We start from the raw sequence: 144,179 nt of genomic DNA on the forward strand, positions 1-144,179 counted from the left end.
TGTAAGATTTTAGAAATGTAAACTGCTTCCAGTTAGCAATATCTCTAAAATCAAATGGTGAAAATAATAAATATTTACAAAACAAATATTATTTTGCAATTTTTTGAAAAAGAAATTGATTTCAATGAAATCTTTTAATTCCATTTTTAAACTTTTCTGCTTCAATATTAACTACCAGAACAGTACATTTTGTTTTGGGGTCATTCCTACAAGATGTAATTCTTTTTTTCATAGATTGAAAATAAACCTCACAGAACCCTGTTAAGAATGAATATAATTCTTCCCTATCATGCTTTTTAAAGGCATGGACGATTCAAATAAAAGTTGTTCTGAAATGTAAGCCAGAGGTATGATTTCTCTCTTTAAATGACCAATTGGTGATTTGTACTAGATCAGTATGATGACTAAAGCAGATTTTGCTGTGAAATTTTCAAATCTAGGCCTTGAATGTTCCAGAACTGCTAACATTATAGAACAATGTCTTCAGATAATAGTCACTGTTTCTGAGAGTTTTCAAAAATATGCTGAGTTTCTCCAGCCTACCTGATTACCCAAAGACCCTGATGCTTCCTTCTCAGTGTTGAGAAGCTATTCATCATTTCACTTGCTTTGACAGCTGCACTAAGACTCATCAAAGTCTTGCTAAATAACAAGGACAAGAAAATCCATCTTGCACACGTGTGTAAAACTACTCTTTCTAAACAATAAAATCTGCTCTTGTTGGTTCAATTTAAGGAATTCATCAAAATGGAGTCAGCTATAACAAGCACCTTATGCTAATGAGCTTGCAAAGGATTCTTAGCTTTAGACTCTGAAGTTACAACCTTTTCTAGATTGATTCTTTGTTATTGCAATAAAATACTACCCAAGAGCAACTGGGGAAGGAAAAGGTGTATTATAGATTACTTGTTATAGCCCATCATCAGGGAAATCAAGGCAAGAACTGAAAGTGGTTGGTTGAAACAGAAACATCAGAAAACTGCTTACTAGCTTGCTCTCTGCTCATTTCAGCTCCTTTTCTCACGACGCCCAGGTCCACAAGCCTAGTGATGTTACAACCCACAGCAGGCTCAGATATCCAACGTTAGTTAGCAATTAACCAAAATGCCTCACAGACAGAGCTTTAGGTTAACGTGATCTGGACAATTTTTCACCTGAGTTTACCTTTTCCTAGGTGCTTCATGCTGAGAACTGAGAATAGGTACCCCACAATATTTTATATTTTTGAACACAATAAAAGTGCCATAGTTTATAATGGAAATTAGGAGTAGTCATTTCATTAATTTCTCACCTTTTTCTACTTTAAGAGAACATACCATTTTATTAAAATCATGGCTGAATAATGATTTATTTAAGGTTTTCATGTTTTATATTACATTTTTAAAATTTATAAATTAAATTGTTTTATTTATTTTACATCCTGATGACAGTTTCCCCTTCCTACTCTCTTCTGTTCCCTACCTCTCTCTCTCAATGCTCCTCCTGCTTCCCTTCTACTCTTCCTCCATCTTGGTTCAAAAACAGGCAAATCAACCCAGCATCGGGAACAGGCTCCTAAAAGCCAGCTCAAGTATCAGGGACAGGGCCTGATCCCACTGCTAGAAGCCACATAATTTGAAGTCAAAATTTCATGGAGATTTTGGTTTATACGTACAAATGTATTTATTTTTATCGCTGTAGCAAATACCACTTTAGTTACTAATTATCTATTTGTTATTTTGTACCAATTGAAATTCACTAACTTACCACAAATTTAATGATTTTTTTCACTGTTCATTTATGCTTAATGTTCTTTTTTTAAATGAATTATTTTGTGTGTGCTACACTCTTCTGTCTGCATACCAGAAGGGGGCATCATATCTCATTACAGATAGTTGTGATACACCATGTGGTTGCTGGGAATTGAATTCAGGACTTCTGGAAGAACAGTCAGTGTTCTTTAAACTCTCAGTCATTTTTTCCTGTCCATGCTTAATATTCTAAATTAATACCACATTATTTTCCAGGTGTCCAACTGTTACAGTTGATGTGTTCATGAAATTCACAAACAAGAAATTTTAAAAATCATGAAAATTTAAGAGAGGTATCAACATCCATCTTGTGTGAAAGTTGTTAGTGCTCCACTGAATAATGTTCTGTAATTTTAGCTTGTCACTTTAGAGTAGTAAACATATATGTGACAATAAATAATAATCATAGGTATTCAAAGAATCCAAGAAGAACAGCATAATTATTGTTATAATTAGAATTCAAGACAAAGACATGAAGATAATAGGATGAAGATGGATGCTAAAAAGAAACCCAGACTAGCTCAGAATAGAGTATAATAAAGGGTTATTTATTTAGGAGTAGACTCACAGATCTCAGTCCTCTGCTCAAACAGGGAACAGCAACTGAATCCTGCAGCCAAAGAAGAGAAGGAATGCATACTTTACATCAGCATTTATAGTATAAGAGGCCATGCCCAAGTGGGTGGGTAACATAAAGGCTACTGGCTGAAGGAATTCCAACAGCACCTCCCTCTTTTGTTTAAATAAGAGAGTTCTAATTTTAATACAAAATTATATACAATAAAAGCAAATATCTGGTATAAAAATTAGAATTACAACCAGCATAATCAATATCAAGCAAGAAACATGTGATAAATGTTTCAATAATTATTCTAGCATAAGGAGTTTGTCTGTATTATAAATAACTTGACCAAGACATGAGAGGAAAGTTAACTACAACTCCCTAGTCTTCAACCCCATCGAAGGCCTGAGAAGGGAAATAATATAACTAGAGTACGCAAGAAGTGCAATCAAGAAACTTCCAAAATGTACAACATGACAGAGACAACTGGCTACCTGGGCAATCACCCAAAGTCTAATTTGCAACATTGGAGCAACCAACTTTGGCTAAGGCCTAGAGTAACTGACAGACCATTTTCAGAGGCAGTAAATTTTTCAAAACTGTTTTTCCTTGTCTTGGCAAGATTTGAGTCTTTTTTCTTGTATCCTGCTTGTCCTGTCTGGACATCATGTATTTTGTCATTGGTTGATGCATGGGCAGTTCATTGCCCAAAGGCCAGTTTTATCAAGAAGAAAACAAGCTCCCAGTGGAGTGTCTTCGGTGCTCAACATTCTCTCAGGAATAGATCGGTGCTGTCAGGAGCAATCGTGTCTCATGTCAAGAGAACTCTAAGTTATTTAAATGCCATTTGACTGCTCTTTGAAGTGGTTGAAGATTACTTATCTATGTAGAATACAATCTCTACATATTTAAAGAACATGATTAGTCTAATTATAAGTATGACAAACATGGATGACTGTTGACCTATAATTTTTAATACCTGTATAACTAAAAGACTAAGACTTCATATTAGAATATTAAACAATCTTTAAACAATTGTGCAACAAATGAGGACAGAGCCATTCTCCAATTCCAAAGCCAGATTTAATTTTTAAGTGAGTCATGACTATTATTCTAGTTTATGTTTAGAGATTCTTAACCTAGATTGCTTGCCCTTATAAGTAATTTTTTTTTTTGGCTTGGTGATCCTATCTGGATCTTTTTCTCTTTAAGCATCTAGTCCATGGTCTCTTGACTTTCTGAAGGTGAGTATTTTCTGCAAAGATAAGAACAGAGCCCTGCCCCAATCCTTATGAGGTTTCCTTACCACCTGTATGGTTGTCAGCTCTGTGGACGAGCCATCATTTCTCTTTCTCAAGAGATTTCTCTTTTTCAAACCGAGTCTTTATTAATTTTGATGGTATCCATAACTTTTCTTATCCTGTTGAAACAAGAGAAAAATCCCTTTTCCAACATAACACACCTCCTGGCTACCATTGTGAGGTCAACACATCCTTGAAATACAAGGATGGCTGATTTAATTCGGAAGACTCTTCTATTATCCAATGTCTCTCTGTTGCTGTTGTCCCTTTCTCATTAGCATTAAGAAAATTCAAAGTTAATGAAGCATTATGTAATCTATTTCTGGGGTATTTTCCATCCCTTTCTGTTTGTTTAACATATCCTTTATAGTTTGATTTGATCTTTCTGTAACTGCCTGGCCTGTAGGATTGTTTGGTATACCTGTAATAAGCTTTTATTATAATAAGCAAAACTGTTTCTTTTTCTTAGAGAATATGCTGGGCCATTGTTTGTCATTATTTGTACAGGTATACTCATGATGGCCATAACCTCTAATAAATGTGTGATTACTAAATCAGCCCTTCTTAAGCTCAGTGCAGTTGCTCATTGAAAACCTGAATAAGTGTCAATAGTGTGGTGTACATGTTTTAATTTTCCAAATTCTGCAAAGTGAAACACATCCATCTGCCAGAATTCATTTGTTTGAGTGCCCTTTGGATTACTCCCTGCAGGGAGTGGTGTTTGGTTATAGAAAGAGCAAGTAGGGCATCTCTTTCTTATCTCATTAGACTACACACAAACACACATTTTATATAAGTTATTCTCATTTAAAAACTGATGTAAGCTGGAAATTGTAGTTATATAAAGGTAAATATAAACTTGTAGAATAAAATTTGTTTTGATACTTTGAGAGGGATTCTATGTATTATCCATTGCCTATATAACTGGTTACTAAACAGAAGAGAATGAAAAGGTGGTTCATAAGATACCTTCCCTACAATGTACATCCCGAGTGTGCGTGACTTGTGGAATATGATTAAAATTTCTGCAGCTTGATTAGGTTGCGTTACTTAAGACCAAAGTAGTCACTCTTATGATCTGTTCCTGTAAGATTTGAAGACTGGAAGTGCGAAATTATGAAATTTTTATGCAGTAAATGAGAAAGCCTGCTTGAGTTGTAAAGGATTTTGAGTAAAAAGTGTTTCTTTATAACTCATGCACTGGAATCTTCTAAAAATCTAACAAGTGTGGAAAAAGGATCCATAGTAAGAGTTAATAATATATCTTTGGCTTTCTGCTTCACATCACTGTGAAGGGAGGTTACGCAGAGGATTTACTTAACCTGTGCTTTCACCCATGCCTCATAAGGTAATAACAGGAGCATGTATTGTAGAGCAGTTAATTATTGCTGAATTATTTTACAGCAACATAAAAAACATTCTAAGTATTCTATGTTGGCTCTTTTATTAAGAAAGCAGTTCTTCAGCTTTAATTATATTTTATATAATATTTTTTGAGATGATCTGTATTGACTTTCAAGAAACTCAAGTGATTTTGACAAATGTATCTTTACATTATGATTTTAATAAAATTATAAATAAAAAAGTAAGCAGCATAGTGTGAAACCAAGTTATTTTTTACCATTATATGTGCTTATGTATTGTATCATAAGGATTCATTACTATTTACAAATTTTTTCCAACATCTTAATTAATTTACAATGAAAATAGTGTATAGCAATATGAATATTTTGAAATAATTAAAAATATTCAGCATTGATAGTATTTATTTGTTGAAAAATTATATTGTGTACTTACATGCATGATTTATTTTGGATCTAAATATATTTAACTTGTGAGAAATATTTATTTAAATTTGACAAAACTTTGCATAAACTGCCCAGACATAATTTAAGTAATATATTACATTAAAGTGCTATGTTCCTAATATACAACTTTATTTGCATCTAATTTATCATTCTATTTATTTAAATTTTTAACAATCTCTAGAATAATAATAAAAGAATGTCATTTTGTCATAAAAATATGTGGATCAGTAGTGACAGATAAGATATGGATTCTTTTCTTTATTTTGTAGGACATTTTATCTAGCCATTTGTTGACCTTCTGTTTCCTCTACATTATTAATATAGGCAGAGACAAGGAAAAGCTGGATATTAAATTTCTCTTTGAAAATATTTGACAAGATACACAAAAAACAAGTGGGAAACTATAATATATTGAAATAGAAGGTAGGATCATATGGCTCCTAAACCTGTTTGTCATTTTCTTTTTTGATAGAACAAACAATTTCCTTTGTAAAAATAATTTGAATATTTAATAATAATTAACATTATCATAGAACTTTGGCAAGATTTTTGGTTTGGAACTTTATTATTTTATATATTCACTACTCAGTAAATAGTGTGTATATAAATATGTTAAAATAAGTAATTATATGTTTCACAATGTATTTCTTTTCTACTAAAATTGGCAGCAGACTTTGTAGAGACTTTGAATGAAGTTATACTTAATAATTACTAGAAAACTAGTAGGTTTTCTAATTAGCTAATTATGTGTGTGTGTGTGCATGCGTGTGTATGTGTGTGTATGGCAACTTTAACATGCAGTTAAAAAACCTATATGGCTCAGATTATGTTTATAGTGCATTAATGTGTCTGAGCATAAAGTCATAGAAGTGTAAGGTGGCACTTTAAAACTCCAGAGTTACAAATAGCAATATTAAAAAGAAAATGGGTACCAAAATCTTCCGTATTTCTGTGACAGGTCAGATTATGCTTTTGTTTTGAAGACTATGGAACACTTTAGGACTTTTTACTAAGAAAGCAATTGACTGCTTTAAGTGGGGCTTAATGAGTCATTCTAGTAGGGGCATAAACAACACTGGTATTGAGGATGATTAGATGAGGGGGCTGACTGAAGATGTTTCGGAGGAAAAAAATATTACTATGTATCCTAGATACCATTCTTGTAATATATTGGAGAAAAGTGACTGCTTTCTTCCTAAGAATTACAGATTAGCAGCTTGGGCAAAAGAGATTTTATAATTTACTTGTTTTGTTTTTGTTTTTGTTTTGTTTTATAGCTTTGAAGCCTATTCTGGAGCTCTTGTAGACAAGGCTGGCCTCAAACTCACAGAGATCCATTCGCCTCTGCCTCCCTAAGTGCTGGAATTAAAGGTGTGCACCACCACCATCATGAGTAGACAAAAAAGATTTTAAAACAGTCTAGTGTTGACTATGTCATATGGTTATCAGTAGTCACTCTTATGCATATCTACCATAAAAAGTATCAAGCAACACAGGAAAAAGTACAAAATATACAGTTTGAGGAGAAAAGAAGCACCAGGAAAAAGTTTAAAGAAAAATATCATCCTAAGTGAAATAAAGGTAGTGTTGACTTATGGTAAGACTTCACCCAGTTGTGCTTTTAAGGTATGGAAAGGAATTAAATAAAGCCTAGGGCTGGGCATGGTGCCTTGTGGATTCATCGTGCATTAGGAAGGCAGAGTCAAGTAGATCTCTGTGTTTAAGGCCAGTGTGTTCTAGAGAGTCAGTTCCAGGACGCCAAACTTAGATAAGGATGAAAACAAATGAAAGGAAGAAGCCAGTGAAAATGTATTTGGTGAGAGAGGTCCATTTCCAACTTCACAATGCAGAAATTGGCAGTCTGATCCACATATTTCTGGATTCAGAGTCAAGTATACAAGAAAGAGATAATGGACTCTCTCTCTCTGTGACAAAGGAAAGCTGCTGAGTCCAGACATCTATCAGAGGTGTCCCTACATGGAGGTCTATAATGACCATTGAATGCAGCTGAAAATTAAAAGCTAGTTTACCTTGAAGACTCCCAGACTTTGGAGATGCCAGGGTCCAGGAATATTTGCCATAGAAATCTATTCACAGGGAATTGTGTTGTAGGGAGCTGCTTGTTTGGTTCCAGGCTGCCTGGCTACCTTAGACTCAACATAACCACATAGAAACTTTATTAGTTAAATCACTGTTTGGCCAATTAGCTCTAGCTCTGTATTGGCTAACTCTTATATCTTAATTTGACCCATTTCTATTAATCTCTATATCGCCATTTGGTGGTGGCTTACCAGCAAAGATTCAGCTCCATAGCGTCTCCCTGAATCCACCCTTCTTTTTCCCAGCATTTAGTCCAGACCTCCCTGCCTACCTAAGTTCTGCACTATCAATTGGCCAAGGCAGTTTCTTTAAACATTAATGGTAATCACAGCACAGAGGGGACTCCCACATCAGAAAGGAAATAGTCCAAGAGAAAGAAGTGTGTCCTAGTCAACAAAACTGAAGGAAGTTGAATATCTCAAGAGTGTCTTGACATCAGACATAGATATACAGAGTTTGAAGCTTGCCCAGATGGTTTTCGGTCTTGTGCACTAGTTCCTCTGTGTGGTCTCTTTCTTCCCTTTTTAAACGGTAGTGTATATCCTGTGCCACTGTATGTTGGAAATATGTGATCTTCCTTTTTATTTTGATTTTTTTCAGGGGGTTGCAGTTAAAAGATTGGCACAAGTCTCAGAAGAAACTTTGTACTTTGGACATTTAAACAGAGTTGAGACTGACAACATCTGGACTGGAACTTTTTAAGTTAAACACATTCAACATGGCTACAAGCCTATGGGGGTAAAGACTTTAATGTGATGGTCTGAATAAAAATGGCCCCTATAGATCCATAGAGAGTGGCACTATTAGAAGTGACTTTGTTGGAGTAGGTATGGCCTTGTTGGAAGAAGTGTGTCACTGTGGTGGTAGGCTTTGCAGTTTTGTATGCTCAAATTACACTCAATAACACAGTTCACATCTATTTGCCTTCAGATCAAGATGAAGAACTCTCAGCTCTTTCTCTAGCTTCATAACTGCCTGCAATACACCATGCTTCCTGCCATAATTATAAATGGACTGAACCTCAGAAATTGTAAGTCACCAACATTAAATGTTTTCCTTTGTAACAGTTGCCATGGCCATGGTGTCTCTTCATAGCAATAAAAGCCCTAAGACATCATCCTCTCTCTAAAGTCCTCCTAATCAGTCTGTTTGTATCTTCACTATCAGAGAACATGACACTTCCTTCTCAAGCAAGCATTGAGAGGTTTTAGTTCCTAAAAAAAGGGATGGGATATTATACGTACCTCCTTTGTGCATGATGGGAAATTGAACAGTCAACCCTTGTGTAAGCATCCGTATTTCCCCACTGTAAATGGTTGCTTAGCAACATCATAGTCGAATGCCAGCATTCATGGTAAACAAAATCCATCATTACTAGCAAAATTCTTTGCTGCAAGAGTTGTTTTACAGAACACACACCAAGAACAGCCATACTCTATTTTTAGTGATGGAGACAAAAACATGAAAATAAAGCAATTCCATATTAACATGTATCTAAAAGCAACAAGTAACTATCCAGTTTTTCACTCAAAGTTGATTAAAATGACTCCAATTTAATGCCATTATATTAATTCTGAACATCAAAACTTAAATCCATATCTTATTTAAGGAAAATGTAGCATAATATATGATTTGTAAAACACTACGAAGTGTTATATGTGGAACAAAGTATTATAATGAATAGTATTTTTTTTTCTAGAAACTAGTAATCCAGAGCCGCAGTTACTTTTAAGTGAAATAACGTAGTTTTAAGATTTGTTAAAAAAATCCATAAATTTCTTCATTAATTCTAATCAGAATTAAGTTTGTAAATTGTAATCTTTAGAAAGAAGTGTTCTCATGTCCTAATTCTACAGTACTTTTCCAAATACAATAAAAGTTGCAATATTAAACTGGATATGTAATAAAATGTATCACCCATCTATAAGTGACTTCATTGAGAGTAGAGAATTATGAACCCAAAATCTAAAAATCAAATATTCCCAAAAACTCTACTGAATTTAAGAATAATGGCAATGTTATATCACATGACTTTGGAAGAACAGAAGAGGACAGGCAAGGAGGGGAGAGTGGTATATTTATGGTGAGTTAATTTTTATTCTCTTTTAAGCTTGTTTACAGCTGAAATATCTAATCTCTGAAATTAATGTAGTAGAGCACCTCTAAACAGTTAGAATCGTTCGCAATTTATACAGCTTGAAACTTCAAACAATTGATAGATATTTCGTGATAAAATCTGTTCCTGAACAAACAACTTACTTACTAGAAATGATGGTAGACATAGTATCAAAGAGATTGTTAAAGGCTTACGTATTACAATAATGGTTTTTCAATTGGATTATTTGGTGACTCTTCCCCACCAAATTTAATTTGGTCTTTTGCTCATAGCCATTTGATCCACTAATAGTTAATTAAAACACTGAGATGTTTCATTTGCAGTTTTTTTTGTTATGAGGAAATGCTCAGAGAAGTATGTGGAAAGGAATGGTCATTGCCCCCATCACTGCCTCTATGCGGACAAATTGTCTCTGCTTTGTCGTACCAGTAACAGTGCAAAACCTTAGTTCCAAGGAGCTACTGTAAAACAAGGAAGATGTGTGGAAGTCTAGCTAAAGAATGCTGGCAAAGCATTAACCTGTCATTGTTCCAATTGAGGTTTTACCCTAAATCCAAAATCTCCCCCAGCAAAATACAGATTTTCCACTTAATTTATTTATCACGTGTAGCTTAGCTGTGAAAATTATATCTAAGACTCTTTCTCTGAAGAAACTATATACTGAAATTGGATAAGAAATTTTAAACATGGCTACTAAAAGTAACACACGAAAATTGGAAAACAGAAAAAAAAAAAAGCAAATGCATTCATTTGGAAATCAGGAAACCTGCCTGCATCTCAGTACCCGCTAAAGCTGGCTTTGTAAATTTTATCCTAGCCTTCAGGCCTTTAGCTCTGTGATTTCCATCTCCAGAATGCTGTAATACTTGAAGTTACTTTCAGGCTCAAAAATGTGTGAATTGAGAGTGTAACAAGAGCTGTTTTCTAGAGTTCATGTTGTAGCCTGGGGAGTTGCTGATTTTCTACATGTTAGAAGATTTTTCCACACTGGTTTTAAGGATTTGCAGGTTTCAGGGAACATGAGATCCTCAGTAGATTCACAGAAGCCACAGGGCTGTCCTTTTATAGCAGTAATGGTCTTGGGAACTGGCAGAAAATAACACTCTCAGCAAGAAAAAGAAAATGATCTAGTCACATTCTCATCTCATTTGTATAGGATTGCTTCATCATTTTCACAGTGCCGTTCCATGCATTGCTATTTCTTTCACTGATGCCAGGTGCTGGGCATGTAAGGCTATTATTAATACTGAATAATAAGGAGGCAGAATAAAGAGAAAAAGACTACATAAACCTCTGCGGAACTTCAGGGAAAGATATTCATTATAATATCCTTAACTAATTCATTCTAATATGATTAAACTCAACCAAAATCAAGCATTCTTTTGTTTCATATAATATTGTTCTAACTCACCTACATGAATCTATACAAACACATAATAAAGCCATGTTTTTCATTTAAAATGATGAAAATGATAGAATATGTGGCAGAATTTTATGAACACAATCATCATTGTGTATTTTAACTCTCACAAGAATTTTAGCTATAAATTGCTGATATTTTCAGCTTATCATTTAAACTATAACTGCATTCCATTTCGATTCGGGTAACAAAACTCATTAAGTCAAATATATCATCATTCATGTCTAGTGACACATATACTAAGGGTCATCACCCACCATTTCTTGATGAAGATGTTACTATAAATCCACAAAAAAAGCAAGATTTGTTTGTCCTGATGTGTTTCATGGTCTGTGATATCGATGTGTCCCATTGCAAGTGGATTTGAATTTTTTTCACCATATTTAGTGATACAAAACTCTAGTCACATATGGTACTCTGATACCATAAGCTTCATTCTATTGTGACAGCTAAAATATTTCACACATTTCACTTTCTTTTAGGAAAAGAGAGATGCTATTTTAATGCAAGTATTGTGATTTACAAAAATGAAATATAGATAATATCTAATGAGATATTAACCAACAATAGGTTTTATTATGTGTATATTCTATATTTTTCTAAATGTATATTTTCTTGGAAGCCAGGATCTGTGAATTTTCTTGCTGTAAAGTTTGGAACAGAATACTCTATCTAGCAAAATCAAGAAAAGTATTAGTCTATAAAATTCCATATGTATTGCCCACAGGTCCAATAGAATTGATATTAAGTTTATCATGTTTTACATTGGTTGATTGACTACACTGTATTGCATAAAAATTGTCTGCAGAAAACCTGAAATGATAACTTATTACAGTGTGTTTTTAAAGCTGTAAGCATAATCATTTGGTATTTTAGTTCTTTAGAGATTTTACAGCACATTTTTAAAGAGACCATTGGGAAAATTAGCTATAATGATTTGATCTAAACTACTTTTCTGTGAGAAGAATCTTTCCTATCAGTTATGAAATTATAGCCCAAATTCATTTTTCTTTTTCAATTTTAGTTTTAGCTTCATGTAATCTGACATCTAAGTCAACTTGAGCTTTTGCCCTATAAACAGTTTTTAATCGTCTGTGTGATTGCAGGACTTTCTGGAGTTCATGGTGGCACTTGAGCTATGATTGCACGAGCAGGAGATATATTTAGTACCTGTCTCATTGTGAAGAGAAAATGCCTACCTGTATGCAGGTTCAAGAAGATCTAGGAAATTAGAGTGAAACCATCACAAATAATTATAAAAAAAGCATGATTCAAAGTAGCAATCAAAGTAGCTTCATATTTTATTGCTTTGAATTTTCAGAAAGTTAACTTCAGTCACTGAAGTAATGTAACACAGACTGGGCAAATCACTCCTTCTATATACCTCACTATAATTACAAAACATTAATAAGTATGCTGGTATATTGGTTTCAATTTTATTGCCAATTGTGCATTGTTTTACTCAACTTGCTTAATTGTGTTACCTGGCAATCATTTCTTCATTTGCAAAACTACATTCCCATTGGATTTTGATTTAATTAAGATTATTTATTATTTAGGTAGGTTCATCCATGTTTAAGCTATTGAAAACTGTATTTTTAAATTTTTTTTCATGCCATGTATTTTGATGACATTTTTTCTGCTCTACCAATTACTTCCAGATTGCCCCACTTCTGTTCACACCAAACGTCGCATTCTCTTCTCTTCTCTTTCTCATCTTTAATCAACAAAATCAAAACAAGCATATTCCAATACAAAAAATAAGTCTATAAAAACCATTGTGTCAATTTTGTGTTTACCAAATAATCTTAAGCATTGCGCTGCCCTTGGTTGTAGTTGCTATATCTAGTGCCAGGGATTTGAGGAAAAAAGATTGCTTTTTTCCCCACCATGAGTCAATTGCAAATAACTTTTTAGATGTAATTATGCATTCAACACATTCTCAGAAGACATTTTATGCTAATTTTCCTTTTCTCTTCTTCACCCTGCTCTTTCATTTCTCTCTCTATTTAATCCTTCTATTCTAGTATCTTGTTAATTTCTTTAAAATATTTATATTTTTACTTCTTCATTTCTTATTTTATCCACTCCTACTTCAGCTGTTTTATTTCCATTGCTAAGACATCAAATATGATATGGAATAGGTATGAAAAATATATACATCAGTGTCTTGTTATCAGTCATAGTGAAAATATTGACTTTTGACTTACTGTCTTTCAGTTTCTTCTTATAAGTGAATTACATTTCTGTCTACATATTTTGATGGTCACTGCACCTCAGGTACAAGGCTTATGTAATCATTTTGGATAATCTTTTGATGCGTTTTTAAATTGAGTTTGCATGCATTTTATTGTGAACTTTCATCTATGTTGGATAGGGAATATTGGTAGAAAATTCTTTTAATTTTCAGGTCTATGTAAGTTTTGGCACCATATAATAGTAGCTCAATATAAAGGAATAGGAAAAATTTCAGAATTTTCTATTTTTCAGAATAATTTGAGGTATATCTTCTTTGTAGATCTGGTAGAATTTTGAAGTGAATACATCTGGGCCTAGGATCTTCTTGGTTGTGATATTTGTAGTTACTCTTATTTAACTAGAAGTTACTAGTCTGTCTAAATCATTTATTTCATCATGATTTAACTTGGTAGATAATTTATAATTAGAAATTCATTCAATTATTTACTGCATTGATTTTGGCCCAGTCTCTGTCTCTCTGTCTCTGTCTGTCTCTGTCTGTTTCTGTCTCTGTCTCTGTCTGTTTCTGTCTCTGTCTCTGTCTGTCTCTGTCTGTCTCTGTCTGTCTCTGTCTCTGTCTGTCTCTGTCTCTCTGTCTCTCTCTCCATATCTATTGTGATTTTCTTCTTTTTCCCTCTAGGGATATCAAGTGTGTTGTTAAGTTATTAACATGAGATCTCAGGAGTTTTGTTGGTGGAGTTTTTATTGTGGGTACTTAGTGCTTTGAACTTCATCATGTCCCTTAGATTTGTGTTGTCTTATGATTTTATTATCAATTCTTAAAAGAATTTTTTTAAGATGCACAGTGCAGTCTGGCTTTGAACTTATTATGATTCTCCTACCTCTGTGTCCTTTAGCAAATCCTACTGGAATGCCCCACCATAAATAGCATTAAACGTTTAAACTTCCTCCTTTTTTATGTGTTGACCCAAATGTCATTCAGTAGAGAATATTCAACTTCCGTAAGGTTGTGTATTTTCTTGATTTTTCTATTTTTAATTGATATACATATTTAATCCATGGTAATCAGATAGGAAGCAGCATGCTATTTCAATTTTCTTCTATCAGATAATAGAATTTTATCTGATGATCTGACTCCTAATATGTGGTCAGTTTTGGAGAAAGTTCCATGGGCTACTGAGAAGAATGTGTATTTCTTCATGTTTTTTTGAGTTGTGCCACACACCGTGCCCCCGTGTCTGCATTCAGTGCACTGGCACCCAGTTCGCGAGATTCGGGCAAGGGGCTGGAGGTTAAAATACACAGACACACACAGACAGAGAGACAAAGACAGGGCTCATCCTTGAATTCCCCAAGAATGCCCCCTTTATTGTGTTCAGGGGCAGATTATATAGAGATAGCCACGCCCCAGCCAAACCCACCAGAAACCACTCTCCTGCCATCAGGAACTCCTGAGGTCTCCTGCTGAGAGCAGCTGTAGGCACTCAGATCAGGGGATTACAAGAAATTCAGGATCTGGGGTCTCACTGCTCCCAACATCTACCCCCTAAATTTTTTATAAAACAGAAGACCCTCCTGAAAACACAGCCTTTTGGTCACTTTGATTGAACCTGTACTCAGGAGAGAGTGACAGCATCTCCTCAGAATACTGGCTTTTAGAGAACACAAGAGAGCAACTTAAGCCTGTAATACAGGTAGATTCAAGTATCCCAGAGACTGTTGGTTGCTCATACTATTTCCCACACACCCTCTTCCCCTCAAGTGAACAGAGATGTGTGACCATATCAGACTCAGGACTTTTAGGAGTGGCTTTGCCATGACCCCAGGAGCAGTCAGAAACCACTGCTCCTTCAGCAGTTCCCTAAATAACATACCCCAGCTGCCATACCCCCGTGGCACATTCATTCTTGTCAGCTGAGTGCACAGAAGACACCTTGCTCGTGCATCTCTTTGGCTTCCTTAGCAGCCCAGCTGATCCTGCTTCTGCTAAGTGACCGTATGCTGCATTCTCATGGGTTGTCTGATCTTACACAGGATTTAAAAATGAATGCCCATGGCAACAGGCGTTAAGATTGCCAGCAGTAGGGTCCCCAGTCATCACTGGACCCAACCTCCCATTTGGGCTACGGTATTCAACCATCCCTTTGGCTAAATAGTACAATCTGGTGTGCTAATTGTAACATTTCAATAGTTATTCAAGTAACTATTGAATTGTTTCACCACATAAGAAGCATTAGCAATATTAACATGTCACACAAATGAAATAATGAACAAGACATTTACTGTACTAGCCATAAGTCCACCTGCTCCTACAATAGGGCAGTCTCTTGATTTAAATTCGCTCTGCCTCAGACTCTTTGGCATGCAGAGCCTAGAACTGCCACTGCCTTTTCCTTGTCTTGCTACTACGTTCTCTGGCAGCACAGTGGGGTCTGTGCTCCAGGTTGTCTCAGTGCCAGCACTTGTTGCGTTTGCTGAAACTTCTGGCACTGCTGTGGCATCCGCCAGGCTAGGCACCGACTGGGCTGAGACAATTTGCCTTCCACCACAGCCACCTAGCAAAGCTCTGCTCCAGCTGCCTTCTAGCTCCAGCTGCATTCCTTCTGGGTCCAAACTGGTGCGTAAAGTGGAGCAGAACTCAGGGAAGCAGGCTTGCTGCTCTGCAACCACCGAAAGGCCCCTATTTAGGGAATTTGGGCATTGTCAATCTGTCTGGCTACTTCCTGCTGAGCGGGGATGCTGCATTCTTGGGGGTATTTACTGCAACATTTCAGGAGGTCTTGGGGATTCAAACCACATGAATCTCGAATAAATCCTCAGGTTCTCATCGTCTGTGGAGACAAAAACAGAACCTCTTTTCCAAAACATCAAATCCTTAGGCCCATATTTTAAAGTCAAGATACCTTTCTTAGCAGTTCCTAGAATCAAATGTCTTTCTCCAGTCCAGAAACCAAAAGACAACACAATCAACATATCATACATCTGTACACATTTACCTTTTTTTAAAGCTATATACATTCTATCTTTCACCAATATATACGTCCCCTCTGGCAGGGGACAACTCTGTTCTTTTACCCCTCTTTCTCCGTTGGAGTTCCACTTGCTGCCAAACCGAGTGAAGGACATCAGGATTAACACATATACCCCAATCCACCCTCACCTTCTGAGGGTGACCTCTCAGCATTCCCTAGTTCCCAATATCTCGGTGGAGACCTCCAATTGCTGCTCACCACGCCCCGTTTCTGCATTCGGTGCACTGGCACCCAGTTCGCGAGATTCGGGCAAAGGGCTGGAGTTTAAAATACACAGACACACACAGACAGACAGAGACACGGCTCATCCTTGAATTCCCCAAGAATGCCCTTTTCATTGTGTTCAGGGGCAGATTATAAAGAGATAGCCACGCCCCAGCCAAACCCACCAGAAACCACTCTCCTGCCAACAGGAACTCCTGAAGGCCTCTTGCTGAGAGCAGCTGTAGGCGCTCAGATCAGGGGATTACAAGAAATTCAGGATCTGAGGTCTCACTGCTCCCAACAGAGTTGAATGTTTTGAATACAACTTAGTGTTTGAATTGAACGTAATGAAGATATCTTTTGTATCAATTTGATTTATAATATTCTTTAACTCCAGCATTTCCTGTTTTGTTTTATTTTTGGATGTCCTGTCTTTTGATAGGCATGAGGCATTTCACTGTGTTAGGGTCAAGAAGTTATTTTTAACTATGTAGTGTTTCTTTAACTTGGGTACCATTGAGTTTCTACCTACATGTAATTATATTCCATTACAATTAGAAAAGCCTGAGTTCAAGTTAAATTTCTTAATTACTACAGCTATCCTCATCTTCTTAAATAAAAATATGGACATTTTATTCATATTTATTGTGTACCCTTCATCACCATAGAGCAAGTTCCACTATTATACTCATTTAACTCTCTTTCCTACCATTTCATTCTTAATATAAAAATACACATATTTAATGTGGTTGTATTTGCATTATGAATACACATTGCATGTACACTTACACATGTGAATGCAGTTTCCTTTAGAGGCCAGAAGACTGCAATGGCTGTCCAGAACTTGGGTTTACATGTGGTTGTGAACAGTCATACATAGGTGTTGAGAAAGGAGCTTTCTTTCTAGTCAAGATCAGCAACATTACTTTAAAGGAAATTCCATACAATACATTCTGATCACACATTCTTCTTCACCAATAACTGATGTCCATTATTCTATCCCTGTTGATTCTTCTCTTTTCTGTGTAACCTGAAATATTTGTGTGATAACATACATTTCTCCCTGTAGAGTGCTGATTTCCCAAAGTATTAAGATGTTCAAGTTAAAGATTTTGTATCTTTGCATTCTCACACCCCCATTGACTTGGTTTTTCTACAAACAAATGTTTTTACTATTACTAAAAGGAGAAGACTAAAGCAACTTGTGCTAATTACTGTCACTTTGACCTTAGACTCCATATTACCTGTAGGTTGGAACAAAGTTCAAGTTCCCAATGCTTGGGTGACAGAGAGATTTCAAATGGCTGACCAACCTACTCTTTAGACAATAGAAATAGTCTCTTATGCCACATAGTTAGGGATGTACCTAACAACAACAACAAAAATGTATCTAACATTCTGGTCTGTTGACAATGATGGAACACATACAAAAGCACCTATTCCCCAAATCCTGAGTGGCAACAAATTGTAACTGAGCAACAAAGTATTTTTAACTGTTATGCTTATAAACCCCAGTTCTGTCCGTGTTCAGGGCTGCCAGGAGAAACAAGGCTCCTAATTTCTTGTCTAATTTCAGGAGAAACAAGGCTCCTAATTTCTGCGGCCCTGATGGATAAACATCACACTTATGTGGTGATTTACTAAAGATATTGGAAACTCTGTTTTCTCTCTCCTTCCTAGAGGTGCACAATATACAGGAGTGTAGCATTACTATTCTTAGAACCTAAATTCAAAATATTTGATTTTCTTTGTGGTGCAACTATACTTTATGATTAGATTTATAACTATAAACTCAACATCAGGTGCGGTGTTTTTGTCAACTTTACAAAAACCAGAGACAGCTGGCAGAGGGAACCCTACTTGAGGAATCACATCCATCAGACTGGCCTTTGGCAAGTCTGTGCATGCATTTTATTGATTAGTGATTGATGGGGAGGGGCCTACCCACTGTGAGTTGTGACATAGCGAGGAATGTGAACCTTGTTTGTATAAGGAAACATCCTGAGCAAATTGTGAGGTGCAAAACAGTAATCAGCATCCCTCCATGGCTCCTACCTCTATACCTGCTTGAATTCCTGGCTGACTTCTCTCAATGACTTACTGTAATCAGGATGTATAAGTCAAACAATCCCTTTCATACTTGAGCCAGTCAGTGCATCAGAAACTGTTTTATGCAACAAGCAGGAACAAAATATGCACTTCTTCAGAGAAGCTTAGTGTAAGACAGAAAATAATTGATAGCCTTGCCTCTGTATATCTAAGTGCACAAATTCTTGCAGAGGTAAAAATGTCTGGTTTTCTATTACAGATTTCAGCACAAAATAATAATTGTTCAAGTCAATAAATAAGCAGTTATTAAACAATTATTTAACTCAATTTAATGAAAAAAATTAAAGCATAAACTCCTCCCTTTCTTCTGTCAGATTTCTGGCAAAGAAAATATAGCCAGTTTGTCCTTTAGTTCCCTTGTGATCCGAGCATGAGTCACAATTTACAGGAAGCTATGAACAATTATTAAAAAAAGACATGACAATATTTCAACTTATAGAATCGTATTTTTAAATGAGGGCATATTTAGTAAAATACAGCATCTAAACGGCTCTCTTTTTCTGTTTTTAGGATAGAAGGGAGCTTGCTTGGAAACAATTATAAAATTCTCAAAATTCCCTATCCATATATTTTTGGTGTATCTCTGGATTCATCTCTAATGTATCCATTACAATTATCCATTTGAAAATAAAAAAAAAACACACACAGAAAATCTAAATTCTGTAAAATGAATAAAACTATGAAATATATTAACCATGGAAAATATATCATGTATGGAATAGTCATCTGTGGTCCTTTAAAAAAAGGCTATAGATAAGAAAATAGTGTTTGTGTAAAAGTTCAAAGAGAAGTCCTGTACACATCTATATATAGAGAGATACAGAGATAGAGAGGCCCTCTCTTATACACATCTGTATATATAGAGAGATATGCTGTAGTGACTTCCATACCTAATGTACTTGGGAGACACCCACTTGCTAAACTCAGAGTCACTTCCTGTGTTACAATCTGGGAAATCCTGCTATAGTGTCAGAATAAAATAGCATGGGCACCAGAGGCTCCTACAATGATAAGACCAGTACCTGTGAAGATAGCCAAGTAAGCACCAGACTCCTTTGCTACAGGGACGCAGCAAGAGCCTAATAGAAAGACATTTCCAGAAGGTAAACTGGTTCCTCAGACCCTGAAAGAAAACTGATAATATCCAATGTCAAGAACGTGGAAGTAAACTGGGTGGTGGTGGCACACGCCTTTAATCCCAGCACGTGGGAGGCAGAGGCAGGCGGATCTCTGTGAGTTCAAGGCCAGCCTGGTCTACAAGAGCTAGTTCCAGGACAGGCTCCAAAACTTCAGAGAAACCCTGTCTCGAAAAACAAACAAACAAACAAACAAATAAAGTAATACATCATCATTTGTTTCATTTTTATTTTATTTCTTCCAAATGACCTGCATTTTTTAATTTTTCTGCATGTTTACTGGGATATTTATTGTATAATTTGTTAAAAAATTATTTGTATCAATCTCTTTCATGTATTCATCTAAATTTGTTTACGTATTTTGCTCCATGGTTGCTAAATTTATATCAATTTTCTACATGCCATACTATTTTGCCTCCATCTTATTGTATGTGTTTAAGTATACTTTCTTTTTTAACTTTTCTTTCATTATGTTTCTTACCTTATACTCTCCTATTTTTTATTTTAAACTTTGGGAAAACCTTAAAAACACATTTACTTATCTATTTAACAATTTATTCATTATTTGTTCAGTTATTGAAAGTGTGTGTGTTTGTATCTGCATATGTGTTTGGATATGTATATACAATGGGACATACATAAAGGTGACAAAAACAGCATTTTCATATTGGTTCTCTTTTTGCTTTATGTAGGTCCTATAAATGTAAAAACCCAAAACAATAACAACAACAAGAAAAAAAAAACGAACAAACAAAACCCTCTTATAACAAAGAGTAGTTTAGTTTGGCAACAAATATGAGTGAGGATGATCTACTAGTACAGATTTTGGACACCTCAAATTCCATAATACTCTTCTGTAATAGTACTAGGCTTTTATAATTAAAGAATAGAAACAATATCGACTAGGGGATGTTACAATACATTGTTGGGGACAGGACAGTTGAGACAAAGCATGGACTTCTCAACTTTAGGCCTCTGATAGTATCTGATTTATTCTTAACCTTATGGTAGGTGGAAACTGGACTTTTATTAACTTAATATATTATAAATTATAAATTGTTCATCCTACTACTTACAGGGATGATAGTTCAGACACAGAAGGGGGAAGAAATGGATATTAAGAAAAATAATGATAACAAAAGAATATACTAATTGTCCAATTTCATTCTACAACATTCTAATCTCTCCTCATCTCTGAAGTTCTAATAAACTAATCTTCTTTGACAAAGCTTCAATAGGAGGTTTGGTTCTTTTGGGGAACTTTCCTCATAATCAGGGGAATAAAACAGTGATATTTGAAAAAAATTCTCTTTACCTACTAAGCACTAAGACAGTTCATTGGTCATATATACTCTGCTCATAACATTTTTATAAACCTCCAATCTTTGTCTACTCATTAAAATTATTTATTTATTTGCAATACCTAATATCTTCTCCTCCTGTCACTTTCTTTTCTACCATATATTTACTGCATTCATGCATAACCCAAATGATTTTTAACTTCATAGAGTATTCTACATAGTAGTTTTCCCATTTGGTTTTTTTATCATTAGTAATGCATTAGTGAGCTGAAATCATTTTTTTTTTGTTTAATTTTTGTGTTTGGTTTTTGAGACAGGGTTTCTCTGTGTAACTTTGAAGCCTTTCCTGGCACTAGCTCTGTAGACCAGACTGTCCTCGAACTCAAAGAGACCCAACTGCCTCTGCCTCCTAAGTTCTTGGATTAAAGAGCTGTGCTACCACTGCCCAGAGCATGCTTCTGTTATTAAAGCAGAACAACAAGGCCTTGTTTGGAAAAATCTCTATTAACAATTATAATGTCCAACAAAGAGATCATTCATCATTAAGAAGTACATTTTCAAATTACATTATTGTATGCCATTTAGAATTTTTTAAAATTAAACATTTAAAACAACAAATATTGTAAAACACATTGACACAGAAAAATGCTCATGTATTCACACTGAAGGTTTAAAATTAGATGAAGATAAATAAATAAATAGAAATTAGATGAGGATATTAGTTATCTTTTTAAAAATTAAAGCTAAGTACCATATTCTAAATATTAGACATCAGGTATATATTTATCCAAAAAATTAAAGTAGTAATAATTATTTGTGGGAGTAATTGAAAAAACAAAAATTTCTTTTATAAAAGGATAAATAAACAAAATAGAAAAAATGCACAAACTGTGAACAACATACACAAACGTATGCAAAAAAGCAAACATACAGAGACTAATGGGTGACACAATAGAAGTACATTATTATATATGATCCTATTCTAAATGGGCCATTGGCCTTTTCTATGAGTTTGTTTATATAGACACAAAATACAAGAGTGATAAATGGCAACATATGACAGATGATTAATAGATAACAGGTGTCACTATAGTATTTGACTCTAAGAATCTGAAGAACATTATATGATGGATCTATAGTGTTTAATAATTTTAAATGGAATATGAAAAGAAGTATACTAAGAAATTAGAAGCATAACATAAAGATTTGTGCATTTTATGTTTTAGGACATTCATTGTTAATCAAGGACAATGATGAATATGAATCATGGTGCTTATTGAGTCTGTAAAGAGAAATAATTAAAAAGTAAAGATGAATATTTAAAATGTTTTGACTAGGTACAAGCATACCAATTAAATAAATCAGTGGACAGCAATATATTTCTATCAAATGAAATCATAAAGCTCTACACCATATTTGATGGCTAAGAAAATCTGTTTAAACATAATGAATTTTAAGTTCTTAAATATCATATAAAAGTGTCAAATTAACTTTGATAATGTAATTACTAAGGGATATAAAACTGTACCTCCTGCTTTAGAGCATCACACTAACTGCCCTCTCCCCCACACCCAACTACACACATGCACATATACATACATACACAATCACACACACACACATATATACAAGCACACACACATCCAGCAAACTTACACATATGTGTACATATACACAGAGACTTTCAAAAAGACACTGAGTCTACAATGAGGAAAAATCCATATAAAATAGTGTTTTAGTTCAAACTGTGGTTTTAGGGATTCAAATACTAATATTTACAAACCAGCACACCACACATTTGCCTATAAGTGAAAAAATTGTGAACTTAATTCGTTCTACAAAGGTAAAATAATATCACCATTATCCACAATGAAGAGAAAAGTTAATTTCAATTAGAATAAATTATTTAAACTAAGAGATTATTTAAATTCTAAAGAGATTTTTTTAAAAATATTACATTTGTTTGAGATTTAGAATACATATCTATGAATTCAGATTTGTGTCATTTTATATAACAAATCTGATGTGAGATCCTGAAAAATTCACCATTAATATCACACTTCTTGGATCTATTTTTGTACTTGTAATACAAATGCTGAATTTTCAAAAAGAAAACTGTGAACTCTAAATTTCCACAGGTAGAAATGCCAGTTTCACAGTATTTGACACATTCTCTTGTATTAGCCACACCATGGAGATGCAGTTCTATTTTGACTTGTGCTTTATAACAAATTCACATTTTCTTGAAAATCCCCACAGACTGCAAATAAATATTCAGTAAATCCATTTTATCTACCTCTGGTCAAAAGTACTTTGTAAAACATGGGAGCCCTTATCAAATATTGATATAAAACAAAAGATTCATGGTTTCACAGTCCTCTAAGGAGTGCTACCTGTAGGCTGTCAGAAGGGATAAAATCTGCTGAATAATACCAAACATATATGACACAATATTCAAGAACAGGACTTTAAATTGACATCACATCAAGAACTATATATACAAACATGGTGGACAGAAACTTTCATCAGCTACTATGCACAGAATTGTTTTTAACCCCTTAATTCATATATAAATCTCTAATGACTTATGAAGTTAAGAGTATTCCCTAATTATCCATGAATTTCTCCCCTTGATTTAGATACAAAGGAGTAAGACTATACTCACATGTATGTAGTACTAGCTTAATAATGACTACTCATACTTGACAGAGAAGTAAAATATAGGGAGCATTCAAACTCCAGAACATTTATCAGTACAGAGAAATTATTTACTAATGCTATACAAGAATTGGCAAAGTTAAATGCATCTTGTTAAATGAAAGAAGCAAATTTGGATGGGCAAAACATTGTATTATTCTATGTGGAATTAAGGAAAATGATAAAAATAAAGTAGAGTTGCTACCAGGGCCAAAAGACAGAAAAAATGTGTGGGTTATACACCCAGCTCTTTGAAGCTATGAATATATTATATATGATACTATCAATGATAGAGACACATGCAATAATTTATATGTCTACCCAAGGGGAGTACCATCATCTAACACTGTAGGTGCAACTTATGTATAGTTGTACGTTTATTTATTGTAAAAATACAAGGTTATGTAAAGGATTTCTGATAATATATAGGCTGTGCAAGTGTGAAAGTGAAAAAAGAATCACTGCAAATTTGCTGTCATAGTCTTAGGTTCTATTTTAGCCTATGAAGATACACCATGAGCAAGGCATTTATGTAGGGAAGCATTTTATAGAGGGCTTGTATGCAGTTTCAGAGGGTTAACCCATGACCATAACATTAGGTCCACCATGGCCTTTTGAAATATAACACCACAAGACAAACAACTTCCAACAAAATCACAATTGCTAAACTTTCCAAAACACACCTGCAACTGGGAACCAGACATTCAAATAAATGAAACCAAACAGAGCATTCTTATTTAATGCTGCCTGGGGGAATAGCCTCCAGCAGCACACTGCTCAAAAGGAATTCACAGAGTTACATACTAGATTTTTCTGTCTGAGGGGGTTAAGGAAAAAGGACATTATTGTTTATCTTGAAAGGCAGTCTTTGAAGATTTAAAGTGCAGTTGGTTGATTCTTTTTCATACAAAAAAAGTTTAGATTTGTGATGCCGTTTAAGACTGCCTTTCAAGATAAACAATAATGTCATTAGTCTTTGTACCTGAAAAATGCACCCTGATGGCTCTTTGGCCTGGAGAGGGAGGGAGTGGGGGTATGGGTGGAGAGGAGGGGAGGGAAGGGGAAGGAGGAGGGAAGGAGATGGCAATTTATAATAAAAAATAAATAAACTGGAAAAATAAAAATTAAAATTAAATTCTTTCCTTTGTAAAAAAATAAATAAAACTTAAAACATGAAAAAAGGGTGTTTAGTGTATGCCTTTAATCCCAGCACTAGAAGGCAGAGGTAGATGGATCTCTGTGAGTGTGAGGCCAGTCTTGTCTACAAAGTGAGTTCCAGGACATACAAGGGTACGCAAGGAAACCCTGTGTTGAAAAACCACAAATAAGCAAACAAATAAACAGATAATAACAAACAATGAAAATTAAAAAAAAAATCTTCATGGCACATACTCACTCATCAAAAGCTTTTATATCAAAGGTTGAGGGCAAAAATGGGTACAAGGAATTAATCATCATCTTTGATCCCCAAGCAATCCTCGCAACAAGAGTATGTCAGTTAGTAATAACCGGGCTGCTTTGTATTTCTGTTACATCAAAACTGTTAAGATACTAAAATTTAAATAGGTTAAAGTTTTATGCTGAATTGATTACTGAGAAATGGGGATGGAATCCCCAGTAAAAACTGAATACACTGGAGAAATGATGATGGATTGTGTGTGACATTCTGTGTGTTTTCAGAGTTGATCCATGATGCACACAGTGCTTGAATGCAGAATTTTATTTTTAAGACTTTGTTAACATACACGTAGAATTTTATTTTTGACTTTTCAAAAATTTACTAATACTTTATTTTATATGTAGGGGACTGTTTATCTGCGTCATGTATTGACTGTGTATTACATGTGTATCTGTACCCTGAGGAGGCCAGGAGAGGTCCCTGGGTCATGCGGAACTCAAGTTAGAGACAACTGTGTGCTGATAAGGGAGTGCTGGGAAAGAAATCCACTTCTATGATTGAACAGCCCATTTTCTTAATCTGAGGCATCTCTGTATTCCCCAATTTTAATGTTTTAGATAAATAGGAAGCACTTAATTTTTGAATGCTCTGAAATATACATGACAAACAGAGTGATTAATGCAAGTATTTTAAAGTCAAAGCAGTTTATGAGTTGTAACATACAAATGATTCCCACATTTAGAAAAAATTATAAAATTATGTTATATAAAATTTAAGTAAAAAAGCACTCATCCCACTTATGCCAATATTATTAAAGATAACTGATGATAATATTTAACCACTAAATACCTAACTTATATTTGAAAAAAATAAAGACTTTGTGTGAGTACAGGCTGCAAGGCTGTTGAGTTGAAGGCAAAAGTTGATTCTTAAAAGCCATATTTCTAAATCCTAAATAAATACATTAATTCTGAAATGGGAAACTGTAGACTAATCTAATGGGATTTTTTATTCCCCTTTTCATGAAAGGAACATAAAGAATGAAAGAAATGTCTTTGCCATCAAACTATATGTTTGCAAAGGATGCTGGATGTATGAACTCAAGTCATTTTGTGGTGAAATAGTTAGGTTTTTGTTACAGAAAATTTAAGACATATGATTTGCCCTCAGAGACAACACAAGGTGATGACATAGATAGTCTTTAATTTATTTAAAATACAGAGTACAAAATAAATTGTATGCTAAAGTAAATAGATGGCTCAGATTTAAAGCCAGCCAATGAGTTTGTGTGAGCCTAGAATGTAGAGTAAAACTTAGTCTCATAATAAGCAATCAAACAAAGTAATAAACAAAAAACAGTAGGTGTGTGATTTAAATGTGCAAAATGTCTTTTATAGATTCATTTAAACAATAAAGCATGATTGTTAATTATTGTTTCATTATTCAATGCTTGTATGGTGGTGTCTGCCTCATTATGTTCTCAAACTGGAACATGGATTGGATTCACAGTGTATTTTGAAATGTTTGCCATAGTCTAAAATGAGTAATTGTGTATTTACCTTATGGAAGACTCTTTGGTCAAAATATGCTTGCCAAAAGAATAAGCAAATGAAAAAAGAGATGGTGTTTTATCTACTAATCAGGATTCTTAGGTTCTTCTTGATCCCTATACCATTTCTCTCCTTATGCAGAATAAACATAATCTTGTTTGTTTTAGTTATCCCTCATTTTTCCTTACAGAAGACAGAAAAGTCTCAATATATTGTAAGGATAAAGCTACTGTGTGTGGTATCAATATCAGTAATCAACTAATTCTCTATGCACATATTAATGGTTCATTTAAGTAATGTACTTCTTAGCCTTTTCAAGTTTCATAATAAAATGAATGAAATCATAAAACCATTCTATTACCTGGGTCTTCTTCTGTGGAGCATCCCCTTTGCAGTCTGAGTAACAAAACCTCTCCTTTTCCTATACCTCTTGAAAATTAGTAGAGAGGGCTCTATAGAGCACAGCAGTACTGTTGATTTTATACTTATTCAATACATTAAAAGAGAGATAACATGACTAATTTCAATTGGCAAAATATCCATGGTATTATCTGATAAACTATATATATAATCTGATACTTGATTTAATAAGAAAATAATTATCTTGATCATCTAAAAAAATCTGTGCCATATCTCCTATTCGGAAATTGAATTAGAAAAAACAATGTTAATAACTTTGTAAATATAATCAACCTTAGAGATTAATCTAATATAATGCAATATTACAATATAAATATAAAATCATATGTGCTTACAACAATCAGGAAATATATTTTATACTGTCAAGTGACTAAAAATGGGAAATTTACTATTGTCATTTACCAGCAAAGATTAAAAAATGAAGTTCTAGTGAAAGCTTGTATGAATGGATAAGGTATTCAGTGTTCAAGAACACCAAGAAAACAGGAAGAATCTAGAGGAGAGCCACTACTAAACAGGTTACAAAATACCTCTGCACAGCTTAAAAGAGATGTCAGTTGTACATTTGATCCCAGACTACTAGTGAAGTAATTTGTGAAGAAAGTGATTGGGTGTTTATTTCTTAAGCCCAGTAACGCATAACAGCAGCATTATTTGTTTCAATAAGTGGAAAGGAAAATTAATAAAAATAAAGGTACTTTCATATGCCATCTCTAGGTTTCAATGTCCTGAATATCCTTACTGTTATTTTACCTTTGTGTTAATATGATCATAGTAAATGTTTGTGTTCACACATTCCCTACTATCATATTATCCATTACCTGCTGTAGAATTTATATCTATAAAACCTTACCTAGTATGGAAAATGACACTATCGCATCAGGATGTATAAACAAAATAATTATAGATAAAGCATTTTTTAAACATAACTAAACATTCTTCATTGTTTCTAGTTTAAGACAGACAATTTAAAATCGGCTGTGTTCATTAATTGCTGCATTCAAGCCCTTAAGAGACAGAAACAGAATTAATCAAGACTGACCTAAACTACAGTGAATAGTCCTGTCCCCCATGAAGAAAAAAAAAAAAAACAGCAAAAAAAAATTGTACTATCTATACGGGTTTTATTATTACTGTTTGTATTTTGTTTTATAAATTAATATTTTAGAAAGCATATCTGAAATTAATTTTGTATATGCCAATGCCAATGTAACCAGTTTTTTTTAAGAGGGTTTGTTGCTATTGTTTTATTTTTTCTAAAATATTATGATTGAGGTTTTCATGGTCTATATCTGGTATTTGGGTGATGGAAGAAAGAAACTGGCTTGAGTCTGAGCCAGCCTTGCCTACTTAGTAAGAGCCTACCTCAAATCCCAAACTAGACCAACTCAATCTGAAAGAAAAAACATTAAGTGTTTGGTTTCAAAGTTGAAATTTTATTTTTTAAAAATTTGTTTCAATATTCATGTTAAGAAACAATACAGATGAAAAAATATACTAGAACATTTTAGCATTCAAAAAATTAAATAAAATTTATTCCCACCCAGTTATCTCTGTTTTTTTTTCCTCTTTTTATTCATGACGAGAGATTTCCCTCTGTATGCTGTGAATATGTTTTATTACCATTGCTTAAGAAAGAAGCTACTTTGGGTTTATGGCAGAATATAGCTAGGCAGGAAATCTAAACAGAGATAGAGAAGAAAAGGCGGCAGAATCAAAGAGCATCCATATGGCTGCCAAAGGAGACAGATGCCCTAGAACCTTACCAGAAGGCCACAGCCTTGTGGTGATACATACATTAATAAAATGGATTAATTTATAATATAAGAGTTAATTAGAAAGATGCCTAAGCTATCGGCCAAACAGTGTTGTAATTAATAATGCTTCTGTGTTATTGTTAGTGTCTGGGCGGCAGAGATACGAACAAGCAGTCTCCACGTACATATTTGTTTCAATTTTTTGATTAAGATATAAAGTAATAAGTCTCTTTATGTTATTCTCATACCTACTTGGATTTTGTTAGCCCTTCATTCTAGTCCAACAGCTCTTTTATGTTCCTGCTCCCTTTCTTATTTTAAACCCTTTCAGCCACAGTGTCAAACCCGGGCGCACCCACCCACTGAGACGTTGGGGCTCATCTAATGGGAGCTCACCAAGGCCAGCTGGACTGGGACTGAAAAAGTATGGGATAAAACCGGACTCCCTGAACGTAGCGGACAATGAGGGCTGCTGAGAAGCCAAGGACAATGGCACTGGGTTTTGATCATACTGCATGTACTGGCTTTGGAGGAGCCTAGCCTGTTTGGATGCTCACCTTCCTAGACCTGGATGGAGGGGAGAGGACCCTGGACTTCCCACAGGGCAGGGAACCCTTACTGCTCTTCGGACTGGAGAGGAAGGGGGAGGAGATTGGGGGGAGAGGGAGGGAAATGGGAGGCTGTGAGGAGGCGGGGAGGAGGCAGAAATTTTTAATAAAAAATAAAAAAAATTTTACTACACTCCCAACTAACTACACTCCCTCCAGGTCACTTTTTTTCCCCCTTTCATAGACCCCTTTCTTGATTCCTTGTTCCTATGTATTCCCACTCCGACACATAGACAATTATGTAAATCTTACAAACGAATTTACACCTGAAAACCATGTGCTAATTGACTCTCTGACCCTGGTCTATCGCACTTAATGAATGTAAGTAACAAATCATGCGGTCCTCTGCAAACCACTTATTTACTTTCATTGATAATAAATTACAGCACCATTCTTCTACTAAATGAACATTCTTCTAAGGAAGAAAACATTTTATGGATATACAAAATGTCATTAGTTCTATATCTGGGAATTTTTAACATTGAACAATTTTTTTCTGGTTATATTATGATAAAATATCTTAAATGGTTGTATTCTAATTCTAAAACTACAAAAATTCACTACTGTGTTTCCTGACAGTTTAGAGCCCAGTATACAATACCAAGATAGTTGAAGCACTGTGTGCCCATGATGTCACTAAATCTCTCAAAGTCCACATGTGTTTTGTGATACAAAAAGGTAAGAAAGCCACTTACAACAATAATAGATAGATATTATGTTTCCATTAAATTTCTGCTTCTAATAAAAGAGTATAAAAAGCTGAAAGAGGAAATCACAAATAAGTGGTAATTAAAAGAAGGACATTTAGCCTGACACATGTTTGAAAGCTAACTTGTTCACAGATACCTACCTTTAAGACATATGTCTTATGGCAAACCTTCACACCTTTTCCTGATATAGGACTTAATGCTCTTTCAAGGGCCATTTCTCTGCACACTACAGAACATAAAGGAGTAAGCATAATAGACATTTCCAGGTATAGTGGAGCAGTCCTTGAGAAAAGAAAGGAAAGAATAGGAAATTTTAGAACATGAGATAAAAACTTTTCAAAAGGCCCTAAAATATATTTTTCACATGTAAGTATAAGAATATAAAACAATTTTTGTGTTATTAACATAAAAATAATTATTGACACAATTCATATTTTCATTATTATAAACTTATTTTAATTCTTTTAATGTGCACTCTTAATGATCTTTTATAAATTATATAACTTGTAAAACATCAAAAATGTGGAATCAGTCATAAATTTTATCTTTTTGGGTCTTCCAGTTCAGTGGAGTGAGAAAGTCATTAAATATAAAATAGTTGGAGATTAAGGATTTAGTGGATTCTCTGGAAAAGAATAATTAAAAGAGTAGATAATATTGGATTAAACAGTGAAGCTTGGTCATTTTGTTGAACTCCTAACCCTGGGAACAGATGCTGTTTCTGAATCTTTTACTGGCTTTTGTCCTAATGCTTTGGCTGGCTCTTAGGAACCTTTTCCTTATACTGGGCTTTCTTGCCAAGCCTCAATACAAGGGCATGTGCTTAGTCTTACTACAGTGTGACGTGGTGTTTGTGGGAGGCCTGCCTTTTGCTGAATCAAAAAGTAGGAGGAGTGAATGGGGGAAAGCAGAGAGAAGGAGGAGGCAGGGACTGAGAATAATAAACAAATAAAAATAATAAAACAAACAAGACTCTTTTCATTAATTACTCATGTATCTTTGGTTAAAGTGATCTGCAATTTCATTATTTTTTCCTAAGCAACACATCTACATATCTTTTTCTTCTTTAAGGTTAAATTAATCTCCATATATTTATATCAAATATTTTTAGTAGATATCTAGACTTGATTTCAGGTATTGTCTATAACTAATAATGTCATAACAAACACTTCCAGGCAGCCTTGTATTTCTGTGCTCCTGTCAGGGTACATTGTACAATAGCTGCTACGTACATTGTGTTTTTAACTTTTGTTTCCTGAGGCCTTCCATACTGACTACTCTGGCGATTGCCAAAACAATCCCAGACAAAATGAGAATACTGGAGATCCCACAATACCTGCTTTTGAATTTGATTACTGAATCATAGTAATAAAATCAACATGCTGCTGCCAAATGAGGCACATAAACAATAAAAGAAATTGTGTGAGCAACAATAAATCCATGCATCTATCCATTGTTTTTAATAAGGGTACCAAACCACATATTTTATGATTTTTTTCAGAGAAAAGAAAAACAATATAGAATTACTGGAAAAATAATACATGCATATAGCAAAGCATAACTTGTACTTCATTGTTTGTAAAATGATATAACTGAAGTTGATTTCTATTCATTGACAATTTGGTATGATTCCATACCTAACAAAATGATGAAGATGTATTTTCAACATACTGATTTTATTCTTTTAATGTGCACTAATAAATAGAAGTACCTTCTCATCTTATAGTTTTATTCTTGACTTTTGAGGACACTTACACAATGTTTTAGAATGACACTACTAATTTACATTCCTTAGCACATTTCACAATGGTTTTCCATTTTATTTGTATTCAGCCAATGGTTTATAATATTTATCCTTAGTTTTATATTTTGTTGTTCATTTGCATATCTTGTTTTAGAAATGTGAACTGAGGGGCAGAGAAGTTGGCTCAATTGATAAAGGATACTTTTCATCCAAATCTGATAACCTAAGTTCAGATCCTTAGAACCCACATAAAATGTAAGATCTGAACATAGTCATACTGGTTAGTACCTGTAATCCCATCACAACCTCACAGGGACATGAGAAGCAGGGGAGAGGTGAAATTCTCAGGATAGCTATCCTGGTGTACCAAGATTAAACAAAATACTGTTTCAAGGGTTAACAAGAAGGTTAACTCCTGAAGTATTTTTCTATATTGTATCCACTAATGGCAAACATTCAGCTGTACTCACAATACATAAATACACATACACTAACATAAACAAGAAATATGTATTGGGCTGGGCCTCATTCTTAGAACTTAATAATATTATTCTTGCTTGTTTTTCTGTTTCTGGCATGTATTCTTATTTTATCCATAATTTAATTAGCCATATTACTTTATTTAAGGAAAAGAAAGTTGAATATTTGTTTTTTTTTAATGATTCTTCTGATTCACTTAAGTATGCAAATTTTTGTCTTGGCTCATTTTCTTAATGTAGTCACAATTATATATTTATAAAATGATATGCTATATCATTGGTATTGAATATTGGTACACAGTTAGATGTTATTGTACAATCTAAGTACCTAAATTTCTCTGAAATAACTTTTCTGCTTGTGCTGATGTATAAGTAGTAGGTTGTATTTAATTTTTGTTTGGTCCCTACTTCCTCAAATAGTAATCAGGGAAAAATCCCACAGGCATTTTTGCGTGCCGATCTTATAGAGGCAACTATTCAACTGACATATCTTCTGGGGTGTATCAAATTGACAATAACATTTTACCAAAATATTATGAGTACAAATACAATTCAGTGAAATTGAGATCCATATAATTTTATGTCTTTGTTTTGATTAATACATACTAATTATAAATGATTATGGCATATAGTGTGATATTCTAACACATCTATGCACTGTGTACATAAAATCATTGTAAATAGAATACACATTTTAAACATCTAAGGTTTACTATTCTAGCTATTCATAACTTATAGAATCTGTTTATAAACTATAAATAACTCACTGATGCTTCTGAATGAAAATACTATTCTAAATATGCTTAGATAGCTGTTATCTAACTTCTATACATTCTCTTCCTTCTACTGGGCCTATTACTGCTGCTATTTTGCTTTCAACTTGCTGAAAGAATGAAGTACAAGTCTTTAGTTTTTCTGCGTTTTTTTTTCCTTTTGGTCAGTGTGCATGTATGTGTGTGTGTGAATGTGTGCATGTGTGTGTGCACATATGTGTGCATATGTATGTGAAGGCCCACATTCACAAGCAAAGATTTGTTTCTAAAGATCTCATCTATCACAGTTGACCTCATTGAAAGGCAGGTTTCTCACTTCACTTGGGACATTCTGAATTAGGTAGGCTGTGTAGTCAGCAGGTGCAGTAGAACTCGCTGCTGCTCTCTGTCCCCAGTGTGATGATCACAGGCAAGCAAGCCTTACACTCACTGCTTCGTTAAAATTCTCCGTTGCTAGTGAGGAAAAAACCGGAGCCCTCCAGTTCATGTAACAATTTGATTGCTAGTTAATCCATCACCCACATCCGTTTTTCCCTGTTTTACAGTCTTTCCTTGGACTTTTATTAAACTTTCACTGTTATAAACCACAAATTTAAAGAACATTAAGCATTTTATATAAGACTCAGGTAACTATTTAGTAGAAATAATCTGAAATTTATAAATATTATCAAAATTAGGAAAAATGCATATGAACTAGGTATGAGGAAAATACGACTCTGCTGATCAAATAGAAGGGGTAAGTTTTTATTATCAACTCAATTGAAACAGTGAATAAAATGTCTGACATAGCATTTAGCAATATGACTCAGCTATAGACAAGCCATTTGTTATTTTCGGATTAACAAAACAAATTATAATTCTTTGATTTACAAAAATGACTTTTCATGATGGTAATGGAAAAGGCTAGTGTAATTTGGCCTTCTTTTCCAAATATGAAAATTTTAGTCAAACCAATATTATAACATTTCTTTGTAAGAAAGGTATTCATGGGGGTGGGGGTAGGGGTGGGGGTGAGTTTGGGGGAAGGGTAGAAGGGGAGTGGGAAGGGAGAAAGGAAGGACTGGCAAGAGCTTGGGGGAATGGGAGGGTGGAGATGGAAGAAGGGCAGATACAGGAGCAGGGAAGAAGATACCTACAGTAAGAGATCCATTTTAGGGTTGGCAAGAGACTTGGCTCTAGAGGGGATCCCAGGTGTCCACGGGATGTCCCCAGCTAGGTCCTTGGACAGCAGAAGAGAGGGTACCTGAACTGTCCTTGCCCCACTATCACGCTGATGATTATCTCGAATATCACCATAGAATCTTCGTCCGGCAACGGATAGAGATAGAGACAGAGACCCTCATCAGAGCAACGGACTGATCTCCCAAGGTCCAGTTGAAAGACAGAAGGAGGGAGAAGATGAGCAAGGAAGTTAGGACCGCAAGTGTTTGGTCAACCAACTGAAGCAGTGTGCCTTTTCTAATGGGAGCTCACCAAATCCAGCTGTTCCTGTTCTGAATGACTATGTGATCAAACCAGACTCTGATTGTGGCTGACAGTGGGGGCTGACTGAGAAGCCATTGATAAAGACACTGGGACTTGTTTTTACGGCATGTACTGGCTTTTTGGGACCCTAGTCTATATGGATGCACAGCTCCCTAGGCCTGGATGTATGGGGGAGGGCCTTGGACTTCCCACAGGGCAAGATTCCTGGCCCTCTCTCAAGCAGGGCTGGAGAGGGAGGAAGAGATGTGGGGGAGCTGGAGGGGATTGTGAGGAGGGAAGGAAGTGTAAATAATTGAGTGGAAAAATAAAAATTAAAAAAGAAGCATACCCTCCCAAATAAATAAAACCCAGAAAGCCATGTTAATATCAAATGAAATATAAGGACCCTGCTATAGAGGATGCCTAGAATAATTATGTGCCCATTTTCTCATTTGAATCCTGGCTCTATCTCTCCTGGAAACCCTGTATAAATGCTGAAGTATCCTAAGTAGTTAATGTCTTCCTAGCTGTGACAGCTAACATCCATTAAATTCCAATTACTCAGGCTTTAGATCTCTGAATTCCAATCACTGACACCTTGAAATTAGTTACAATACACCAGCTAAAATTGCAAATGTTTTTTATTTATTTAATTTTTTAAAAAAAGAAAACAAACTATCTTTTTTTCATTATACATACCAATCCAAGTTCCCACTCCCTTCTTCCTTCCCATTCCCTCCAGATAACGCCCACCCCACCCCCATCCACTCTTCTGATATGGCAAGACGCATTACTTTGGGGAATGTTTAAGGCTTGGGAGAGGCAGGGACGTGGGTACCAAAGACACCCTGCAACAGGAGCTGGGGAAGGGGGGCTGTGCTCTCTTCCAGAGCAGGTTGCCCCCTTAAACATTTTTAAACATCTTAAACTTTCTATAAGCATATGAAAACAGTGTGATTAATGAAGTGATGTAGATGCCTATGAAAAAATTAATAGGAATTTTAAATATAGAACACATATATCTAATCAATGAAGTAAGCTCATACTTTCTACATAATTATTTTTCTATTATATATTACTTAAGTTTTTTAAATCAACATTTTACTTTTAAGAAACAATCTTATGCTTTACATGTTAACAGTATATTAATTTTATGTTTTATTATTTATTAATCTGTGTGTGCTTGAGAAGGGTGTGTTTGCATGCAGTATGCCATTTGCCTGTGGAGATCAGAGAAATCATTGCTGGAGTAACTTCTAACTTTTCAACATGTATGTTCCAGTGTTGAAGGTCCAAACTAAGATCACTTGTCTTGAGACAAGTGTTTTATTCACTGAGACAACTTATATGATCTAGAAATACATGTTTTAAAAATGAATAAGATGAAAAAAATACTTTTTCTGTTTTACGTGCATTGGTAGATAATAGCTATATATGTGCGTGTGTGTGTGTGTATGTGTGCGTGTGTGTGTGTGTGCGTGTGTGTGTGTGTGTGCGTGTGTGTGTGTGCGCGCGTGTGTGTGTGTATGTGCGTGTGTGTGTGTGCGTGTGTGCGTGTGTGTGCGTGTGTGTGTGCGTGTGTATGTGTGTGCGTGTGTGTGTGTGTGCATGTGTGTGTGTGTGCGTGTGTGTGCGTGTGTGTGTGTGTGAATTAATTTTTTCTATAAGGTAAGCATCAGCACTTTCCATGTTTTCTTTCTTGATATTTTCAATTTTCCTTATTTTGTGTATATCTATATTTGTATATTTATAGATATATGACTTTAGATATTAACCATGCATAAGGCAACATACTATATATAACTAAGTAATATAAACTTAAGTTATAAAATAAATACCAAAATAATTTAATCACAAAAATTTCTAAATTTGATTTATATAAGTTCTTATGTCCTATGTTCTGTGCATCCTGCCTAAACATTCTGAGAACTGGACTTACTGGCCTCTACTCTCATGCTGATGTGTTTTATTTTGTAATAATGTAATCATTATACCATAAACATACTTTCTTAGTCTGACTCCTACAATTGAATTATCTTTACCCATTCAATGTTGTTGCATCATGTTATCATCTTTTAATTCATATTAGAACTAGATTTATTCTCATAGTTTTCTCAATTTATTTGCCACCAAAGTTTGTTTGTTACTTCTTGTAATTTTTTAAAAGTATTTCAGGCTTTTTTTCAATGTGGAATTTTTATATTCTACATGCACATATTTTAAATTTGATTTTAGTAGTAGTCACATTTTATCTTCTGATTATGATAGATGATAGCATCCCTTAATCTCATGCTGTTAACCAAGTGCCACTTTTATTAATCAAACTAGTACAATATTTTACAAGCAAACTCAAAGATCTGTGTCTAGGAATAAATAACAAAACTGATTTTTTTATATTATCACTAAATGATTAGATGAAATGCATGAAGCACAAACTAAAAGTAGCAACATCTTAAAATTTGTTAAAAGCAAGTATTAGCAAGAACATTGAAATATATTATTCCAACTAAAAACAGGACAGTTTCCATGTAAAAAATGTTTGACACATTTTATCCAAATTCATAATTTTTGATTGACACAAATATGAACCTTTAAGATTCTTCGTGAGGTTTTGATTCAAGCTATTTTGACTGGGGATAAACTAAGGGGAAGACACATAAGATATATTATATTACACTTCTAACATTTCCTTAGGCAGAGTGAATTTCAATTGATGTCTTCTATTTCATCTGTAATTATGTTCACTATTCTGTGACAGAACACCAAAACGTAGTTATCTCTTGCTGTAACATGGCACCCGTCATCAGCTTCATCCTTTCCACTCCTATGAGAGTAATTAGTATTTATTTGCTACCTTCTTGAGACCAATGTTTTAGAATCTACTGAAGATGGAAACCATCTGGTGATTGGTCCTCCAAATGACTTCACTTAATGTCCTCCAAGTGCATTTATCTTGTTACTAACCGTACTTACCATGATGTACAGCATACAATCACTGAAGACAAATACTAAATTTTCTTTATTAACTTGAATGATGTCAGCATGAATCTCTTGGCTACTGAGAACAGTGCTACAGCAAACATGAACATTTACATTTCATTTCATGTCATTCACATACAAACACACACACACACAGAAAGAGAGAGAGAGAGAGAGAGAGAGAGAGAGAGAGAGAGAGAGAGACTTGTGTATCTGCTTCATATTTCCAAAGAAGAACAGATAATTAAATATACCATATATACATAATGAAATACTTTTCAGCTCTACAGAAAAAAATAATAAAATTTGAAGATAAATGGATGATGCCCAGATAGATCATATTGAGTGAGGCAACTCAGATTAGAAATACAAACATCTCATCTGCAGTTCCTAGTTCTAAATTCTTATACATGAGTATAGACCATTTCAAATTGGTAATACACAGTACTTCTAGTGCACAATGTGATTTGGTTCACAAATCATTTTGGTGACTCTTTCACCATGCTTGCTATTACCTAAAAATAAATTATTAAAATACTTGCCATTTCAGACATGGAATTTTAATAAATGTGAGTCTACTGTTCTTGTACATTACACAAACTAAATATTGAAATGGCTAAATTGGTTCAAAATGGCTTTCAAGTAGATATTAATCTATCATGAGAGTTTGAAATCACTGTATTTTTATTAGCAGATTGATTGATTTCAATAAGGGTAAGGGCCAGTGATAGTGTCTAATGTGTACAACCTAACAGGAGTGTTACACTGTTTTGTCGATGGGAGTGAACAGGGAACTTCTCATGTTGCAGCTTTATCATCTTAAGCACTAAAATGTACTCAGCTATGGTTAATGTCTGTGGACAGATGATGGGAGTTTATTTCTTATGCTACGATTTCATAGCCATGCCTCTGTCACCTTTAGGAACAAGTTAACTTTCACTGGGCTAATCCAACTACTACAGTTTGACTGCGGTTTCACGTTTGGGAGCTCTGATTTGAACTCCTGTTGGAACAGAAAAGAAAAAGTTAAAAATAAATCTTAGACAATGTTATGTTGAAAAAGGTTATTTATACAGATATATGGTGTCTATTATCAAATTTTTCTTTTTTTATTTAATGTATATTGGCAGAGTTGAAAAATACAACAGTTATATATGTCTTCGGGTAAATGATGATAGATTTATCTATGTATTCAGCTTATATACTTGACCTACTTTTGGTCGATTTCCTACTATTACAAATTACAGAGTTTCCATTTATAGTTAGTCACTCACCAGGCCAGGTTGCTAAGGTGATGTTCCCCTGTGTGTAATATTTTATGTCTGAGAATGAAACTCCTATGCTTATTATTTCTGACTTAAAATTTTTCAAAAGATACCTGACATTGCATGTTGATTTTACATTTCTGTTGAATAATTTACACACTTATCAAAATAAATATCATATGTTAAGTGCATTTGAGAACACACACACACAACACACACACACACACACACACACACACACACACACATATATATATATATATATATATATATATATATATATATATGATATATCTTGATAGCCTAGGTTTCAGATTAGTTAGTTAGGAATAAATTATTATGAGTATACCATTACTATACTTTTAATATTTTCTCCAACATGGTCTAAGGTTATATTCCTATGGGCATTATATCATCCTAGAATTAATTGTCAAAACTCCCTATGGCAAACACTTGTAATCAGTGTTTGTTTTCTGAGGCACGAGAACATTGCTGTTAGTTATTTCTTGTACTTGGAGATCTCTGGCTCTTTATGGAAGAACCATTATTTAAATAAATAACCAGTGTAACAATTCTTAGTCTAATTTTCATAGGATTATGCTCATATATTTCTGGAATACAAGTTAAGTATAAATAAATATCATTTACCTTCCTCAAGAAGAAAGGTTCTTAAATGTTGATGGTAGATTCTGTAGCTTGGGGAACACTCATTTACTTATTTATTAACATGTTTAACATGATAGTAGCATATTGCTAAACTAGAGTTGCAATTATTCTAGATTTACTGCCTGAGAGGAAATATGAACAATGTAATGGTAATTAGTCTATAAACACAAGTATTCAAAATATTGAAAAATAAGAACCTTGCATTTAATTTTATTTATTCATTTTCATTGAGCATTTCAAAATACGTCAGTAAGGAATGTTATGAAGTGTCTTAGCATTATCCATTCTCTTTTGGGGATATAGTTAGCCTTATATGCTGTTTTTTAATATTTAAGCCAAGGCTAGTTAGGGCATTTTTTTATACATAGAGGGAAGTAGAGAAGGAGAAGGGGAGAGAGAGATTAAAGTAATGTAGTTTAATTCTTAAGAAAATATGCTTTCTAATTTTATTTTTTATTAAGTGCCTCTTAAAACTTAGTCTAGTTTTCTCCAAGTAGTTTTGCTAAAAGAGAAAGAAAGAAGGAAAGAAAGAAAGAAAGAAAGAAAGAAGAGAGAAAGAAAGAACAATGATTACCTGCAACAGGCAACAAAATAGATGTTTAATTGGCCTTACAATGAGGATTAATTTGAGATAGTTCATATCAGTTTTCTTTCATGGCCTAACCACCAGTACCTCTTATTATGCCTACTTTAAAGGCTAGTATTTCAAATCGTTCTGTACATTTTGCTTTTTTCTTGAGTACAGATGACCAGGTTCAGAATATGTTACTATTTCCCAAACTTTTGTGACTAAAATTTTTCAAAACTTATTGTTCACCCAGGTTTATTACACTAAGGAAGTTAATTAAGTGTGATAAGTCTCACCAATATTTATGATATTTCTTACTTTTATTACTAAGATTCTAATATAATTACATCACATCTTCCTTTACCTTCCTTTAAACCCTCCCATATATTATGCCCTGTTCTGTTTCAAATCATGTCCTACTTTTTAATTAATTTTTTTATGTATGCATAATAGTATTAAAGTCAAAATATTGTAGCTTTCTCAAAATAAGGTAAATTATAGTAATTTAATTTCTCTAGCCTGTGCATGAAAGCAGAGCAGGAAGGTCTATGTTTCTCAGATCATTTTCTCTGAATGCTGTTTTATTTTTCAAAACTAACAGTGAGGTCAACACTGCAAATGGAGTGTATCATATTATCTAAATTGTTCATATTAGAGCCCAGAGGGATGGCAGCTCTTCAGTGGTAACCTAAAAAAAATAGTATGAATACAAAAATGAACTCTAATACATCAAGAATACTTTGTTTTTGTAAGTTATGTCCTATAAAGAGAAAATAGTAAAGATAGGATTCAATGTTCTTCTCTAATATAGGACAAATTAGTTTAAAAACTTAATTAGTTTTATGAATTACTACAACTACTATTTACGGCTTGAATATTGATAAAAACAAAGTCCTGAAATAATTCATCAGGTCCCTACCTTGTCTTAGATAAGTCCTCAGTCTGCTCTCCAGAAGACAGAAATTTATTCTAGGTTTCTTGGTAGCTGCAGTAGTTTAGGCATACACTGCCAAACCAAAATTCAACTGCTCATCTTTTCTCCCCAATAAATACCTTCACTGGTAAGCATATCAAAAGAAATGAACACTTGTTGGGCCCAATTTCTCTCAGCTGTGGCCTGACATTGTTCTGCAAATTCAGTTTTCCATGACAGATTGTCCCCTCCTGACCTGTTAGCTTTGGCCATCTGTTTCCAATCTGGGGAAGGAGAAAGGGCAAGGCTTCTAAAGCCACATACTCTAACAAGATTTGCATAAGAGCTGCAGTTATCTCGAGTGTACACTACTTTTAATCCTTGAGTTGTCTAAATGGAATTGGAGCATGAAGTCTGACTAGACAGCCCAGCATCCCTTTGCTCTATTCCTGGAAACTTCTGAAACCCTTGCACATCCTTCCCTCTGCTAGCAGCCTCTCTAACACTAGCATGGAGAGGAGACTAGCAGTGTGACTAGCAGTGTTTGTAGTGCTCCAGCAGGCCTCTGTAGGTGGATCTAAACCAGCCACTACAGTAGGAAGAGGAGTACTTCTCTGATAAGACTTGCAGAGTTTCCTTTTTCTGTGAAAGTGATACTAGTAACTCTCTCAAGCCTTTTAGTTCCCGCTGAATCTTACCCTCAGGCTTCTGCCTCTCATCATTCCCCTTTAGAAGCAAGGGAGGTGAAAACTCCTCATTAAGGTACTTAGCAGCTTCTTCCTCTCACTCTCCAGGCTCAGACTGATCATAATCACACAGTCCCAATGCTTCTTCATTTAGAAGCTCCTCTGCTGAGACAGAGGGTTTTATCTAACTTTTAAACATTTCAGGGGGAAATCCTTCTGACATTCAGGGCACAAATCCAAACATTTCCAGTTAAGTACCCTCAGGTGAAGGGCATCCAATGGGGATGTCTTCATGCCCATAGTCCTCCTACTATTAGATTATTTTACCCCAATTCTTCCCTATGTTTCTGAATCCAAGGTCCTGTGTTCAGAAAACCAAGGGCACAACTGCTCTAAAAATTCTAAAAATTTCTATATTTGCTGTTATTCCACTTCAACTACTCTGACTTTTAAAACATTTGTAAATAATTGTACATATGACTAACTACTATTACATTACTCCATATTTATAATTTTATTTACAATTCTAATCTTGAATTACTTACCACCCTTCATTTTACTTTTTTTTTTTTTCAGACTGTGGTCTCCATTTTATTTACCCAGTGTTCAAGCACCATTAGGGAGTCATTTGTGCGGCCAAGCAGACTTGTCCTCCGTGCTTGAAAGGAAGAGTGAGGATTAAGGAAAGAAGTAGACAAAGAAAGAAGACAGAGCCAGTAGGGCATCCAGTGAGTACTGTGATCAGCTCCAAGTTTATTACTCAAGGTTTTTATATACCCCAGTCAAAAGATGTATATAAACAACTGTCTTACCAAGATACAAAGGACAAACCGACATAATTACCTCTTTAATACACAAACATCAAGAAACCAGGCCCTAAGTGAAAACATTCTGTGAAATGCCCTTTGAAGAGAAGGCATCCAACAGACACATGTTTGGTCTAACATTTGTTATAATCCTGAAGGAGCAAAAATAGGTTTGAACTCTCTGACCTTTAGTCAAGATGGACCAGATACCCTATGGTGGGCCTCCACAACCACTGAGCTATCTCTTTTGCCCGAATTTTAAATGAATTTTAAAATATATTCTTTTTTATTTTTTCCATTCAAAAATTTACACTTCCTCCCCTCCTTCCATTCCCCTCCTGTTCTCTCAGTTACCCTCCTCCCTCCCCCTCCCTTCTTAAGAGAGGGCAGGGAACCCTGCCCTGTGGGAAGTCCAAGGCCCTCCCCCCTACATCCAGGCCTAGGAAGCTTTGCATCCAAATAGACTACAGTCCCAAAAAGCCAGTACATGCAGTAGAAACAAGTCTCAGTGCCTTTATCAATGGCCTTTCAGTCAGCCCCCATTGTCAGCCACATTCAGAGAGTACAGTTTGATTGCATGCCCATTCAGTCCCGGTCCATCTAGATTTGGTGAGCGCCCATTAGAACAGGCACACTGTCTCAGTGGATGGACCAACCCCTAGTGGTCCAGACTTCCTTGTTCATCTTCTCCCTCCTTCTGCTCTTCAACTGGACCTTGGGAGCTCAGTCTGTGGCTCTGATGAGGGTCTCTGTCTCTATCTCCATCTGTCGTTGGACAAAGATTCTATAGTGATATTGGAGATAAACATCAGAGTGATAGTGGGGCAAGGCCAGTTCAGGCACCCTCTGCTCTGCTGCCCAAGGACCTAGCTGAGGACATCCCCGTGGACACCTGGGATCCCCTCAGGAGCCAAGTCTCTTGTCAACCTTAAGATGGCTCCCTTAATGTAGATATATTAACTTTTGCAACTAAACAATAAATTTGCATAGATTTATGCATTAATAAATCAAAACACTTTTAAATCATTATAAACATTCTAAAGAAATACACATAAAACATCTAGCAAATAATTCAACTATACGATTTCTCTACTGAAATTCTGTAGTGTGGAGCTGCGGGCCGCCTTCCCGCTGCCCCAGCTCCCGGCCACCGGCTAGCTTTACCCGAAATAATTACACGGAAACTGTATTCTTTTAAATACTGCCTGGCCCATTATTTTCTGCCTCTTACATCTTGATTAACCCATATCTAATAATCTGTGTAGCACCACAAAGTGGTGCCTTACCGGGAAGTTTCTAGCGTACATCCATCTTGGGCTGGAGCTTCATTGCGTCTGGCCTTTCTCTCAGGAGAGGCACAGTGGTCTGTCTCACTTAGGAGAGGTGTGGCATCTTACTGATCCTTCTACCTCACTTCCTCTTCCTGTTCTGTCTACTCCACCCACCTAAGGGGCGGTCTATCAAATGGGCCAGGCAGTTTCTTTATTAGCCAATGAAATCAACTCAAACAGAAGACTCTCCCACATCAAAATTCTCCACTATTTTTCTATAAAAATTGGGAAATAGGGACTGGAGAGGTAGTTCAGAAGTTAAGAGTATTGACTGCTCTTCCAAAAATCATGAGTTCAATTCCCAGCAACCACATGGTGGCTCATAACCATCTGTAGTGAGATCTGGTGTCCTCTTCTGTCCTGCAGGCATACATGCAGGCAGAAAACTATATACATATTAAATAAAGTCTTTAAAAATGGGAAATTGAAAGTAATCACATCCATAGGTATTATTAGCAGTAATATATCTTTAAATAACTCTAAAATGCAGACATTGTTTAGTATTGCCATTAATATAGCTCTTCTGTAAATTTCTTTCAGTTCCATTCCAGAATCTAGCAACATTCCAGACCATTTTCCCATAACTTGGAGTATTTTTGGTGAAGTAACCGCTACAGCTAGAATGTGTCTTTTTAAAATATGTTAGATTATTTTTAACTCCTCAAAATTTCCAATTATTTGACTTATGACAGAAAAGGGCTATAGATATATTAGATGAAATGACACCAAACATAAACATGATTCAACTCTGTAGAATTTGTTACAAGTCTCTTTCGTCCTAGAAATTAGAATTTAATGTGACCTTATCAGTAGTGATGTTACTTAATAAAAACAAGTACTCTCTGTTGGATGACTGAAAGAAGTTAATATATCTAGGTCTAGTACAAAAAAAAACCTTCAGTTTTAGGAAATCTGTCTTTTGGAATGAATTAATTTATTGTGTGTAGCTGCTTAGCTAATGCTCTGGTGTCCTGAAGAATATTCAATTCTCTGGGCTCAAGGCAACAGGCTCTGAAGATTTTATGGTGGCGCACTTCTGTAAAACAAAGAAGATATGTGGGATTCTTTGGCAAAGTTTCATTCTATCCTTTCTGAAGAAATAATGTAATCTTAGATGAGTAATAGACAAATTGTTAACCAGAGATTAAATACATGATTTGCCCAAAGATACCACTGAGGTATACTAGTGGCAAAGTTCCATTTATCAAGTGTTTTGGGGTAAGTTTGATGTGTTGATTGGATTCATCACACAATTCGGAGAAAGTGGTATAACACTATTTTAATAAAATAAGTGACTCATCAACAAAGAAGGAAGCATGTTTGTTAGGTTTCTTGCTAGCCCCTTAATGGTTCCCTCAATCAAAATATCTCTTACCTTGCTCTCATCTTTCTCCTTACTCCATCTCAGCTATCCCATTCCCTCAAGTTCTACTCCCTCCTCCCCCTGTCTTCCCCTTGTCTTCCCCTTCTGCCCTCCCTACTCCTCCCACCCCCATGCTCCCAATTTTGTCAAGCAATCTTGTCTATTTCCCCTTTCCAGGTGAATCTATGTATTTTTTTAGGGTTAACCTTGTTACTTAGCTTCTCTCCAATCATGAACTATAGCCTCAATATCCTTTGCAGAGAAATGCAAATCAAAACAACTCTGAGATACCTAATCTTGCACCAGTCAGAATGGCTCAGATCAAAAACACCAATGATAGCTTATGCTGGAAAGGATATGGAGTAAGGGGTACATTCCTCAATTGCTGGGGAGAATACAGGTAAGCTGATTCAGTGAGTGTCTGCATCATGGCAGGTGGGCTAACAACCTCGGGCAGCTCATCTCTAATTCTATGAGCTAATGGGGAGGTAGACTCCCCTATAATAATTATCACCTATGTTTGAATGTTCTTTCTATCAATCTTAGTAAGTTTCTTCTATGGCTTGGAATCTATTAGTAGTTGCCTTTTGTAAGGTCTGAACATCCTGAACTGTGAGTGCTTCCAAAGCCTTCATTAAATCAGTTGGGGTTTTTGTTTGTTTGTTTTCTTCTTTCATATATGTCTCTAAAGCTTTTAACTTGTCTGTCAAGGCTGCCTTGTCTTCCTTTGTGACTATCTTTATGGCATGAAAATAACTTACCAAATTTAGTGTTCTTTCCGATAATTTTCCATAACCCCTCTCCATTGTCTTTAGTTTATGAGTTTCTCGTTCTTTTGCCAAGTCTGTATTGTTTTAGTCAGTTTCCCATTTTAACACTGTTATGAAACCATTTTTCAGGATAAGATATAAATTACTAGACTAATAACAATTATAGATAAAAATCCATTCATCCCAGCTAAATTATCTATCTCTTCTGGCATTCCATACATAGCAGAGAAGTGAAGACTTTTAATCACCTGCATAGTAATATTACCTGCCATTGGCATGGAAATGGTTTACAAATTGTAAACATTTTTTATTTATTTCTTAATCAGCCTAAAGTTTAAAGTTATCAAATAATTTATCTCCATTAAAATTCTCAGAGATTGTCACAGGTAGGATGATCTTGACTGACCAGCAGGTAGAGTCACTGTTCTGTTCTGGTAGCTGGTTTGTATGAGAATTTTAGGATATAATAGTGATGTTTGCAGGTGTTACTGTTGTGGCACTAAAGCAGGTCCTGGTGCAGGACCGAAATAACTATGAACCTAGCAGAGCTGAAAGTAACTACACCTAACAAATCTGATTAGTTAGAGCCAGTGTTGGGGTAGAGCAGAACCTGACTGGGGAGCATGCTAAGCAAAACCAGTCAGGCATGCAGAGCGACCTGGAAGCACTCCCGTGAGCAGGTACATGAGACTAGGTTGCCCATGGGAAATGCTTGCACCAGGGTGGGCACAGGCCAGTCTGCCACCGGCACGACTTTCTCTTTTTATTTTAATTTATTTTTTAATTTTATTTTAATTTTCATCCACGGTTCTCTGCTCCTCCACCTCCTGCCCACGTCTGCCTCCCCTCCAGTCCAACCCCGTCCACTTCTCTCAATTGGTAAGGACTCCCATGTGAAGTCAACAAAGTCTGACATGTTAAGTTGTGGCAGAACCAACCAACTCCCACCCCCGACATTAAGGGAGGGCATGGCCTGCCACTATAGGGAATGGGCTCCAATAAGCTAGCTCACGCACCAGGGATAGATCCTGGTCCTACTGCCAGGGGTCACAGATAGTGCAAGTTTCACCACTGTCTCCCACATATTGAGGACCTAGTCCGAGCCCGTGCAGCTTGCACAGCTGCCAGTCTAGGGTTCTTGAGTTCCTGTGAGCTTGGTTCAGCTGTCTCTGTTGATTTCTCCCTTGCGGCGTACCACACCTGTCTGGGCTCTACGCACCACCGTACAGTTCGTGATCTGGGCAAAGGCGTGGAGAATGAAACACATAAAGACGCACAGACAGAGAGAGACAGGTCATCCTTGATGCCAGAATGCCCCCTTTATTGTGTTCAGGGGCAGCTTATATAGGGATAGCCACGCCCCAGCCAAACCCACCAGAAACCACTATCCTGCCATCAGGAACTCCTGAGGTCTCCTGCTGAGAGCAGCTGTAGGCACTCAGATCAGGGGAAAACAAGTTGTTTCAGAATCTGGGGGTTCACAGATCCCAACACTCCCTCATGATCTTTACCTCCCTTGCTCATGTATTACCTCCTCCCTCTCTTCAATTGGATTTCTGGAGCTTGGCGTGGTGGTTGGTTGTGGATCTCTGTATCTTGTTCTGTTAGTTGCTGGATGAAGGCTCTATGATGTTAGTTGTGGTATTCACCAATCTGATTAGAGGGGAAGTTAAGTTCAGGCACCCACCCCACTATTGATAGGACTCAATTTTCTGAAATATTACTGAACTGAATTATCAAAGAGAAAAATGAAATGTACTTAACTTTATAAACAAGTAAAAGGAAAGATTTGCTTTTCCCCTGTTTCTCAATTGTAATACTATCTTAGGATATCATGCTATCATTGCTTTTTATCCCTTTTTCTATTGAATTATGTCTTCAAGGTCTGGTACACAGACAAGAAAAGACAAGGAAATGTTCTGCTTTCTAATGTATGAAAAAGCAGAATTCATTTTACTTAGCAATAGCAATGCGATTTTTATCTGTAATCATTGTCACACTTTAAAATATAATTATATGTTTTTATACAAGATGGTCTATATTCTTTTAAATAGACTTAGGGTCAATATTTTATTGGTCTATTTGATTTACAGTACATCAACCCCATACAAATTTTATACACATAAATGCTCACAGTAAAACTAGACATTATTCTAGAGATAAGAATCTCTTGAAACACAATTGTTAATACACAACAATGAGTCCCCTGAATATGCTGACTCTCCATTTGAGACAGCTTCTCAATACCACTTTACTTTTAGTAGGTTTTGGATCATTAGGTTGAATCCAATTTTCTTGGTCTTGTGTTTCAGAGAATTCTGTTCCTTCCACCTTCAAGGTTCTCTGGTTTTTATTTGATCTTACTTAAGACTCAGTATAACTATCTTTGAATCAAAATGGGCAATAGATTATGATCAATGCAGCAACTGATATGAGGCATAAGCCCCAATTTTTCTTCAAGTATACAAATGTTTGAACTAATATAATTCTAGGAATTTCCTTCTAAAACCAATAAACAGTTTCACAAATGTGAATTTTCCTTAATAATTCTGTCATAGAATTTCATCATAACTAGAGTCCAATAATTGCTTTACTAACTTCCTTCAAGATGTTTATAGACATTAGAAAACAGTATAAGTGTTCATAAACTCCTTTCCAAGTTCATTATTTAGATAAATATTCCTAAAACCAAAAAACTTATTGGTTACAATATATAGTTTATATATATATATATATATATATATATATATATATATATATATATGTAAAATTTTACATGACACATTGACAATTTGTGCCTCCAATTATTCAGGCATATGTTATGTGACAAACAGTATTTCCAGCTGATCTTCAGTGCTCTTTTCCTAAATTATTGAAACTCTTGTGAAATTATTTCTACACAATAGTAGGGTTTATTTGCATATATTTTGCTGGCTGGGTTATGTCTACTTGGCACAAGCTAATCTCATTTGAGAGGAGGGAGCATCATTTAAAAAAAATAGCTCCATAAGATCAGTCTGTGGGCAAGCCTGTTTCCTAATTAGTGATTGGTGAGAAGTGTCCTGTGATTGTTGATAGTGCCACTCCTGGACCAGTGGCCCTGTGGTCTATAAGAAAACAGGGTAAGAAATTCATGAAAAGGAAGCTAGTTAGCAGCACTCTCCTTTGACCTCTGCATCAGTTTGTGCCTGCAGAGTTAATTTAAGATTTTAGAACAGAAATATTACAGAAAATCATATTATTAACTACCCAAACTAATACAACCATATTTATAATTCATTCAAGAAATATCTATATTGTTTAATCCACAGAGCACACATTTGTTACAGTTTGTTGATGGAAATTCAGGGGATGAGAATATGAGCAAAATAAGGTATAATTGTATTTGGTTCCAGAGACAACCAATTTCACGTTACTTTAAGCAAGGAAACTATCTCTAGGATGTATTATTAGGTTACACTAAACAGCAATGATTTTCTGCTAATATTGCATGCAAGAAATTAGGTTTATACAAAGTCATAAAGATTTTAGAAAACTAAATTACTCATTAAATGTACAAAGTAATTCTATTTAATGACTCACACAAAATTCAAATGCTTGTTATTAACTTTACTTATAAGTAGTCTATTATGCCATTATTGACAACATATAATATCAAGTATCATCCAATATATAAGCTAAACTGTTACTCTCATATTCAAATTTGGGACAAATAACTAAAATATTCTTTTTCATATAAACATTTTATTCTGGAATATATTCACCCACTCAAAGATATAAATTTCATGATTTATAAATATTTATTTCCTAGTACTGAATTCATTCCAAAAATGGCTTGCTGTTAGTTATTTTCCCAGTTGGAGCAGGTCCAAGGAAAGCAAGGCCTTAGAGAAGAAGCAATCCATCATCAATACTCATGCTTTCAGTTTGCTTTTAATTATTTTTCTGAGTGAGCTGGAGGCAGCTATGTAGTTTCTCTATGCTGTAGAATTGAAAATGCATCAAATAACAATATACCCATTGATAACATCCTTCCATCTCACATTTTAAGAATACATTTATCTGGAAAGCACAAGCTTACTTCCATATTGCCAGTGAAACTTAATTCAGTGATTGACACATAACCATCCTAAGCCCTGAATAAGTGTGTCCTGGATGAATTGATGGATGGATGGATGGATGGATGGATGGACGGACAATAGGTAGGTAGATAGATAGATAGATAGATAGATCAATAGATACATGCATAGATGGATGTACAAGTAGATAGAGAGAGAGAGAAAGAGAGATCAATAGATACATGGATAGATGGATATACAAGTAGGTAGGTAGGTAGATAGATAGAAGATAGATAGATAGATAGATAGATAGATAGATAGGTTTTAGATAGTTACAGTTATGAATGTATATAAAATATCAATGTCCCAAATCAGAAATTCATGTTAGATTAAAGTTAACCTTTCTATGGCTTTCAGATTCAAAGGTTCTGTTCTGGAGAGAGAACCCCATGCATGTTTGCATTTGTGTTTGCATGTATGGAAGGAATATATAGTGGCTCACATTTAAATACTTGTATCCATTTTGACATTTTTGAAGAATCTTAGTGTCAACTGACCATCAGTATTTCTGAATATACATTAGTGAAACTGTCTTGAACCAGAGTTTACATAAGATTTGACAATCCTCAGATGTTTAGTGTGGTAACTAATGATAGTAATAATCTATGTGTTTTCTTGAGTCTTTTCTTTAATGCCTCTAGTGATTTACATCACCTGAACTCCGTCTTTCTCCACAGTTTCCCAAGTACCTTTTTGCCTGTGTGGTAATAATTACTCTGACAGGTGAAAGCTGATTTTTTTCCTTTGTTTTGATTGTTTATCATTTTTCTAACTATCAGTAGTGATAAATATCTCTTCATAAATGCTTTAGTTATTTGAATGACTTGAGAAAGTAAGTGTACAAGCTTTTAGGTAATTTTTATTTAGTTTGTTCATTTCTTCGCAGTTAACTTAAGTTCCTTAAAATGTGGCTATTAACCATTTAAAGTGAGAAGTATCTTTGACAAATTTCTTTCTGTAACAAAGTGTCACAAATTGGGCATTTTTAAAACTGAAGAAATTTTTTTATAGTCTGTATTTGGGTCTATGATCATTTCTTTCTACATCAAGTTATGATCAAGGTAGTAAAAAGTTTGTTCTCTGATGACAACTGTCATCAATATTCCTGGCATCTTCCCTCAGGAAAGAGAAGTATTACTCACATATTTCAGTGATCAAAGGAAACAGGAGTGAAGAATGTGAAATAGATTTTTCTCTATAAAGAATTATATTTTTAAATATGTACCTCAAAATGTAATATGAATTTGATGCATCTTCTAATACTTTGCATTCTGAATGAAAACATGAATGGAGTGTATGAATACAAGAAATTCTAAATAACCAACATAAACCTATAATTTTTAACATATATAATGATGTGTTTGATATAAGAGTGTTTTATGGACTCACAATATCCAAAGTGTTGGTGCTGCTGAAGATGATGATGCTCATCTTCCCCTTCTTTCTCATTCTTCAAATTTTTAGTGTTGTCTTTGTAGTCTATCACTGTGATGAAAACCATGACCAAAAGCAACTCAGGGAAGAAAGGGTTTATCTGGCTTATATTCTATGTCATAGTCCCTCAAAATGGAAGTCAGGGAACTCATTCGGTGTGAAAGCCTGGATGCAAGATTTGAAGTGAATGTCATGGAATCACGGTACTTTCTAACTACACTCCATGGTTTGCTCAGCCTACTTTTATATATAATCCTGAACCAGAGGACCAGTAATGTCATGGTTCATGATACACGGAGCCCTCCTACATCAATCTTTATTGAGAAAATGTTCCACAGAATTGACCAAAGTCTTAATTAGTGGGAATCATTTTCTTATTTGAGGTTCCCTCCTCCCAGAAGAAAGCAAACAATTAAAAATCTAACCAGGATAGGAGAAAGTTTGGTATTAACATAAAAAGTTTGGTAGAATTTAGCAGCTAATGGTATATTTTCCTGAGACATAATTTAATTATTCAACCAGCTTACTCATTACAGACCTGTATGTAAACTGTGCAATTTATTATTTGGGTTTGTAGGTAGCATTTTCATAAGAATAGATATTTTTTATCATTAGCATCCTATCATGATCATTTATATTTCTATAACTTTGATTGTTCAGTAGCTCCTTGTGTGAGTCCTTATTCAATATAATTAATCTGTTCTGTTTTTTTCCTAGTAAATGAATTTACAACCTTGAACATGCAAGCCATGGCTTCTACAATGAGCTCAATTCTCAGTCACATAGTTTTTTTTTTTTTTTCAATCAGGAGTAAAACTATGTAACTTAACTGTTACTTTTGGTGAACTATTATTACTTTGTTGGTTTCTATTTTAGTTAATTTTGAAGTGATTATTATTCTATTACTTTTATTAAATTTAAATATTGGGTTTACTTTCCCCTCTCATAATTTCAGTTTTATTGTTTTGTTTTGTTTTCTGAGACAGTGTTTCACCATAGCTTTGGAGCCTGTCCTGGAGCTAGTTCTTTTAGACCAGGATGGCCCCAAACGCACAAAAATCTGCCTGCCTCTCCCTCCCAAGTGCTGGGATTAAAGGCATGTGCAACCTTCACCTGGCTCTGTGTCACCATTGCCTGGCTCAATTTCTGTTTTTTGTTTTGTTTTTTTTGTTTTTTGGTGTATCAAAAAGTTGTTTACTTAAAATAGTTTTGTATTAAAGAAATTTTTTTTGAACATCCTTCTGAAAGGGACATTAGATAACAGTTTGGGGTAAGCTATATTCCCTTTTTATCTTCACTTGGATTTCCACTTGTTTAGTTTAGTTTAATCTCATCCACTAATAATAAATACAAATTCCAAGTTAAGCATATTTGAGCCTTGTATATTTTTCTTATAATTTCATCTTAGGTAACAATATCAGACAGTATAAGTCTTCTTCACTTAGCTTCTTTACAAGATTTGCTTTCTTATATAACGTTTAATCTATCATGAAGAGTGGTCTATGAACCCTTCAGAAAAAATGTGAAATTTTGCTGCTCTTGAGGAATATTTGATTCCTTTGATCTTAAATGTAATGAAGCTGAATATTTTAATATTCTGGCTGAATGATGTGGTGAGTTTTACAGTTGAATTATTAAAATTACAACTATTTTTATATTTATGTCCACTTCTTACTTTTGACATTTTGAGATGTATGAAATAAACTACTCATTCTCATATATAGGTACATACATTTGAAATATTTCTTTTTCCTCAACAACTTACCACTTGATTTTTACAGTTTTCTTCTTTGTATTATATTTTCTGATTTCTGATTGAAGCCTCTTAAGCCGTCTATTGTTAGAACTATTGCTATACTCATTTTTGTGTTCACTGTATCAAAAATATACTTAATTCCTTAATACTAATCTTTATGTGCTTCTAAGTTTGAAATGGAATTCTTGTGTAAAGTCTACAGTTGCACATTGCTTTTCTATTCATTTGGATACTATAAGCATTTTAGTTAGATAAGTATAAATATTAATGAGTATTTAATACTACATTTAATTCAAATTGCAGAAACGTTTGACAGCGTACAAAAAAAGAATATGCCACAACCTACAAAGTTATACTAAATGAAAAATTATAACACCATACATAAACTGACTTTATAAATGTGAAATTACAAAGTTGGGAGACAGAAAATTTGTCTCAAGATGCTCACATATTTTGAAAGTCAGCGTCAGGTGAGTGTAAGTGGGATTACTTTCAAAGTCATGTGGCAACATTTAGATGAAACCATTGTTTATCCAACACCAGAGCTGCACAAGTCACTGTTGCTGTGTTCTTGGAGGAGGAGTTATGTTCACATATAATTAGTAACCCGTCTTTCTCTGGATAACTTGGAGGCAAATGTTTTCATTGATAAGACACAATGAATTTATTATTTTTTAACAATATGTGACCTTTCTAAATTAGAATAAGATGAACACCCTTTTGATCAGTAATAAATAGTTCTCTGAGAAAATAGGCAGCTTGAGAGAGTGAACCGAGCATTTTGGCTGCCATATAGACAGCTACACGAGGCTATAATGGCTGAAGTTGAAATCATAATGTCCATGTTGTTAACATGATACGCATCTGCTTTCATCACAAAGTTTTCACATTTTATTGTCCAGCAAATAGTAGTACTCGAATAGGACTTTGAATGCAAATTTAAACTGCTTAAATTGAAACTTCCCCTGAACTTGTTGATGTCACATGAATCTTTTGCTTTTAATTATGATGTGGGATTCCCCTCTGTAGGCTGTGAATAACATTGGTTAATAAAGAAGCTGTTTGGGGACTGTGATAGGGTAGAGCAGAGCTAGGCAGAGAAAACTAAACTGAATGCTGGGAAAGAGGAGTTGGAGTCAGGGAGAAGCCTTGGAGCTGACACTGGAGTCACATGCGCTAAAACTTTGCTGGTGGCCACGACCTTATGTTGATGCACAGATTAATGGAGATGGGTTAAATTAAGATGTAAGGGTTAGCAAATAAGAAGCTAGAGCTAATTGGCCAAGCAGTGATTTAATTAGTGCAGTTTCTGTGTGGTTATTCTGGGAGTCTGGGCAGCCGGGAAATAAACAAGCCGCCTCCTTAGTACATATCTATTATCACAAGATGCCTGATTATAAGAACATGGTTTAAAGGTTTCTATCCTGGGAAAAACTGTGGTTCAGGGAGAATTTAATTATAAGTGTCCTGTTTAGCAACAACAGCCCATGGTGTTTTATTCATTTTACATGTTCCTGTATCCAAATATTTGTTAGTCAGCCTTGGCAACTTCTGCACACAAGGAGCAAAGAAACTTCTCTAGCTCATTGAAGGAGGGTTTAATTTAGCAACCAGAAGCCTAGGGCATATTGGCAAATGTGCTTTATGTTAACTACTTTGTTATGATATCTTGAATATCGCCTAACGTTTCTGAAAATTCCACATCTTAAACATAACTAAACTAAAAACTGCATTTAATATTCTTTTTCCTAAAACTGCTGTTATACTTCTCCCAAAGATCATTTAAAATACACTATTGAAGAAATTGACTGTTGTGGCTTATGTTCATTGATAATATAAAGATGATTGGTTGATAGCTGGGCAGGAAGAGATTGGGAATGGTAGCCAGAATAGAATTGTGGAAAGAGGAAGAGTGGAGTCAAAGAATTACAGGCAGGCTCAGAGGGAGTGGGACACAAATGTACCTTGCTAATAAAGGTACCACCACATGGCAGAGCATATATAATGACTAGAAGTTAACTCAAAATATAAGATATAGTTAGTTAGAAGCCTGAACTATTGACTGAGCATTTATAACTAATACTAAGTCTCTGCGTGGTAATTTGGAAGTGGCTGCCAGAATGGGGAGCAGATTGTCAGGACAAAAACACATCCATTTACATTCAACCATAGTGGATTGTTTTGGTTACTGCATTAAATTTAATGAAGTAATACTTTTCTCTGTTAAATTTTAATTTCTTTATTCAAACATTATCAATAAATACTGCCACAGTTAACACATAAATGGTAAGGCACGGTAGAATAGTGTACCATGAATAATAAAAGCCCAGAATAAGATAGTGAGATTCAACCTGAAAACAAGAAAAGCAAAACAGCCAAGCCACTAGAGAAGTCTTACCTCTATCAAGGCTGATGGTCACAGACTAAGCAGACAAAAAATACTAAACAGACTGCGCCTTTCTCTTCTCCCATTTTATATTCCCTCTAGTTCTGGGATTAAAGGCATGACTCCCTAGTACTGGTATTAAAGGTGAGAGTCACCACCACCTTGATTTGTTTCTGCATTGATCTGTGTACCCTAGTGTTGGGGAGCAACTTTGAAAAGTATACCCTTTACCAGAGTAGGGTCATGAGGATTAGAGAAATGTTAAGGAGGAAGAACAGAGATAAGAAAGGTTTACTAAGACATTGGATAGTAACCCTCCAGTTAACTTGGTGACTACTCAATGCTGAATACACCTGCATTTATTTTCCATACTCTTTTATACCTCAATACAAAAATGGAAGAAGACAAAATACTTCTTTAACATATACAGAGAGCAATTAGAACAATTACTTGTCACAATACATTGAACCATCAAGCCATTAATGCATGAGAAAAGTATTCTGTTGTCTATGCAGTGAATCCATTCTAACCAAGTATCCTGAAGGCAGCCACTCTTTAGGTCAAACTTCCTGTTTCAAAAGAAGGAGCAGAAGTACACATGAATTTCCTGACCTTCATGGGGTGGAATAATCCTACCTGTATGGGCCATCTTAATGTCTAAATCACAAAGCAGCCATACCCTAGGTCAGGGTGTGCAGCCACACCTGTTTGAACCACAACTTTGAACAAGGTAAACTCTCTGACCTACAGACAAGATGGAAATCGGCTCACATTTTGGGCCACCACAAATCCCTCCCTTTTTAAATTAAAATTAATAAAGCCTCATCTTTTGCTACAGGACAGATGATTGCCTCTGCCTTAGGTGAACATTTTCTGTTTTCCAGACTTTCCTGTCTTCAGTAAATGTATCCTAATCACACATGCCCACATTTTAGGTGCCTGGGGGAAAGGATCATACCTGTCTCTGATGATGACCCCTGGAAGCAAAAGGTTAAAAGAAAAAAAAATCTCTAGGTGCTCTGCACCTTGAAGCCAATTTTTTCTCAAGAGAGTTTGCCAATAATGAGATAATCATGTGCAAGTAGATAATGCTTTGCAATATACATGCCCCTGTGGCTACAGTATCTCCCAATTAAAGGAGTGTAGGATCACCAGGATTGAGAATGCTCTTTTGAATTGGTCTAGAGTATTTCTTAACAGTTTTCCAGCTGTGTCAATATCCAAATCTGTTTTATTAAACATATCAAAGTGAAAAACTCATTTGTAATGTCAAACTTCTATAACACAAATACTTGTCTTTTTCTAATAACATTTATAGTAAACTAAAGTAGCTACAAACATTAACAAAACAATGCCATAATTCTATGTAGAAATTAACAATAAACACACAATTTTGAAGTCTCAATTCCCTTAAATGTGTTATAATCAAAAGACAAATAATAGTTTGTACAAACATTAACAGGACACTACCATAATTCTATGTAGAAATTAACACTAAGCACACAATTTTCAAGTTCAAATTCTCTTATAAGTGTTATAATCAAAAGACAAAAAGAGTCCAATTGCAACGATGCTTTTAAATAATTGTCCCAATCTCTGAGCAACAGCAAAACCCTTAGGTTGCCCTCCTCATCTTTGAAGAGGGGTTCCAGTCACTCTTTTTAATGAATGTTTTTGCCTGAGAGGAGAAAATTGAGGTCTTAATTTTTTGGTCCTTTGTTTCAGCAGCAGATTGAATACTGTACTAGCAAAATGAGTTCTCTAACCCAAGATATAATATAGATAGACTGTCAAGTATTTATTCATTGTTCTTGGACCAGTTCCAAAGTAAACAAGAAACCCCATGGTCTGGAAGTTTGTGTATTAGTTCCACCAAGAAACTAGGAATGGCCACTCATCACCACAATCTTCTTTTCCTTCTCAGACTACATATGATGTTGTGAATCAGGTACCTCTTTCTGCTTTTTCTATGGAATAATCAGTGGCTGTAATGTCATCAGGTCTGGCATATTTCTACTGTACATGCAGTCATCTCATCAAGATTTATTTTCTTTCTGTGAAAAAAACACAAATATGCCCTTGACCTTGTATTAAGACAGGATCAGGTCCTTTCCATAACCTTTCTCAGCCCGAATGTAGTGGGGAGAGCCTGGGACCTTCCCCAGAACACCATGCCTCGCCCTCTCTGTTGAGTGGATGTGGGCTGGAGCAGGGGGTTAAGTGAAGGAAATGAGAGGAAGGAAAAGAGTAGAAACTTGTGTTGGATTGTATAATAAAAAAATGGTTTATTTTCTTTTTAAATAAAATAAGATAAAAAAAAAAAAAAGATGGTCCATACAGGTAGAGCCACTCGACCCTGACCAATGGTCAGGATATTCAAGCATACTTCTGTTCCTCCTCTTAAAATAGGAGGAATTTCCTAGGGAGTAGCTGCCTTCAGAATATTTGGTCTAGGGTAAATTCACTGCCTAAACAACAGAATGCTTTTTTCAAAGATTAATGGCTTGATTGCTCAACATATTGAAGCAAGTAACTATTCTATTTGTCTTTTGTGTTGTATTAAAGCAGCCATTTTTCTTCTTTTCCTTTTAGTATTGGGCTACAAAGTGTATGGAAAATAAACACAGGTGAATTCAGCATTCAGCATTCAGCATTCACCGAATTGCCCTCCCATTACTATCCTATATCTTAGTGATTCTTTCTTATCTCTGTTCCTTCTTTGTAACATTTTTTCTAATCCTCATGCCCTTACCCTGGTAAGTGGTATACTTGTTCAGCATGGTCCCCATATCCCAGGGTGGCCTCAAGTCTCAGAGACATATCTGCCTATGTCTCCCAAATCCTGGAATCAGAGTTGTGTGTGACCATTGCCTGACCTCTAGTGGCTTAGTTTTGCACTTCTGATATTAAGGGGTTATTTATTAAACCAAATAAATTATCACTATATTTCCCTTTTGTCTAAAATAAAAAAGAAGGCTATAACTAATATAAGAAAACTGTAGAGTAAGCATAATAAACCAGAGGCAAAGACCTACATCAGAGGACTGGACTGAGCTTCCAAGGTCCAGTTGAGGAGTAGAAGAAAGAAGAATATGAGCAAATATGTCAAGATCATGAAGGTTTCGTTCACTGAAACAGTTTAACAGAGTTAATGGGAGTTCACCAAATCCAGCTGGACTGGGAAGGCATAAGTATAGGACCAAACTAGTCCCTCGAAATGTGGCTGGCAATGTATGGCTGGGGCAGACTGAGGGTTCACTGGCAGTGGCACTAAGATTTATCTCTGCTAAATGTACTGGCTTTTTGGGATCCTATTCTCTTTGGATGTATACCTTGCTCAGCTTTGATATAGTAGGGAGGGCCTTGGACTTTTCACAAAGCCAAGTGCCTTACGGTCTCTTAGGATTAGAGGGGGTTGGGGTGGGAGGATGTGTGGAGGAAATAGGAGTAGGGGAGGGAGTGGGAATTTGGATTGGTATTTTTTTTTAAAAAAAATCTAATAAAAAAGTATTTCCAAATCAAATCTATCAGTTTTCATAATATTACACTCTCCTAGCCTCTCTCTCTCTCTCTATATATATATATATATATATACATACATATATAATTACATATATATACATATAAATATATAATTTTTTCCATGAGACTGAATCTTTTTTCCTATATAATCTCAATAGTTTGAGAACTTGTAAGGGTTCTCACTGACTATCTTGTAGGCTGATTTGTGGCAAGATTCTATGAATTTGAATTTTTAAAACAGGATAAAAATGATAATAAACAATAAGTTTTAATTGTTCAGGTTGAATGTTAATAATGGGAAATATTTTGGGAGACATTATTATATGGCAAGGAATATCTGAGGACCTTTGCATATATTAATTCATTACATTTTCACACACATTGTGGTAATTTCCACATTACAGAAAGGAAATTGAAGCCTAAATATTTCATTCAAGATTACATAGCGGAATTGAGTCATTTGAATGACATCTGCAAACTTCAAAGATTATAATTTGAATGGTTTTCTTTGTGGCTGTGTTTCCAGTACTGGTAATGCATGATGACAGAACATTGGAGCTTAATCTAATTCAAAAATATAGTGGAAAAGATATGCTGTCCAGACAGCTAAAAGGCCAAGTTTCTCTGCTGAATGAAACCCCAAAGAGATATCCTCTATTCTGATTGAAGTTACTTTGAGCTCAGAATTTCCAGGCCATGAATTTCTATATAAAACCCAGCTTCATTGTCTATTTTTAAATCGTCCTTTCAATATTCATGTCCCATATGTTTTCTTTCTTGTGTCTTAATTCTGAGAGAGTCATTTCTGTAATAATTTCACCAGTGTTGGGGAATAAGTGAATCATAGCTAATAACAAGTTAATTTGAACAGTACCTGTTATTCTATCAAATATTTGCTTTATTTTTGATAAAATTGTTGATTATAATAGTTAAAGCTTGTCAGGAATTTGAGTAGCTATTTTAACATAAAGATAAATGAAAAATATTTCTATATCAATAGATTGCCTTCAATTAAAAAATATTAGCGAAATTTAAAGCAGAAACATTATACTGATATTTTCAAATAAATATAAATATATTTTCAAAATTAAAAATCAAGTATTATTAATTTCTAGTATGTATGAAGGGAAATAATAAAAATTAATTAATTGAAGGTGATAACTTACATTATTCCCTAGTCTTTTGGCTTAAATTTACTAATGTAGACCATGACATTATTTTTCACAATGATTTTTATATGTTGCCATGAGAAAATAATACTCCCCTGCATTATTCCTGTATTCCTCTCAAAGTGGTAATGTCACAGGCATATCATTAAAACAACATAAGCAAAAAGCACATTTAAAGCCAAATTTTAATATTTGCAATTGTTTAAAATGATTTTCTATCCTCTCATTAGATGTACAAAGTCATTTTTAAAATCCATTATATATACTAAATGAAGGGTATAGGATGCTGTTTAGAAATTGTATGTCCTTGATACAATTTTCAATCCAAATAAACTGAGTGTCATCTAAGTATAATTTTTAGACTTGTTTAATACTAATATTATACATCATTAGCTCCATCACATTTTCAACTCTAGCAATCCAACGCTTTTATTGAATTGGCAATTGAACAGAGTTTGTGGAGCTCCTTTATGTTATATTGTTATACTCTGGAGAAAGAGGAAAGCAAACAATTATTTATGTTATGAATTTCAAGAATATCAGAAATATTCAAAAGGTAAAAAAATTAAGAATTGGTGGACAGTTTACATAGTAAAGAAAGGAAACTGATTGAGTTAAGAAAGCCCAGAACCATATAACTATGGTGACAGACACCTATAATCAGTACTAATTAAACAGAGTTAGTAGGCTCAACAAAGTTTATGGTAAGTCTTCTCTACACATAAAGATTTTTGCCAGTCTGGGCTATGTGATAAGACACTGGAAACAAAAAAGTGGAGGAATGAAATGCAGAATCCCTCTGCTGAAGGAAATTGTATACACTAGGCCAAGATTAATTCATACAAGTCAAACCGTTAGGTGATATTCAAGAGAAGAGCTATATAGAGAGTAAGCAGGAAAGACTTGCCTTCATGAGAAGGGACCCTCCAATAATAGAGAGGTGGAGATGGAATAAAGAGGCAGAAGCAGGAAAATTTTCTGCCCTGTTTTTCTAGGAGCAGAGATGCCTTTCTTTTACTGATGTTGGTTATCTAAATCACAGAACCCCAGCCTTCGACTCTGGACCTCACACAACTTCTCTTACTCTGGGTCTTTTTGTTTGTTTGTTTGTTTGTTTGTTTTGTTTTTTGTTGTGTTTTTTTTTTCTTGAACCATAAGCTTTCTTGGGTCTAAAGTCTTAGAACTTGGACTGAATCAACAATTAATCTACCCAATTAAATTGAGTTTTATTAACTGTCTTCAAAGTATAACTTCACAGACATGCAGAAAAACCACTCACTAAGAAAGACATGGATTTTTCAATTGCTTGTTATCACCACTTGCAATTTTGAAAAGCATTGTCCTTCAGCATGAATTTTGTAACCACAGTCCAAAGAAACAATGGAGACTGTCTGTCTATAAAGAGATAAACTCAGCAATATATCTGCTGCAGTGCTATGGATTATGGGTAGTGCTATATTCACTCTCATGATGCTGTGCCTGATAGAAGAGGAAGTGGGAAGTACTCTACAAAGGCTATCATTGGTGTTTTTGATTTTAGCCAATCTGACAGGTGTAAGATGGTATCTCAAAGTTGTTTTTACTTGCATTTCCCTGATCGCTAAGGAGGTTGAGCATGACCTTAAGTGTCTTTTGGCCATTTGAACTTCTTCTGTTGAGAATTCTCTGTTCAGTTCAGTGCCCCATTTTTTAATTGGGTTCATTAGCATTTTAAAGTCTAGTTTCTTGAGTTCTTTATATATTTTGGAGATTAGACCTTTGTCTGTTGTGGGGTTGGTGAAGATCTTTTCCCAGTCAGTAGGCTGCCTTTTTGTCTTAGTGACGGTGTCCTTTGCTTTACAGAAGCTGCTCAGCTTCAGGAGGTCCCATTTATTCAATGGTGAATATCATTTTTATTGATTAAGTGATTAAAGCAATTTTACTTTTAGATTTTTTTTTTATCTTGCTGTTATTTTGGTCTTATTACACTTGTTGCTATATTGAAAAGCATTTTAAAAGAAGAAGAAATGTTCAGATAAATGAGCATGTTATTATTTGTACAAAATTTGATGCATGTAATTTAGATTTAAAACAAATAATATTCAAATAAAGCATGATCTCATTTTTGTAACATATGATACTGGTTTGAGTAAGACAATGCCTAAAATAATAAGTCTATTCTGGCATATAAAATTTGACTTTTTTTCAAAATTGAAAGAAGTTCCTCTATTAACTTTTAGAAGACTATTATAAATATATTTTCTTCTAATAAGGTCAAAAGATTTTCAGAACACCTAATAAAACACTAATTGAGTGTGTATTAAATTACATTTTTATTATTATTTTACTGCATTCCCAAGGACATGGTATAAAATGAGCTGAAATGAAAAAAATGAGTGATCGATATCATCATAACCCAAATTAGTTTGAATCATTTGCTCATCTGTACTTATTATGAGCAACTTGAGTCATCATTTTCTATATCAATTAACATCATACTAAATATACTTCAATTTAATTTCCTTTAAAATACCTTTTTATATGCTACATGGAACCTGATCCTGTGGCATAGTCTTCATTTTCCATTTATAATCTTTGCTTTGAAGATAATTTGATTGCTTTTCTTTTGTCTCAGCAAGGATTCTATTCAAAGTTTTCACATAATATGAATTTGAAGTGCAAGTTATAATTCCCTAGGAAGGATTAGCTAGTCTATTCATGTGTTCTTTTTCTAAAGAATATGGGTATTTCTGAGTGGTCAGAGTCATAAAAATAGAGGAGTATTGAAAGTCAAAATTCAATTAGCATATAGCCATGCTAGGATACAAACCATGCTCAAAAAGTTATTGAAATTTCCTTAGCATACTTTCTTGTTCAACTTTACTGAATATGTAAGTACTTTTTTCCCACAATGATATGCTATGCTTCAGTTCATTTGAAGTGGTCTTTCCAATATCTCCTATATAGTTATCATTTCCCTACATTAAAGATAATTATAGTAGCTTTTAGCTAAAGCTGTCATATTTCAGTAATATTGGAACTGGCAAAAACAAAGGGAAAGACAATAGGCCACTTGTAGGTCCTTCATGACATTTAGGAAACATGGAGTTGTTCAAATCACATAAATAAGAATGTACTGGAATGGTAATATCAAGAGAATGAACAGTGTTCAAAAAAGCCCAGTTATAACCCCCTCACTAATGCATGGTAAAAATTAGAAGAATCTACATTGTCGTTCAACAATTTTGGCTTTTTAGTAAACAAGTACTTCAGTGCAAGATTCTTGGCAAGAACAATAATGTGAGTGTTGACCATGTTCTAAGACCAGAGCTAGCTTCCTGAAAAAAATAATCGAGAAACCAAAGAAAAGTACCTGGTGGCCCCACTCAGGGAACACCCTTTATGGGAGCTTATAGAAAGTAACAGAACTGCTGGTACCTATTCTCTGTGAATTTGTGGCCTAAAAGATTAAGAAAACGTAGAAGAATACCTATAAGAAAAGTGTTTTCTTAAAAGTTAAAAACTGATATCCGTAGTTTTTTATCCCCTAATCTGTAAAAATTTCAATTTGCAAGTCACACGTTTAGTATTTTTGCTGTATGGAATTATATCTTCTAATGTCACAATATTTTGGCTTTTGATTCTCCACATATCATTTTACTAACATCTACAATGATTTTCCTTATTTTTTTATATTGATGACATACTTTAACATGTTTTAATAATTTCATTCTCATAATTTTTAGGTTTCTCCTTATTTAATGAGCTCTGTACTTTATATACTATGAATTTGTTTATGAAGTATATATAATGTGTTAGGGACACTTGAAAACTTAAGGTGAAGAAAAGCAAATGTGAAAAATACAATGTAGATATATGTAAGTTGTAGGCCCATATTTCTACATGGTGTGACAGCCAAGATTTTGGGCCATGGTTGCTATCAGCAGTCACTCACCCTTCCAGACAGGCTGTCTTTACCCTAACAAAAGCTCAGGATATGTTGCTCCTTTTCTTTTGTAATTATTTAGATGACCTGAGAAGAGGTGTGAATTCCAAGCTAGTGACTGAGCTGTGAACAGGACTGTAGTCCTGCTACCCCCAGAAACAGAATGTTAATGAACTTCCACCTTAGTTTACCTTGGGGGCTAAAAGATGTTTGGATAATAAATGCGCGTGATCTTCAGGATCTGAATGAAGCCTTTGAATCCCTTCCGAGCGTGAACTATGCAGGTCCAGAGAGGGAAAAGTAGTTTATTTTGGGGCAACAGACCCAGCCAGTAAGTTAATACAGTATACTCAAATCTTCTTTTAATATCAATATATTTAACTTTATGGAAATGTAATATTTTAATTTTGTCATTAATTCAAAAGCTAAAACTCTTTTTAAAGGATAAATAATACTCAGCTAAATACTGATAATAAGTTGTATAGTATTGCACATAGGCAGCTAATGGAGTACTACTTTGTGACCCATCCCTGGAAAAATCTAAATCTTTTCCCTGAAGTCTTGAGTTTTCTGTAAGTTGGGACAAGGGTGGAGACCCAATGAATTTTTCCCAATCCACATTAACACATTTATTGTCATTGTACAGGTCTTATTTAAGTAGGCTATATTGTTGAGGTATCATGAGTATAAATTCCTGTCATATCTAGGAAGCACAATCTAGATATATACTTTCTGGTCTTACAGCTTTTAACATAAGTCCACCTGTTTTTATACAATCCTCCCTGATCCTTCTGTGCGAGATTGTATTGTAGATTTATGATTCTGGACTGGATACACAGTGATCAGCTTTCTATATTTTGACCAGTTGTTGCTTTCTGTAAAGGTCTCTCTGCTGCAATGAAAAGCCTCTTGTATAGTGGTGAAGGCTTGGTGTATTTTATGTGTAATAACGAGAATTTAAGATGCACATAACTACAAACAAACTTGAATACTCCAAAGTATTCAAGTCACTCTTGCACCTAATCTACTATACTCTATTCTCAAGAAATCACTTAAGATTATGTTTAGTCTGACAAACAGATCACATAAATCTTTAATTTTTATCCCAATAAAAGCAAAGCACAGGACCCACATTAGGGCTTATCTGAGTTCATGAAGTGGTCATGAAATCTTATTATCTTGCTGCCTTTGAATGCAATAGGTCCATTCTACTTCATTAAAACTTTCAGGTTTTCTTTCCCTTTATGTAATAGATGATTCTGCAATAATAAATCACATAGTTCACATAAATCTGCAATTGAAAAAAATAACATAGTTCCCCGCTTCATCCCTTCCAGGTTTCAGTCAGCTCTTTTCCCTTCATTGATTATCACAGTGCAGTACCAAACTCTACACTGAAACACCTTTTAAACCAGAACATAGTTTGAATAAAATTTAAATGAAAAATTTGTGTTTGAGTTAATTTATTGATAGCAATGCTGTGATGTATTATAACATCATGTTTCACACAAAAAGGTTTTCTAGATAACATAAATTTTATACTATAGTTTTATATAGTATATGTATTTGTAAATATATAGTTGTGTATATTTTATACAGTATAGATATTTAAAGATTAATTTTTATAAACATACATACTTTTTGATATAAAGTGAGATAAATTATATATATACAATGCATTTTATTCAAAACATGAAATTACCATTTTCATCTCCTTAATCATTTATTATTTCTGTTTATTGAGAAAATCCAAGGTCCTCTTCTATAGTTTTTTAATAAATTACTCAATGAATTGTATTAAACTGTCCTCCCTTTACTCTTCATAAAAATATTTAAACATTACCCTTCTGTCTAATGATATTTTGATGCTTGCCATTTGCCTTCTGTTTTTCCCTTTTACACAGTCTCCTTAATCTCTGGTGATCACTAGTTATTCTTTCTCTCTGTGAAGCTCTCTTTTTCAGCTTTCACATATAATGACAATATGCAATATTAATCTTTCTGTGTCTATGGTATTTTATTTAAATTAATATAGTCCAGTTTAATAATCGTTACACAAATAACTGATAACATCATTTTCACAGCTAAGATTTGAAGTGTTTGTTTTTGTGATGAAAAAGACTTAGCTTAGTTCATTTGGTTATAACAGAACAACATAAGATAAATGATTTGTAGAAAATGAGATTACATTTCTAACACTTCTGAGGACTAACTTGTACAAGACAGGCTAGTTTTAGTCCTTTAAAAGTCCACTTCCAAAATATAAGCTAAGATGCTCCTTTCCCTTAGGAGGGGAGAAATCAGGGTCCCAAATGGCAAAAATATAAAACAAACAGCAGCAACAAAAACAAAAACCCAAAATGAATGAAACGAAAATTAAAAAGAACCTCCTTTCTACGGTGGTATTGATGAAATCCTGAGGACGAAGTTCTATTTGTATTACTTCTACATAACACTAAACCATTTAATTGGGGCATAAGTTTGCAGCATGCAAATTTGAGGCTACAGACCCATTCAGAATGTATGAGCTCTGCGTTTATTTTCTTCTTCAAAGAATTGCATATATGTTAATCAATTAACTAAGCTAAAATCATGTGACTCATGACTTGTTACCTCATTTTCCAAATGCCCTGCTTCCTCTGCAGCTGCCTAGCACCTCTGACTCCACCTTGTCTTCCCACCATTCTAGTTTGATTATCCTGCCTATAATTCTTGCATGGTTACTGGCCAATCAGCGTTTTATTAAACCATTCGGGATGACATGTTTTCACAGTGTACAAAAGAATTATTCCACAAGTGTCTAGACTCCCTTCCAAAGGAAAAAAGAGCATTTCAGGATTTCAAAAGGATCATTGTATGGAAAGAAATATTAAAGCAAAAAAAAGAGACAGAGAAAGAAAAAATGAACTAAACAGAAAATATGTTAAGTCAGATACACCTAAACATCACAGCTTTCAATCTGAGAAGGGAAAAGAAAAATTTGCCCGCAAATATAAACCAGGTTGCCCTGGCCAAAAATGATATGAGTTCAGCCTGGAGGACAAGCCTCAGTCCTCAGATTCTTAATAACTAGGTGCAAGCTTTGTTGACATGCTGATTCCATCGCAGGACGGGTCCGCAGTAAACGGGAATGCTATGCTGTCACTTTATCTGAACGCTGGAGACTGGAGGCTTCTTACAGACAGCTTACTGTTTGAATCTGACCTACTGCAGGTGCAGGGAACAGGAAACAAATGATGTATGGAGTCAAACTGCAAGATTCCCTAGCTCTGACACCCAACAGCTTTAACAGGCAGTTTTAGAGAACTTCATATTTTGGAATACAAAGGAAATGGTATCCTTACTGTTGGTTGCCAGGAACCAGAGCCAATCTCATCAACTAAGCAGAACCAAGGAGTGTAATTTTCCTGAGGCAACGTTCAGAAGGTGGAAAAAATGTTGGTGACAGTTTTCTCCGCACTATAGAATCTGACAAGTATAAAATTTCAGTGGTAAAATTGACATTAATAGCTGCATCCTGCCAGCAGGAAAAAAGCTTAGGAAGTCCCGAAATTATGGAAAATAATCTTCTGCATGGACATATTTCAATGTTGTGATTGCTTCTTATGCTGTGGAGGAACCCCAAAACCCATGGTTTTATAATATCAATTTCCACAGAACTCAGGCTTAAAAGGATCAATAGACACTAGAGAGTCTGTCCAGTCCACAGATTGCATAGCTAAGCAGCCAGTAGTGGCCACTGGTAACAAAGGAGAAGAGCTATCTGAAAGAAAACAGTCCTGGAATACACTGGTTATCAAGCTAATACAGGTTCAAGATCAACATCAGCTATAGAAATAATAGGAGTGTACATATAACAGGGAGTCTGCAATATGTGTAGATTCAGTGTTGTACCCAGATTAGGACCCCCAGAGAGACCACCATAAACCGGAGAAGACCAGACTGCAATAAGCAAGGTTTATTGTTAGCATAATATGGGCTAGTTCGGGATTCGTCTCCACAGTCTACACAGCGAGGTAGGGAGGAACTTGAATCCCCCTATGGGGTTAACTTTTTTTTCAGTAATCACACATTTATTAGAAATTATGGTCATCATGGGTATACCTGCACAAATAAACACAGATAATGGCCCAGCACCACATTTCCTTTGCATTCCTTAATTGAAGGGCATTCTGGATGTTTTCAGGTTCTGGATTTTATGAATAACATTCCTATGACTAGTTGAGCAAGTGTCCTTGTGATATGACTGAGCATCCTTTGTGTATATGCCCGTGAACAGCATAGCTTGGTTTTGAGGTAGATCCTTTCCCAATTTTCTGAGAAATCATCATATTTTACCAAAGTGGTTGTACAAGTTGCACACCCACCAGAATCTGAATAGTATTCTTTTTGATCCACATCCTTTCTATCATAAGCTGTCATTTGTGTTTTTGATCTTTGTCATTCTGACAGCTATGAGAAGGAATCTTAGAGTCATTTTAAATTGTATTTCCAGGTTGGCTAAAGATGTTGAACATTTCTTTCGGTACTTCTATTTGAGATTCTTCTGTTGAAAATTATCTATTTAGGTACTGAACATTGAAAGAATCAGAAAATACTATGAATTGAGTCCTTTAGATGCTAAAGTCATTTTTAGAATTCTTTTGAAACTTGATATTTTATTGCTATAGCAATGTAAAGACATTTAAATACTGAGATAAGTTAAAGAAGTGTAGTGTGAAACGGCGGGGCTGCGTCCCGCCACCCGCCGCCGGCTAGCTTTACACCCGAAATAATTACACGGAAACTGTATTCTTTTAAATACTGCCTGGCCCATAGTTTCAGCCTCTTATTGGTTAATTCTCTCATCTTCCTTTAACCCATATTTAATAATCTGCGTAGCACCACGAAGTGCGGCTTACCAGGAGAGATCTTAACCTGCGTCCATCTCGGAGAGGAGCAGCATGGAGACTCACCACGCGACTCCCTGAAGCGTCTCCCCCACTCTACTTCCTTGTTCCCACAATTCTGTTCTGTCTACTCCACCTACCTAATTTTCTGTTCTCTTAAAGGGCCAAGGCAGTTTTCTTTATTAATTAACCAATGAAAGAAATATAGACAGATAACTCTCCTCCATCATTTCCCCTTTTTCTGTTTAAACAAAAAAGAAAGGCTTCAACTTTAACATAGCAAAATTACATATAACAAAACAGTTATCAAGCAAGAATTACAGTTACAATATTTAAATCTATTTTATCTTTTATCATAACTAAGGAAAGCTATAACTATTTATTCTTCAACTCCATCAAAGACTCCAGAAGGATATAATGCTACCTAAGTAAACAAGAAATAAGTAACTTATAAAACTCTAGAAATGAGAGACAACTCGCTGCCTGGACAGTCACCCAAAGTTCCTCTGTACCGTTGGGGCATCCATCTTCGGGCTTCAGGCCCACAGTATCCAGCAGACATTTCCACGAAGCAGAAAAATTCCAAAGACAGTTCAGTCACTTTCTGCTGTGTCCTGCAGAACGTCTCGCAGACTCTTTCACGAATCAGGAACCCCGAGAGACCATCTCACCTTTAGGCAAGTTCAGCAGTCCTCTCTCTGCGGGTTCTTTGTGTCCAGTTTATGGAACAGTCCAGCCAAGAGCAGTTTCTTGCCCAAATGGCTAACAAACTCCATAAGTAGCCTCTTCGATGCCCATCTTCCTCTTGAAGTAGATTGGTGCTGCCAGGAGCAGACGTGTCTCATTGTCATGAAAAACCCTAAGTTATTAAAACATTAAATGCCATATTCTGCAGTCTTTGAAAGATATGAAGAATGTCTATCTAACTGAAATATATCTCTACATATCTAGAAAATCTAATTAACATGACTATAAGCTTGACTATTATCAATGATTATCCATTAACAACCTATATTTCCTAATTATACATTACATTCTTTAAAATGAACTACAATCACAATAGCTTAATCAAGATCAGAAATACATATACATATAACAAATTGACCTTAAAATCCATACCATTGCAAATTATTCATCTCTATATCATATCTATATCATATCCCCCTTTAAATGTAAAAGAACATTTATAAGCAATATTTGGGAAAATGGGCGCAGTTTTTTCTCTCCAAACTGCTTCCTGCTGAATGGGGGCGCTGTTATTTAGGTCTTTCATGGTGTAACCTGTGTGCTAGGTTCCTCTCAGTTGGCAGTTGAGTGAAGTAATTTTTTGAAGATGTTCACAGCAACCTTTCAGGAGGGCGTGGTCTATCATACCATATTGGGATAGAAGCAATCCACAGAGTCTCGTCCTCTGTGAAAACAAAAGAAGAAACTCTTTTCCAAAGCATCATGTTCTTAGATCCAAATCCTGAAGTCATACCGTTAAGATGTCCATTCTGGTCTAGCCTGGCAGCCCATATAATGAAATGTCTCTCTGTACTTAGCTCCTTTACAGTCAAAAAAATCAAAGAAAACACAACAAAATACATAATCCAGATTCTCTGTGAATTTTCCATTTTTACGTGGCTTATTTTTACTCTATCACTTTACTTCTTTTAATCTATAACTATCTGTACTCTGTCTCTTTAAAGACTTTAACCTTTTTTTTTTAAGGCATTAACTTTATTCTCTATATTTTCTTTTTCTCTCTTTTAAGCCTACGTGAGCCATTTAAAGGCCTTCTATGTCTGAATCTTTTCTATTGTGAATCTGTAATTTTTTACTATCCAGGAGCATTTCTTAAAAGGTTAACCACTTCTTAAAATCTTAAGTTGCGCCAGGGGTAATACGGTACTGCCTGTTTACAGCCAAGTCTAAACCTTAACTGCGCTGTTATCATGGTAATTGCGATAGTTCCTGCCTGAGGTCAGCACAGTTCAGCATGGCGGAGCAGAGCCAAAGCCGCTCCTGCCTCAGTCATTTGGTGCCCCTGAGCAGCACACAGTTTCAGGCACACAGCAGTCCACATTGGAGCCGCACTCAGCAGTTTAATTTTGATACTGAGCGTGCAGCACAGAAACTCTTTTAATCCAAGTTACAGCCAAATCAGATGCGCAGAGCACTGCGCAGACTGAAAACACCTCTCTCTCTATGGCAGCAGGAATCCGCAAATGCTGTCCCGCTCGCCTAAGCCTGATTCCGCCATCTGCCCAGGTGCAGGCAGGGAGCAGTGAGCCATTGGCATGGTCTCAGAGAACTTTCTTTCCGATCCCAAGCGGGCAAGGTTTTTAAGTGGATTTAGTCACCACGTTGGAGCGCCAATCTGTAGTGTGAAACGGCGGGGCTGCGTCCCGCCACCCGCCGCCGGCTAGCTTTACACCCGAAATAATTACACGGAAACTGTATTCTTTTAAATACTGCCTGGCCCATAGTTTCAGCCTCTTATTGGTTAATTCTCTCATCTTCCTTTAACCCATATTTAATAATCTGCGTAGCACCACGAAGTTCTGTCTACTCCACCTACCTAATTTTCTGTTCTCTTAAAGGGCCAAGGCAGTTTTCTTTATTAATTAACCAATGAAAGAAATATAGACAGATAACTCTCCTCCATCAAAGAAGAATAATTTAAGTTTGTTTTCACATTCTTACTTAATACTATTAAATCTATTTTCATGTTATTCTGTAATTAAATAGCTTATTTATTTATTTATTTATTTATTTATTTATTTATTTATTTTTTGAGACAGGGTTTCTCTGTAGCTTTGGAGCCTGTCGGGAACTACCTCTTGTAGACCAGGCTGGTCTCTAACTCACAGAGATCTGCCTGCCTCTGCCTCCCAAGTGCTGGGATTAAAGGCATGGACGCCACTGCCCGACCCTTATTTATTTTTTATCTAAATATGTAGCCTATTTTGGAGAAACTACCACAATGTCTAAAGAAATAAGTACACTGAACTTAACAAAAAGACTCCATGCAGATTACCATTTCATTTCTGCTGGGCAGTTAGTTTGTTGAAACATAATTAACTCAGCAGATATCTGGAATCTAATATTTTGTCATTTTATAAAGATAAAGATGTTACATAAGATAGCACAAACAGTTCAGTATCGACACATTGTTTTATTGTACTTGTCAGATAGTCTAAAATCACACATTGTACTTTGTTTTTGAAATTACTCCCAGACACATTGTGCTGACAGATGTGGAGGAAATGAGAATGGCACTACATCTTTAATAAAAATTGTGGTAAAAATAACTGTATTATACTCTGTCTTATGTGAGACTATAGTATTCAGGCAGCAGATTAAAAAATATAAATTACTATTGACTTAATCTATACATTTTAAATTTATTTTACTGATTATTTTAAACATGGTATTTCTTCTTTATAAGTGCATGAATAGTTAATTAAATAATAAAATATTGCTGTTCTGTTTCTAGGGAAAATAAGCTTGCAAATTTAGCACATTTCAAAACCCAAAGTGTCAAACTTGAGTAAAACAGATGATAATATTTTTTTTAAAAAGACATTAATCATTTTGTTTTCTTTAGTTTTCTAGTTAAGTTGGCTTTTTAAGTATAAAGAAATAATTACTAAAGCTAAACTTTTTGCAACACAGGATTAAGCTATGCAGTACATCTATTAAAATTTCTACCTTTTAAAATAACATGATTCCTCATACAAGAAAATCTCCCAAACTGTGTCATTTGCCAAGAAAGCCAAATAATTTTTAAGATTTTATAATTGTATTTTAGAAATACCAAACCAATTAATTTTCACTAACAATTTCAAGTACTCATAATTATTGATATGCTCAGATTAAACACTTGTATTCTGATGCCAATCTTGATGATTAAATTAACATGCCACCTTTGAAAGTGTTGCTATAGTAACTTTAAAATTATACTGATTAAGGGAAGTCATCTAGAGTCTATAGTAAATCAAAGAAATAAAACTATGAATGATTTTGAGTAGAAAACCAGCCTTAAAATGCAAATATTAGTCTGTAATTGTGTGAAAACTAGAGTCAGTAATTTTAAAGTAAATGGATAGATTTTAGTAGCATAAAAGTAATCTACAGGGACTGGATTTAGTTTAACCACAATACTCAGATTTAAATCAACACACAAATAGACCAGATTGGATAGTTGAGTTAAGCATTTGGAGATATTATTTAATATTTTTTGCTTCCGACATTAAGGACATTTTCCCAAATGACTAAATAATGAAGTAATTAGCTAGATTTAAAAAGTTATCATACTGCCGAGTCTTGTGTGCAACTCCTGTGTCTCAGATCACAAAGCATTCACACATTCAGTATTTCATGTGTATATAACAGGTACCTGTAGGGATATATATGCAGATACATTTTATTGTAGCTTACAAACATATCCATAGCTCAGATGAAGGTATTGGTGTCATCTTTCAGCTTTATTCATCCACCAAGGTACCAATTCGTTGCTCCAGAGACTGTGATGTGTTGAATTTGATAAGTGAACTATCATTACCTCTAATAAAAGCAGAGTTCACTGTAGGCGACAAAATGAACAGCTTCCTGTCAATAGCCCTGGAGAAGGATACATAATTCATGCTAACAGATATTAACCGAGGAGCAATGGATATTCATAAAGATGGGAAGGTAGAAAACTTTTGTTCCTGTTATTATCTCCCTTAACTTGTTCAGTATAATTTCACAAAACACTTTTCCTAATCAGTCAGCTTGTACTAATCTATTGATAAAATTACAATTTTCTATCTAGCTTTAGGAAGGTGAACCCAAAGAAAAACATGTAGTTATCCTCCTGGATATTGGAAGTAGACAAGATTGCCAAGCAAAAATTGAGAGCTTGGAGGTGGGAGGTAGGATCGGAGTAAGGGGAGATGAGGAGAGAGAAGTGAGAAGGGGAAGATGAGGAGAGCTTGGGGGAATGGGACAGTTGGGATGGAGGAAGAGTGGATATGGAATCAGGGAAGTATATATCTTAATTAAGGGAGCCATTTGAAGGTAGGCAAGAGATTGGACTCTAGAGGGGTTCCCAGGTATCCAAGGAGATGTCCCCAGCTTGCTCCTTGAGCAGCTGAGCCGAGGGGGCTTGAACTGGCCCTTTACTATAGCCACACTGATGATTATCTTGCATATAACTATAAAAGCTTCATCTGGCGATGGATGGAGATAGAGATAGAGCCCCACATTGGAGCACTGGACTGAGCTCCCAAGGTCAAAATGAGGAGCAGAAGGAGGGAGAACATGAGCAAGGAAGTCAGGACCATGAGGGGTGCATCCATTCACCGAGACAATGGGACTGATCTAATGGGAGCTCACCAAGGCCAACTGGACTAGGACTGATGGAGCATGTGATCAAACTGGACTCTCTGAACGTGGCTGACAAGGAGGGCTGACTGAGAAGCCAAGGACAATGGCACTGGGTTTTGATTTTGTGGGAACCTAGTCTGTTTGGATCCTCACCATCCTAGACCTGGATGGAGGTAGGAGGACCTTGGCCTTCCCACAGGGCAGGGAACCCTGACTGCTCCTTGGACTGGAGAGGGAGGGGGTGGGGGGATGGAGAGAGGGGAAGGAAAATGGGAGGAGGTGAGGAGGTAAAGATTTGTAAAATTATATAATTTAAAAATAAAAAAGAATGGATAAAATGTGGAATATATATACATTAGAGTATTATTCAGCAGTAAAAAAATAATGACATTTTGAATTTTGCATGCAAATGGATGGAAATAGAAAACACTATCCTGAGTGAGATAACCCAGACCCCAAAAGATGAATATGGTATGTTCTCACTCATGAGTGGACTCTAGCCATAAACAAAAGACATTAAGCCTATAGTTCACAAGCTTAGACAAGCCATAAAACAAGGTGAACCCTAAGAAAAACATATATAGATCCTCCTGGAAATTGGAAGAAGACAAGATCGCCAAGCAAAAGTTGGGAGCATGGGGGTGGGAGTAGGGAGGAGTGGCATTGTGGGAAGGGGAGAGGGGAAAGGGGGAGAGAGAAGAGGGAAAGGAAAGACTGGAGAGAGCTTGGGGGAGTGGGGTGGTGGAGATGGAGGAAGGGCAGATTTAGGAGCAGGTGGTATTAAGTCACTGACAATGTTAACTAGGACCCATTGGTTGCTTTTTAAAGAATGAAATTATAATAATTACCATAACTGAATTGGGAAAGCCCACCAATGGTCATATGAAAGCTCACCAATGGACACGTGAATGTCCTCCAATAATACATGAAAGCCCACCAGCAATCAAGTGACAGCCCACCTGCATTCATGTGAAAGCCCACCTGTGATCACATGAAAGCCCACCCGTGATCACGTGAAAACCCCCCAGTAGTCATGTGAAAGCCCACCCGTGATCACGTGAAAGCCCACCTGTAGTCACGTGAAAGCCCACCAATGATTATGTGAAAACCCCCCAGTGATCACCTCATCCAGTAACTGGCAAAGAGAAACATGTCAGTCCACTAGGACCTCAGAGGTCTAAGGAAAATGACATCTTGACCATATTTAGCCCTTTCTGTCACGAACATAGCCACAGGGGCTGGACTGTTAAGTGTAAAGCTTAGAATGTTCTTATACTAAAGATTTCTCAGTAACCACACCTTACAAAGTTACAAATGAAAAGATTAATAGATTTTCATAAATAAATTGACATGAACAAGTGCTTCCTTAGCTTAAAATCTTTTTTTCCTTGACAAAGAATAATGTTTTGATTTTAAAAACAAAAAACAAAACAAAACAAAACAAAACTGCTGAATGCTTAGGGTAACATACATGCCCCTCTAAGGGCTCTGACAGTAAAATTATATAACTTAATAAAAAAAGAAAAAAATTACAATTTTCTTCTTTCTTTCTTTCTTTCTTTTTTCATTCTGTCTTTCGGTTTTTTGAAACAGGGATTTTCTGTAGCTTTAGAGCCTGTCCTGGAACTAGCACCTGTAGACCAGGCTGGGATCGAACTCACAGAGATCCTCCTACCTCTGACTCCCAAGTGCTGGGATTAAAGGCATGCACCACCACCACCCAGCTAAAATTACAATTTTCTAATGTGTTTGTACCATTGCTTAATGTATTGTGAATTACTGTTGAATATCTTTCTCTAGCACTTACATATTTCAACTCTGAATTTGTCTTGTCCCTAAAGCATTAAATACAATCTTTTACATGCATTCATACAATTCCTAAAATTTAAAAATATTAAATTCAACTATAAAATTTCATATTCTATTCTACAAATATTATGAAGCAATTAGTAAACTATCACTATGAATATTGTATGTGCGATGATTATATAAAACACATACGTATTGTCTTTTTTGCAATTTTCTTTGATTAATTCTGAAAGATACTTTATATTAAAACATGAATATTTTTGAGGTAATTTAAAAGTATAACTTAACATAATTGCACTATGGAGAAAACAAAAGAACACAATTAAGAAAGACCAAAAGGAGAAAAATTTCCCTGATCCTACCTCTCTGGCATAGCTACTCCTTTTTTTTTCTGTTTATGTCTCTTAGTCATCTCTCAATGCTCTCTATTGTCTCATTTGACCAATGTAACCACACTGTATACCTATGTGCTGTTGGGAGCAGTGATACCCCAAATCCTGAATTTCTTGTAATTCTCTGATCTGAATGTTTACAGCTGCTCTGAGCAGGAGACCTTCAGGAGTTCCTAATGGCAGTGGAGTGGTTTCTGGTGGGTTTGGCTGGGGCGTGGCTATATCTATATAATCTGCCCCTGAACACAATAAAGAGGGCATTCTTGGGGAATTCAAGGATGACCCGTCTTGCTGTCTCTCTCTCTGTCTGTGTGTGTCTGTGTATTTTAACCTCCAGCCCCTTGCCCGAAGCTCGGTAGGTAACTGGGTAATAGCGCACAGAGCACAGACACAGGGGCGCGGTGCGTGGCAATGTGCCACTTACTACAACCTTTCACATGGCAGCAATTTATAGATACTTCCAGAAACCCATTAATATTCTCCGCAGACATATCAGCAAACGTATCTAATCATCACTTCATACATTTGCAAAATAACATTGTTATTAGTACTAGAAAAATTGGAGGAATGAGAAACAGCAATCGGGATGTATTGAAAACAAAAAATAAAAACAACAGCGGGAAAAAATGAAACTCTACAAGCCACCCTGTTCAAATTATGTAGATATAGTGCTACACTTTAGCATTTCTTATATCTCTAACTTAGTTAGTAATTTATTTTCCCAGGGCCAAATTTAACAAACTTTAAAATATCCTAATATGTACTGCCACATTTACACTAATAAAATAAAATAAAATTATCCAAGTTAAAACTAATAGCCTCAATACCTCAATTTATGATTAACTTTCATCGCATGATACAGATTTAGTTCAAAACACTAATATAGAAAGCTGTAAACCCTCCCTCTCTCTCTGTCTGTCTCTGTCTCTCTGTCTGTCTCTCTGTCTCTGTCTCTCTCTCGGTGGGTGTATATGTGTCTGTGCATCTGTGTATGTATGTGTGTGCACTTTTATGTGTAATGTATTTTTATTCTATTTTCTAATCCTGTGATTCCTCTAAAAATATCAAACAAATCAAAAGCACAGAAAAATTAAAGTAACAAAATGGAAGCTTGTTGATATTTGTTAGATGTTATTTTGGTTAATAGTTTTAAGAGTGGCTTTTGAAAGTCTTGACTTATTATGTTGCTATTAGGCGATGACACAGAAAACAGCTCTCTTGTCCCTGATTAGCACTCTGTGGAGGATGATCTCCATTGGTAGTAATCTCATTGCTGGAGGAGAAGTAAAACATTGGTGAGGGCAAGTCCCTGAGGGGTTTCAAGAGGATTAACTGAGTACAAGTATTCTAAATCTGCTTCTTACCACATTATAGGTTAGAACTGCAGATGGAATAAAAGGAGAAAAAAGGGAAAGACAGTGAAGTAATCCCCCGCCTTGACTAACACAATGTGAGTTTCTCTACTAACAAAGCTCTTCTCATCATGACCTACTGTACTGAAGACATGAAACTGAATCAATGTTTAGCCACTTAGATAAAAGAAAATTGGAGAATCAGGTCTAGGAAAACCAAAGCCATTAAGACAAACCGGAAAGTGTACAATGATGTCAGAATTTTATGAGAGAAAACAAGGCTGTTTTGATGAGAAGACTTAAAATTATATATGAAGTGTGTGTCAGATTCAATCGAGCAAAAAAATAGAAGTTGAGGTCAGCTGATGACATATTGCTAGGTCTGAGTTTTGTCTCTATGATGTCAGCATTTTATAACTTACTATTGAGACCATGCATATCATGGAAAGCCCCATATCTTGTAGAAGTCATTTGACAAAGAACAGGTGGAATCTTCACAGGGAGCAGTTGATTATGAACAATTAGTAGTTCCAGAAAAACTCTTGGGAGTTGAGAAAATATAAAAGAGCAATTCAGGAGAGCATGTCTTATTGTTGAACAGGGATAGAAGCCAGAAATAGGATAAAAACAATTAAGAAGACAGACATTCCTTCTTCACAAAATCTTTAGAATTCATAGTGAAGAAAAAAACAAGTTTGAAAGTTAACTCTAAAATTTAGTAATATGTTTAATTTGATCAATTTTTTACAACTGACAATTTGACTTCTAGAGCTCCTCAGAAAAAGAGAATCCTATGTTCTGTGTTGCCATGGGAAATTTTCATAAAGAGACACCACAGAATTCCAAACTTTCATATTTCACTGTCCTACAAACCACCTTGGCCCTGTCTTAAAACACGGGCTCTAGGCTCTATATGCTTGGATAGAGTTCTATCTTTTATTCTATTTCTATTTCATCCATTTCTATTTGTGTTTATAGGATAATAAGATGTGTGTGTGTGTGTGTGTGTGTGTGTGTGTGTATACAGAATTTGCTCAGTCCATTTCACTGCTTAAATTCCTATGAAATAATTCTTGAGTCTGAAGAATTGGCAAAGGCCATTATTGAATATCACATGATTTAATTCCTTCAAGACAAGAAGTTTTTATAGTGTGAAAATCTATTTGAAGAGCATAAAACAAAGAGAGTGCTGTCAGGAATTCATTGGATTATTCATACCCACTCCTCAACCAAAGGAGGTCATTGACTTGCTTTTTGAAAGATAAAATTTTATTTTATCCCATTTAAAGATTTAGAAAATTTAATCAAACAGCCCATACTGTGACGCGTGGAGCATCACTTCAACTGTTTAGTGTTATTTTAAGCAGCATCATTAAACTATATGTAATCACTTTCAGGTAGACTGTTAAATACAAATTCACCACCTTTTCCCTACAAATATTGGAAAAGTAATTTCTTTCCAACAAAGAACTACTGTACATAATACTTCTATGAATATAATTGTACAAATGATTATAGAAATTTCTGTTTCATAGAACTAAAATCAGAAAACATAGATAATTTAATCCATTTATCTTATTTTAGTACTGTTAAAGTTTTATAAACAAGTAATTTTTTTCAACTTTATATTATAGTGCCTGTTCACATAGTGGATGCTAAGAAAAATTAAAATTCATAGCTTAATCACCAAGCCATGTGTGTGTGTGTATGTGTGTGTGTGTGTGTGTGTGTGCGTGTGCGTGGGTACATAGACAATCTATCAACAACCTTGATCTTTCTGCATAAACCATATATGAATAACAAACATTCTTATTCAGTGCTTTTTAAAAACATTTCTGTTTACTTATTTCATTGCCTATGAAAAGAATTTTAATGTGGGATAGAATCATTGAATAAAATTATTATGATATCCAAATTATAGTAAACATTACATTGGAAGATTGTTTCTCTTTTTTTATTTTTTTCTCTTTTTATTATTATGTATTTTGCTTGATCATGAATTTGGAAAAGTAATCATGAAGAGATTCCATTTCTTTCTCTAGTTTAATAAACACTTATTTTGTCATGAAGTGTTTTAATTTTTTTCACATCTTTTACGTCACTATAAAGAAACTTACTATTGTCCTCCTCGGGGCATCACAGCAAACTACCTCAAACTTGGTAGATAAACAAACATCATATTATTGCATGAATCTAATTTATTTTAATAATAAAATCCAGAGTCATATATGAAGGGGTGAAAGCTGAGAGATCAGAGAAACAGAGAAGCTAGACACTAGTTCTCACCTCAACAAAATCAACAGATAGGGTATCATGTCTCTACAAGTAATCAGACTGAATATTCTTAGATTGAATACCTTCTCTAGGAAGCCTCAGACTGAGTTCCTGTCTCCTTCCATCTATATGCCTCTCACGGACCAGCCATATTACTCTGTTCTCCACCTCCCTCATGCTGGGATTAAAGATGTGAGCCACCACTGCTTGACTGTGTTTCTCTTTTAGATTAATTCAATCTCATGTAACCTAGGGTGGCCTTGAACTCACAGAGATCCCTCTGCCTCTGTCTCCCCAGTGCTTGGATTAAAGGTGAATGCCACCACTGTCTGGTCTCTATGGCTAACTAGTCTAGTTCTGCACTCTGGTCTTCAGGCAATCTTTGTTAAAGAACAAACAAATATCACATCATATATTTGGGTTCTTATTCTGTGCTATTATTGTGCACTTTGAGGATTGTGTTTCTGTCAAAACTCCAGAGAGTGTTTTCTGGTCATTCCCAGATTCTGAAGCTGTAAATATTGCTGGTTCTTTGATTGTAACTAAATTCTTCACTTCCATCTTTCCATGGCATTCTTCTTGTTTCCTCTTAATCTGCCCACCCCTTAGGTTATCCTCTTATTCTCTATTAAAAGGTTCATGTAGCTTAACTGGGAGTTGGGTAGGTAATCCAAGATAAACATTTCTACTATAATACTATAAAATTTTACTGCAATTTATAAAGATTCCTTTGATTTTACATGTAAATCCTCTGAAGTTTGGCCATTTGGTTGCCCATGTTCGTATTATTCTCTATTTTTGAGAAGAGTTGCTTGTCAAGATCAATCCAACTTAATTGTGGTATTTTATACTTTTATAAATTACTAAATTTGTTATTATTTTTATTTGGTGGTTTGCACACTGTTTATGATAATAGATTGCTTCAGAAATTAAAATTATTCTAATGATTACACAGGAAGCACCATTGTCAGCTTTTTCTGCTAAGATCATTGCTATGCTTTTTATATCAAGTGATTTCTTTGTTACTACTTTATTAATTAATTTTTCATTTGTTATTTTATATAATGCATATAATGCATACTTCCACCTTTGTTTGGCTCCTTCCTAGCCAAATCTATCTATTTCCACACTTCTCTAAATTTTTTTTATATGTACTTTCCTATTTGTTTTGTTTTGTGGCCAACTGAATATGAGAGGAGTGGCCCACATGGCCACAAGCTTAAAGCTATCTTTTAGAGAATAATGAAGTCAGTGTCAAGTGCATAACTGAGGACAGTTACTTATCTATCTATAAATTTGGAGATCCCATTTTGTACCAAATTACAGCACTACATAAGTAATTGCTATAATATGAAATATGTCTATGTATACTATTACTGTTATTACTGTTTTAACAAATCACTAATAATCACTCTGTAGTAGTAAAAGATTAGATGATACATATGTTTTGCTGTTGTTGTTCTTTAAAACATAAATGTCAACTGTTGATGACATAAGTTTCTATTTAAACATATTATAATTACTAATCTCATACATCTGTATTTACTATTCTTTCTGATGAAATGATAGACTCTCCCGCTCAAGACAGATTAAAAGGAAAAGAGAAGCAAAGGCAGAGTATATCTGGCTCATAACTTAATGTATTAATCCAGTGATCACCTCTATAGTTGATTGACATTGTTCATTCAGTACTACAAAACATCTGACATCATTTCACATATTGGAATACTATGTTATTATGTCCTTTCAGGAAAGATGGGACTTGTTCCTTAGCCTCAGTTGTAGCTGTCAATTGGCATAGGATATGGTGTTTATCACATCAACAGAGATGCTAACTAGAAAACAATTTGCTACTATCTTGTATGTTTTTTTTATTTCTTGGTCCTCTAAAGTAGTGCTATTTATTAAAAATTTAGGTTTTATTAAGATCCTCCCCATAATTTTATTGTAATTTTACAAAGGTAACTATAAAAGTTAATAGAAAAATTTTAATATTTATATGTCTCCATGCATGTCTATACTGTACAGTGGTTGCATTTATCAATATCCTGGTTCCAATTTTACAGTTACTCAGCATGTGTGACCATTGAATAAATTTGCAACATGGAAACTAAACACAGTTTTTCAAAATTTTGACTGTTTTTATTTTAATTATTTGTAATCTCTCTACAATTTTCAAGCAATGTCTGTATCCAAGCTCTGGAGATTTAGCCTGTATTATTTCATAACATACACTAATATTATAAATATCAAGGAGAGATCTTTAAATTCATAGTCTATATTATTGAATATTAATAATCAGTGATAATTTTTCTCATTAACCATAAAGTAACTTGAGTAAGTAAATATTACTGTATCATATTTGAATTGGCAGTAAACAACTCTGTTTATTAGCAATTCATTTCACTTGCCTTCATCTAAAGTTCTGGAAGTAACACTAATAGATCCTAGGCTTGAGCTGTAGCTCAGCTGTCAGAGTTACATACACAAAACTCTGGTTTGATTATTGGTGTGTATAAATCTGTATATGGTTGCAGAGATCTCTACTTGGGAGTCATAGGCAAAAAAATCAGAAATTAAAGGTCATCCTTAGCTCTATGATGAGCTTAAGACAAGACAATGCTTCATGAAATTCTGTTTCTGAAGTATTATTAATATTGAATATAATAATAAATTATGTCAAATAATAGATATTTGGTAAAATTCAGCCACACAGATAATCTTAAACATTTTCAGAAATTTGCATGATTATTGTGTATTGTAATTTTTTTCCACTGTCTGAAACAATTTTTTGCAATATGCTAAATTGTTTTCTTGAAACTTTATCTCATCTGGATGCAAAATAACATTAATGAATGTTACTTCTCAAAGCAGGCTTATACATGCTTTTATTTGGATATATTATAAAACCATACCAAGCGCGTTTGAAAACAATTTGCCACAGTTAAAGGCTGTGTGAGAGAAACTACACAAAGGCCGTCCTAGATTTGGAGAGATACACTTTCAGAGTAGCCACAAAAGCAATCATATTCTCTATTCCTTGTCTTACATTGTGTAAGTCTTTGTAGGAAGAGTTTCTTGTCCATGGTAACAGTTACTATGGAGACAAACATATCATCACAAATGGAAACATCATTCCTACCAAGCACTATCTATCCATCTAGCCTAAATCTTCATAAGAGCTCACTGCTGTGAAAAAAGAATTGCATGGTGATCCTTATTATAGCTTTAGGATTTATAAACAGTGTGTTTCCAAGTATATTTAGTTTCTAAGATGTCAACTCACAGGATCTACTTATTTTCTGCTTCTTATTTACTAAAATTTTTCATCCTAATTATTCATCATAAATCGAAACAAGACTGAGTAAAGCTAGGTCAGTTTTCTGGTATCTTTCCCCAGTGATTTTTCTTAATATATATCTGCTGAGAGACCTATTTTCCTGATTAACCACAAAAAGGTTTTATATAAAATTCAGAACAATTTTATCAAAAAGTAAAGCTAAGCAAAAATTAAATATGTAAAAGATAGCCTTTTGGTTGTTATAGGTACCACATATAGTTAATTTCTGACATGGAGGATTTTCTTTATACTTAGTCTCTATTATTATACTGTGTCACATAGATTGTTGACCAACAGATCAGATCTGAAAAACAAGCCCTGATCCTCCCTTTCATGGGCTCTATATTAAAGTGTTAATTTATATATAACATAAAAAATTACCTGTCTTCAATATTCAGAGTCAACGTCTACTATTAATTATTAAAGGATATGCCAACAAATATTTTAAGGTAAATACAAAGATTCACCTTTAGAATCACCAATTTACTATACAATATTCATATATGAAGCCAAGAAAACATGCTTTTTATAAATCTGCATTTAAATGACTAGAATGTTCATACTGGTAAACTAAATCTGTCTGTGTAATCAGGAATGGGGTTTCAGAAACCATCATATATCTGCCATGAACAAGTGATAGTCTGCTAAGAGTGACAGGGATAGCTGTTAACTATAAAACTGATGTAGCTAGAATAAAAATATAGACTTCACACCATACTATCTAAAACAGGGTTCTTTAAAATGGCTTTTTATGTTATCCAAAGTTCTTTGACATGGAAGTAAGGAAATGGGAGTTTTAAAACATGACATTGTTAACAAGTAATCACCATGTGAAACAACACATAACTGCAGGCAATGGCAGTTAGTCCAGAGCAGCACGACAGTGGAGTCTCATGTGACCTTGTAGGTAACTAGAAATAAGACCTTTCCAGAACTCCCTGCGACCCACATGGAAGAGCATGTTGTCCAGGAACTGCTATTAACTTATTATGATGACACATGCATTTAAACACAAAGATTAGCCCGTGCTTACAGAGAGCCTTCTTCTCTACAGACCAGTAACTGCTATTAACTTATTATGAGGACACATGCATTTAAGCAAAGATTAGCCAGTGCTTACAGAGAGCCTTCATCCCTACAGACCAGTGTTCAATTTATTGGAAGGTACTCTGAGTGCTATACCAAAGAAGAAAAGAAAATACCAAGCCAGTTACAAACCCTGTGATCTACAATGTTCTGCCTGCAAGATATGCTAGTGTAATGGTGACACAAAGCTTGGGGAGTAAATGACCAATATTGGATTAGACTTAAGACTCACTTCATAAAGTAGAGCTCAAACCGAAAGTGCTTTGGAGGCCAAGAACCTGAAACTAGATAGCTCAGTGACCTAGGGAATAACCAAATACTATTCGACAAAAGCATCAAGGAAATAAAATAACTCCGATTGACATCTTGCTATACCCATTGGTCAGTTACTTGCTCAGTAAAGAAGCTTCCTCTTGCAGCAAATGAGAAGAAATCCTAAGACCCACAGCCAGACAATATGCAGAGAGTGAGAGACCTTGGAACACAAAGCCCTAAATATGACGTCTCCATCAAAGATCTTTCTCCAGGGCTTAGAGAACCTTATTGAAGAGGAAGCATAAAGAGTGTAAGAGCCAGAGGGGATAGAAGACACCAGGAAAATAAGGCCTTCTAGATAAAGAAGAACACAGACACATATAAACTCATAAAAACTGAGGCAGCAGGCACAGGACCTGCAAGGGCACTCACCTCATCGGATAGAGTTTTAGAGCTGAAAGGAGAGGTTGATATATGCCCCCATGCTTATTGCAGAAGCCATCTGCAGTTGAGAAATACTATAAATGAACAATTTTATTCCCTCTAGAGCCAAGTCTCTTGCCAACCCTAAAATTGCTCCCTTAATGTAGATATCTTCTTCCCTGCTCCTATATCTGCCCTTCCTCCATCTCTACCCTCCCACTCCCCAAAGCTCTCTCCAGTCTTTTCTTTCTCCCTTCTCTCTCCCCCTTCTCTCCTTCCCATATCCCTACCCCCACACCTACCCCTACCCCCATGCTCCCAACATTTGCCTGGAGATCTTGTTTGCTTCCAGTTTCTAGGAGGATCTATATATGTTTTTCTTTGGGTTCACCTTGTTATTTGGCTTCTCTAGGCTTGCGAACTATAGGCTTAATGTCCTTTGTTTATGGCTAGAATCCACTAGTTAGTGAGTATATACCATATTCATCTTTTTGCATCTGGGTTATCTCACTCGGGATAGTGTTTTCTATTTCCATCCATTTGCATGCAAAATTCAAGATGTCATTTTTTTTTTACTGCTGAGTAGTACTCTAATGTGTATATATTCCACACTTTCTTTATCCATTCTTGAAGCTTCTGTAAAGCAAAGGACATTGTCATTAAGACTGAATGGGAGAAGATCTTCACCAACCCTGCATCAGACAAAGGTCTGATCTCCAAAATATATAAAGAAATTAGACATTAAAATTAAAATTCTAATTAACCCAATTAAAAATGGGGTATGGAACTGAAAAGAGAATTCTCATCAGATAAAGATCAAATGGCTACTCAGTGTGTCTTTCTGTTCCCTAGGCTTACAGACATTCCAGCAAGTATGTCTCTAATGTTTGTAAGTAAATCTCTTTCTGAAGCATACTATTTTAAAACATGCCTTGTATTTCATTCAGTTCCTTCCATTTTCTCTGATTCATTATTAGCAATGTTGTATTTAGATTCAACCTTGTTTCATTAGGGAATGTTTTGTGGACCCGTGAAACCCACATGTTGAGACCAATCCCCAATAGCATAGCATTCATACCTGTGTCTCTCTGTTCTTTCTCCAATGCTTAAAAAGGACCTGGTATTGAGAAAATACTTAATACTAATTTATTGAAATATTGGTCCATTCAGTGAGTAGCTCTGTCCAATTGGTTAATTTTATTTCTGTCTCAGTTTCTAAAAATTTCTATAGCGATAATGCAGATAAAATTATATATGTCAGAGTAGAATGATATCATCAAGACTCATGCAGATCTAAAGGCTCAGGTCTTACATTTCCTCTGTTTCTCATAATAAAACTGCTTTTAAAAATACATGTCTTCTGAATGTATTTGCATTTAGACAAGTCTAAAATTACTTAATTATTCATATATTCAATGCTGAATATTTAATTTTATCTAAATTGGCATCTTTGAGAAATAGTGATGATTGTATATTCTTGATTGTATTCTATATCACCATCATGGATTTTTGAGTCACTAGGTATAGCACACTGATTATTATTCACGCATCAACTTATTGTCATCTCGGAAAGCTCCTGATAATAGTACCATGCGTGGTACATACAGTGAGGGAAAAGTCATCATACCTGTTTCTATTTGTCGGAGTCTGCAAGAAGTCCCTAAAATGCCACCAGTCACATAAGCAATCAGCAAGAACATTTATTAAAACTACCAATATGTTGGGTTGGCAAATGGCGATGACAACAGCAAGCGCAGGAGAATTCCAGAGAGGGGAGGTTAGTCTTGGGCTGATTGGTGAGTTTAAACACAAAGTTCACAGGACTGGTAGATGTCTCTAGTAGTTAGGGACTCTCCAGCAGGAGAGTAGGCAAGGCTCTCTTTAGATAGAAGTCTATGAGGCACCTGCTGAGCTAGTAGAAGTCTGTGGGGAGCGTGTTAATTGGTTTCACCCAAACTGTGGATTTGCCCAGAACTGCTTGCTCAGCTCCAGCCAGCTTCAATAAATCCCAAACTAAGGCCTGGTCTCTGGCAGGGGCTATTAGAAACCTATCATGACTCTCGTCTGACTCCCTGGCCCTCTCACTACTGCATTTTGCTGATAGCCCCAACTTAGCACTTACTACGCTTGGTTTTAACACAGAATGTGTAGAGGGAAACAGAGTTAAAATAAATAAGATTTCAAGAATCTATCTCCAAATTTTGCTTTTGCTATCTTTATGATGAAACACGTTTTTTTGTTTGTTTGTTTGTTTGTTTGTTTGTTTGGTTGGGATTTTTGGGTTTGTTTTTTTTTTTTTTTTTTTTGCCTTGACTTCTTAGGTTTGTTATATTCGTGAAAAAAGCATATCCTCCCTTCAACTGAGATGGGGACTGGAAGAAAAGGAGTTCTAGAGACTCCATTCCTTAACTGTCAGCAACAATTGTCATCCTCTGCTAACTTGCCAGTTTCAGGGTCAGCAAATAAATAAACACCTATGAGAAGATTATGGATATTTGGTTAGCTACATATAGCATTAGTGTCTTAGTAATGCATCCACGGAACACAAGATTGCAGTGTGTTGTTCCTGTAGCATTTTCTACAACCTATTGATGTTAGTAACATACCTTCTATTGGGAAAATATGTTCAAAGTTCAGAAGAAATGAAAAATGAAGAATTTAATAAATTTGCTTAAGATCCTGTCTTAGTTGCTTTTCTATGCTGTGAAAGGAGACCATGACCAAAGCAACTTATAGAAGAATGACTTTATTAAGGTTCACATTTTCAAAGGGTAGAGTTCATTTTCATCATGGCAGGTGGCATAGGAGCGGGCAGTAAGACATGGCACTAGAAAAGTACCTCGGATTTCACATTTTGAGACACAATCACAAGTCAGAGAGAAATAACTAGAAATGGTCTGGACTTTGTAAACCTCAAAGCCATCACCCATGACATGGCCCCTCCTACAAGGCCATATCTCCTATTCCTTCTCAAACAGTTCCACCAACTGGGGATCAATTCAAATGTATGAACCTGTCATTCAAATCATCACAATCTCTTCTGTGGGCAGCTGAGGAGAGGGAGTCGGAAAAGGCCAGATCCTATAGCCATACTGATGATTATCTTGCATATCACCATAGAACCTTCATCTGGCGATGGATGGAGATGGAGACAGAGCCCCACACTGGACCACCGGACTGAGCTCCCAAGGTCCTGACGAGGAGCAGAAAGAGGGAGAACATGAGAAAGAAAGTCAGGACTGCGAGGGGTGCTCCCATCCACTGAGATGGTGGGGCTGATCTATTTGAAGCTTACCAAGCCCAGCTGGACTGGGACTGAAAAAGCATGAGATAAAACCGGACTCCCTGAACATGACGGACAATGAGGGCTGCTGAGAAGCCAAAGACAATGACACTGGATTTGGATCCTACTACGCATACTGGCTTGGGGGGGGGGGGGCTGGCCTGTTTGGATGCTCACCTTCCTGGACCTGGATGGAGGGGGGAGGAACTTGAACTTCCCACAGGGCAGGGAACCCTTACTGCTATCTGAACAGGAGAGGGAGGGGGAGGGGAGGGGGGAGGGGAGTAAATGGGAGGCGGGGAGGAGGCAGAAATTTTTAATAAAAATCAAAAAAGGAAAAAAAAGAATAAAAACATTCAATTTTCAGAGGCTCAATTAGAGTTTCAAAGTTTCAGTTAATTTTTATCATGGCAGGGAGTATGGTGGCATGCAGGCTGAAGTGGTGATGGAGCTGAGTCTACATCTTTCAGGCAACCACAAATAGCTGCCTGTCACACTGAGTGAAGCCTGAGGAGAACACTTTAAAGCCAGTCCTCACAATAACACACTTCCAACAGAAGGTGTGGCCCAGATTAAAAGTATGCCCTCCAGCCTTTAGGCCTGGATTAAAGGCTTGTGTCATCCAGCTCCTCCAAAACCACACTTCCTTCAACAAGGCTACACCTCCTAACAGTGCCACTCTCTATGATATTAAGGGTGTCAAACACATTCAGTCTACCACAGCTATCATGTCTCTTCTCTTCCCCAAGCCCATTGTTCCACTTCCTGCTCACTCAGTAAGGTGAGCTTCTTCTCCACATCCAATATTTAATACATCTTTTAAGGAAAATATAAGGTGTTTGTTCAACCTTGGGAGAGTTGTTGCTACTATTTCATTTGTCATACAGGGTATTCATATACTTGAAATTAAAATACACAAATATATGTTTTGTAACTTATGGTTGAACACTACCTCTAATTGTGAACTCTGCTTTGGTAAAACATGAATGTGTTTCATTAATGCGGACTACATAGTTATCTTTCAAGCAAGCTTTACCCTTTATAGTCCTTGACCAGTGTATACCAAAAATATATGATTCTACGTGCAACAAAATTCAATGACATGTGATCAAATGCCCCTGCCAGAATGACGTTTTCATTTTACAGAGGAAGAAAAACAAAACTCAAGTAAAATATATAGTCCTGGCTAGTGAAATTTACACAGAATTACTATGATGGATGTCAAGAGCCATCTGAGAGGGAATAGTGGCAAACATAAAAGGGTATCATAGGATTGGGAGAGAAAGCATAGCTTCAAATAAGTGTTATTTAAACTGGGTCATGAATTACAAGAAATTGCCTGCCATCAGAAATATGAGAAAGGAGCAATAACATGCAGTGTCTCTAACCAAAAGTGAGAAAAGGTCAGTGTCAGACAGAGTGGGACTCCAGAGAGGAGAGAGCAAGGACACTAACACTGTAAGGAAATTATTTGGGAAAGGTTGAGACCCACAATATCATATATAGATGGTTGAAATTCAGAAAGCAACATTTTAGGTAAACATTTTTTTAAGTGAAGAAAGTCAGTAGAGAAGGGGTACAAAGATACCCTATTTCTGTATCAAATTGATGACTTTTAGTGAGGTTAGTAGAAAACGAGGAATTGTGTAGAAACAGAATTTAGTGGATACTATAAGCACTATAGTTTGCACATGACTATATATGAGTGGGATAATGGCAAATAATATGCAATTATCTTATATATTTATTTATTTGTATTTGTTTGTTTCTGTGAGGTACATGTATGTATATAAGGGAACACAAAAATAATCTAGAGATCAACTTTGACTTTCTTTTATTAGGTGCTTATTGAACATGTTTTACATAATTATATGCATGGCATGTATGAATGTGTACATGAATATTTACATTTCTATGTTATATATGTGTTTTATACATATATTTGATATACATATATATAATTATGTATATGGCTTGAAGCTGCTATCAGATATCTTTCTTAATCACTATCCACCTTATTTTTCAAAGCAGCATATCTTGTTGAACCCAGAGCTTCTATTTTCCCCTATTTTAGTTACTGAGATTATTATAGGAAGTGCCTATCTCAGCCTCCTATGTGCTGGAATTCATATTACAGATGAGTCATTACAACCATCTTTTTTTTTTAAGGTTCTGCGGCCCGAAACTCTGTTTCTCACATATTCATGGTAAGCACTTTTTCCATTGAACCATCTCCTTAACTCCATACAAATAAATAAAACAAGTTCAATATATATCTTAGATTTAATAACCTAGAATGAACAAGACAGAAATTGAATCTAGGTGGTAAATGGCAATAAGGAAGGAAGACACATCCCTACATTGTAGACAGAAGCAACTTGATTTTTTGCACTTCTGTTTTTTTCTCCTACAAACATTTATTGACCATCATGCCGAAAACCGTATACTTTGTTAGGTTAGGGTGAGGATGAAAACAAAAGTACTCTCTGGAGTGTGTAATGAGGAATTCATTTACTTAAGAGGTGAAATCAGGGAACATAATTGCATTTTGTGAGAGAGCCGAGTGGATTTGGCATAAGTGGTACAGGAATACTTTAAGATAAGAGGGACATATGCAAGTGCTCTTCTAAAGAAAAGCCTAAGTATCATAGTCTCTTGTCTATTATCATGGGTTCTGGTTCCTTAGCAAACTGTCCCTCTCCCATGTAGCAAAAATACAGAGTATATATTGTCACTCCTGCCATATTAATAACTGTATACCTCTCAACAGGGTTTATGATAGAAATTTGGTGTTCAGTTTCAGTTGTTTCTAAATCAGTATTTTATACACTCTTTTGCTAAGACAAAATTGTGACTTTTTCTGTTATTTTATTTGTATTAATTAGTTTGTATTTTGTTTAAGTTAAGATACATAGACCATTGTTTACTTAATATTAAGCTTATCACAATTTATTGTTCATGCTCTATCTAGTGTTTTTATGTGTCACTGTGCTCCTTGACCTCTTAATGGATTGACCACATCCTTGTTTAGGAGAATATTTGCTACATTTGTTCATCCCAACCTTAATATTAAAATGCCCTTTGTCCTCAATCTACTTGCAGATAGTGATCATTTCATACTATCCAAAGAAGTATGCTTGATAGCTCTTTCTTTTATATCCCTTATTTTGCTGATAGCCTATTTTTTACTTTGCTAATAATCATTGGAAAGGATGAATCCACATTCCTTCTATCAAAAGAAGTTTAATTTTTCCACTTTTATTGATAATAGATTATTTTAACATACAACACATCCTTATTACAGTTTTCACTCCCTCTACTCCTCCTAGCTTCTTCCCTTCGCCTCCAGATCCATTCCATTTTTCTATTTCGTTAGAAAAGAATGGGCTTCTAAGCTAAAACAACAAATATAACAATATAAACATAATAATATAAACAAAACCCATCACATCAAAGTGGGAAAAGACAAACCAACATAAGGAAAAGAGCCGATGAGATGGCACAAGAAGTTTTACTTTATATATACATGGCAGGGCAATGTTGCTGCATCTTTAATCCCAAACCCAGTATATGGAAGGCAGAAACAGTTGGATCTCTATGAGTACTAGGCCAGCCTGGCTTACAAAGTGAGTTCTAGAGCAGACAGAAATCTTACATGTAGGAATCAAAAGAAACCCAAACTAACAAAATATATATCATATAAAATTATATTTAATAGGTACATAAAAACCTAGAGATTTTGATTGAAATGTATTGAGTATTTTCATAAGTGTGCATATTGTGTTATGTTTAGATCAAGCTAATATATATATATATATTTATAATTTCTTCATTATGAATAGATAATGTACTGTTTGCCTGTACCTAGTTAATGTGTTCCTAATAGCAAATCTAAGCAGAAAGACTTGAGCAAACCCCTGACATTATCATTTATGTACTTGCTCATTCAGGTTTTACCACATCTCTGTGAGCCAGGTCCTATTTCTGTCCACTATGCATTATACATGAGGAAAGTCAGGAGCTTGAGTTTCTTGTCCAAGGTCAAAAAAAGTCTAGTAAAGGGAAAAATAGGTTTAAAGGTGGAAAATTTGAGATTTTTTATTTTCCTTCATTCAGTTTAATACTTTAATTTTGCTCTAATTAACTTTTGAATACAATGTTCATTTCTCTGAATTTCATTCTCTTTCACCCCCAAAAACAAAAATTCCCAAATGATTTGCCACATTTACTTCTCACACACTATCACATATAATAATTTTAAATTTCAGCATTATATAATTTTTGTAATCAGCTCTAACACATATCTGTTTTAATATTTTCTTTGATTTATTATTTGTTTACAAAAATGTTTTGTCTTTTATGGTTTCTTTTCTTTTTTCTTTTTTTCCTTTTTTTCTCATTTTTTTATTAAAAATTTCCATCTCCTCCCCTCCTTCTCCCCATTCCCTCCCCTCCCCTCCACCCATAACCCCACTCCCTACCTCTCCAGGCCAAAGAGCCATCAGGGTTCCCTACACTATGTTAAGTCCAAGGTCCTCCCAACTCCCCCCAGGTCCAGGAAGGTGAGCATCCAAACTGACAAGGCTCACACAGAGCCCGTCCATGTCGTAGAGACCAAGCCCATCGCCATTGTCCTTGGCTTCTCGGTCAGCCTCCACCATCAGCCACGTTCAGAGAGTCCGGTTTGGTCGCATGTTCCATCAGTCCCATTCCAACTGGACTTGGTGATCTCTCGTTAGTTCTGTCCCACTGTCTCAGTGGGTGAAGCACCCCTCACAGTTCTGACTTTCTTTCTCATGTTCTCCCTCCTTCTGCTCCTCATCAGGACCTTGTTTTCTGTGTTTCTATTTCTGTGTTGATTTCTGCCCTCAGTTTGATTATTCCAGTCTTCTACTTCTCCTAGGTGAGTCTGCTTCTTTTTTTTCTAGAGCTTCCAGGTAAGCTGTTAAGTTTCCAAAGAGTGATTTCTCCGTTTTCTTTAAGTGGGCACTTAGTGCTATGAACTTTCCTCTTAGCACTGCTTTCATTGTGCCCCATAGGTTTGAGTATGTTGTGTCTTTGTTTTCATTAAACTCAAGAAAGACTTAAATGAATACAGTTTGTGTGTTGTTATTTTGGGTGTAAAGCTAGCCATGCAGGATCCAGGTGGGACGAAAAGCAGGCCTGCCCGCAGCTCCTACTACAAATTTATTCATTAATAATGAAACAAATTAATTTCTTTCAATATTTCCTTTTAATATATAGGTAGACTTGTACATTCTATACATACATTTGTACAACCAAATCTACATACAAATATATAGATAGATGATAGATAGATGATAGATAGATAGATAGATAGATAGATAGATGATAGATAGGTCGATAAATGATTGATAAATAGATGATAGATAGATAGATAGATAGATAGATAGATAGATAGATAGATAGATAGATAGATAGATAGATAGATAGATGATAGATAGATATAGATTCATTCTGTTAGATACTAGGCAAAATATATGTTGCTTAATTTTAATTCATTCTCAAAATAGACCACTTTATTTGGTAATGGCTTCTTACCAACAGGTTAACCTTGTTTTAGGGGATTTTGTGGAAGAAACCCTGGGTTAGGTGAAGATAAACTGTTTCCATGGATTCAAAGAACTAAAAAGAGTGAGTCGATGCACTTAGCTCTCGTCTCCACTCGAAAGACTTCAAACTGCAGTAGCATTTGAGTCTGGGAGTTCATCTGCTTTTTAAATGCTAGATGTTAGCACTGTGTCTCCAACTACTGCATTGCAGCAAAATGTTTGAGAGAATGAAATATGGGAGTGGTTTCTATATGCCACATTACAATACAAGCAATTTAATTGCAGTGTAGAAAATCACACTCATACACCCAATCTGTTCACTGTTTCATAACTTGAACAAAATGGTAAAAGTAATTGTAAGAAGTTAAATATTTAAACTTCATTGAAATTACCAAATAGTTATGCTTTATTTTTTCATAAGAGTTAATATCATAATACTTCATTTCAAATGTTATTAGGGTATTATTAAATCACAGATATTTGCAATTATTTAATAAAATACTAAATTTCCTTTAAAGATACAAGTGGCTGGACCATGATGGCACATGCTTTTAACTCCAAATCCCAGTACTTAGGAGGCAGGCAAATTTCTGAGTTTAAGGGAAGCCTGGGGGTATACAGAGCAAGTTCTGTCATCATCAGGGACACAAAGGGCAACCCTGTCTTGAGAAAACAAAAAGAAAAGAAAAAAAAAAGAAAGCTATAGTTGAACTTGCAATACATCTTTAAAGATGAAAGATGTCATTAGTGTTGAAACCTGTTGTGTGTGTCTATTAGATAAGGAAAAGAAAGCACATAAACAACTATCTTGCATACATGATGTCAACTTGAAACTAGTGATTTCATGCCAGTGAAAATTTATTATCAGATAAAATTCCTACCGAACCCAAGAAAAATAATAGCATGTTGAATAAACATAAAGAGAAAAGAGACACAAAGAGAAAAAGGAATAATTGGATAAATACCCCGTATTTTCCCTCGGTATAATAGTTTCCATTCTATATTTATACTTCCATGCCTCTTCTAACCGGGCCTTGTCTCCCATATGAACTTCACCAGGACCATCTCTCTCCATCACTTTCCTCACACGCAGCTGGGCCAGCTCTCCTGCTCTCACATCTTCCACACCTGCTCTCCTGAGCCCATATCACCTGGGTCAACTGCACCCCATTGCTCAGTCAAGGTTCTTGGCCTGCTCTCCTAAGGGCTAAAGTTAGCAAGGGGCAGGGCCAGCTCTCCCATCTTCTGCAGGTGCTGAGGGTCAGTGCCATCTCTCCTGAGACCATGCTACCAGGGATAGTTCTCTCACAATCATACCGCAAAAGGCCCTCTCTACTGTGCTGCCCTAGCGAGGTGTTTGGCCTGCTCTCCCAAATGCTAAAGCCCACGAGATAAGGGGCCAGCTCACCTGCTCTTGTTCCCTTGGTGCCAGCTCTCCCACATTGCTCAGGTGAGGGGCCTTACCAGATGTCCCGCACTCACAGTCTTCCCGATCAGCTTACCCACACGCCTGCCATCAGGGCCAGCTCTACTGTGCTACCAAGGTGAGGTGCAGGACTAGGCTTTCCCATGTGTTCTAACTGGAGAGGGGGCAGGGGCAGTTTTCCTGTCCTCATTCCTAGTTTTCCCTAGCTGCCCAGGTGAGAAATGAAGCTAGCGCTCCTGAGTGCTGCAGTCAGAGAGCAGCAAGGGCCAGCTCTGTGCACCTATTGAATATCAGTATGGCACCAGGTGGTAGCCAAGAGCAGTGATGTCCCCGTTGCCTTTGGTGGTAACTTGACCACAAACATTGGCCCAGACCACTGTTGCTGGAGGGTCATAGATCCAGACATGGCCCAGGGAAGCAGCATGGGCCAGGACATCTCCATAGCTTCAGGTGGCAGAGCAGGCTACTCACATCAAAGAGCCTGGTTTTTATGATGAACTAGAAAACATCATGAAATATATAATAAAAATGATTCATTTTGCTAGTTAAACAAATATTCAAATCACATGAATCATATGTGAGCTTTAACAGGCAAATCGATTGCTGATTTCAAGGCAGAGTACAAAATGGTAGTAACCACTTAGCCTGGTGTTGGTTTGAAGGTAGAAACATTGATGAACAAATGACCACACAAATTCCATAAATACAGACACACACTCTAAATTAAGCTGATTCCAAAAAATAATTCAAACTCATACATTTTGATAAAAGGTAACTTTTCATTAAAAAAAAAACTATGCATCAATTGGCATAAGATTGAAGCTTAACTACCATTTAATATGTTGAGCAAAAAAAATAATCCAAAAATTCAGAAACTATACGAAAAATATTTGGGGGAAATTTTTTTAAAAACATCATCATAGGCCTTTGATATTACCCCAAACTCACAGGGAGCAATACCATAAAAAGACAATTGTATTTATTTCATAGAAAAAGGATTCTGTATGGTAAAGGAGAATACCCGAAGTGAAATGATGATGACCAGAAAGGAGAAGGGACAGCAGAAATATGAAAAATTATAATCTTACTTCTGCCTTTTGTACCATCCCTCGTAGTGGGAACAATGTTATGCTTCTTATAAATTTTTCTTTTCCAGATTTTAAAAGCATTATCTTTGTCTTTTAAAGTATTAGGTAGTGTTGTAAAATTTATAGACATTACTCTTATCAAATTATATTGAAATTTTCAGAAAATTTCTCAAAATAATGTCGTTTACATAAAAGTTGCTACTTAAATATGAACTTGTATGGAATCCCCATTATTGTTGTGTTTCATTGCATAAAAATACATAAGCACCACTATATTATGGTATGTATAATATTCATTTTTCCAGTAATTATTTGCATGATTTTCACGGTAGACAGAGAACACATTCTTTTAAATATATTGCATTAAAAATGTTTTAGAACCGAGAAAGCCATCATTGATTTGTTTTGCAAATTTTACTTGTGCCCAAGTTGCTATGTAATAAGTAGTTTTGTTTGCTAGACTCCAGTGAGCTGCATGGATAGTAAATGTTTTATTTCTAAATTTCCCTTAGACACCCTGGCAATATTTGACATTCAAATTTCTGGATTATATTTCTATGCACTCTGTTTCCTTGAGAGAATAAATTGAACAGTTGGGGGAAAAAAGCCATTGTCCACATCCAAAGACATATAGAACAAAAAGAGAGAAATGAAAATTGAGAGGAAAGCATGTATAGTAAGGAAGAACACAGAGAAAAAACAGTTTTGGTGCAGGAGATCTTAATGATTTGCCATGTCAGATAACAATTATTTTTCACTTGTTCATCCTCTTTTTTTTTAAAAAAAAAATGCCTAAACGTTTAATTACTTTAAATTGGGGAAAGCAATTGCTTTCCCAAATAATACACTTCTACAGAGGCAGTGCCTAGGACAATGGACAGGGAGGCCTGGCACACGTGGTGCCTGTACCCTGTGCTGAGGTTAGCTGGCCAGATATCTGAAGCAAGCAGAACCTCGGGGAAACAGTCTTGAAAGAACTTTCTAGTGGCGCAGTCCTACAGGACAACTCCAGAGACCAAGCTGTGATATGCTCAGGCCTGGGTCTTCTGGATCCTGGGAAATAGTTTCCAGCCATTCACTGTTTTGAGACTTACCCATCTCCCCAGGTTCCATGGGGAGAGTACACTCACATGATTCTTCCTATTCTGTCAGGAAGCGCCAGAATAGGAAGTGACAAAAAAAAGCTTCCACCGTGGACTCTCTGTCCACACAGAACTGTCCTTCAGCCCTCCAGCTAGAATTCCTGAGAGACAATTCACATAGTGACAACTCTGGGTCCTCTGAGGCCGCTAAAACTCTCCAGGATGACAGTATGACTTTTGTGTCTACCCAACTGAGCCTCGTGGGCAAAGCTTGGCACAGTGATACGGTTCTTGGATTTTGGACAGACAATCCAGTGCCAAATCCAGGCATAGGCAAGGGTGTTTGTGAGTCACAGGAGAGTGAGGGTTTAGCTTTAGGAGATATGTACAAAGGGGTGTCAGTTCGGGAGATCAGTGTGGAATCCCAGTCACAAAGTAGCAGGGATACCAGGGGACATGTATAGTCTCTTATCCTAAGTACTTTAATTTAGCACATACTTTAGTATGAAAGAATAGTTCTAAAACTACTTAGTTCCATCATTGTGAGTTTTCTGCTTAGTTATAGAATAAATCCATAGGTTTACCAATGGAGAATTTTATTTTGAGCTACCATGCCAAGTTCCTGAATTTCTTGGAGTGTTTTAAAATTGTTTTAACATTTAGCTGGTTTTGTAAGCCCATAAAAAAGACACTTAAAAGTGTAAAGTTTTAAAACTTTGACACAGTTAATTAATATCTTGTGTATTGATTTATTTTTAGCATGATCAGTAAATGTTGCCTTTATTCATTTACCATGACTCTGCTCTCTTAAAACAGGATCCTTTTTTGTATTCAGAGGCCCAATAATCTATAACTTTCTGTGATAATTCATGATTAAATTAACTTTATCTAATCTTTTTTTTTATTTAGCAGCAGTTAAATGTTTACCAGTGAGATGAAAGTCTTACTGCTTCCTCTAGTTTTTCCAGGCTTTATTTAAATATTTCCTTTATAAGGCTTTTAAACTGTATAGCTTTAATAGGATGTGTTTTATCCAACATTATGAGAGTATTTTACAAGGAACTAGGGTCATTAACAATTATAACTTTAGAATACAAGGGATACTACTTCTGTCCCACATACAAAGATTACTATGAGAACATATGAAAATGTCATTTGTTCCCTGCTTCTGAGTAAGTTATTTCAATGATCAGTTTAAAGAAAAATCCCCTCCCCTTGTCTTTGTCTGTTTCTTTCCCATGTTACTACAACAACATGTGCTGTGCTATGTTCTACAGACATCAGCCTCACCTCAAGCCTCCAACTGCGGCTTTAGGACTCATTTTCTCCAGTCATGATCCTGACTTGGAGAAAACAAATGACCTCCCATATCACACACAGAAAACTTCTTACCCCAAACTGTTCACTTCTGTTCCCTCTGCTTTGTAGTAATTGACCAGGAGTTTGGCAAGATACTAATTTGTTATTCACCAATGATTTATCAATGTTCATGAATAAAATTAATAGAAAAAGCATATCCTTATTTAACTCTTGAAGCTATATTTAACTGTGTCAGCACTGTAAAGAACTTGTTCAATATTTTTTTCCCCTTTTCTATCTGGAACTGACTCCACATCTACCATCTCTTTTCAAATTTTTCCCATAAAAGAAAGCAATTTCACATATGTATGTTCACACACATTGTTAAATTCTACTGTATGTTTTTTGCTTCATATGCTAAAACATGATTTTATGTGTGGAGAATTAACAAAAAGACATAGCTAAAACATAGATAAAGTAAATCATTTGCCAAAAAAGGTGTCTGATTATAAAGAAGTTTTAAATCCACAAATTATGCATAATTTTGTTGGATTCCTGTTATTACAGACAAGAGAGAAAAAACTGTCAATAGGAAGTATTCAGTACTTACAGCAAAGAAAATGAAAAATTTGTACAATTTGTTGATAAGTGAAAAGTAACAAATAACATGAATTGCAAATAGTTTTAACAAATGGTTAATAGTTAATTCATCAGAAAGTAATTTTATAAATAATGTTGTAATTAATTAGATGTACTTAAATGCACTATTCCAGTATTAATTTTCCATAATACTCATAATTAAAGAACAAATTACTAAGAAAGTTTCAAAATTTTGTATTATTGAAAATACTTACTATTAGCATATTTCTGTAACTAATTCTGTATTTATTCAAATGTGTTTATTTTATTTCTTTAATCCAAGCCATTCTATTTATACGTTCTTTGCTTATTACACAAACTACAATATCTATTATAGTAATATGATGAGAGTGTATGGTACATACACAGTATCAATGCTGTATTTATTTCAAACTGAATACTTTCATCTTTTATAATGTTAACCCTGATTTTAGTGATGATGCTTAGGTGAGTAAGGTAGCCATCTATCATTCTTAATTTTGAAGATATTTTTAATATATTTAAAAAATATTTTTGTATATGAAATTTGATAGGAGATATAAAAGTTAATTAAAAGTATATTAAAAAGAGAGCATTCAGTGGATTTACATAAAGGAATTATTCAGACTGGCAGCATACATAGCATCTGTATCAGCAGTGCATGCCTGGGAGAAGAAATACAAGAGACAGGAAGAGCTGAAGACAAACTGGAAACCATAAGACAAGCTTGCACATACAGTGATGAGCAATCCAACATTAATAATTCAAAATAAGCTTTTATCCATTAGTTATCTTCATTTTAATTAAATTCTATGTTAATTAATTACATAGAATAATTACATAAAAGAGTAAATTACATAAAATAATTATATAAAAGAGTAAATTTTACTCTTTTCAGTATACATTTGAGAAAATCCTCAAAACAAACAAACCCTTACACAAACTAATTAAAGGCAGAATGAGAATAAATAAATTAACAAAATCAGCAATAAGAAGGAGACACAACAACAGACACTGAGGAAATCCAGAGAATCATTAGGTCATATTTTTAAAAATTGTACTCCACAAAATTAGAAACTCTAAAAGAAATGGACAATTTTTGGTATGGTACCACAGTCTGAAATTAAATCAAGAACAAATTAGCAATTTAAATAGACCAAAGAGCGGGGCGGTGGTGGCGCACGCCTTTAATCCCAGCACTCGGGAGGCAGAGGCAGACGGATCTCTGTGAGTTCGAGGCCAGCCTGGTCTACAAGAGCTAGTTCCAGGACAGGCTCCAAAGCCACAGAGAAACTCTGTCTCGAAAAACAAAAACAAAAATAAATAAATAAATAAATAGACCAAAGAAGCAGTCATCAAAAGTCTCCCAACTAAAGAAAGCCCAGGACTAGATGGTTTCAGTGCAGAATTCTACCAGAACTTAAGAGCTAATGCCTATACTCCTCAAATTGTTTCACACAATAGAAACAGAAGAAATATTTCCAAACTTTTTTTCCGTGGCTAGAGTTACTCTGATATACAAACCACACAAAGATGCAATTAAGAAAGAGAATTATATCTCTCTTAAGAACATTGATGCAAAATACTAAATAAAATCCTTGCAAATTGAATCCAAGAACACATCAAAAATATCATCCACCTTGATCAAGTTGACTTTATCCCAGAGGTGCAGGGATGGTTCAGCCTATGAAAATCTATCAATGTAATCCACCATAACAATAAACTGAAAGAAAAAAAAAACATATGATCATCTCATTAGATGCTACAAAATCCTTCGACAAAATCCAACAACCCTTCATGATAAAGGACTTGGTGAGATCATGGATACAAGGAACATATCTAGACACAACACTAGCAATATACAGCAAACTAAAGCCAACATCAAATTGAGTGGAGAGAAACTCAGAGATTCCTATGAAATCGGGACAAGATAAGATTGACCAATCTTTTCATATCTATTCAATATAGTAATCGAAGTTATAGCTAGAGCAATAAGACAACAAAAGGAGATCAAGGAGATACAAATTGGAAAGGAAGAAGTCAAATTTTTCTATTTGCAGATTATAGGATAATATATATAAGTGACCCAAAAATTGTAGCAGGGGAACTGCTACAGCTGATAAACACCTTCAGTAATGTGGCAGGATACAACATGAACTCTAAAAAAATCCATAGCCCTACTACATACAAATGATAATGGGCTGAGAAAGAAATCAGAGATACATCACCATTTATAATAGCAATAGCCACAAGTAGCATAAATATCTTTGGAGTAACACTAACAAAAGAAGTGAAAGACAAGACTTTACGTCTTTGAAGAAAGAAATTGAAGAAGATATCAGAAAATGGAAAGATGTCCCATTCTCTTGGATAGGTAGGATCAAAATAATAAAAATGGCAATCTTATCAAAAGCAATCAACAGATTCAATGCAATACCCATCAAAATTACAAAACAGTTTTTATAGACTTCAAAAGAACAATACTCAATTTCATATGAAAAAAAAACCCAGGATAGCCAAAACAATCACGTACAATAAAGGAACTTTCGGAGGCATCACCATCCTCGAAATCAAGCTGTATTTTAAAGTTACAGTAATGAAAACAGATTGGTATTGGCCTTAAAACATTCAGGTAGACCAATAGAATCAAATCAAAGACCCTGATATTAACATACACACCTATGAAATCTGATTTTTGTCAAAATAAACTTTTAAATTCAGTATTCTAAGTGGTCAGCAGAAGATGCTATGCCTTCATTTTACATAGTTGTCAGAATAGGAAAAAGAGTTGACCTACTGAAAACTAAAGGACTTTCTTCCTCATCCCAACAATGTGTGAGCTCAACAAAGAGAATATGTATGCTTTTCAGCATTTAATGGCATGCTAAAGCAGAAAAATGCAATTGCTTCATTTTTATTCTAATAATAATATTTTATTATTAAATGAATAATATTTAACAAATAGTGTAGATATTTCTCCTCTGACAAATCTTAAGATGTCAAAAGTTGTAAGAAATTTATTCTGAGGATTGATTCTGGTCGATCTATATTGATACAGAAATGGAAGATTGACTTCTTTACAGGTATCAGCTTCTAACTTCTTAATATAACCAATGGTGAAATGACAATTGTGAAAGATTTGGTGCAATCAGGAAGAATTTCACTGAAAAACCTGGACTAATCATTAAGCATCCCTTCCCCTATTAAATGAACAGAAGTCAGAAAAATGTGGGAAGAAGGGATACTGATGTCCACATCAGCTATTCTATGTCAAGAGGGAAGATGTTGAGTTTAATTTAATTTTGATTGTGAGCAGGTGCAGGGGCCATTTAGTAACTCAAAACAATATTTTCCAAGGTATCTAGATCCTTATTTCAATATGACTTACCTGGATATATTATATAATGGCATACAATTTAATTTCAAGAGACATCTTGACTAAGTAGCCCAGGCTTATAAGAAATGCTGCCTTGTTAACATTATAAAATATTCCAGGGCAGATTTTTTTCCTACAGACTCACATCACTTCATCAGTTTGTCTCAGCCACTAACTCCAACAGGTATCCCTGGGAACCAACCACTCCAGGCAGGAAAGCAAATAGGTAAGGAAAACAAATCGGAATCTTCTAATCTTTAGACATACTCCTCTTCCCCAAATCTTTGTAAAAATTAAAATCACCTGTTGTGAACTCTCCTGTCTCTCTTCCCGTATTCTCAGAGAACTAAGAATATTCATGTGGTACAACTTGCTGTCCTCTCTTTCAGCAATGCCTTGAAATCCATCTCCACTCCTATGTGTCATAACTAAATACCTAGACATATATTCTACACTGAATTCCCAGTGGCAACACATGACTGATCACATAAACATTTCTTGCTTAGGTAACCCACAGCCCCCACATTCTGCTAGGAAATGGAAAGGGCAAAGAAACCAAACATAAATACCCCCCAAAAAGATAAGACCTGATATTAACACCTAGTATTGCAATCACCCCAAGCCAAGATGCCTACAGCAGGGTTAAAACACATTCAATAAAAGGCAAAAATATATGTTTACTAGAACTCAGCAACCCTAATATAGTAGACTCTGAAAAATGAAGTATATACTATAAGACGGGGACTTCTAAATACCCTTCATGAATAAAATGTATTAAAGAAATCTATGAAAACAAAATGGGTTAGATAAAATGAAAAAAAAACAGTTCAAGACTTGCAAGTACAAATAGACTTTGTTTTATGTTTCTTTTCAAAGGTGGCAAGGGTGGAGTTAAAACATTACATTTAGGATCGGGTGGTGGTGGTGTATTACTTTAATCTCAGCACTCTCAAGGCAGAGGCAGGCAGATCTCTGTGAGTTCAAGGCCAGCCTGGTCTACAAGAGCTAGTTCTAGGACAGGCTCCAAAGCTACACAGAGGGAAAAAAAGAGGTTACATTTAGATTACAGGAGGGGCAGTAATGGAAACTGTAAACAGAATATGGTATATGACAGAAATCCACTTTGAATTTTTAAAATATTGAGCTAAAACAAGCAAACAAACAAAGCTGTAGCCTGGAGCAAAGGCTCATGAGTCTCCATTCAGCCCTAAGGATTTATATACAGTTAACATGGCTAAAAAGGGCAGAATTTAAGGCTTATTCCTAGGCAGTTAGTGGTTGTTGGAAGATGTATATGTGTGTGTGTGTGTGTGTGTGTGTATGTATATATATATATATATATATATATATATATTTATCAGTATAGTCATTGTTAAGGTGTCTATGATCTTGTAAACAATTCCTCATTCATGCTACTTTTAGTAACCCAAAATAAACTACTCTGCTGTTCCCAAACACCAAATGGAAAATATATTAAAGTAGAAATGGGACTAATTGTTGCAAGAAGGAATCGGTACAATGGAGAACTGAACAAGAAAGGTTAATTGAAGACAATATATTAAAATACATTATATATCAGTATGAGAATGTTATAATAAAACACCTCCCTATGTATAATATGTCTCATATGCATGTGTTGTTTGTATGAGCACATACATACATTACATGAAAAATATAAAAAATAAGTTAAACTAAGAATAGAGAATTTAAATTCATATTTGCTTAGTAGAGAGATACAAGTGTCTAACAAAGGGTTCTGGCAATGTGCTCAACCATATGAAGAATATAATTTAAAGACTTTTCCAAAACTTTTTTCAATGTGTTGTATTAAGTTTGGGGAAAATTAAGTAATATTGTCCAGTAAAACATGATGGGATTATTCTATATATTTGGGTAACAAAGCTTAAACAAAATAAAATGCTCTTGAGAATGGTAAGAAACATGTATGTTAATAGTATCACTCCGTAGGTTTTTACTTCTGTTGTGTTACATGAACTAGCAATCACAGTTAAAATTTATTAATGTGGACAGCCTATTGCAGTTTTATAAGTGGTTTTCTGTAAGATCAAGAGTAAATAAAGACTACTATTTTGGAAACTTTGGGAAGCCTCAGACTATATCAAAATAAGACACAGTTTTAAAGCATTACTAGAGAAAAAATATTTCATTTATACTTTCTGAAGAATAAGCAAAAATGATTGAGTACTTTTGAATATCTTACTTCATTCAGAATATCTATAGTTTAGCCTTCAAATGTTCAATAACATATAGGAGATACAGATTTCACTTCCATTTCTTCTCAATGAATGGCAGCAAGAGGTTATACTCTGTTTCAACTGAAAAGTTTCTTATTCTCTGTATATTCACGTTAGATATTCATCTTCCTAAGATTTCTTTATGGTACATTTCTTTGTAACATATGCCATCTCTGTGTGGTACCACAATAATTTGAAACATCTGGAAATTTACACTACTTACAAAATAACTAAAATTCAAAAACTGTTAATAAATGCTGGAACAATATTGGAAAGTATTACATTAATATATGCAATAAAATATTATTCTTCAGAAAAGGAAACAGAAGCCAGATAATTTTCATTTGTGTATGTCCCCTGGGCCACAATTACTATAGATTATGTCATTCTATCTCTCAGATGGTATTTTAAAATTATTTAGACTGTATAGTTCTATTTCTTGTATTTAATATATCTTATATTAAAGAAACCTAAAGTTCTTATAAAGAACTATAGGCTTGTTGCACTTTTCTTGAAATAAACAATCACCCTTATAACAGCAAGTTGTAGTCAAGTCTACCGTTTCCTCTGGTTAAATAGAACATCTTTCCAGTATTGTCTACTATGCAATTAGTGCCTCATTTGGTAAAATTTAGAAATATAAGACAGCCATGTACACTTGCCATCCCGTTGCCACTGAATTACCCTGACACCATATGTTGAGATGGACAGTAGAAGACAATACTTTGAGCACCTACATCACCTAATCATATGTTTTACTTATGGCTTTCAAACCCGTGTAATCACAAACAACTATATAAAACATTTTATTTAATGGTGAAATGTTACTATATATTGACAGCAAACTCACCACGGCATACTCAGTTCACATAGTTTTATGGTATATGATTAAGAACTTTACCGAAGTCACAAGCTAAGATCCAAAATATGGCAAATATATGCTCAGCATGAAAGCATCATTTGCATGCAGATTTCACAGAGAAACCTAGGCGAAAAATTATCTATATTCCCCCAAGGACAGCATCTATCCAAACCACATCTTTGTACCACAGAGTCAATGTGTGAAATGTTTCTCTTTCAAAATAGTTTTTGCCTGGGAATGTTCAAAACTGACAGTTTGCAGATTTATTTGGTGAACAATCCACCCAAATGAGGTATGTGTTTCCTTCAGTATGAAAAATACCCATAATATCCAATATGCCTTGTGTATTTTATCTCCCAATGCTAAGAAGCTGCAAGATCTGGAAACTTATCTTTTCTAAACCAAGAGACTGTTTCCACAATCTTATAGATTACAGGAAATTTGATCTAGATTTTCATTTTATGTCATTTATTTATTGCTCCTGGCAAATCTGAGTTTTCAAAAGGACTTTAAAATGTTTTCTAACTTCTGTTCCTCAATTCAATAAATGAAGATTCTAATGAAGCAGCTATATCACATGCAATAGAAAGCTAGTCAAGGTTAGAAAGCAGAAACAGACATAAAGAATTAAGAAGTTTTATTGCTGGCCATAGCAGCTGGAGGAAAATAATCTGTGATGATCGTTAAGTAATAAACATCAAGAAGAAAGAATTGAGCAGAATAATAGTCACTTACTAAGTTTTAATGAATATGTTGATTTGATCCAGCAATAGAATCACATGTAATATAGCTATTGCAATTATAATAGTCAATTAAGTTTGTAATAATGCCTTGTTAATCTCTAAAGTCCATCTGTCTTTTGAATGGCGTAAATAGGTAAGTAGACAAGGTCTGAGTAATACTCATTATTCCCGAATATGCAAGGTTTCTAATGACGACACTAATCTCTGTCATCCCTCTAGCATTATTGTAGCGGGTGCATGAGCATTTTTGTAGTTATGAAGCAGTTTTGATGACCCCTTTTAGTGTACTTTGACACCACATTTCTCACTTCAAAGATCAGGAAGCCCATGTGGTGATTTTACGCATAGCTGAGCAAAACTATCGCATTTCAAGCATTCTTGAATGAGTATGTAGTCTTAGAGAGAATTTATGTCCCAGTGAATCTACTCTAAAGATGACGGAAGCAACTGTTCTATAAATAATGCTGCCTTCATTAGCCCCTAGTATGATGGAAGAACACAGTAATGTGTTGAGCCTCCAAGAAATACCACAGCAAAACAGTACATTGAGCAATACTGCAAACTTCTGCTTGTTTCTTTCACTAGTTTATAGTAGCAATGGCTTATAATCACAAATTATGAATTGTATAAGACCTTAAGAAATTATAGTTGGAAGTATAAGCAGCTTTCTTCTCTGAGGGATACTGATAGCCTTAAGTGGATGACTAAAATGCTATACAAACAAACTGGAATCCATATTTCTTTCTGGTGTTGTAATGAATGTGGTGATTCATATCAGACTTATGATCACCAGACTTAGAGCTTTTCAGATAATACAAGTCATAAACAAGCAGCCGACCAACATAAATCAATTCATGATATTCATTATTAGTTAGGGAATGCTAAAGATATGGGGGTAAATCACTGTGCTCATTGAGAAAAGAGCTTAATGTGTACTCGTTCACTATGTTTCAGTTCTTCAAGTTCATATGGTCTGTTAGCCAGGCCTTTTAACCATAAAAGTGTTTTTGTCTCTTTTTTGCCTGCTTGCTCTGCAACATAAAAGTAAATATGTGTACACAGGTTCACACAAATTCACACAGAAATAGCTCATAAAAAAGTATTGTTGTGCCAAGAGAAGTACTTCCTATGGATAGTGATCTCCATAAGAGGCATATTAATAGGTGGCTTTGAAAATTAATTTAATTTGCATAAAATTATCTGTGATATGAAAATAGATCACTGGAGCTTAATTTTAAGGTGATTATATCTCCTGGATCCTTATCTTATCCTAATAAGGCAGAAAAGCAATCCAATTTTAGTTTATTCAGAACTACAAAGTGTGATTTTTTTCAACTGTTTACTTTCATTTTTCTGTGCATATTGACTTAACTTAGTAATTAATTCTTTTAATTCTGGTCATTGCTAGTTATTATGAGTTGTACAGTCAGATTTATGTTTTTATCTCCAAGAATTAAAATGTTGACAAGAACAAGTAAAGGAGATAATGAAAAACAATCCTTTCTCACAATATACTATTGGAGCAAGCAAGAATATTATTTCCTAATAATTATATTGATAATTTATGATTTCTACATCAAGAAAATGATAATTAAAAAAGACCAAATAGAAAGATCTGAATTTAAAATTTTACTTTTAATTTTTACTTATAAAACTGTTGAAAACTGAAAAATTAAGTATGTGGTATATGTTCAGAAAAATTTTACTTCAGAACCGCAAAGCTATACATAGGTACATAAAAATCTATATAATCTTAGGCATCTAAATGAGTGAGTCTATAAATAGATGCAGATATATTACTAGATAGATAATTATGTATGTTGAAATAAAATGATGTAAGCAATTGTATGTGACGTAAATACAAAACTCAAAATTTTACTTATATTTTATTCAGTTAGCCCAGGGAAAGCACTTTCATTGCCAAACAAGGATCCAAATTTGAGATGTTTTGAGCTTTAAATGCCATCTGTGCTTTTGGTTATATCAGATAATTTAGTCACCTTGGTAACTAAGATTGTAAACATCTTCCTATTATGAAAAAGGAAGGAATGCAATTATAAGCTGATGCTAAATAGATATTCACACTATATAATTGTGAATACAGAATATAATTATTTATATATCCATGAATGTGAAAAATAAGTCACATGGTGTTTCCTTTTGTAGTATATTTTCGAAAAGATAAGTGCAATTTTACCTGAAATTGAAACCTAACTGTACTCTGACAATGTTACAAATTATTCTATATACAAGTTGAGTCTAGGTGTTTCAAACTGCTGTGCTTCATTTGAATTGTGAAAGAGACTCTGGACTATGAACTATTTAACTCTATTGATTAAAAATGTTTTCATAAACTTGATATACACTTAGAGCATACAGATTAGTTTTAAGATTCTTGACATTTATGACAAGATCTTCTTAAGCTTCATGTAACTTAAGACCATTCAGATGGATATATATTTATACGCATGTATAATTTATAAAGTTATGTGGTTTAAATTTTCTTCACTTATTCACATACACATATCTACATTATCTCATGAATTATCCCATGAATAATCTTATTCCCATATATATCTACATATATTTCCATGTATATGAATAAGTAAATAATTTTTATATTTTTTCACAAAATCACACCCTAGTTGAGTATTAGCATAAAGTACACAAAATATTTTTCTATTTTAAAGTTGAATCAGTTGTTTTTACCTCTTTAAAATTAACTATGAAAACCTGTGTTGTCTTTCTCCACCAAAGTCACAGAGTTGTTATGTCAAATAGAAGTATTTTATTAGTTTTATTCTGCCTGTTGTTGAACAGGAAAGCATTGTGATCTAACAGTTAGTTATTAACAAACAGCTAAAAACCCAGAACCAAATGCTAGTTCCAGGCCAGGTCCCAACCTTCAGGGTTATGTTTATACAGCAATTTAGACGTGCAAGTATATTTAATGCATCATAAACAAAGATATAAAAAGTATGAAGGCAATTGAGAGATCTAAGGGCTTAACAGGTAAACTGTATTATCTTGAACCATATGTTTATTAAATTAAGTTCAAATCAAAGCAAGGCTTTTAACAAAGACATGATAGAAATTTTAAAACATTTCTGAGCTATTCTCGACTATGACAACTGTTATGTACATTTTATCTCAATCATGTATCACTATTTGATTCAAAATTTTTATAATGTATTTTTTATAAATTAGTCATTAGTTATACTTACATTCGTAATTCTAATTGTCTGAGAGCAGTAAGGGTAATATGCTGGAGTTCTTCATCTATGGTTTTACTTTTTATAATTTCATTTTTCTGTCCTCATTTTCAGTTTATAAATATTAAACAGAAAATCTCAGAAATAAACATTTGTCAAATTTGTGCCATTTTTAGTATTGCAATTAATTTTCATTCCCTCTTACTCCATTATTCCCAGGACATGACTCATGACACTGTCTGTGTTATCTACACTCTACATGGTCTCTAACAACTAGTCACCTAATTGTAATAGCCACTGTATGATAGCAGACTTCTTAAGTCATCCATGTTTTATTTGATAATGGCCACCAATCTTACTTAAGATTTTACTCCGATAAAGAGAAGTTGTGTGAAGGTAAAAGTGTAACATATATTGAGAAGAGAGCAGAGGGAAAATGCACATACATGTATTTAAAACTTTTATTATGTTATTCTAGGTGCTCTAATTTGTGACTTACTGTATCTGATTATGAATGATGTGAATATAGGAAACTCCATATTTTATATAGGGGTTAATATTGTTTTTGTTTGGCCATATTTGGGGGCCCTATGTCATTCCCCCTAATGTTTGTTTCTTTCTTTTCATTAAAATTGCCACCTACTATGTGTAATCTTAATATGGACATAAATCAACATAAGTGATTTAACACTTAAAACTGGGTAATGGGAAATGAAGTTAGGAGAGATAATTCAAATTTATTATAATCCATACAATAAGTATCATTAACATCTAGAAATAATTCTCTTCTAAATAGCCTCAAGATACAATTCATGCTGGTGGTGCTCATGCCTTTAATCCCAATACTTGGAAGGCAGAGGCTGGCAGATCTCTTGAGGTCAAGGCCAGTCTGGTCTACAACAGCTAGTTCAAGGAGAGGCTCCAAAGTTACAGAGAAACTCTGTCTTGCAAAAAAAGAGAAATACAATTCATGAAATATATTAATTGTATGCCTTTTGAAGACTTTACTCTAAAATCATCAAAGCTGAAACTACAGATGATTTTTCCATTCATTTCAACTCTCAGAAGTACTTGTATGAATACTACTTACACATTCAGTTTTAATCCATCATTCATTGCACAGTAACCTTCTGATTCAAGCTTTGAGTTCTCAACTGATCAATAGTGGCAAATGTATAAAATATTAGAATGGTTTAGAATGTTTGCACACTTTACTGTGCATTGGAAACATATGATTGCTTCTAAAATCAGCTTTCTACATATCATAGGAAGAAATAAAAAGAGAAGAAGGTGGGAGAATGGAAGAAATGAAGAGAGGGAGGGAGGGAGAGAGGGAGGGAGGGAAGAAGGGAGGAAGGGAGGGAGGAAGAGAAATGAGAAGGGAGGACATAAAAGAAAAAGAAATGTTGTGCCACATTTGTAACATTGTTCTTTAGTAAAAGAGGATATCCATTGCTTTGTCAGAGAAATATGACCTCATGCAATAGATAGGAAGATAATAAGATGTCACAACATGTGAAATGTGGCCATCAACCATAATATCTGGGATGTGGGAACATTCATAGAAAGGTTCTTTAAGAAATTCCTTGTCTCAAAAAGCCAAAAAAAAAAAAAAAAGAAAGAAAGAAAGAAAGAAAGAAAGAAAGAAAGAAAGAAAGAAGGAAGGAAGGAAGGAAGGAAGGAAGGAAGGAAGGAAGGAAGGAAGGAAGACATGCCCTGAGAGCTGGGCAGTGGCGACTCATGCCGCCTTTAATCCCAGCACTCAGAAGGCAGAGTCAGGTGGATCTCTGTGGTTTCAAGGTCATCCTGGTCTACAAAAGCTAGTTCCAGAACAGTCTCCAATGCTACAGAGAAACTCTGCATTGGAAAACCAAAAAAAAAAAAAAAATGCTCTGGCAATACTTTGAATTGGGCATATAGAGATGAAGACTGAACCTCTGACTTAAAATCCTATCTGATAATTTCATAATTTTAATCCATGAAATTTTAAAATGGAATCATTATGAATAATTAGTGTTTTGGTAATTTTTATCTTATAGAAGCTCATATTTATATTTCCTTTGTTACATTTTTTTAACTTAAATCAATCATATAAATGAGAGTAAACAGCATGACTCCTGAACATAAAATAAAAAGTCGGTAGTTCATCTCTGTGGCTGATTTTAAATGCAGCTGTCTTCATTTATTTGACAATAAAGTTGCACCTTAGAAATATGTTATCTGTTTGTATGGAAAGTCAAGAATATATAAATATTATTTTAAATGTCTTTTAACTTTGGAATGTGAGGGCTGTTTGTTCATTTCCAGCTGCTCTACCCCAAAATAACCACACAGAAACTCTATTAATTAAATCACTGCTTGGCCGATTAGCTCTAACTTCTTATTGCCTAACTCTTACATCAATATTTAACACATTTCCATTAATCTGTGAATCACCATGAGGCTATGGCTTACCGAGTAAAGTTTTGATGTTTGTCCCCAGTGGGGCCACATGGCTTCTCCTGACTCCACCTTCTTTCTTCCAGCATTCAGTTTAGTTTTCCCTGCTTCCTCTCTTCTGCCCTGCTTATAGGTCCAAAGCAGTTTTGTTTGTTTGTTTTTTAATGAAGCAATGGTAACCACAGCATACAGAGGGGAATCCCACTTCAGGAAAATTTCAATAAATCAAATCACAGAATATCATGAAGTTTCCTAGATACAAATAAGAACTGAATGATAGAAGCCCAAAGCATACTTTAATTTGAACTTCTCCACTTTAATATATTATATATAAAATATAACTGACTCTAGTAGTTTTAAAAATAAAAAAATGACTATTTGTGTCCTCCACTCTCCAATTTGATAAGTTGAAATACAAATCGCCATGGTTATACATTTACAAAGTGGAGCCTCTGGGAGATAATAGAGAGCAGTGTGGATGTAAATGAGATTCAAAAAAAGAGAATAAGGAACTTTTTCTATAATTCTATTGCAAGATGACCTTCAAAAATAGTCATATGCGAATGAGCTAGTAACCCATTAGTAGAAAGCAAACCTAGTACTACTTTTGTTGGGATTTACAGATTTTAGATCAGACAAAAATTAATTTTGTGGTGTACAAGCTGCACAATGTGTAGTAATTAATTATTATTCTTTACACAGGCTAAGGCAGAAATAGAGTCAATATTTCATTAAAGTCAGTTGGTTCTAGCAAGGGTAAAACGGCCACTTAGGAAAATAGCAGTCATGAGCATAAGTATTGAACCCTTTTTACTAATTGAAGTACTCTGATGAAGAGACCTAAAAGAAATACAGTTCCCACTTTCTACTCTTCCATATTTCTCTCCCAGAATAAGTAATAGGCAGGAAACAGAAGATGTAGATACATATGACATAAATAATCTCAATGCAGGGATGTCATGCACAAAAATAACTGGACCAGAAGATTCATTGGTGAGTGCATGCATGAACTTAAGTTTGAAAGATACTTGTCATATGTGCTGAAAGCATCTCAGAAAAGTCTGCTGCTTCCCTTAGCACCAATAATAATGGAAAAATGCCCTTGGGTAAGAATAATAAACCCACTCCATCAGATGAAACCCATACCCAGTGATATTTTGATTCCAAGAATCTGAAAGTAGATGTCCCAGGAACCTGGTGGGGGGAAATAACACTCTTCTCTAAAGGAAAGTAGCAATTAAGTCATTCCTAATGATAATCTGTTATACTTACAGATCAGTCCCTTCCTCACCAATACACAGACACATGGGTAAAAAAATACAGGAAGTAAGAAACTGTGGAGCACATTCCTAAACAGGATGTCTCCACTCCCTCTCTGTAGAGCTCAGGGAGGCCTGCAAAAAAATAGGCAAAGATGAGAGTAAAAGCCAGACAGATGGAGGGCACCAAGGAAACAAGGCCTTCTAAGCACAGCAGATCAGAATATTTGAATTCACAGTGACTGAGGCAGCATGCACAGGGCCTCTATGGGTCTGCACCAGATGCTGTTTTAGAGCTAAAAAATTAAGTAGACACTTAGCCCCATCCCTAACCCAGAATCTCTTCATGGAAATCTCACTGCAGAAAGAAGCTAGTCTTAAGGCTAGGCTTTGTGCCCAGCAGTAGATTGCCAACAGAGAAGGAACTCTGTAGCAGGATTTGTTTTGGGTCACCGATCACTAAATAAAGACACATAGATATAGTATTAGTTATGAAGGCTGGGCCTTAGCTTATCCTTGTCCCAGTAGTTCTTATAATCTTATTTAACCTGTTTGTCTTCATCTACATTATGCCTTGGGGCAGTTTATCTTTCTTTTATTCTGTATGTCCTACTCCATGACTGGCTAGCTGGGGGCTACCAGATTCATCCCAAGTGTTATCCAATCTTTTGTCTTTATTCTTCTCTCACATCTCTTCTCCAGAGCCTAGATTCCTTCTTCTACTTACTCTCATGTTCACTAGGCCTGCCTATCTCTCTTCTGCCTAGCTAATGACTGTTCAGCTTTTCATTAAACCAATCAGGTACCTTAGAAAGGCAAAGTAAAATATATGCAACACATCTTTACATTCTTAAACAAATGCAATATAAACAAAAGAAGCACATTTTTGTATAGTTAAACAAATATTCTACAAAAGAAGTCAAAGGCATCCATGGATGTTCCTTGATACATAATGTCATGTCAGGGCTTTTCCTTTTATTCTTTTTGAATTTTTATCATTTTTTATTTTTATTTTATTTGCTCCCCACCCTCTGCTATCTTCAGGGACTTATGTATACATTATAGCTTTCAGTTTTGTGTTTTAGGGGATTCCTTAGTTTGTGGATGTGTGAATCTTTGCATTTGATTCTAATTCTTGTGCCTTTAACTTGCTCTTTCCCTTCTTTTTTCACAATTCTGATGGGTTTGATTTTGTTTTAAATTATTATATTATATATTACTTATTATTATCGCTTAGACGCCTGTCAGCTTTGTAATAAGAAACAGAGAGGAAGCATACACAGTTGGGAGGGGAAGTGGGTAAGAGGAGCTGGAAGAAGTAGAGGGAAAGAAACCATGATTAGAATAGTATCTAAAAATATATTTTCAATAATAGAAAAAAATAAATAAAATAATAAAATATCTAGTTATAATTCTAAAGTCAAGTTACTATGGATTTTTAAGTACTTACATGTTATAAGTGTAAGTTTATGAATAAAGCTATGCCATCCTATAATAATGTATATATTACATTCATTTATTTATTCTAAAATATATGTATAAATGTATATATATATACATATAACTACTAGTAAATTTTATTTATTGTATTCCTAATCTTTCCATGTTGTGGGTATATATATATATATATACACACTATACATATATACATGCATTTTTTTTCTAGACCTTAGAATATGTATGTCAAACAATTATCTCTGCTAGTTTCAAATTTTAGATTCCTATTACAGGAATGGATCCAGAAATTATTTCTGAAACAGAGAACCATGTGTACTTTTGAATCCTTTTTATGACTAATAATTATTTGGCTTCAATTTTCACAGGAAAAGTACAAAATTACTGTGTAGTGGTAAGCGACTTTATCATTTGGCTTACTGTCACAAAAAAAATGACACAAGAGTAAGCAGCTAGAGTGAAAATTCTTTCCACATTATGCCAAAAAGGTAATAAAGCGGCCTGTGTCTAGGTTCGCCTAGATTCATTTCTTTAAGGATTTCTATATTTTCTCTTAATGTACAGAATTTGTAAGTGTGTGTACAAAATACCCAGGTTTTGTTGATTGCTGCTGAAAAGGGGGTGACAATAAAAGTCAAAGAATCCTAAGCTGACTCCAAAAGCTTCCAGTTATATTTCTTTTTTTATAAGGGGCAAACTCACGGAACAGGAACAAGAAGTCCAACCTCAGGTGTATAATGCAGGAACCAGAGAGAGAGAGAAAGTGCGAGCCCTGGTTGGGCCAGGGGTTGACTCTGGGTACCCAAAAGGTCACACCCTAACCTGATCCAGCCTCTTAAAGGTCATCGGCTGAAGGAGGTTCCCATCACCTACCCCTTTTGTCTAAATAAGAGAGTTCCAAACCTAATACAAAACTATATACACTATAAGAGATATCAAGTATAAAATAGGATTACAACCAGCATAAACAATATTAAGCAAGGAACGTATGCTAAATGTTTTAATAAACAGTCTATCCTAAGTAGTCTAAGTCTTGCATTGGAAATGGCTTGGCTAAATCATAAAAGGAAGGTAACTATGACAATCTAATCTTCAACCCATTGAAGACATGAGAAGGAAGATAATATTACTTGAGTAGGCAGGAAGTATAATGAATCAGCTTCCAAACTGTGCAGTATATGACAGAAACAACTGGCTACCTGAGCAGACACCCAAAGTTTTATTTGTAATGTTGAAACAACCAACTTTGGCTAACTTACAGACTATTTTCAAAGTCAAGAAAAATTTTAGAACCATCTTACTCTGTCTTGGCAAGATTTGGAAGTTTCTTTCCTTGTATCTTGCTTATCTAGTCTAGACATCATGTACTTTGTCAGTGGTTGAGGCATGGGCAGTTCCTTGCCCAAAGAACAATTGTGCCAAGAAGAAAACAAACTCCAAGTGGTGTGTATTTGGTGCTCACCATTTTATGGGGAATAAATAAACCGGTGTTGTCAGGAGCAATCATTTCTCATGTCAACAGAACACTAAGTTATTTAAATGGCATTTCTATAGATCTTTAAAGTGGTTTAAGATTACCTATCTACACAGAATACAATCTCTATGCACCTAAAGAACCTAATTAACCTGACCATAAGTATAACAAAACATGGATTACTATTGATCTATAATACTTAATACATGTATAACTTAAAGACTAAGACTTTGTAACAGAATATTTATAATCTGTAAACAACTGTGCAGAAAATGAGGACAATTACCTCAAAATTTAAATAATTTATAAATATCTTTATCAGAGTTATAAATATATAATTCAATATGATAAATATATCCCCAAAATTGTATCAATATAAAAATGTCTTAAACAGAAGTAAAAACATACATGCATACAATCTGACAAAATAAATTTGCATAGGTGTACAAATATTGTAATCAGAAATAACAAATATAATTTAAACTTGTATCAATATATACGAATCTATATCAATGTAAATAATAGCTCGAAGCATTCACTCTATTGCTCACTATTATTATTATTAGTGTGAGTAAGTACACACACACTACACTGCCTATAATCACATTCAATTTTCCCTCTTCTTTTTTTGCTTCAAGTAGATCTCAAGGCCACCATAATTTTCACTCAAAAACATTTTCCATATAAGTTTTTAACTTTTTACTTGGTTTATGTGGTAAACAGATCCATTCTAATTTAATATCTTCCCTCTGTATTAAAATTTCTGTAGGGGATTCTGGAATGCCTACCAGAATATGACTAGAATACAATTAAGATTTAGATTCACCCTGTCCACATGTGCCTCCAGTAATTTCTCCTCAATAACCATCAACGGGCAGTTCAGGTGAGAGGCCAGTCACTTTCCTGTTTTGCCCCATTTATTTCTTTAATATCTTCAAACTTTTATCATACAAGTCTTTCATACACTTGCTTAGAGTCACTTCCAAAGATTTCTTTTAAGTTTTACGCTAATTTGAAAGTTATTATGTCTATGTTTTCTTCTTTTGTTCATTTTTCCTTTGTAGATAAAAAATCTTATTTTTTGTGGGTTTGTGTTTTCATTTTGCTAATTTTCTGTAAGTTTTTAGAGTTGTAGGAGTTTCATGACAAAATTTTTAGATTCCCTTAAGCAAACTATTACATCATCTGCAAATATACTTTGACCTCTTCCCTACCTCTTGGTTACCCCTGATCTCCTTCAGCTGTCTTTTTTGCTATAGTTAAGACTTTAGGCACCATATTGAATAGGCATGCAGAGAGTGGAAAATCTTGGTTTGTTACTGATTTCATTGAAAAATTGTTGACTTTCTTTTAATTTACATCAGTGGTTCTCAAGGTTCCTAAATCTACATACAACCCTTTACTACAGTTACACACGCTTTTGTGACCCCCCCCAGCCATAAAATTATTTTTAATACTTCATACGTGTAATTTTGCTAATGTTATGGATCATAATGTAAATATATATGTTTTATGTCGGTCTTAGGAACCCTAGTTGAGGGATAATTCAAACCCCCAAAAGGGTTGAACACACAGACAGAAAACCACCGATTTAAAATGATGTTTGTGGCGGTTTTCACTAAATCACCTTTATCACTTTGAAGCACATTCCTTTTATCCATGGTCTCTCCAGGACTTTTACCATGAAGGGAATTGGATTTTTTTTTTCATAGGCCTTTTCTACATATAATTAGATGATCACTTTTTTTGTTTTTGTTTTCCAGTCTGTTTTGTGGTGGATTACATTCACCAATTTTCATAGATTGAACCATCACATCATCTTTGCGATGAAGCATACTTAATAGATGCTCCTTATAATGTGTTCTTGTATTTGATTTGCACATATTTTATTGATAATTCATGCATAAATGTTGATAAAGGCAATGATGTGTAATTGTCTTTTGGCTGTGACTTTTTGTGATATAGGTTTCAGGGTAACAGTTGTTTTGTAAAGAGTACTAGGCAATGTTTTATCTGTTTTCATTTTGTGGAATAATTAAACGAACATTGCTGATAATTCTTCGAAAGTTTGTAGATGTCTGGGCTGAAAACATCATGCCCTGGGCTTGTTTAAGTCAAGAGATTTTTAATTAGTGCTTCCATTTTACTGGGGGTTATAGATCTGTTATGGTTTTAACTTATATGAGTGGTATATATAAAGAACACTGTACATTTGTAGTAGATATTCCAGTTCGGTGGATGTTTCTAGATTAGGTCTTTTTGATTCTTCAAATGTCCTCAGTGTTTTCTATGGTCCTATTTTCATCTCTAGTTAAGTTAATGTTGATCTTCTTTCCACATTTTAGATAATCTGACTAAAGCTTTGTCAAACTTATTTATTTCCTTGAAGAACCAGCTGTGCCTGTTCCAGTGATTCACTATTCTTTAGTCATTTGGCTTTTTGTTTCTATTTTATTAATTTCAGCCCTGAATTTGATAATCTCTTGCTGTCTGATCCTTTGGCATATTATTGCTCCATTTGTCTTACTTCTTCCTCCTGTGCTTTTCTGTTACTAACATGAAATCTTGTCGGAGACAGCAAAGCATAGCCCCCCTTCCAAGTGTGGTTCCTGAGATGCAAGAATCAATTGCCTCCACATAACCAACCCAGTAGCAGCTAGATGAGAGTGTTAGTTGAGGGCCCAAAAGATAACATCTTATGTGACCCGAGGACTGCTTCTACAGCATCTGCATATGCATTTGGCAAAGTTGCAGATTATTCCGGTCATAGCAGTTCTACTAGTGTACTTGTTCTTCATGTTCTTTTTCTCCTTCCACACTAGTGGCTTATGAAAATATGAATGTGCTGTATGATAATATGAGTCTTCCTTATCTGACCGAGTGGGTGCATATTAAAACTGTCAAGCAGATCATGGGAAGAAAAAAAAAACCTGACTGAGAAAGAATTGGGGAAATTTAGGAAGATATAGAAATTGTTCTTTGGTGAGTATAAATTTTGTCAAAAGAATTATACTTAAACAGAAAGGAACCTGGCTATGATGAATAAAGTTTCTGAAGAACATACGGTCTGGGGGCTGACAGCCTATGGCCCTATAAATCAAAATGATATGTATTGGAATTGTGAGGAACAACAATGGGAAAGGTACAGCAATGGAGTAAAACCCACCAAACTATGCTTCTCTAAACTGCAAGCAATTAACCTCTGACGTGAAAGCCTCAGAATTTTTTTTTTATCATCAACTAAGCTAAAAATTAAGAATATAGTAGCTGGCATGCAGCTTGGGACCTGGCAATATATGATGATGAATGATGATGTTCTGATTTCAAAGATTCTGTGTACTTTTTATGAACTACTTTGCCCATGTAAGGATTAACCAGTGACAAGAATAAAAGGATAATTTTCCTTGTATAAAATTTACCATAACGACTGAGGTTTGAAGCTCAGGTTAGAAGAAGAAGAACATGCCCTGCAACCGTTAGTAGGTCAGTTTGCATAAGAATCCTGTGTTCATGTACTCACTTCACCTTCCAGACATCCCAGATTCAAGAACCACTTCTTGCTGAGGCTGGTCCTTGGCGAAATTATACAATAACTTATTATGTTAGCTCTTACTGCATGAATTTGCATCTGAGAACCACCTTCTTTATTTCCTATATATTTGTGTATGCTTTGCTTTCATTTTCATTCAATTATCAAGTCTATGAGTGCTAAATTTCCATGTTTATAAAGAATGAATGAATACTCTTTTTATTATCAATTATTATTCCATTTGAAGGGTACTCAGCATCTTGTCTCTGCATTTGCCTCCCAATATTTGCATTTCTTCCAAATTTGAACTCTTTATGTTGCTAAGAATATGTTTTGTATCAATATAAACATTCATTTTTTTGTAGATTTCTGGAAATGATACAAGTGAATATGTAAAATTTCAAGAAAATTCCTAGATAGTTTCCCATTTAAAGCACTAAGGGAAATATGCTAGGTCAATTTCTATGCCTTTATTACAAAACCTACTCTTTACTTGTTTATTCATTCACTCATCCATTTATTCATTCATTCATTTGTTAAATTTGCAGTACTGGGAATTAAACCCAGTTCCTCTATACTACTAGGTACATGATCAAACACCTGAGTTAAATTTCATTAATATCATTAATTTCATTAATATCAGGTTTTACTATAATTTTCATGCAATATTAATATTTCTCTCTTTAATTTTAAATGAACTTTGGCATATTTTAAATGCTTCGTACATTCTCCATCAATCATTTGGGTAAGCTATTTTCTTTAAACCTTTAACTTTTTAAGATTGTGTGGCTTGCTCCATTGTGGCTGAATTTGGATGTTCTTTTAGTACACGGTTCTCAGTTTTCTAACACAGTCACTGTTGTAAATCTACAAACAGTACTTCTTTGCCTACTCACTGCATCTTCATGTTATCTCTTAATTGTGCATTTCAAAGAAATGAATGTTATGATGAAACAATTAATTTATTTTTTAATTTATATCTTGAACAATTTTCAGCCAGTCATGATTTGTTCAGTTATCATGAGTTTGTAAACTTTCCCTAGTTACTATTGTTGTTGAATTTCAGGTTTAATAAAGAGTGAAGGGATAGGAAATGGGGAGTTTTTTTTTTTTTGAATACTCTTTTATCTGTTGAGATTTTCATTTAGTCCAAATATATGCTCAGGTTTGACAAGAGTTTGGGGGCTGTTGAAAAAAGATACACTCTCTGTGTTAGGGTAAAATGTTCTATATATATCTGTTACAGATATTGGTTCATTTGTTTAGTGATAATATTTAGGCTCAACATTTCTCAATTTAGTTTTTATTGAATAACCTTTCTTTTGATGAAATTTGGATGCTATAGTCACCAACTTTTATTTTATGGACATCAGTATGTGATTTAAACTGTAATAGTATATCTTTTATGATCTTGTGTGTCCATATGTTTGGTGAAAGGTTTTAAGAATTGTAGTATCTTCATCGTGGATTTTTCCTTGGCTATATTGTAACCTTCCTTTTCTCTCCCCATTAGTATTGGTCTGAAGTGTATCTTCTCTTATATGTTACTTGCTCTTTTTTTATTGCAGCTTTTAATATTATTTTTTTGTTTGGACATAATGCTTTCATGATTATGTGTCAGTGAGATATTTTTTTCATAGTCCAGTATATTTGCTATTCTGTATGTTTCTTGTACCTTCATAGGCATTTCTTCCTTTTAGTTAGGGAAATTTCCTCAATGATTCCATTGTAAATATTTGATGAGTTTTGACCTGGGTTTCCTCTCCTGTTTTCTTATTATTCATGGACTTGGTTTTTCATGGTGACTCAGATTTCCTAGCTGTTTTGTGCCAGAGTTTTCTTAGATAAAACATTTATTCTCTCTTGTCTTCAGTGCTTGAAATATTCTATTCTATTTCTTGTTCTTATTAATGAGTTTCTTTTTTGAGTTTCAAATTTTTTTATTTCTACTCTTTTCATAATTTTGGTATTTTTCTTGATTCTATTTCTAGTTTCGTGTACTGAACAGTTTTCTTTCTTTAATCCTACTCTTCATTTTTGCTTTCATAGATTTCACTAAGGGGTTTATTTATATGCTCATTGAGGTAATAGAACATATTAAAAATAGCAATTTTGAAGTACATGACTTATTTTTCAACTGTATTGGATTTCTCAATATAAACTGTAGTAAGGTTGCTGGGTTCTAGTGGTAAAGTAAATGTTGATTCTAGCTGTTAAATCTTCTACAATGAGGCCACAATCCAAAGTAATTAGGTAGAGTGTAAGGAACAGGATTGAGGATGAGATTACCTTAGGAATGGGTAAATAGAATAGATAGCTATAGATGTGTGTGCTGGGGGCGGGATTGGGATGGAATACAATGAGGAAGAGGAGAGTACTGGATGGGAAAGCAAACATGAGATGCATGGCTATAACTAAGGCACATTAAGGGGCTGTGTGAAAAAACAAATTGAGTAAAACGGCCTAAACTAAATACATATATAAAGGTGATCTAAATGAAATAGACAAAAATTGACCAAAAGGGTAAATGTGCGTCAGTTAGACATCTCTCATTGCCAAAGGACTCCAGTTCTAAAAATGGGTTACATCTAATCAAAGAGCCCCATTGCAAACATTTAAAAACCCTGCAACTTGCTTAGAGTATCTGTTGTTCTCTATAAACTGATGGGAAGGCTCTGTTGCTGAAGACAACACCTCTAGAACTAACCTAATATGGACACTTGCAGCTAGTGCCTTCATATAATCTGCAGCACTACTAACTAGTCTTCAAGAAACTGGAAGATAGTCTTGATGGTACCAAAGGAGAAAGGTAAACACAAACTCAGCTATAAACCCTTAGTTCTACAGAAGTTACCTGCATGCAAGATGCCCCAGTGAAATCATGACATAAACTTTGCGGAAATAACCAACAAATAAACAATTTAAGAATACATTACATAAAAAAATCTATCTTCATTAAAAGAAAACAAAATAAAGAAGAAAGATGAAAGAATTACTGAAAAATAATATTTATTTCTTATCTTGGTTTGTATTCTTTTATTGCCCCACTCACTTCCAGACAGTTTTAATCGTGTCCAGCAGCAGCAGCAGTCCTTCTGATCAAGATTCTGATTCATTATTTACACCTATGTGCAAAGCTTCAGTTCCTTAACTGGAAATATGTTTACCTTCTATCTTAACTAAAACTATATGAAGAAATATGCTGAATCATCAGCTTTATACTGACAGATACTCCTGATATCATGTAGTTTTCAAAGTAAAGGTCTACTACCATAAAAATAAACACTCAAAATGAGTAAGATTGGCGCTTTATTGTGCTTTCTATATCTTCTATACAAGAACGCACCTGCCTCAACTGGTTTCTCAGATGACTTTTCCATATTGAGTTTTGTGATTTCACTCCACACATAGACTGAAATTATTTAGATATTCAACAACAATTCTCTAGGCAATTTTTGGAGTAGACTTCCTCTGGACTTTGATTAGGTCATGAAAAGGGTCTAACAGATAAATATCAACAGAGAGTTTATAGAAAACAGGTGAATTCTACTGGCTGTGATTAAAGTCTGGACAGTAAAAGTTTCTTAATGAAGCACATCAAAAAAAATTCTTGTGACCTAATACTTTCTATTGTTTTTATAATTTAAGTCATGTCAACTCATGGAAATCCCTGGGAAATTAATCATCTTAGTAATTTAATAAGGAAATAAATCATAAAAGTATCATTTATTTTGAAGACTAAATAATATGACAGATGGCCAGAATTAAAAAAAAACTCAGTTATGAACTCTAGTAGTCGATTGCATGTTGATATTTAAATATAAATTTAATGCATGAAATTCAAACAAAATTTGAAAATAAATTCTTCAGTTACATTACTTGGGTTTTAAACATTTAGTAGAAAATTATGTCCATCATTACTGAAGTATTACCATCAAAGATTTCTTAAGAACAAGAATTATCTTTTAAACCTAACTTGATTTTACTAATCAGTTATCTACTTTTTTGTACAGAAAAGTCCATTAGTTACATATTTTCTACCAAACACGAAAGCCAGCAGTAATGCCTTGGGGGAGTCAAGGACAAAGATAATAATTAAACTAATTAAGATTAACATTTAACAGAATCTACTTCATTTATGCCATAAATTATAACTTTTATATAACATTGGCTTAACAATAATAAATTACTGTCCCCAAAGCAATTCTCTATAAATGCCTGTTTCCAAAACGGTAGGTTATGACTTACTCCTTCCTTTTTACCAACAGAGGATAAATAGCAAATGATATGACAAATTAAATAGATCCATGAACACATACTTCTTAAAACTGCTATAAAAAAGAATGAATTTAAGTATGTGTCCTTATATCCAAACATATCTGCAATCCTCAGCTCTTATCAAGAAAACTGCTGTTTGAAAGGATGGAAACTATTACAGAAAGCCTCAGCCAGTCAACATGTAGAGTTATGGAAATCAGTTCCAAAAGATATATTTACAAAACATCTTCTACACCTAAAGATCTGGAAGCATTATGGATTAGGGATTTAAAAGATTATAACAGACAGCTGATAAGGGAATTTGCTGGGAGATTGTGTCTCCTAGACAAGCTACACATATGAAGTTTCATCAATCTAACTGCCTACATATGAGCTGAAAGAAGAAAACATTAGACATGTTAATATCGACAGTGAAAGACCATAAGATGTCAACATAATAAAAAGAATTAAAGGTAAATATGTAATATTGAGTATAGGAGGTATAGTCTTATCTGAGGAACTGAATCACAATTGTTAATTCAAATGAACATCCCTGAAAATTTACATATGAGAAATATTTTGCAATCTGAGGAGATTGTGTATATATCATATATTGTATATACATTATAATATAAACATATACATAATATATGGGAATATATGTTTATACATATACATGTATGCATGTAACAACAATAAAAAAATCATTTTAAATTTTTGGTAGGAAGAACATGGTAGGGTTTGTAGTTAGAAAAGTTTAGAGGATACTGATTATATATATATATATATATATATATATATATATATATATATATATATAAATTATTTATGTACACTTATAATGGCAACATAATTATATTATAATCTCAAGAATTAAATTGATAGAATTTGTTGATGCCCTGTGGGAAGCCGTATCCTCTCTAAGGAGTAGATGGAGATGGAATGGCAGGGAACATGGAGATAACAGGAGGAGAGTAGAAAGTGAGAACTAGAATTGGTATGTAAAATAAGAAAAGAAACTTTAAAAATAAAAGGATTAAAAGAGTGAATAAATTTCTTTTTCTGAAACAATTCTTGCAGGAATATTAAGTATGAAATTGAACTTGTTTTTAACTATCCTTCTCACAATTGCAAATATACATTTATATTTCAACAGAATGATTTGATGTCCTAGCTATCATTATATAAGCTGTAAAATCTAGTCTCCAACATTATAGGAAAGGATTTATAAAAGAGTAAAATTAGAATCAGCAGAATATATCTAAAACAAAGTAACCATATACCTTAAAACACAGTACACTGACTTGTACAAACATGAGAACACACTGCCAGCAAAGCACAAAATCTGTGCTTATACAGCATGGGTACATGTCCAAATATGTGTGTTAATTTACACATACACACACAGATTATAGATAGATAGACAGACAGACAGACAGACAGACAGACAGACAGACAGACAGACAGATAGATAGATAGATATAGATTTGTTCATTCATTGTTCTGGAACCTGAATCTAAGCTAAGCACTATGCAAACATTGTCAATGAGCTACATACTCAGTTCATACTATAGTAATTTTACATTATCACATGCTGTCTTACACTGAACTTTCCTCTGTAAATCACTGTCTTATACACAATAAATATACAATTAAATTTAGCAAGAAATTAATAAGTAGTTGGTAAGACACATAACTTTGCATTTTTTTAAAAAAAATCCATTTCTTTTAGAAATGAATTTTTTAGATATACACTTTCATTAAATTTTTCCCTAAATATTTTCATCCACATCTCTCTCCTCTCTCTACTTAATCTCTCTCTCTTCTCTTGCATTTATTGAGATTATAATTATAATTGAACAGGTCATTTATAACTTACACTCAATAATTTCAGTAAACCAAGACCTTAAACATTCCATAAAATCTCCAATGGAATCATTAAAGCAATATTATAATGATTTATGAACATTTCCTGTTAATTTATCAATACAACACATCTCAGATTTTCTCAGTGGCACTCTAGCGAAGCACAATATAGCATCTGAAAAAGACATATAGATCATAGAAAAGTATATTCATAGTGCTCTGGGGAGGATTCTTCTAGTAAAGAATTTAAAATAAATGTTAAATTACTGGAAAAAGCATTTTCAAAAATAAAGTATATGTATGTTCAAAATAACAGCATAAGCCAATTCTTATTTAATTTTATATTGTAATGGCTGAAAGTATCCATTAAGAAAAACCATTGTTGCAATTCTCCAATCATACAAAGACAGTTATGTTGCATCCAAAAAAAAAATACAGAGGAGCAAATATGCTTCTTTTTACCTATAAAATGATGACACAAATAACAGACTTTTTTTTTCCAAATTCTGAATATCCTTAAGATCAAATTCTTTTATTGTTAGATCTAAAATTCCCTTTTTTCTGTTTTTTTAAGAATAACTTTGCCTAATACATTTTATTAATGCCATTTGTGCAAAGAAAACATGATGCAGAAAAGGCTTGTTTTGAGTCTTCTTGCAGAGGAAATAAAGTGAGAAACAAAGAATCTTCTCCTTTGTTAGGTTATTAATGAAAACCATGATTCTAACAATAAAAGAGAAAACTCTAGCTATTTCATTTCAACGCAGACAAAGTTGTTATACTTTAACATAAGTTATCATAATAAAACCTTTTCAGAATTAACATTTTGGTTCAATTTTTCCGAAATCATAAAAGTACATGACACTACATCTTTTTTTAAAGAAAATAGATTATCTTCTTATTCAATATATTATAATTAGAGTTTGCCCTCCCTCTCCTCCTCCTAGTTCCTCCCCCACCTCTCCACCACTCCCTTTCTGTCAATAATTAGGAAGTCTCTAAGAGAAAACAACCAAGCATGACAAACTAAAATATAGCAAGATGAAACAAAAGCTCTCATAATATAATAAGATATAGCCATCCAACAGGATGAAAAGAGTACTAAGAGCATGAAAACTAGTCAGAGACCCATTTTTTTTCTCATGGTCAGAGTCCCATGAAAATGTTAACTCATAGTTTTGTACACGGAGGACCTAGAGTGGAAACATACAAGCTCTGTATTTACTGTTTCAGTTTCTGGGAGATCATGTAAGTCTTGCTGAGTTGATTCAGTGGGCTATGTCCTCCTGGTGTTCTTCTTCCCCATGGCTCTTACAATCATTCTACCTCTTTTTTCCAGGTTTCCCTGGGCACCTAAGGGAGGTATTTGATGAAGACCTCCAATTCAAACTCTCTTTCTGACTGTATGCCTCCGCATTTCTTCCTATCTGCTACTGAAGGAACAATCTTTGATGAAGACTGAATCAGGCACTGATCTATTAATATAATTAAACTTTATTAGGAATCATTTTATTGATTCTTTTTAAAGGACAACAGGATTTGAATTTACCCTAGGTCTGTGAGCTATCAATTCTCTGATTCTTGGTTATACAGCATTGTTTGGTATAAGTTTCCTCTCATGGAATAGGCCTCAAGTCAGATAAGGTATTGGTTGTCTACTCAGACAAGTTTTGTGCCATCATTGCCCTCGCAAATTTATACGCAGACCAAATACTAGGATAATGGTTTTTAGCTAGGATACTTTCCATATGTCTCTTTTTGTAGTTTAAAGAGAACCTGCCAACACAAACGAGGCATAGGATTGAAGGCTTCATGGAGGCAACAGCTCACCTTCAGCATGTTCAATGAATTATATGAGTGTTGTCCTCATCAATAAGGTTCCTCTGTCAGTTTGCAAAGAGCAAACTTTTGTCTGCCTAACAGCGTGAGTTGTTTTTATATTTCCATGGGACCCCCTTGGCCAAAAATTCCATCGAATACTATACAGTCCTACTACTTTAATCCTTTTCTGTCTACAAGAAATGGCCAGTTGAGACTGCATCTCCCATTACTAGTAGTCCTCATTAAAATCATCTTTATAGATTCCAGGAAGTTTACACTGCCCTAGCATTTCCCCTCAACTCTTGAATGGCATAGGGGTGATGAAGAATTTACCCTGAGAGTGGGAAATAGAAGAGATTTTATGGGAAGACTGCAGATGGTTGGGGGCAGGATTTGGAGATTAGGAATCAAAGCCCTTTACTGGTGTATTAAACTCCTTATTTAAAAGATTTAAGTATGGGCGCAAAGAGGGTCAGTTTATTAGAGTTTAACAGAAAACCCTAAGCAGCTGAATGGTAAATCTTGCAGCCATTAGGGAGGAGGTGAATGAAGAAAAGGAAGAAATATCATGCTGGTTAAAGAAGAAAAAAACCAACACGTAGGTGAATCATCTGGTAAGTGAAGAATCATGGGGGCAAAGGGAGCGAGCAATAGTAAGAAATTCTGAGGTACTAATGCTGTTGGAGGCAGCTTAGAAACACATTTTAGTTCTGGCCAGCATTTGAAAGTAAAAGTCGGGAGGAGAGAATAAAAATGAACAGTTATGCCTTTTTCAGTCTGGGAAGAACCAAGCAAGCACATAGTAGATTTTAGGAACTGCTCTAGAATTTGGGTAGTGAAAATTATATTAGATAAAGTTTTACCCACATGCACAGGTGTGGTATCTTAGCCAGTTCCTTATCCACACCAGCTGATTCTTTTAAGGGAGTAAATAAGGGCATATCTTGACCTAGAAGTAGAGATTTCCTTTACTATTGAATTCTGAAGAAATTGTATAGATATATTGGATATCAGCAGTTGAAACCATACTGCATTTTCTACTTTAGTTATTTATCAGTTTTTCATATTCACTGACTGAAATATTAAGCTTTTATGTATATAGTAAACTTTACTCAAGAAAATAAAACCCATGTTTCAAAATTTTGTTAAATATTTAGCTTTCAAAAAAAGAGACCTTGTGAGAAAGAAAATCTATTCATTGAATAACACTTGTCAACCCCATTTCTTGCATTTTTTTGTGTACATGAAATTTTTTGGATTAAAAACTTTCAATGTATTTTGTTGCATACAATGTATTATTAATCCTATATTATTTATAATTAAAACAGTTTTATTGTCTGTGTTTTAACACATTCTTTATGAAGATTGATTAAAATTCCTTTGTAACAAATTCTATTCAGCTATTATTAAAACAAATCTAGTTATATTGAAGAAATGCTTTTAATTTGCACACATTTCACTATATGAAATAATTTAGTAACTGTAACGATAAATTATATGAGTTTGAGAATTATTAAAAATGTCCATAATAGTGTTATGTACATTAATTTTGACATAAGTGTATTAATATAATTCATGGTAATATTAAAAGTAAGAGATAGCTTCTTCAGTAAGTAAATCACTCTCAATTTTTATATCAAAGATAGAACTCCAGTTCCCAGATGTTTTTTTTTTCTCATTTTTTATTAAAGTTTCTATCTCCTCCCCTGCTCCTCCCCCTTCCCTCCCCTCCCTTCCACCCATACCCCCACTCCACCCCTCTCCAAAGACAAAGAGCCATCAGGGTTCCCTTCACTATGTTAAGTCCAAGGTCCTCCCAGCTCCCCCTAAGTCCAGGAAGGTGAGCAACCAAACTGACAAGGCTCACAGTGAGCCCGTCCATGCTGTAGAGTTCATGTTCATTGCCGTTGTCCTTGGTTTCTCAGTCCTCCTCCACCATCAGCCACATTCAGAGAGTCCGATTTGGTCCCCTGTTCCATCAGTCCCATTCCAACTGGACTTGGTGGTCTCCCGTTAGATCTGTCCCACCGTCTCAATGGGTAAAGGCACTCCTCGCGGTCCTGGCTTCCTTGCTCATGATCTCCCTCCTTTTGCTTCTCATCAGGACCTTGAGAGCTCAGTCCGGTGCTCCTATGTGGGGCTCTGTCATTTTCTCCATCTAATGCCAGGTGAAGGTTCTATGGTGATATGCAAGATATTCATGAGTATGGCAATAGGATCTGGACATTTCTGGCACCCTCTCCTCAGCTGCCCAAGGAACTAGCTGGGGGCGTCTTCATGGACACCTGGGAACCCCTCTAGAGTCAAGTCTCTGCCAACCCTAGAATGGCTCCCTTAACTAAGATATATAATTCCTTGTTCCCATATCCACCCTTCCTATATCCCAACCATCCTATTCCCCCAAGCTCTTCCCATCCTCCACTTCACACTTTTCTCTCCCTATCCTCCCATCCCCCCCATCCCAACCCAGCCCCATGTTCCCATTTTTTTTGTCCGGCAATGTTGTCTACTTCCAATATCCAGGAGGATAACTATATGTTTTTCTTTGGGTTCACCTTCTTATATAGCTTCTCTAGGATTTTTTACGAATTATAGGCCCGATGTCCTTTATTTATGGCTAGAACCCAATTATGAGTGAGTACATTCTATGTTCATCTTTTTGGGCCTGGGTTACCTCACTCAGGATGGTGTTTTCTATTTCCATCCATTTGCATGCAAAATTCAAGATGTCATTGTTTTTTACCGCTGAGTAGTACTCTAATATGTATATATTCCACACTTTCTTCATCCATTCTTCCACTGAAGGGCATCTAGGTTGTTTCCAGGTTCTGGCTATTACAAATAATGCTGCTATAAACATAGTTGAACAAATGCTTTTGTAATATGATTGGGCATCTCTTGGGTAAATTCCCAAGAGTGGGATTGCTGGGTCCTGGGGTAGGTTGATCACAAATTTCCTGAGAAACCTCCACACTGCTTTCCAAAGTGGTTGCACAAGTTTGCATTCCCACCAGCAATGGATGAGTGTACCCATTACTCCACATCCTCTCCAGCAAAGGCTATCATTGGTGTTTTTGATTTTAGCCATTCTGACAGGTGTAAGATGGTATCTCAGCGTTGTTTTGATTTGCATTTCCCTGATTGCTAAGGAGGTTGAGCATGCCCTTAAGTGTCTTTTGGCCATTCGAACTTCTTCTGTTGAGAATTCTCTGTTCAGTTCAGTGCCCCATTTTTTAATTGGGTTATTAGCATTTTAAAGTCTAGTCTCTTGAGTTCCTTATATATTTTGGAGATCAGGCCTTTGTCTGTTGCGGGGTTGGTGAAGATCTTTTCCCAGTCAGTAGGCTGCCTTTTTGTCTTAGTGACAGTGTCTTTGCTTTACAGAAGCTGCTCAGCTTCAGGAGGTCCCATTTATTCAATGTTGCCCTTAATGTCTGTGCTGCTGGGGTTATACATAGGAAACGGTCTCCTGTGCCCAAATGTTGTAGAGTACTTCCCACTTTCTCCTCTAACAGGTTCAGTGTGTTCAGATTGATATTGAGGTCTTTAATCCATTTGGACTTGAGTTTTGTGCATGGTGATAGATACGGATCTACTTTCATTCTTCTACAGGTTGACATCCAGTTATGCCAGCACCATTTGTTGAAGATGCTTTCTTTCTTCCATTGTGTGCTTTTAGCTCCTTTATCAAAAATCAGGTGTTCATAGATTTGTGGGTTAAGATTTGGGTCTTCTATTCAATTCCATTGGTCGACTTCTCTATTTTTATGCCAATACCAAGCTGTTTTCAATACTGTAGCTCTGTAATAGAGTTTGAAGTCAGGGATGATAATGCCTCCAGAAGTTCCTTTATTGTGTAAGATTGTTTTGGCTATCCTGGGTTTCTTGTTTTTCCATATAAAGTTGATTATTGTCCTCTCAAGATCTGTGAAGAATTTTGATGGGATCTTTAAGGGGATTGTATTAAGTCTATAGATTGCCTTTGGTAGTATTGCCATTTTTACTACGTTGATCCTCCCAATCCAAGAGCAAGGGAGATCCTTCCATTTTCTGGTGTCCTCTTCAATTTCTTTCTTCAAAGACTTAAAGTTCTTGTCAAATAGGTCTTTCACTTCCTTGGTTAGAGTTACCCCAAGATATTTTATGCTATTTGTGGCTATCGTGAAAGGTGACGCTTCTCTGATTTCTTTCTCTGCTTCCTTATCCTTTGTATATAGGAGGGCGACTGATTTTTTGGAGTTGATCTTGTATCCTGCCACAATACTAAAGGAGTTTATCAGCTGTAGGAATTTTTTTGGTGGAGTTTTTCGGGTCGCTTATGTACACTATCATATCATCAGCAAATAACGAAAGTTTAACTTCTTTCTTTCCAATTCGAATCCCCTTCATCCCCTTGTTTTGTCTTATTGCTATTGCTAGAACTTCAAGCACTATATTGAAGAGATAAGGAGAGAGTGGACAGCCTTGTCGCATTCCTGAATTTAGTGGGATGGCCTTGAGTTTCTTTCCATTTAATTTGATGTTAGCTGTCGACTTGCTGTAAATAGCCTTTATTATATTTAGGAATGACCCCTGTATCTCTAATATCTCCAAGACCTTTATAATAAATGGGTGTTGAATTTTGTCAAATGCTTTTTCTGCATCTAATGAGATGATCATATGGTATTTTTCCTTCAGTTTATTTATATGATGGATTACATTGATAGATTTTCATATGTTGAACCAGCCCTGCATCTCTGGGATGAAGCCTACTTGATCGTAGTGGATAATTTTTCTAATGTGTTCTTGGATTCTGTTTGCCAGTATTTTATTGAGAATTTTTGCATCGATGTTCATGAGTGAGATTGGCCTGTAATTCTCTTTCTTGGTTGAGTCTTTGTGAGGTTTAGGTATCAGGGTAATTGTAGCTTGGGCTCTGTGTGAGCCTTGTCAGTTTGGTTGCTCACCTTCCTGGACCTGGAGGGAGTTGGGAGGACCTTGGACTCAACATAGTGTAGAGAACCCTGATGGCTCTTTGGCCTGGAGAGGGAGGGAGTGGGGGTATGGGTGGAGGGGAGGGGAGGGAAGGGGGAGGAGGAGTGGAGGAGATGGCAATTTTTAATAAAAAATAAATAAACTGGAAAAAAAAGGAATTTGGCCATGACTGTTCTGTTTCTATATTATGAAATACCTTAAGGAGTATAGGTATTAGGTCTTCTTGGAAGTTCTGGTAGAATTCTGCATTGAACCCATCAGGTCCTGGGCTCTTTTTGGTAGGGAGGTTTCTGATAACAGTTTCTAATTCTTCGCGACTAACAGGACTATTTAGAGCATTTACCTGGTCCTGGTTTAACTTTGGTATATGGTACTTATCTAAAAAAGTGTCCATTTCTTTTACATTTTCCAATTTTGTGGCATACAGGCTTTTGTAGTAAGATCTAATGATTCTCTGAATTTCCTCTGTGTCTGTGGTTATGTCCCCTTTTTCATTTCTGATCTTATTAATTTGTGTGTTCTCTCTCTGCCGTTTGATTAGTTTGGCTAGGGGTTTGTCAATCTTGTTGATTTTCTCCAAGAACCAGCTTTTTGTTTCATTGATTCTTTGGATTGTTTTCTGTGTTTCTATTTTGTTGATTTCTGCCCTCAGTTTGATAATTTCCAGTCTTCTACTCCTCCTAGGTGAGTCTGCTTCTTTCTTTTCTAAAGCTTTCAGGTGTGCTGTTAAGTCTCCAATGTGTGCTTTCTCCATTTTTATTAAGTGGGCACTTAGTGCTATGAGTTTTCCTCTTAGCACTGCTTTCATAGTGTCCCATAAGTTTGAGTATGTTGTGTCTTTATTTTCATTAAATTCAAGAAAGACTTTAATTTCTTTCTTTATTTCTTCCTTGACCCAGGTGTGGTTCAGTAGTTGACTGTTCAGTTTCCATGAGTTTGTAGGCTTTCTGGAGGTAGCATTGTTGTTGAATTCTAATTTTAATCCATGGTGATCTGATAAGATGCAGGTGGTTACTAATACGTTTTTGTAACTGTGGAAGTTTGCTTTGTTACCGAGTATGTGGTCAATTGTCGAAAAGGTTCCATGAGCCGCAGAGAAGAAGGTATATTCTTTCTTGTTTGGGTGGAATGTTCTATAGATGTCTGTTAAGTCCATTTGGTTCATTACCTCTATTAAGTCTCTTAATTCTCTGTTAGGTTTCTGTCGAATTGACCTGTCCATTGGTGAAAGAGGAGTGTTGAAGTCTCTCACTATCAGTGTGTTTGATTTGATGGCTGCCTTGAGTTCTAGTAATGTTTCTTTTATATAAGTGGGTGCTTTTGTATTAGGGGCATAGATATTCAGGATTGAGACTTCATTCTGATAGATTTTTCCTGTAATGAGTATAAAGTGTCCCTTTCCATCTCTTCTGATAGATTTTAGTTTGAAGTCAACTTTGTTAGAAATTAGTATGGCCACACCGGCTTGTTTCTTAGGTCCATTTGCTTGATAAACCTTTTCCCAACCCTTTACTCTGAGTAGATGTCTGTCTTTGTGGTTGAGGTGTGTTTCTTGTAAACAGCAGAATGTTGGATCCTGTTTTCGTATCCAATCTCTTAGCCTGTGCCTTTTTATAGGTGAATTGAGTCCATTGATATTAAGTGATATTAATGACCAGTGGATGTTAACTCCGGTTGTCATTTTTTTTTCTCATGGTTTATTTTTTTATATTTAAAAATTTCCATCTCCTTCCCTCCTCTTCCCCCCTCCCTCCCTTCCTCCTCCCCCTTCCCTCCCTTCCTCCTCCCCCTTCCCTCCCCTCCTTCTCCCCCTTCCCTCTGCTCCCCTCCACCCATACCTCCCCTCCCTCCCTCTCAAGGCCAAGGAGCCATCAGGGTTCCCTACTCTATGCTAAGACCAAGGTCCTCCCAACTCCCCCCAGGTCCAAGAAGGTGATCGACCAAGCTGAGAAGGCTCCCACAGAGCCCGTCCATGCAGAAGAATCAGAGCCCAGCGCCATTGTCCTTTGCTTCTCAGTCAGCCCCCACTGTCGGCCACATTCAGAGAGACGGGTTTGGTCGCATGATCCATCAGTCCCATTCCAACTGGAGTTGGTGATCTCCCATTAGTTCTGTCCCACCGTCTCCATGAGTGAACGCACCCCTCACGTTCCTGACTTTCTCCCTCATGTTCTCGCTCCTTCTGCTCCTCATCAGGACCTTGGGAGCTCAGTCCAGTGCTCCAATGTGGGGCTCAGTCATTTTCCCCATCTATCGCCAGATGGAGGTTCCCTCACGGTCCTGACTTTCTTTCTCATGTTCTCTCTCCTTCTGCTCCTCATCAGGACCTTGGGAGCTCAGTCCAGTGCTCCAATGTGGGGCTCAGTCATTTTCTTCATCTATCGTCAAGTGGAGGTTCTATGGTGATATGCAAGAAATTCATCAGTATGGCTATAGGAACTGGCCTTTTCAGGCTCCCTCTCCTCAGCTGCCCAAGGAACTAACTGGGAGCGTCTCCCTGGAAACCTGGGAACCCCTCTAGGGTCAAGTCTCTTGACAACCCTCATGTGGCTCCTTAAATTAAGATATATCCTTCCCTGCTCCCATATCCATCCTTCCTATATCCCAAGCACCCCATTCCTCCGAGCTCCCCCCATTCTCCCCTTCACACTTTTCTCTCCCCATCTTATTATTTGAATTTTAATACTATTTCAAAACCTCTAGGAAAAAATCATATATTTCTTATCTTGCTTGGTTTTTTATTGCTGTGGGATACATTATTTCTTAAAAGATAGAAACTACAACTCCACTGTGGTTGTATTAGGTTGAAGGACCTTTTATAACCACTTCACAGAGAAGACTCTGAGTTGCTAATGGTGCAGTCTGAAGACAAAATTATACTTCCTTCCAGAAAATTTAATTCTTCTACTTTTGAAGCTATCTGAGAAAAAGCATTGTTAAAAAAGATGATCCTTGGCTTGGGGTTTTTCTAAGTATTTTATTCAAAAGTAACATTACATTAACTGAAATACCAGATTGTGAAAAATGTCTGATACTTCTTGTTTTTCTCTCTCGTGTGTTAAGTTAATCAAATTTCCATTTGGGGATAGAGATCAAATTTGCTCCACTAAGGTCAATTATATTCAAACTATATCATAAAGCTTTTTTTTTTATTTTCAGCACTTCTTCTTAAAATAGTTAAAATCATTTAACTTTCTTGACAGTAATATAATGACTTTACAGTCACAATGTTATTCAGAATATGCTGCAAAGAAATATAATTTGTTACTTCAATCGAGAACATTTCCTTCACTGTGATGTGTAAATATTTCTGAATAGACATCATTGTTACATCTTAAAAATAAAACCATCTTCTGTTCTTGATGACATGTTTAAAGCTTTGAATAAGATCAAGGGGAATACAAAACTGATTCAAAAATGCATATTAAACTTAAAAAATACTAGATTAGGAGGCAAAAATCTAATTTAGGGAGTATAATGTAATAAATATAAACTGACAGGAAACATGAAATCTCTAAAGTAAAATTAGGAAAGATTGTTTATGTAAAGACTACATTGAGAAATTGAAGGGCAATATGCTAATGAAGATATTGGCATTTAAAATAATGAGGTATTTCTTTATCATCTGCAACATTTCTTGTAATTAGGTGAAGTCATGGAAACAGATTGAGAGGCAGAGACTTACTATCAGTAACCTTTAGTATAATGGGCTTATGCACATCTCTCCTTGGGACTGTTTTTAGGCATCAGTGACTTTTTTGCTTTGAGTATAAATCCTTATTTGAATTGTCTCACTTTCCATTTAATAAATGATATTTGTACTTCCAAAATTTTCTTTTTAATTTTTATTTGAAAGGTTTTTTTCTTTAAGTTTTACATACCTACCACAGTTCCCCCTTCCTCCCCTCTTCCAGACACACCCCATCTTCCCAGCACCCAAACTTCATCCAATCCTCAGAAAGAGTAAGACCTCCCTTGAGGAGTCTACAAAGTCTAACATATCAAGTTGAGGCAGAACCAAGTCTTTGTCCTACATCAAGACCAAGAAAAGTATTTCTCCAAAGGGCATAAGCTCCAAAGGGCATATCATGCACTAGGGATAAATCCTGGTCCCACTGCTAGTGGCCCCACAAACTGCCCAAGCCACAGAATTGACATCCACAATTCAGAGGGCCTAGTTTTGTTTCCCCATGCAGGTTCCCCAACTATAAGTCCAGAGTCAGAGAGTTACCACTAGCTCTGTTCAGCTGTCTCTATGGGTTTCCTCATCATGATCTTGACCCCTTTGTTCACATAATCACTCCTCCATCTCTTCAACTGGATTTGGCCCAGTGCTTAGCTGTGGATCTCTGCATCTGCTTCTATCAGTTATTGGATAATGGTCCTATCGGGTTGTCATCAATCTACCTAAGGGGAAGACCAGTTCAGGCATCCTCTCCAATATAGCTAGGAGTCTTACTTGGGATCATCCTTGTGGAATCCTGGGAGTTTCCCTAGAACTAGATTTCTCCCTAAACCTATAAGGCCTACTGCCATCAAAATATCTATTTCCTAGCTCTCTCTCTCTCTGTTCCTCCCTCAACTAAACCATTCGATTCCCTCATGTTCTCCTCTCCCCTTTCACCCTTCCCTATCCACTAGGCACTCCCAATTTCCTCAGGATATCTTATCTATTTCCTCTTTGGGTGGGCATCATGCATGTCGTTTTTAGTGTTCTCCTTTTCTCTAGGTTCTGAGGGGTTGTGCATTGTAGCCTCATTTTTTATGTCTAATATCTACTTATAAGTGAGTTTATACTGTGCTTGTCTTTCTGGGTCTGGATGTTTTTTTTTTCTGGTTCCATCCATTGACCTGCAAATTTCAAAATGTCATGTTTATTTTTTACTACAGGGAACACTCCTCCACTGCTGGAGAGAGTGCAAACTTTATAACCACTTTGGAAACCAGTATGACAGTTTTCCAAAAATTGGGAATCAATCTACCTCAAGACCTAGAAATACCACTCTTGAGCACATACCAAAAGGATGCACATTCATATGACAAAGACGTTTGCTCAACTATGTTCATAGCAGCATTATTTGTAAAAGCCAGAACTTGGAAATAACCTAGATGCCCCTCAACCAAAGAATGGATAAAGAAATGTGGTACATTTACACAATGTAGTACTACTCAGTGGTAACAAACAATGACATCTTGACATTTGCGGAATTGTTCTGAGTTTGTATTAGTTGATTAAAGCAGAGCCTTTTCCAAATTTAAGAAATGTAAGAAGACTTCTCAGGTCTATTTTAGAGCAAACAGTTTATTTTGCTTGTATCCTTGTTTGTTATCAGTTTAAAATTCATGTCCTTTGTTCTTTACTGTTACACAAAGAGTAATGCAATAATTCACAGAATGTCAGATTCACCATATATTTTCTGTTTTTCCCCAGATGCAATAGCCCCCACTCTTCAGAGTTTCTGATTGTCTTGAGCAAAATATGAAGAAAAAGTAAAAGAAAGTAAATGTATCATTTGAACAAAACAGAATATCACACATTATTGGAAGCAACAAAATACATGGAAGTCACATCTTAAATAGGACAAAGAAAATTCTTCCACTCCTAATTTAACATAATCTCAATTTACTGCTTAGGTAGCAACTGTCATTTTAAGTATTTAAAGTCTTAAATTTAAGATTATTTCAGTCAAGAATTTTCATTATGCACTTTAAAAAGTTTATACTACATGAACATTTGCCATACAATGACTTCTTTGAAATCAGAATACAATCCTGCTTTAAATAGAACAACAATGTCATTTAATTTGTCTGCATTCTGGGCTTGCTTGTCACCTCATGAAATTGTCAGTTTTTTAGTTCACCATTTCTCTACTACATTCCATTTGCTGAGACTGTAAATGTGTCATGTAATTTTTGAAACTGGTAAGTCAATCCCTAGCTGTCATTTTCAGAAAGACAGAACAAATTACAGAAGAGCATCTTTTTGCAAATAAGCAAAGAAAATCCTCCTTTAGCAAAATATATATCCATGAAGATCAAATACTGAAATGACAAACAGGATAAATGAAATGAGGTCGCTAGTTGGAGAATGGAAACAGGTATAATTTAACATTAATTTATAAGAAATTATGTCTGATTATATGAGAGTCAGTCTTTCATTAAGAATTGCTTAGTGCAATAAGTAAATAAGTGAGTAATAGAGATTTCAAATCAGCATAGATAACTTTTTATGTTTTTCATTCTAGAATAATTATTAATCAAAATACATTTTAAAAGATTCCCTAAGGATAATTTAATGACAGTAAAAACTGGTTCACAGTGTGAATAATCAACAACCTCTTCAGAAAGGGATATTTTTATATCACACAATGCTGGTATACTAAATTTTAAATTTCTTTGGATAATCTTTCTGAACAATATATAACTTTACATATACAATAAAATTTAATTAATGTTTTTAATGTTTGCATAATTTGAGACTTCTAATACCAGCTCATTTAAATTAAATTATAGCTTAATTATTAAAAAGAATTTCTTTTAATCTATTTTTAACTTTTTAGTTATTCTTTTCTCATGCATTACATGTCAGTTGACATGACTGTCCCACTCAATCTTATAGCTGTTCAATCCCAAAGAAACACAGAGAAATCTACATTAATTATAAGCTGGTTGGCTTATTAGCTCAGACTTTCTTATTAACAAACTCTTATATCTTACATTAACCCATAATTCTTGTCTGTGTTAGCCACACGACTTGGTAATTTTACCAGTGAGGCATTCTCATCTTGCTTCATCTGTGTGACAACTGCAGACTGAGTCTTTCCTCTTTCCAGAATTCTTCTATTCTGGCCACCCTGCCTACTAGTAGTACCTGACTACTGGCCAATCAGTGCTTTATTAAACCAATACAAGTGACAAATTTTTACAGGATATAAACCATTTCTGCACAGCAATTCCACTTTCTTTTTTCTTTTCAAAATAAGAACTCTAAATCTAATCTCTTTTGTTTAGCTTTTTTCCTGATGATTATCCATAACAATTTGTAACCAATACTCTAAACAAAGACAAACATCCATAACCCATTTTTGGGAGGAATGTGAGTGTAGTTTTCTAGGGCAATTTCCTGCTGATTGGGGGTGGTGATAATCTTATGAGGACCGAAAGAAAATGTAGGATTATGGTCAAGTCCTGACTGGAATATTAAATGAGGCTTAACTATCTCAACCAGTAAATTTTGAGGTTGTTCTGCATGTAGAACTCAGAGGAAACTCCAACATAAGTCTTCCAAAGTGTTGGATCATCTGGGCCATCTGCTCCTATCAGAGATTGTTCAGGGGGTATTTTTGATCAAACCTGATTTTTCTTAACCCAGAATTAATTCACAGCCTCTCATTTCCTGTGGAAATAAAAACAAAACTTTTCCCCAAAGTTACATATATTTTGACTTAAATTTTTAAGTCATAGCATTTTCAAATTATATAGGTTGGATTAGTCCAGGAGCATTTATTTATAATCAAATGTCTATTAGGACCTGTTACTCTTTCCTTAGACATCAAACAATTCAAAGAAAACACAATAACATACAATATACATATTCTCTCTATTTTTTGACTGCAGAAAGATATTTGATTCTGAGCATTGTTAAGGTAAACCAACATATATGCTTTAAAAATATATTGACTGCAAAATTAGGGTCTATGGATATGTTGTTTTGGAAAAGAGTTTCTGCTTTTGTTTCTATAGAAGATGAAACCTGTGGGTTCCTGCAAATTAATGTGGTTTGATGGACAAAGACCCCACAAAACATGAACTCCAAAACACAAAATACTTCACCCAACAAAAAGCAGAAAGGACTTTGGAAAAAACTATATCCTAATTCTTAAATATTGTTAATAATTTTTTTTTTACATTTAAAGCAGAATATGCTATAGAAATTTGCATTGGCATGGATATAGGTTTACTGATATACAAATTTAAGGTTAATTTTGTTATATGTATGTATTTCTTCTCTTGATAAAGGTATTGCGTTTGTGCAGCTCATTTAAAATATAATGTATAATTAAGAAATATAGGTTAATAGATCTTTAACATTAAAATTTGTAGTCATGTTAGTTAGGTTTTCTAGATACAGAGATATATTTCAGATAAATAGTTATTATTCAGACTTTTAAAAGACTAACAGAATATGCCATTTAAAATGTTTTAAGAACTTAGGACTTTTCATGACAACGAGACACATCTGCTCCTAGCAGCACCAATTATGTCAAGAGGAAGATGGGCATCAAAAAGGCTTCTTATGAGGATTGCTAGCAAGAAACTGCTATTGTCTGGACTGCTTGATGGTATGCCATATGAACTGGACATGCAGAACCCAAAGAAAAATGACTGCTGAACTTGTCTAAAGGTTACACAGTCCTTCAGGGTTCCCGCTTCATGAAAAAGTCTGCCAGACATTTTGAAGGACACAGAATAAAGCATGTAATGGGCTTTACTATTACAAGGCAAAACAGATCTTCAGATTTTCTGTATCATGTAAAAGTCTGCTGGATAATATTGGCCTGTGGGCTGCTGATGGATGTTCAAGTGTTGTAGAGGAACATTTGGTGAGATCTTTGGGTGACTTTCCAGGCAGCAAGATGTCTCTGTCAATTCTAGAGTTTTGGAAGTAGCTTACAATGCATTTCCTGTTTACTTAGGTAATATTTTATCTTTCTGGAGTCCTTGATGGAGTTGAAGAATAGATAGTTATGATTATTTTTTTCCATAGTTATGATAAAAGATAAAGTAGATATACGTTTTGTAGCTATAATGCTTTGTGATACCAGTTTTGTTATAAGTAATTTTACTATGTTAAAGTTAAAACCTTCATTTTTATTTAGAAAGAAAAGGGGAAATGGTGTGGATAGTCCTTCTGTATATGTGTTACTTTAATTGGTTAATGAATAAAGAAGTAGCTTTGGCCTGTCACAAGGCAGAGTAAAGCTAGGTGGGAAAACTAAACTTAATGTTGGGAGAAAGAAGTCAAAGACAGTGAGAAGTCATGTAGCCACTGCAGGAAACAGACACTAGACACCAAAAGATGACACCTTACTGGGAGGCTTTGACCACATGGTGATACACACTTAATAGAATGTTAATATTAAATTACATTTTAAATGTTAATTTAACATGTAAGAGCTAGTTAGACATATTCTAAAGCTATTGACTAAACAGTATTGCAATTAAGATAGTTTCAGTGTGGTTATTTTGGGCCTGGGCAAATGGTAAATGAATGAGCAGCCTCTGAATACACATATCCACCACAGTTTTCTGCCTTTTCTCTCTTCCCAATTGCTACACACATCCCCTCTTCCCAGATTCACTTCTCCTCCTTTTCCTTCAGAAAATGACATGCTTTCCAGGGATATTGAGTCACAATAAGAATATGTACTTTCTACACAAAGACTATAATGTGTTTGAATTTTTTTCCTAACTTGAGATAGAGATAACAATGATGAAATATGAAAATAACAAAAGAAAAGGTTAAAAAATAACATACATTTCAAACATATTTCTTTATGTATGTTGAATAATAGCCAAGTAGTATATGACAAAGGGAAAAGTTTATGGAAGTGTTTAATATAAAGAATGAGGAGCTGCAGATATGCAGTTATAAGCACATATTATTCTTGAATAAGACATAACTTTGGTTATTTGTGCCTCTCTCAGTTAGACCACAACCACATGTAGCTTTAGCTCAAAAGGGCCAGACACCCTCTTCTGGAATTTGCATGCAAGGTCCTCTGCACATATTTGTACACAACACACACACAGACACACACATATATTCATAGTTACATGTGCACATACATAACTTTAAAAGTTGACTGAAGACAGTTGCAATATTGTGTATAGTTTTACACTTTTGAGCATTGTTGTACAAGGACTCACAATGCAGTCTTAATGTTAAAGGTTCAAATTCTTTGAAAAATAATTTCAATATATAAGATTCTGTTGTATTTTAAAAGAAAAGAAATTCTATTTTGTAAAAAAAAATTCTTTTAATGCTATACAGGAAGGGAACAGAGCATTAGATCTGTAGCATATACTTCCTTTATTATTTTTATCTCAATTTGGAGATTATGATATAATTATATTCCTCCTTTCTCTTGCCTCACACCAATCCCTCCCACAGATGAAAATTCTAAGGCAATGGTCTTAAATTGATGTGAAAAATTCTTAATTATATTATATTTTATCACTTAGTTAATTCTCTAAATGGAATAATAGCTCTTTGCTGAGTAAAAATCATTTGGTGTTATACTGTAACATATGACATGTGATAGATATTTTCATTGACCACATTTAGAATTAAATAAAATTTCATCAACTTAAATATTCATCCTAACAGTCCTGTTTCTCTAGTTAATACTGGCTAATATATACTTTAAATAATCAAGCAGGATATATATTGATGATAGTACTGACAGCTGTTGTGTGGTTGCAAAATAGAAAAGGATGTAGGATTAAGGAGGAATACTGAAAAACAAACTTCATAGACTTGTACATAAGCTGTGGAAAAATTTTAAAAGTAACTATTTCTCATAAACATACTTGAAAGCAATTTAAATATATTTTAATAAATTAAAAAATTAAATTCAAAAGTTTAATATCATTTAATAATCATAACTAAAACATCTAAATCAGAAAAATATTGAAATATAGTCACCATGCAAAGGTCAAGCTACATTGTATCTTTTCAAAACTTTCTTGTGTGATATAAAAGAGCAGAGAACTC

This window comes from Arvicola amphibius, chromosome 13, assembly GCF_903992535.2.
Source record: "Arvicola amphibius chromosome 13, mArvAmp1.2, whole genome shotgun sequence".
NCBI classification, from domain to species: domain Eukaryota; kingdom Metazoa; phylum Chordata; class Mammalia; order Rodentia; family Cricetidae; genus Arvicola; species Arvicola amphibius.